The 143,703-nt window shown below is 42.8% G+C and overlaps 3 protein-coding genes across 5 annotated transcripts; all 3 read left to right on the plus strand.

Moving 5' to 3' along the window:
- Positions 1-14,756: 14,756 nt before the first annotated feature.
- PABPC1 (poly(A) binding protein cytoplasmic 1) lies at positions 14,757-31,346 on the plus strand. Of its 2 annotated transcripts, XM_050915752.1 has the most exons (16): positions 14,757-15,463; positions 20,336-20,529; positions 20,632-20,747; positions 22,651-22,790; positions 24,125-24,219; positions 25,791-25,928; positions 26,025-26,120; positions 26,580-26,852; positions 27,040-27,133; positions 27,325-27,435; positions 27,848-27,850; positions 28,239-28,393; positions 28,839-28,923; positions 29,111-29,241; positions 29,544-29,639; positions 30,906-31,346. In XM_050915752.1, the coding sequence occupies exons 1-15, from the start codon at positions 15,271-15,273 to the stop codon at positions 29,634-29,636; spliced, it is 1,917 nt and encodes a 638-aa protein (XP_050771709.1). In that variant the 5' UTR covers positions 14,757-15,270; the 3' UTR covers positions 29,637-29,639; positions 30,906-31,346. The 2 variants fall into 2 exon arrangements, with proteins under 2 accessions (XP_050771709.1, XP_050771708.1); XM_050915751.1 differs by lacking the exon at positions 27,848-27,850 and having other exon boundaries at positions 14,758-15,463.
- Positions 31,347-39,621: 8,275 nt separating this feature from the next.
- On the plus strand, positions 39,622-71,401 carry SNX31 (sorting nexin 31). Of its 2 annotated transcripts, XM_050892408.1 has the most exons (15): positions 39,622-39,758; positions 39,833-39,907; positions 46,587-46,701; positions 47,819-47,883; positions 56,280-56,390; positions 59,707-59,797; positions 61,387-61,474; positions 63,368-63,437; positions 63,965-64,057; positions 64,342-64,422; positions 64,700-64,903; positions 65,425-65,520; positions 67,359-67,436; positions 68,476-68,535; positions 71,217-71,401. In XM_050892408.1, exons 1-15 carry the CDS (start codon positions 39,693-39,695, stop codon positions 71,310-71,312), a joined length of 1,389 nt encoding a protein of 462 aa, XP_050748365.1. In that variant the 5' UTR covers positions 39,622-39,692; the 3' UTR covers positions 71,313-71,401. The 2 variants fall into 2 exon arrangements, with proteins under 2 accessions (XP_050748365.1, XP_050748367.1); XM_050892410.1 differs by lacking the exon at positions 64,342-64,422.
- A 1,790-nt stretch (positions 71,402-73,191) lies between these two features.
- On the plus strand, positions 73,192-96,341 carry ANKRD46 (ankyrin repeat domain 46). Its single transcript, XM_050892502.1, has 4 exons — positions 73,192-73,233; positions 87,866-88,208; positions 89,508-89,666; positions 94,251-96,341. The coding sequence occupies exons 2-4, from the start codon at positions 87,898-87,900 to the stop codon at positions 94,465-94,467; spliced, it is 687 nt and encodes a 228-aa protein (XP_050748459.1). The 5' UTR covers positions 73,192-73,233; positions 87,866-87,897; the 3' UTR covers positions 94,468-96,341.
- Positions 96,342-143,703: the final 47,362 nt, after the last annotated feature.

Raw genomic sequence — 143,703 nt, forward strand, 5'->3', positions numbered from 1 at the left:
TGCAGCCTTGGCTACGATAATCCCTGTTCACAGCAGGGAGAAAGGCTTTGTGCCATTACTACGATATTGGACTAAAGAAAGGCAGGAGGAGAGCCAGGAGAGCCTCTGTGGGCTGGCTCTCACACCAAAGCTGGGAACGGAGGGTATTATCAATTCATTTCTATTGGGAGGGCTTCATTAAGAGTCTAACTATGTTTACGGAGGATAGTGAAGGAAACAGCCTGTGCGCCACCCTATTGCTTGGATATTTTTTCAAAGACGTTGGAGACATGGATGTATATGAGCACTTCATTGCATGACCCTCATGATATGGGACAGACACGGACCCCCAGACCCAGCCTGGTATTCCAGAGTGTTTGCAATGGGCTCCCACCTTCTTTTGGGTTTCAGACTAGCACGCTAGCGGCACAAGCAGATCAGTCCCAACCGGTGGTTCAGCTGACGGACAGTAACTTGGGAGCTTTGGTAATCTGAAACATGTTACCTTGTTCAGGGTTAGGCCAAGCTCAGCAGATGGGATGGAACTTAGATAAGGAAGAATTTTTTTTTTTATGATGAGGGTGGTGAAACACTGTAACAGGTTGCCCAGAGAGGTGGTAGATGCCCCATCCCTGGAAACATTCAAGGTCAGGTTGGATGGGGCTCTGAGCAACCTGATCTAGTTGAAGATGTCCTGCTCATTGCAGGGGGGTTGGACTGGATGACCTTTAAAGGTCCCTTCCAACCCAAACTATTCTATGATTCTAACTTGCTAACTTGACTGCTTCAAATTCTGTGTCCCTAGCCTAAGATCAGTATTTAGCCAAGATACTCCTGGCTCCACAACCAAGCCAAACTTCATCCCCACCACCTATGTGAAGGTCATCTGCACTGGGCATAAGGACCTTATCTTGTTGATTCAGTGAAAAGTGCTGAGCACATCTCCTCCAGCCCACTACAGCCGTAGGCATACGGATGTTCTCCAGCCCACTACAGCCACAGGCGTATGGAGCAGTTGCACATCCGAGCAGGACTCCAACAGTGTAACCCCATTTGCAGCAGAGTCTGGCCACCACAGCACTGGCTGGTCGCCTGCCACTCCAGAAAAGAAAGGGTAACTGGGCCAAAAATATGGGACACAGCTTATTTCCAATGGATGCCCTCACTGACGTGTTAGTTGTTGTGATACCTACTGACGTTCAGTATGGAAATCATCCTTGGGTGTGGATGCACGGCATGGTCCGGTTCATGACCAGCACAAGGAGGCAGCGTGTGCTCCAGACCCTTGATGGGACGTGGGACATTCTGCACCAAATATAAGACCAAGCTCAGACCCCTCTGCTCCTGTTTTGTCTTCAAAGCCGATTTCCTCAGTAACTGAGAAAGAAATAAATCATGCAGAATCTCCACAATGGCAACAGGAAATGCTTAAAAAACAGGCTGTGGCTCAAAACCACTGGCCTGGTAGCTGCTTGCAGGTGGAAGGCTGGGGCATAGGAAGCCATGCCGGGCTCTGAGAGCTGGTGGTTCATGTCCTGCAACCATGTCCTGGCCACAAACCTCTGTGCCAGCAGAGAGTGGGGCAGCGACCGAGGGGCTCCAAACAACCCAAGCGAACAGTCAGGGACCTGGCAGGAAGCTGAGTGAGAGACAATCCAATAATGAAATTAAAAAACCAAAAAAGGTAACTCGGCGAACAGGAAACTCTTGGGTGGGGCTTTTCTTTTGACCATCTTGCACAGGGGAAAAGGAGGATGAAGAGAAGCGATTTGCAGATGCCTGTGGTCTGAGCAGTGCAAGGGGAGGAAAGGGAGGCTGCAGAGAGCCCCACCACCAGGAGCAGCGCTGGCAGTGAGCTGAGCGAGGGGTTTCACCCACCTGGGCAGCTGGGTTCAGCTCTCCCCATGGCTCTTTGGCTGGCATCAAGTACTTTCTGCAGGTTGCTCAGAGGTGCTCAGACACAGCCTGAGACTGCCCTGCTTGCACTATGTGCTGGCAGCCTGTTGCCTTAGCCAGGACTCAGTATCTCCAGGAAATCTCCTTCCACCATGTTTTCTTCCCTCGTGGCGCAGCCGGGGGATAGCAGTGTGGAAGGAGTGCAGGGTGCCTGGCTGCTCTGACTTGCTCTGTTAAGGGTAACAGCAAACTCTTTCCTTCAGGGAAGGGAGTTGCACAACCGGTTGTGTATTCCTGCCTTCTGCGGTTTCTCACCATACAACCCTGCTTTCTGATAAACCAAGCGATACACGTCAGGGCCCCTGTTTGCTCCCCGGCAGTGGGAATGAGTGGGTAAATCCTGGCTATAAAAATGCTGGCTTTCATGGGGGCCCTGCGATAAGATCAAAGGTGGAAAGGGGATAGGCAGGAAAACTGAAGTGCTGAGATGGACGACAGGTACGGGTAAATGGACATCGGGTACAGTGTGGAGGTAAATCCCCTTCCAAGATAACAAAATGCAGAAGAGAAAGCCTTTCATCAGGGTGCTCCAGCCCCAAATAGCCACTGTTTGGCTACAGCGGCAGACGGCTTCATCTATCACAAAGAAGTGAAGGTGGGGCAAACACACAGAATTATACAGAAAATCAGGAAAGCTAAAGCTAATTAGCAGCAGAGCCTCCTGTAGAGTAGTCTGTGTTGGGACACTCATGCCCTGCTAGGGTTGGTCCTTCTGGAGAGAATACAGGACTGTTTGCACTCTCAAAATCAACAGGATTACTCAGTAAGTAAGAATGAAGAGCCCTGGGAAGCCAGCCCTGTTTTCCAGCTCCACATTCCCATAGCCCAAGGGTAGCTGTGGATACTTCTCCTAAGGAGCTGTTCTCCTTAGCTTCTGTGGCGATTTTTGCGATGACTTCCACCTGGATTTGGGGAGGTTTTGGATTATGAACTGGCAACATCCTGGCTGTGCCCCTGTGGAGAACTTGAGTGTGTAGGTCTGAGTTGCCCAGCCAGGCCTTATGAAGATGGGGAGGGGGATTGCTTTTATGCAAAACAGCTAAGCCAGTGATAACTTGGTTTTGAAGATCAGTAACCTGGCTGCAGTGGCACTGTTGCAAAGGAGGTTGTCGTTATCCTCCTTTTCACTCCAGGGAGGCTGTGCTGCTGCCACGCAAAGCTGGCTGCAGCACTAGGGAGCACAGGAACTGCTGAGCAAAACCTGGCGTGAGCTCCACGGGGCAGGGCTGTCAGAAAAGACACGGAGGAGTTAGAGCTCGCCCAGTCCTCCCTGTTCAGCTATGCTAGCATCAGCACCCTCGCACTTTGTACTTTGCTAACACGATATGGAAGATGATTTTGGATCACTGTGCTCACTGCTTACTGCAGATCCCTTGGGAGTCTGCCAGCGCCCCGTACTGATACCTGCTTATTCATGCCCGTGCAGCATGCATCATAGGCAAAGAGCATGAAAACATCATCAGCAGAGCTGGAAGGTGCAGCTGGATGAAACAGGCTTGTTCTTATGGAGAAAAATACCTGGCACAAAAAAACCCACCTTAGTAGAAACCAGTCTATATCCACGTGTAGGCCAGATCCTTGTGACTATCAAAGCCCTGTTGTTTGCCTTTGTATTTCTGCCTATCCAAATCAAAGTGCATGTTCCCGAAGACTTTCATACTCAAGTCCTCTGAAGTACCTGAGCACCCCTGCTCTCAGCACTGGGGTATCTGACCTGTGGAAGACCTTCACACCTTGCAGGAGGCACAGCCCAGGCTGAGAGCAGGGGAAGATGGCAGCAGCAGATTCCCACCAGGTGAAGATCTGCACCAGGGCTGCCGTCCCTGCACCAGCTGGACATCCCCTCCAGTGCTGCATGACCAGCTCTGTGTCACATTTCGCAAAGGTGCCGGGTGCCTCTGTGCCACAGAGTGCATGTACATGGCCCAGCCTCTGGCACCCTGCAACAGCCAGAGCCATTTGCCACTTTTCTGAGCTCCGATTCATTTTTAGTCTGCATTTCATAAAAGCAAGAGACTTGTATAACCCTGAGGCCTGTCTGCCTGTTTTTTCCCAGTATCCCCAGGTAACCTCGATCAAACTTAGCTGAGATGCCTCAGATATACTGGAGTTCCTATATATTTACCGACAATCAGTGACTGGGCAGAGAAGAGAGAGACACCCTTACCAGTGACTCTGTCCATGGAAAGGGAGGCCGAGCTCACCTGGTAGGAGCTTGGTTTGATGGCAGATGACATGCCACTGGGCACATGCACCAGCCACCCCTGGGCACGTGGGCACAGCTGGGGTGGTCATGACGCCGCCTGCCTCTGGCCCAGCAGTGGCATCGCTGGCAGCAAGACTTAGCGGGACAAGCAGCTCAGGGGAGGCTGGGAGCCCAGTTTTATCGATTCCACCGCTCAACAGCTTGTTTCCTGATGCTTTCAAAAAGTGGCAGCTTGCAGTGCATGAAAAGACAGTTCCTTTTTCTATGTTCATATGATATTTCTTTGGATTGTTTTTGCAATGACATTTTTAGTAGCTGTTTCATTTTCCTCTCTCTTTGGGTTTAACTGCACTCATGCTACTGCAGTTAAGAATCACTGGCCATTTAATGGTTCGCCTTTCATTCTAAGCAGTCACATTTAGAGTATCGCTTGTCCATAGGACTTTGCCACATCCTCGATGGCTGACAGCTAGCGACCTGTGCTTGTTCAGGGGGCTCTGTCACTTGTACAGATAGAGCAAGTACAGATTTGGGGGGCAGGCTGCATGTGAGTGTAGCAGGAACCAGGATGGAAGAGTTTGCTTCAGAGCAGCTCAGGATGCTCCCCAGACGATGCAGGCCAAGCAAAGAGAGTATCATCATAGCTGTTTCTAAAGTCCTTGCTTTGAGCTAAGCCTGCACTGCTGGGCTAGACGTAATCCCCTCCATGCTCCCTTTCTTCCAGTCCCCTTTTGGATACATTATACACAACCCTGATGTCGTCCTTTGCCCTCCGCTTCTCCTCCCAGCCCTCGGCTCAGTGTGGGGCAGAGCTCGTGCTGCACCACATCACACCCACGGGCACCCAGTCCTGGCCAAGGCTAAGCGAGGCTGACACTGCAAGACTGCTGATAACTCACTTCTCTGGGTCAAGTCACCCGGGTCTGGCTCTCTCACTACAGTTACCAAACATGTAAGCTTGGGAGAGGAAGCCCTCACCAAGCATTCACCGGGAGACTCTCAAGTGAGCTTGAGTGGGAACAAAACACCATCACAACTAAGGGTTTGGTATTTCTCACTAAAATGGCCATAAGCTGGGCAGGCACATGGAAGGTATGGATGGACACTGAGGACACTGACGTATGGATGCTCAGAGCAGGGTGAACATTTCTAGAAAGCAGAAAAGCACTGAAACGTTCAGATGCCTCTAAGCCACCCACAAGCAGCATCTGCCATGGCCTCTAGCAGCCAGTGCTTTTGCTCTGCTCCTCTGCAGGGATGACTGGGACTCAAGCTGTCCCAGTTCAACACATGCTTGAAAATTACAGTCTATTTGCTTCAGGTCCCCAGTGTCAAAGTAAGGCAGTGAGTCATCATCTTTCCTAGAAAGGGTGGGGAATTTGTACAGTGTTAAGTCATTTGCTAATTTGTGCTTTACCTGGCATTTTGTTAGCTGCCCCTTGGGGCTGCAGGTGACTGGACTGGTTTGACTCCCATACCAGGGGGAGCAGAGTCCCTCTCAGCTGGGAGGAGGAACTGTTGAGGGGCCAAGGACCACCCCTAGCAGGGCCCCTTGGCCCTGTGGTTATCTCGGTGGGTAGGAGAGCTCCTGCTCCATTTCCAGCCTAGCTCTCCTCTTCCTCCACTCAATGACTTTGTTTCTTTGCAGACTCGTACAAAGCCCAAGGGGAAAGAAGCTAACCTGGCAAGAGGGATGGAGGTAGCTCTGGAAGTCTAAATTGATGACCTTACAAGACAAAAAAATGAAGTGTGTTGTATCTAACGCCGATAACGTGGCAGCAGTGGGAGGTGAATTTGGGCCTTCAGAGAGACCGAGGTGCTTAGCCAGAGACCCGCCATCTATTTTCCACACCAGTTGGGCCCTGCCCTTCTGTGAGGAGAAAGGGGACAGGAGCCAAACATGTTAGACATTAAATCCTGCCCTAGGCACCTCTTATAGCTCTCGGTAAAATCCCCCTTGCTCTGGAGGAGGGTCTGCTCCCCCTCCTCTGCACAGTCATTGAAATCTTCTTCCCATCAGATCACTTCCCAGCCCCGGCGCCTGAAGTCCCTCTTGATACATCATCTCTCTTTTCAGTCCTTTCACCAACACTCAGCCCTTTCATCTCTCTCCTTCCCTTCCACTCTCCCCCTTTTTTGGGTAAAACAGGGTGACCAAACAATTAGCGCTAATTATTCCTCCAGAATTGTGCTGCAAAGGACATATTTTCACAGGAGGCCATAAGGCCAATTAACATTTTGTCAGCACTGGAAGAGTCTCCCTTTGTCCCTGGGCCATGCACCCTGCTGCTTATCTTGTGTCAGCTCCGACTATGGCAGCGGATTTAAGTCACTAAAATATCCCAAACTAACTCATTGCAAAAAGTAAAAATCAACTCTACAACCAACCAACCCTTAAGAGGGAAGTGGTCAGGACTACACGGGCTGGAGAAGGTGAGAAAGCCATAAGAACAAGGGAAGAAGGGAGCAGGAAAGGGGAATAGTCCTTCTCCTCTCAGTGGCAACAAGTCACTTGGTATGTGGGTATGTTCAGCTGCCGGTGGAATGACAAACGGTCAGTCAGTGCCCTCTAAAGGATGGCCGGGCAGGGCCATGCTCCCAGTCTTCTCTGAAAACACCAGGTTTGGCCATGTTGGGTCCCGACTATAACCCAAAATGCATTGGAAGCCACAGACACCACAAAATGCACCTGAACTGAACAGTTATTGCAATATGTAACAATGGCAGTACCCTACTTCCCTCCTCTTACAGGTAAGAGCATTATAATAAGGCAGTTATTAATTGCCAGTATGATCCCTTTGAACTGAGAGAAAAACTCTGCTGTGGTGTCAGTGGTGGGGAGGGGAACAGGGTCGGCTTTGGCCAGAAAGCCCATGTCATGCTATGGGCAAGCTGTCTGGCTCCTTTCACAAGTGAGGGCCACAGTTTGATGATACAATAAATTGAGCTGTAATGTCCTAAAATTGGGTTAAAAGCAGTGTGTGACATGAAGCACTCACTGATATAAACTCCTCATGGTAGATCACATTTGTCCAAACAACTATGATGGTTTTACTTCATAATAGCAGGGCTTTATGCAGGTTCTGTCATCACGTGTCCAGGCCAGGGTTTCATGGCACCTCGTACCTTGGAGATTTCGTCATCTGTTCCTTCTTGCTTTCCACCTGCCCCTTCATCCTTGGTGTCACCAGCTTCCTTCAAGTGCAGATCCTTTCAATTCTGTTTGCACCTTCTCTCTGCTATATGCAGGTCTCTTCCTGCCTCAGTTCTCAGGTCTTGTGTCCGACTCCTCCAGAAGACGTTTGCCCAGACCCTCCTGCAACTGATGCAATGGTTTCAAGTCACCCTGGAAAGGTGAGCACAGCACAGAAATTGTGCTGGCAGTGGGAGAGGGGAGCCTGGCAAGTGGATCTGCAAGGTCCTTAGGTGGGTGCAGCATTGTGGAGCCAATAGGAATGGACCAAGGTGAGGAGTGAGAGTTCAATCAAGTCAGCACAGACTCAGTGGGAGCTCATTCAAGTATGACCCTCATTTTGGGGGTCCCATAACAGCTTATCGTCACCAGCCAACTCCTCATGTTGTGCATGAGCTGTGTCTCCATGCCCTGCACACGCCTTCCTCAGCAGGCATCCTTCCCACGCCACGCTGCTGCTGCAGACCCACCCCAAGTGCAACAGCACCAGGCTGCAGGAGGCCCTGTGTGGCCATGCACAGAGACTAGTCCAGCCTTGCCACCCTGGCAGCCACCCTGCCTCTCTGTCCTCTCCCTGGCTCAGTTTCATGCAGGTCTGTGAATCATATTCTACTTCAGTTTCATTTTGCCTTTTGTTTTTCCTCTTTGTATTTCGTTTTCAAACAGTCCTTGCACTTTTCTTTGGCTCACCATGTGAATTGAGATAATGAGTTACAGGCTGCCAGGGCCTGCAGGGCTGCGCTAGAGGAGCTGCAGGCTGACATTTCAGAGCCAGCAGGGTTTCGGCACTGGGTTAGAAGATGCCAGGCTACTTATTCAAAGGTGGCAGGACTATCATAAAACGGTTAAAGGGCCTGGTCTGAGACCTGTGAGAAAAGTTTAGGGGAAAGCATCATCCATGGACTAAGAAACACAGAAATATGTCCTGCATACGGGCAATCTCAAGTCACAGTGAACAGCTAAAGGACTTTATGTAGAGAAATTGGTCAAAGCATCCTTTCTGATTTGGTCCTTCTGGTTCTCATGGCAAATGAATGAACTGCAGCTGGTCCAGTGAAGGTCCATGTTTTCTCTCAGGCAACACACTCGTATGCTACTACCATCAGCCTTTTGCAAAGGGAATATACACACAAAATCCCCACAACACAAAAGGGCTGGCACCCCATCATGCACGTGGTGTGCATGTGGCAGAGCAATAGCAGCTTGTTCTGGAATAGGGAGCACCAGATTGGCACGTGCTGGCATAAAAATCACTATAATGTATACGTGCTAATTCAGCAGTGCCCATCCGAAACACATCACCTGCTCATGCCAGAGCTCACTCCAGTCTGACCCACTCACTGAGCCAGCACCACAAGACCAGTATGAACACTTCCCAATGCATACCGTGCAAGAGAAACATGGCTTTGTTAGGAGAAAAGTAGTTGCAAAAAAGAAAAAAATGTTCTGCGCTTCCACTGGGGACAGAACGAGAAGGAACTGCAAAAATGGGAACTTGGGTCAGACATTAAGAAAATAATTTCCAAGTTAAGGAGCATAAGGCCCTGGAATAGACTGCTTTAGAGATTACTGCATTGCCATCCTTGGAGGATTTCTATGAAAAAGCTTGAAAAAACTCAGTTGGGATGATAACAGCGTTCTTACTTGGGGAGAGAATGGACTAGGACACTTACCATGCTTCCTTCCCGTCTCTTTTTTCCCCCCACAATTCTGCATTTTTAACAGCCTACAATCTGTCATAATCTAGGTGTTTGCATAGAAATATGGCAATAACTCTGTTTCCCCAAGTATACAACACTTACCAGTCACTGTGTGGCACTTAGAGGACACTCAGGAACAGCAGCATGATGCTCAAGTGTTTTTGCTTCAAGTACTTTGGCTCTTAAGGAAGAAGTACTGCAGCTACTGATGAAGGGAGCAAACCTCAGAGTTAAGCAATTCTGGTTCTAGTTAGTAAAGGCCAGAGGGAGAGAGAAACACTAATCTGCTTTTCACAATACCTTAATTCGGTGGTTTCTAAGCGAGGGGGGTGGACTGCATCTGGCAGAGGAGGACAGGGAAACAGAGCAGAGGATGTGGCTGAGAGGAGGTGGCTGTATTAGGGACAGAGATGGAGCAGCATGAAGCTCACTCTCAGGGAAGGCAGAAGGGGCGAGAGACGAGAACCAGCAGGAGACCCGGAGCAGCTGAGCCTGTCCCGCCGGTGACAGCCAGGCACAGACTGCCCCTGCTCCTGCATTGCACTGTCCCTCTCCTCCAGACAGAGCCTTCCCAGAGCAGCTCTGTGCCCAGCCCCAGACCCCGCTCTAGGACCTCTTCCTCTGCCCACCCATCTTTCCAACCCTGATAGCATCTCCCAAGGCTTAATACCTAATCAGTTCTTAGAGTGAGAAGGGGGAGAGTGAGTATACTCTTGAGAAGATACGAGGAGAAAAATGTTGCAATATTCCTGACCAAACTCAGCTCAGTACCTTCCCATTCCCTCAGCTGCACTTGGCATTGGCGAAAACAACCCCACCACACAAACCCGTTGCTTTGTTTGCTTCAGGCACGTTATGAAGTAATTAACTATTACCTTTCCCATGTCATGACTGCCTGAGAATGACACTTCTTTCCCTGTTCATTGCCGAAATTTCTCCTCCTTCACAAGTTCAGTAAAGGAAACAGACATACAGTTCTTTGTGTGAGAGAAGAATACTCATCAAATAGCCCCCAAAATAAGAAAGCAAAACTGCTTTTGCCCACATTCAAGAAGATTCAAAATACAGAGCTCTGAGGTCTTGATGTAGGGTTTTTTTCCTTTTTTCTTTTTATTTTTTATTAAACAAATTACTCAGAATTTGGGATTGGCTCTGCTCAAAAGATTATCTAGCACTGAAAAGCCTGTCTGGACTAAGTAGGCTACCAAAAGCAAACAGTGTTATCAGCTAGGCACTCGGTTTAAAGAAACCGGCACTCCCCTTCAAAAGGTACATGTTCTTCCTTATCTCTTTAACACAGACCATCAAGGTTTTAGCTTTCACAATGCAATTTTAGCACATGGCATTGCTCTGTAGCTAAACAGAAAAGGAAAATGCTGAGATGTGAAAAAGATCGTGCAGTTCCTGAACTCAGAAACACAGCGTGTGTATTCTGAACAATAAAACTTTCTTTTTTAAATCAACTATCAGCTGTGTTAATAAAAAAAAAAATTGATCTTCAATATTAGCGCTTTTCGGATACAATTTTAAAATGTTTTCTGTGGCTAACTACAAAGCTGGGTTTGCATAATTTCCAAGAGTTTAGTGCAATCCATTGGGTATCATAAAGTCATAACTCCTAGGCAACAGAGAGGAAAGGTATTGAAGTCTGAACACATTTCAATAACTTCCCTATTTCCATGATAGCCTAGAATAAAAAACCAAGTACATTCACAAATCATAATACCATTGGCACAAAAGAAAAATCTTGTATCTGCTTAGAGCTTTAAGTTACAAAGGATCTTTATTTAACTTTGGTAGAACTTTCATTTAGAAAACACATATCTGTGTAGTCTAAAATATTCATCAGTTGCTGTTAGTGAAAAATACTGTGTAAACTTTGCTCTTTTTCCTATTTGGTAGTTCTATTAACATTTGGCTGAAAGGAAGCAACATGTCCATCAGGTAAGTCATCTTATCTGGATTGCAAAATACTTCAAAGATTTACAATTAAAGAATTATTACCCCTCATTCAATTCCTGTTTGGCTTAAATTCCCTGAAGCTGACAAAGGAAACACTGAGTTACGTCTTCCAGCTAAATCTCAAGCCTGGGGTTTCAAAAAAAGCAATTTCTGTTAAGAAGGCCAACTTCTAGGCCCAGCCACACACGCGTAACACCTGCAATGACAGGGCATACGCTGGCCCTGGGCAATAAGCCCAGCTGACGAGACAAGTGGGCTACAGCAACTTTTATCAGCCACCATGTAGTACTTGAGAGCAGCAGAGCTAAAATGGATCTTGGAGAGACCCAGATGAGAATATCAGTAACACTCAACAAGGGCTCTCCTGCCAGGATCCCTTTTGGACCCCAAACCTCACTCGGGGCTCTGGACTGCAGTACTGAGTGGGCAACCGAGCACGCAAGCATTGAAGTACTTTATGAGCTTTAATCCTAAATAACTAGCAGAATTTGCCAGCACCAGAATCTAAAGCTTAATGCAAATCTTGTGCCTCAACCACAAAACCATCCTTTCTTGTTGCCTTAAAACACTTACGCCACATCTTGAAAAGTAAGTTTAATATGTTTGTTATAGGAGGAGGACAAGATAATTGTTTTGGGCACCATCAGCTAACTGTACCTACCTCCTACTGTGAAGGGGTTTTCTCCTATAAAGGGTATCTAAATTTCCTGGTTAATGCTTTGTGACAGTATGGGGGTGTGGGGGAGTAGACAGCAAAACTTTTACTAACCGTTACATCCCTGCTTCAAGTCAAAGCAAAAGGAGTGCAATCTATGAAGACAAGACCCAAGCAGCATATTATTTTGCCAAAAGAAGAAATACTAGTCATGTTTAACTAGAAAGCTCCAGTGCTTTTGAACAATAATCTGAACTTTTCTGGATATCCATCTAAGGCTAAGAGTGCGTTTTTACTACCCTAATAGCATTTAGTGTTAGAAAACTCTGAAGTCATACGTTGTTAAAAGGCTAATAGCAAGATCACTGAAAAGTCCCTCTCTGCTGAACAAAACTCGCAAATTTTTTTTTTTTTTTAGAAATGGACAAGAGAGAAGAAATGCCCTACCATGCTCTGGGCTCTTCCTTGCCATCATCCAGGAGCACTGAGGACAGAAACAGAGTGACCTAACTCTCACATGAAAGAGCAAGAACATGCCTAGGCAAGAAGAAACATGTAAGAATATGCCCAGGTGCCAATGACAGAGAAGTGTGAAAGAAACCGCAGTATGAAAAAGGACAGTCTGGGGAAAGGATATGTGCTGAAGAACAGAACCGGGTAAGGAAGGGAGAGAGCAGAAACAGTACATAATACATCCTAGGGAGGACATTATAAACCAGTATTTAAACTAGAGATTTTTATTTCTTTTCCTATAAAAATCACAGTTTAAATTTTAACAAACATATCAAACCTCACTATAAGATACTGTTGACTCTGGCCGTTTGTTTTACTCATCCGACAGAAGTAACCAGCGCTATAGCAGGGCCAGCAGAAGAGGACATGTTCATTTGTCAGCTGCTTCAAATGCAAAGTCAGTATCTCAGTTTAAAACACCCGTGCAGGGTGGGGGTTGAACAAAGATGTCATACTTTGCCATGAGACAGATGGGGAGATGCCAGTTCTGCCGTGGGTTTGGTGACCTCCAACAAGAGGCAGTAAAACTGCAGCAGCTGCTGAATGCAAGTGGAATCCTTCACATGTGACAGCAAAATTCCACAAGTACTCCCTCCTACGGCCTCTATTTAAACCCGAGATGGCAAATGCTGGTGAAAGAAAAATAAAACAAGGTATGAAATATAAAACAAGAAAATAAAACAAGATATGAAAATGCAGACAATTCTTCCTCTTTCTGTTGAAACTACATTAAAAAAAAGAAAAACAAACACACAGAAGAAAAACTACATTAGACATAAAAGAGCTGTTATCTCCAAGACTTCTGCAAATCTAAGATCTGGCTTCTTGCCTTACATTTGTACTAATTTGTATAGCAGGAGTGAAGCACATTTGATTTGATTCTATTCTTTTGTGAGAATCTGAAACACATTTAATTAGTTGGTAATAAAAAACCCCCACAGAATTCTAAAAGATAGGAAAATACTTTCCTTTTTTGTGAAAGGCTTCATTTTTTTAGGACTAGAGAACCTAGCTAAAAATAACCCAGCAGTATGCTTGTTACAGGTTTTCTGAAATCCACAGGATTGCTTCTCTCTGAAAAATTCTTTATATGGCACAAGTCACAATACTCATTTGACAAGCTTCTAACAGGACATTATTGCCTTATATAAACCCCCGCCAACTGCCCAGAATAATGGCAGATGCCTTACACACACATTAAAGCTACAAAAAGATGGCCAGCTCATTCCTGATACTATTCAATCTACAACCAAAACTTTAATGTTTTAACACAAAACGCTGCAACCAAATACATTAAACTTAAGGAACAACCAGAGCGGAACCTAAATGCTCAGTTTCCACTAAAACCAGCTTTGCCAGTCTATTGACAATCCTCCTCCTGGAGACGGAGCTTCAAATTTTCCTCCAGTCTTTTACTGCTTCTTGAGCAAAATCCACAATACCGACAAAGTGTAGTTCTGGTTCGCACAGCTCAGGGGGTTAATTAAAGGCATCGCGGGGCTCCTCGCAAGGCAGCAGCTACACTCACAAAGCTTTCGAATACTGGTGCAAGCGCACCAAGCCCCTGAGCGCATGCTACCTAACGCCCAAGTCAGCCTTGAAAAAAATAAATGAACAAACTTCCGACGGAGACCCGAGCCTGTGCACCGGCAGCAGACAGCTCCCGCTGGCTTTCACCAGCACGGCTGCGGCCCCGAGGACTAAGCCGCCTCTAGCAGAGGCACGGCGCTGGGAAGCACCGGCGGGTCCCCAAGAGGCACCGACAGCCGCCACAGGGAGGGAGGACGCCCGTGTGCCGTGCGGCAGCCCGCAACCCTCACACGGAACAGGGGGAGACGGGACGGACTCCCCGGCCCGGGCAGGCCGAACCACGCCGAGGCGCCGTTACAGCGGCGGCACCGCCCCCGCAGCGCGAGGCCCCGACGCGCCGCCGCCCCGAGGCGGGAGCGCCACTCCCTCGCGACGCGACGCCTTCCCCCACCCCCGCCCCGCGGCGGAAGCAGCTCTCTCGCGCATGCGCGGCGGGGCTGGCTAGGCCCATGCCTTTCCGGCCGGCACGCGACCTTCCTTGCCCGCGCGCGCGACTGGCGGCGGCAGCGCCGCCCGCGCCCGCCCGCTTACCCGCACGGGCGGCCCGAGGGGCGCGCGGGGCGGGGGCGCGGCGCACGCGCGCGGCCGCTAGCCCCTCCCGCCCTGCCGCGCTCGCCGTGGCTCCGCTCAGTGCGCACGCGCCCTTTGACCCGGCCGGCTCCCCGCTGCCCCCGCCCCGCCGCGCACATGTGCTCTCACGTACGCGCATGCGCCCTGGCGCCGAGCCTCCACCGCCCCCGGTGACGTCGGGAGGCGCAGGCGCGCTCCCTCCCGGCCGTTTCCCCCCCGGCGGCCGCGGCGCATGCGCCAGAGCTGCCGTCCCCCCGGCCGGGCGCCGGCGCTGCGCGTCTCTCCGCCTTCCCCCGCGGCGGCGCCTGCGCGGTGCGTGCCGTCGGTGCGTGGCGTGCGGTGCGGTGGGGGCGGGTGGGGGCGGGGCGGGTATATATAGTGAGCGGCCGGGGCGGCGGCCTCCCCCTTGTCCCCCGGCCGCCGTCGGAGCTGTGTGCGCAGTGCGTGTGCTCCGGACACCCGGACACGCCGGCCCGGCCCCGCCGCACCATTTATTACTAAAAATATTAAAAAAGCCAAAAAAAATCCAAAAATCCTAAAAAACCTTTAAAAAAAAATCCTCCCCTCTTCCACCTCCCGTCAACCTTCTGCAACCGGCCGGTTTGATATAAAATAACCCGGTGAAGCGAAGCCCCCGGACCCGGCGCAGCCGAGAGGAGACACAGAGCGAGCCCGACCCCCGCCGAGGCCAGCAGCCGCCGCCGCCGCCACCTTCGCCAGGCCCGGCACGGAGTGAGCCAGACCCCCCCCTCCCGCCCCTTCTAGCCGCCGCCGCCGCCGCGCATCCGCCTCCCGCAGCCGTTAAGTTTCGAATCCGCCTCCGGAGTGCCTCGTCCCCAGCGCCGCCACCGCCGGCCCCTGCCCTCACGGACCGCCGGGCCGCCGCGGCCTCCTCGCCTCGTCAGCGCCCCCCCCTTGCCCTCCCGCGCCGGGAGACGGCGGCAGGATGAACCCCAGCGCCCCCAGCTACCCCATGGCCTCCCTCTACGTGGGGGACCTGCACCCCGACGTGACGGAGGCCATGCTCTACGAGAAGTTCAGCCCCGCCGGGCCCATCCTTTCCATCCGCGTCTGCAGGGACATGATCACCCGCCGGTCGCTCGGCTACGCCTATGTCAACTTCCAGCAGCCCGCCGACGGTGAGTGGCCGGGGGCCGGGCGCGGGGGAGGGAGCGGGGGTCGGCGGGCGAGGCGGCGTGAGGGGAGAGCTGGGGCGGCCGCCGGCGGAGGAGCCATGTTTCTCCCCCGCCCCCACCAGGGCTCGGCGCGGCCGTCGTCGTCCCCTCCACCCCATCCCCCCCGCCTCCCCCCCCCGCGGCCGCCGCCGCCGCCCCGCATCCATTTTCCCCGCCCGGGCGCTGCCGGGGCCGGCGTTGGCGTTGCCGGGACGCGGGCAAACTTGGCGCCGCGCGGGGGGAAGTTTGCGGCGGGGCCGCCGCTGGCTGACACGCGGCCTGGGGCCGCCCGCGCCTCGTGGCGGGGAGGGGGGTGGGGGGGAGGCGCTTCCGCGCCCCGCTGCCGGGAACCGAGAGCCGACGCGGGGTCTCGGCGACGGGCGGGGAAGAGCCCGGGCGCCCCCGCCGAAAGCCCGGGGCCTGATGGAGCTGCCCCGGCCCGGCGGCTGCGGTTCCCGGGGGCCGCGGGGAGGGCGTGGGTGTGCAGGCGGCTTTTCCACAGGCTGGCACGTCCGTGCGCGGCTGCATCAGGAATCCGAGATGAAGGCTAGCTTGAAGCAAACATCATAGTCATTAGCACCTTTTAATAACTACGCAGGAGCTGGGCGTGTGTGCGTGATTAAGAGGCCAAAAGAAGGAAGTAGGACGTACCAGGATGGTTTGGTAGTTTCATAGACGTCCAGTCAAAGCACAGGCCAAAGCGTAATACGTTAAAACAGCATGGCAAGTCTGTCACGTGTAGGGAGGGGATGAAATTACTTGGGCCTCCTCTGCCTGCTCTTCATGTAGCAAGCTCTGTTCTGATCCGTTTCTCTTTCCAGTAAACTCTCTGACGTTTTGTCTCCCAAGTTGTGTTTTTATTAAACTTGCTTTACACAACGTGTTCCTGGTTCTCTAAAGTTATATCAGTAAAGAAACTTTCCGTGTGGTTCTGGTCGTGTTTGTGCTAAGTTTGGCAAACCAGCTTGTTCATTCGGAGGGTGTTTCGATAAAAGAACCAAATGTGATGGATTTTAAGTTTTGTGGAGTCCAAATAAAAGAAAAAATAATTTGGCCAGCTAGAACATACTTGATTTCAAGTAAACAGCTTTCTATTATAATGGTTTTAGTTTCAAGCATATGAAAGTGAGAGATTTGAATTACAAACTTTTCAAGCAATTAGATTAACTGGCTTTCAAAATTGGCTTTAGTACCTAGCCATTATCAGATCAGACTTCAGTGTACCGATGATATCTGTATGTAAGTAGTAAAAGTTAGTGTCTCATCTTTTTAATAGGCAGATATTTCACCTGTTATCAGCTCTCACTTCAGAGAGTTTTTAATTTATTCAGCCATTGTTTAGGATGAGACGATTTGAATGCTTATTTTAACATACTTTGCTTTCATTTGATAAAAACCTGCAGTACAGTTTACTCTCAAAAAGAAAAATAAGGGGTTAGCACAGTTCAGTACTGTGATATGATAATGTCAAGGCAAAAGTTGAAGGTTATTCAAATGCTTCTCCTCCTTAGTAATGACAGAATTCTGTAAGGGCCGACTTTGTCATTAGTTGAGCAACCTGTTCAACCCTATGTTTTATGACTTGTCATTTGTCAAATGTGGAAACAAATACAGCTTTTTCACCTGAGCAGTGCTTGCATTCAGAGTTTGAGAATGTGTCTCTTATAAAAATGCTGTTACTCCAAATGTTGTAAGTATTTTTCAGACTTTGGGAAGCACACATATTTTATTCTACACCTAGTCCAGTTCAGCTAAAAGTATTTCTCATCTGTATCAAACTTGCATCTGGCACATATCTGGAAGCACTTGTTTAAAATATACTTAAATGATATTGTGTGATTATACTTTTGCAACATTTTTAGAATTTTATGTTCTTGGCAAATACCTAGAAAGCAGTTGCTGATCTTTTTTTTTTCCCATAGATCATTCTATCCCTTTACTGAAACTTTGAAATAGGAGCTCTGAGGATGAATGGTTATTCTTACAGTAATACTGGTTTCATTTTGATTCCAAACTAGCTACCTTTTCTTCATTTAGCCTAATTCTTACCTACGTCTCGGGCTGTGCTTATTAAACAGCTAGTAACAACTAGCTCGGGTTTTGAAAAATGTCTTTGAAGGTGTGTTTGACATTACCAGCTGTCTGTAAACTAGGGATCTCAAAGCTCTTCCAAAAACTAATTAGGCCTGATGACACATTTGTGAGGTATGCACGCATTTCATAGTTGTGACTTTTCTGAATTTGAGTCATAGTCCGGAGTAAAACCCAGTCAATCTTGTTTAATCACTAAACTAGAAATACTCTTGAGTAATCTGAAACTGCACTTCTTCCTTCAGATTTTTTTGAATGGTTATGTTTCCAGAGGTTTATTATTTTATAGCTATTGCTATGTACATTGAGCACAGTTTAGCATTAAGCATATATTCTGTGTGATTTTGAAATTGTTACTAAAGTGGACTGTCCAGTTGCTCACGACTAAAATGGGAACTGGTGACTCATTCGATAAAAGCTCCAGCAGAATCAGCAAAAGTACAGCATGGGTAGGTGTGTCCACTTGGTAACAAGTTAACTGCTGAATGGAATTGCCTCCTGCAAACTAGTGCACAGCCTTTTTGAAATGTAATGAAAGTAAGCCAGTGTAACTAGTTGTGAATTTTAATGAGTAGCTTGTACCTGGTTGCAGATGTATTCTAGTAATGTTTTAAAATCTACTGTGGAATGACAATGTGGTGTTGGTTAAGCAGAAATCTTCAAATTTTTTGTACTTCTGCTCCATAGAAGAGATGAGAAGAGCTGTTGAGAGTTTCCGTGCTGTCCTTGTCTTTGTGGAGAAATTGCATTGGTCTAAGATACATGCTCACTGTTAGTTGAGAGTGATAATGTTTGCGAAGGCTAGTATGGATCCACTTTGAGTCAGATGTTGGGGAAATGTGTCCAGGAACACACATTTTTGAGGAGTATCAGGATTATTCTAGAAGCAATTAACATGAATTAGAAAAGCCTCTTTTCTAGTAAAGGAAGCCCTGTTACTACTTCTGGAAATAATGAACTGTTTGTTGCTGGCACTTTTGCTGGTGCTGGCAGTAATAATTCTAATGACTTCCAGGGCAATACCGAAGTGTTAGATGTTTCTACTGTGGCCAGTCTGATACCCATAGTTCTTATTATTTTGGCCATCTTTTTTTTTTCCTTTTCTTTTTTTTTCTTTTGTAATGTAAAGCCTTCCAATGCTTTTTGTTTCTCATTATCAGTATCTAGGTTGTCTTTTCTCTCCTGCTTAATTTATATTCAAGTTTGTGAAAGCTTTGTTAACTTCTTTAGAAGACTGGCAATGCTTATAATTTTTTTGCTTCAGCTTAAATCAGTTGTTGACTTGCTACTGTCATGTAAATATGGTAATAGTATAAATAGATGATTTTTTTAAACAAGAAAATGTTAGATGTCTGTCCCGTAAACTTCTACAGATGTCTTTTTGAGGATCGTTTTCCCTGAATCACTTGTAATCTGAAAACGTGGCAAGAAAGGACGTAAAACATGGTGTACCAGCTGAACCAGAGGCTGATTGCAAATTTTCTTTGGCCATGATATCCAACAACATAGCTAAAGATAAAAGCAGCATTTAAAGAACAAAAACATAAGGGTTTTCACAATGTGATTGGCCCTTGGTCCTTCTCCTAAGAAAAGCAATTAACTGACATGGTTACTGTTTTTAAACTAATACTAAACTGATTTCAGTCTTGTTAACATCACATTGTTCTGCTATATGCAAAATGCAGTGAAGTGAGTTAGTACCGATGGGTGTGACTTCAGGTATTTATTGGGACCTTTTTCAGTGTTACTGCAGACACACAGGGACAACAACAAAAAGGAGCTAATGTAGGAGATCATAAAATATGTCTGCCATACTTGAGAACTGTTGCTCTTTCTTGCTTAAATACCTTGTTGACTTAAAACATCAGACATGTCTTGATTTTTGAAGGGATGTATGAAAACTGAAGAAGTCTTGATACTTCCCTATCTAAATACACTGAGATCTTAAATTCAGGCTTTGAAAAGTTAGTTATGGAGTTCTACTGGAAAAACTGCTCCATTGGAGTAACAAAACCTGGTTTACATTACTTCATTTTGCTGTTTTAATGCCTGCTCCTTCGTTGAGCTTGTATGTATTTCATCATGAGCTTTTAATATATATATAATTACACATTTTCAAAATTAAGTGCTCGTCTTAAATCTCTTTGAACTGTCCCCTGCCCGGAAGTCCATCACAGATCTTTTTTGTCACTAAGGAAGGAGTTGTGTGGAACAGCTGCCTGAACCAGGCTTGAACTCTACCTGGCAAAGAAATTTCGTCAGTTATGGGGTATTGGTGATTTAGGAGTTCTTCTGTTAATGTTGGCAAAAGGCCTCATATAGGTGCAGGCTGTACCTCTAAAAGCATTTTTATTGATACAATATACATCTACATGATGTGGGAGTGGCCAGCTGATTTTCACAAATATTAAAGTTTTTCTTCCTGTGGAATAGGTCGTAATTGCCATCACTCATCTTTTCATAGTGGGGTCCAAACCTTTAGGCTACTGGGATTTCTACAGCTTGTTCAGCTGACTTGTGCTCCTTCCGGACTCCTAAGTGCAGCTTTTGCTGAGGAGGTTTTGCCAGTTTTTAATTACATAAAACAGTGGGGTTTATTTACATTGGAGGTTTGGGTTTGCATCTTGTTGGTGGTGCTGGACTTAAAAAAGTAAAAATTTTATGAAGAATTTTACTTCAAATGCTATTTGTATGCTTATTAAGATAACTTTAGTGTGTCCTACTAATTCCATTATGTTTTTCCAGCTGAACGAGCTTTGGATACAATGAACTTTGATGTCATTAAAGGCAAACCAGTGCGCATCATGTGGTCTCAGCGCGATCCATCTCTACGCAAAAGCGGTGTAGGAAACATCTTCATCAAAAACTTGGACAAATCAATTGATAACAAAGCTTTGTATGACACATTTTCTGCTTTTGGAAACATCCTGTCTTGTAAGGTTAGTGGAACATTATCGGTGTGTTTAATGGGTTGACACAGAAAAACTCAATTTACGCTGGAAACATTCCATGGGTATTACAACAGGGTTTTTCTTTAATAGGTGGTATGTGATGAAAATGGATCCAAGGGTTATGGATTTGTACATTTTGAGACACAAGAAGCTGCAGAAAGAGCTATTGAAAAAATGAATGGTATGCTGCTTAATGACCGCAAAGTGTAAGTACATAAATATGTAGTTGGGGATCAACAGACTGAAATTCATTTTACAGCGGACAAATATTTAAAGTTCACCTAGAAAAGACAGGTTGTTCTAAAAATTTATGATTTTAAAGAGGATTTAGAGTTTTAGTGCTAGGAATACTATGAATTGTATCACCTGCCTATTCTAAAGGCAGAATAAGTTCAGAAAAGGCTAATAATGGACTCTAGGGAAAAAACTGTTGTATTAGTTGTCTTACAAGCCAATGTTGTAATGAGGATTTGGGAACTTCTCTGGTTTTCTGATCTTACTGGTCTGAGATAAAATGCAGTCCATCGGGTATTCTGAATAATACTTCCTTTATAAGAGTTGTGAGATAGGTACGTCATCCATTTTTTGGATGAAACTTAAAGCTCTAGAGTTACTCAGTCCTGAATAGTGGTCAGATTACACTGATGTTTTTATATGAATGTCTGTTAATAGGCATATCTAGGAAATAGGAGTAGAAAATAAAACTTAAAGAAACATAATGTTTTAAACATTATCATTGTTCTATACTGTAGGAAAAAAAAGTTGTTTGGCTACTTGGTTAGTGATATCTAGGCTTGGGGGGTGGTGAGTGTGCTTCACAGCTATGCCTAAGGGATCATTATGTTATTTGGTATAGTTGCAAAAGAATAGCTCTGTAAATACTTGAGAGGGTTTGGAAAAAGGATAACAGAAATCAGCATCAGCTTACCATCATGGGTTATTTTTACATGTAGGAGATGGATGGATCAAGCCACATACAGGGAGAACATATATTTTGAAACCTTAGTTTTGCTGCTTGTTCTGTGCTTGACTGGCATATTGTGGATATTTTTACTCAGCTTCTGTCTTTATACAACCTTTTTAAATTAGTAAAAAAAGGTCAGCGTGTAGTCATAAAAACACATGATTTACTTAAACTTTGTTTGGTAAAATACATCATGAGAGTTAATTTTGCTTTGAATTTCTATTCAGGCTAGGCTTTTAAAAGTGAATTAAAGTACTTCACTCACTATCCAATCTGCTGAACACGTTGCACTATCATTCTTACCATCCTTGGTTACTATAAATCAGGTGAAGTTGTCAAAGTTTAAGAAAAAGTTGAGTTACTGTATGCTACTTTATTGGATTTGTCAGATTTGGAACTATAAAGGTGGACAGTACAATAAAATTTGAGAGCAAAAGTCTACTACAATCAGAAATCAGTGTTAGCCATGTAACATCTGTACTAGAGCAGTTCCTTGGGTTGCAGAGTGTTGTGTTCAGCTTCTGTTCTTTCTCTGACGGTATGAACTGACCTTTGGTGTTCCCAGCCAATTTGCAATGGTATTTGACTAAAGAGCAAGTTGAACTATTTATTTCTCTATGCCTATTAAAAAAACCAACCAAACAAAAAAACAACAAACCAAACCAAACAAAAAGTCTTGCTTTGATATAGGCTGGAAAGGTGTGTGAGGGAGTGGGGGATGTTAGTTAAATATCCTTTGCTTAGAAACTGTATCGGAGAATGGTAACTGCTTTAAGGCTGCCAAGTTTTTAGTATGGCAGATGGATTATGGTGATATCTAGAATTTTTGTTTAGCCACTTTACTTAGTACTCTTTCCCATTGTCCAGCTCCTGTTGTCAAAGTCTGTTTTATAAGAGTGAACAATCTCACCAGTGGCTTGAAAGCATTTCTATGCTAGTAACTGTGATAAGCACACTGTAGCAAAGGATAGTGAAATTGTTTTTCTGATGGAGTTTTATTGTGAATATTTTATCTAAAGAATTTCATGCCTATAATGAACGATGAGACTGATTAAGAATAAAATATGATACCAGAGGATTAAATTAAATTTTTAAACCTTGACAGACTTGCTTTAATCTGCACTATTCTGTTCTCTTGCAACTAGATTTGTTGGAAGGTTTAAATCCCGCAAGGAACGTGAGGCAGAGCTTGGAGCCAGAGCAAAGGAATTCACCAATGTTTACATCAAGAATTTTGGAGAAGACATGGATGATGAGAGACTTAAGGAACTCTTTGGCAAGTTTGGTAATGTCTTAAACTTTAAGTTTATATAAACACAAGTGAACTTCAGCTTACTTCTTATATGTTATCTGTACAGTGCCTTACAATACAAGGAATCAGCTGGCTGTCTGATGTTGATTTAAAAAAATGTACTGAAAAGTTGGTACTTAATTCCAATTTCAGATTCAAAGTGCAGTGATAACCACTGCAGAATTTTAAATAGGCAGAATAGCATATATAATCCTGCCATCAGAATTGTTTCCGATAATCTGAAAATAATGTGTCTAAATAGTCTTTTGAATTGGTTTTGCAAATTTTTTAAGTTGCAAATAGAAGTATTTTCTGTTTTAGTACAGATTGATGTTATGAATTCATTACAGGATACATGACAAATGAGTTTGCTATTGCTTTCATTGACCTGCAGGCTTATCTTTACTCAGAGTATCTCTGCTTTGATTATTCAGTTGCATTGTGGTGGTTGACCTAATATGAAATTATAAGGAACTTTTCCATTGGCAGGCTGTTTGGTTCTGTCTTGATCCTCAGTTATGCACAGGGCAAAATTATGGCAGGCATATGATCATGATCTAGTAATGTATATGTTGTGTCACCATCGAAATAGGAAATGGCAAACTCCTTAATTCAGTTACAGATTCTTATACTGGTTTATAGGGCACACCTATTTTATTTTCAGACTCAGCTTATTTTTTTTGTATTTTCTTTCCTCCATGCTTTTGCTGTTCTCCAGTGGATGTCATGTAAAGCAAGACAAAGCCTTGTATATGAGATATTCTATAGCAGCCCTAAGCAGCATTTACAGAAAATTCCTTTCCACTATTGAAGTATCTGTGGTTGAAACGGTAGCGAATTTAGCTGTTAATATCTGTCTCAACTGAGTCTGTGAACTGCAATTTTTCAAAGATTTGGAATTGCTGAACTGGAATGGCCTTTCACTGGGACAAATAGTGAAGCACATACCTAATGGGAAGGCCTCCTCTCCAGCTTTCAGTGCATGTTTCAAGGGATGGAAGCACTAATGCTTTTTAAATGTCATAATTTTTAATGAGAAAAGCCATTTCATTCACTTTGAGGTGAAATTCCTACCCCATTTTCATTGAAAATACAGTAGGAAAGAAATTCGGCATGGCAGGCTTCAGCCATAATGGCTAAGTTCATCATTGGGGCAAATTAGCAATTTTATATTAATGGGTGATGTTTACTAGGTACTATTATTGGTGCAGGAGTCCTTTGTAATACAAGTGAAACAAACTAAATATTAAGACTTCTAAACAGGATGTTCAAAATGGGAAGAGAATACACTCTGTATACGAAGCATAAGTATTTTGTTCTCTTTTTAGGTCCTGCCCTAAGTGTGAAAGTTATGACCGATGAGAGTGGAAAATCCAAAGGCTTTGGCTTTGTTAGTTTTGAAAGACATGAAGATGCCCAAAAAGTAAGCTTTTGGACTTCGTTTTAGGAATTCTATAACTGAGACCCAAATAATATGTTTCATTGAGTGATTTGAAATCTTGTGAATTCATTGGTCAAGGACACTGCAAAAACAGGTGTCTTCTTCCTAAATGACTTAGCATAGTTTCTGTCATTTAGAATGCTTTCTTATGAGTGAATGTCAGTTGATTTGAGGAGCCTATTATGTCAAGATACTCTGAGACAGCTGGACCTAGTGTAGAAATTGAGAATCTTGCATAATTTAATAACATGTTGTGGTTGGGCTTAAAAGTCTCGATGAGATTTGGACTCCTCCATGCTGGGCAACATACAAGCATAGTAAATTATTACATCTCTGCAAAACCCAGATGAATCATTGGATCCAATTTGGTTGCACAAAACGTTTGTGCAAGGCAGAAAGGATTGTGTTTTCGAACTTCAGCACTGCAAAGTCAGCAGGAAAGCTGTTAGTTTTATGGAGCATGTTTGGCACAGCCATAAGAAAATAGTCATGGAGCCCTGTGATGTTGCTTTTACTCTGAAGAGTAACTTTGGGAGAAGAGTCCTTTTAATTTGTGTATGTGTCTATAACATGCTAGTATGCTGTATAACTTAATTCTTTGTCAGCTGGTTGCTTTGATGTGTCAGTTGACTGTGGCAGTAGGGACATAGCATCAGGAGAAAAACTCGGCACAGAACAAATCAGGGCAACAAACGAAGTTTGCTTTTCAAAAGGCATTTTGGTGATTTGTCAGTTCTGCAAGTGTACAAGCAAGAGATTAGAACAAATCCTGTCTGTCTTACATCTACATTGTTCAGTCTTGCATACACTCATTGATGAATTGTTTCTCTTACAGTAGTCAGAATCACATTTTGTGTGTTCTAAATAACACAAAATTCTAATATCTCAGTAAATGTGTTTAATGGCATTGATCATGAAGGCATACACTAAACTGGTGACTTCTGGTTTTAAGTTAATTGAACAAATCTGTGCCAGAGTTTTCACATCTTAATAGTTGTAACTCAAAAAAGTATAAAGGAAAAAAGTTCATATTTTCATACTCTTTAAGTATTTCCTTAATGAAAGATTAAAAATTTAAAAAAAAAAGCCATATATGCCAGCTGTAGCTTAACATACAGTATAAGAAAATCTGGTAGATATTACAGTTTCAGATGTTACTTTTAAAAGCAGATATCAGGTGTGTGAATTAGAGCTTTTCAACTTAATTTGCTTTCTTTTCTCTGCCTTTGGCAAGATAAGGCTGTTCTTCATTATGTGACTTGATTTTTTTTTTTTTTTTTTTCCCCCCTTTTCCAACTTCATATAAGAAAAGTTTTTTGCATCCCTTGTGACTTTTCTTTAACTGGACAGAAGCACACTCAGAAAGCAATTTCCATTTTACTTTAAGCAGGGAAATCTTGGGGTATTTTGTTTCAGTTAGTGATATTTTACATGGATTGGCTCTTTTTCTAGAATCCTTATGTAACTTTTTATATTTGAGTTAAATTTTATTTTTGTATGCCTGAAAAACACTGGAATACAAGGCACTGCTAACCTCTTGTTTATTAATGAAGGCTGTAGATGAGATGAATGGGAAAGAGCTCAACGGGAAACAAATCTATGTTGGCCGGGCTCAGAAAAAGGTGGAAAGACAAACGGAGCTGAAGCGCAAGTTTGAACAAATGAAGCAGGACAGGATCACCAGATACCAGGTTCAGTTTCAATTCAAGAGGACTAACTTTATTCTATGATATTTTTAGATTTACACAGACCATTTGCTTTCAAAAATAACTTCCCTTTTTTTTTAGGGTGTAAACCTTTATGTGAAAAATCTTGATGATGGGATTGATGATGAGCGTCTTCGAAAAGAATTCTCCCCGTTTGGTACAATCACTAGTGCAAAGGTAAAGTAAAGTTTATAGATCGTGCTTGTCCTTTCTCTGAAGATGAACAGTGATCCTTCACCAAGGAAGAGTGATTTGTTTCATTGACTAACAGATGTGACCCAGTCACTTATCACTGCTACTATATACTACATACGTGGACATCTGCTTTCTTGAGTATTGTACATCTTAGGTTAAACGCATAGGATCATCCTTTCTTGAAATAAACTGAGTACTGATATTAATGTGAGAAAAAGGACATCTTTTCAGTGCAATAATGTACTCATTATTACTTCACTGAGATTTTTGTCTGTATTCAGTAAACAGTTAGCTATTAATTAAGCATTTATATTCCTTTTTATAAATCAATTCAGTAAAACAAACCTGTGGTCTCACTTCTAGTAAGCTGAAAAAAGAAACTCATGCGAGTTGAGTAGATACGACATTCTCTTGTTTTACAACTAAATTTTGTACTGACAGGTGATGATGGAAGGTGGCCGCAGCAAAGGATTTGGATTTGTATGCTTTTCATCACCAGAAGAAGCCACCAAAGCTGTCACAGAAATGAACGGTAGAATTGTGGCTACTAAACCATTATATGTAGCTCTAGCCCAGCGTAAAGAAGAGCGCCAAGCTCATCTCACCAACCAGTATATGCAGAGAATGGCAAGTGTAAGAGCAGTACCTAATCCCGTAATCAACCCTTACCAACCAGCACCTCCTTCAGGTTACTTCATGGCAGCTATCCCACAGGTACGTATAGAGATGAGTAACTGAATGTTTTGTAATGTGTATAAAATCTGTTTAGATTTAACAGTAAATGTAACTGTTAGCATGTGTCCATAATTTCAGCATTCTAATTTCATAGCAGAAAGGTGATGAACTGTTCAGCATGCCCTTCAAAGACAACAAAGTTACACAATGTTTTTGTATTTGACAGACTCAGAACCGTGCTGCATACTATCCTACTAATCAACTCGCTCAACTTGCTAGACCTAGTCCTCGCTGGACTGCTCAGGGTGCCAGACCTCATCGTAAGTCACTTCTTTACCTCTTTCCAGTGGTTGCGGTAAACTCCGTAACGTTTACCTTTGCACTTTTAAATAAATTTTCACGGCATTACAGTATCAGTCTTCTCTTTGTCATGTTAGTGGTATTACTTCTGCACTCTTTTCACCATTCAGTGTTTCAGTATGTAAGTTAATGTATTTTCTCTAAAACATAGCATTCCAAAACATGCCTGGTGCTATCCGCCCAGCAGCACCCAGACCACCATTTAGTACCATGAGACCAGCTTCTTCACAGGTTCCACGAGTCATGTCAACACAACGTGTTGGTGAGTTTCATTTATGCAAACTTTAAGTATTAGACTTCTTTTTTTAATTTTGCTGATTCAGAATGATCTCTCGAAAGCATTCGTAAGTTCAATATCACATGTGGTAACACTTCCCTCCTTTTCTGGCTCTTACTAAATGAGTAAGCTAGTGTCACCTTCTAGTAGTTGCTTTAAATACTGTCCCAGTAAAGACTCCTGCCATGGTCCCATTTCTTTAGCATGAAGTATTTCTTTTAGTGTGCATTTTAATAATACTGTATGACAGCTTCTGCCATTTCTAAACATGAATTTTAGGTCTTACTATTTTGTCAGAGAATACTGTGAGCCAGTGTCACGTATGCAGAATCTGCACACCACTGAATTGAACCAGAATTGATTGTAATGGAGTCTTAATTCTCTCAGAATGTATTAGGCAGTAGTATTTTTTAGCTATCTACTTCATGAAAGTATCTTTTTTTAGGATGACTGTTGACATAATGTGCTCAGGAAATCAAGTGTCCTTTGAGGTTAGAATGAAATCAAATTAATAAAGTGAGTGTTTTCTCACAGATCTTTTTTCAGTAGCATGTAAGAAAAGTAATTCATTAGTGAAGTTACTGGAAAGCAACATCCAGTAAATTTCAAGCTTTGAACCTTCGGGTATGACCAGTGATGTGACAGTTGGCAGTATTACTGAGATGAATCTATAATAAAATACCTAAATTAGGTATTCCATTTGGGCTGGTTTGGTTTTTTTGACTTGTACAGTGTAGGCTAAATAAAAACCCGAATTATTCACATATGGAATTATGTTATTTTTTCAGCTAATACATCAACACAAACAATGGGTCCACGTCCTGCAGCAGCAGCTACTGCAGCTACTCCTGCTGTACGCACAGTACCACAATACAAATATGCTGCAGGTGTTCGTAATCCTCAGCAGCATCTTAATACACAGCCACAGGTTGCTATGCAGCAGGTATGTAATTTTAGGAACTGGTCCGTGCTTTTGCTGGTGTTTTTTGCAGAGGAAGGAGGGGGGTGCTTATGATTATGAGTTGTCTTTGTTCTAGAATTCAGGCTCTGCACTGTGGCAGCAGAGTTATAGCCTTGGGGCTTTAAGTGTATTTCAAGTTCACCTGGGACAGGATGTGATCCTGTGTTACTTCGTATTTTCCAGTTGCTTGATACCTTAGCCTGAATTCTCCTTGTGTTTGTTCCACAATAAAGTGGTTGATACTGATGTCTACCATCACTCAGCTCTAACCAGCTCTATTTGATTAAATTGACTTAGTTGTAATTTCTTCCATGTTTCTGACAGTGTAGGCATTGTTTATGCTGAGTTGTGGAACATTGGATGTTTGAAGCTGCACCTAACTATGAACTAGAATGTAATTTTGAAATGGTTTTAAATTAATTTGCAGCCTGCTGTCCATGTGCAAGGTCAGGAACCCTTGACTGCTTCTATGTTGGCTTCTGCCCCTCCACAGGAACAAAAGCAGATGTTAGGTATGTACGTGATACCTTTCTCTATGCCTTGTAGCAGAAGGACAGTCAAAGTACTCTTTTATCAATCTTAAAATGCAGAATAAATGGTTTTAGCAGTAGAAACAGATGTTTGTTTCCCTTTTCCCTTAAATCTAGGCTGTGTTTGTCAGATGAGATTTGTCATTCTGATTGACTTTTTTCTCTCTAGGTGAACGTCTATTTCCTCTCATTCAAAGCATGCACCCTACTCTGGCGGGTAAGATCACTGGTATGTTGTTGGAGATTGACAACTCTGAACTCCTCCACATGCTCGAGTCTCCTGAGTCTCTTCGTTCGAAGGTAGGTGGATTTTTGCCTTACACTAGTTTTATCAGCAGTTAAGTCTACACTGATTTAACAGGTGTTTATGCTGGCACAGTGGAGTAGCAGCAATGCAACAGCGGCCCAGGGCAAGAAGTTAGAGTATCCTCTTTCAGAGACTGGCAGTGACTTACATTAGCATGAACTGGAACTGTAATGTTATCGTTTTCTTTTTAACAATGCAGGCAATGTTTGTATGTATAATTTAAACTGTTTCATTAACTTAAATGTACAGAAATTACTAAGCTTCCCTTTATTAATTTTTCTTTTTTACTTAACAGGTTGATGAAGCTGTAGCCGTACTACAAGCCCACCAAGCTAAAGAGGCTGCTCAAAAGGCAGTTAACAATCCCACTGGGGTTCCAAGTGTTTAATAAGTAAGTTTTCCAAGCACTGTACTTTTATAGGTTGACTGGGGCAATAGTCCATGGCCTTATAAGCAGCACACTTCCAGGCTCTGTATCATTTGCAGCCACAGAAAATGGCAGCTGTGGTCACAGTTGTAAAGAAATTTTGTGCTCAAGCCTGTCGTCCGGTTCTGTAGCTCTTGGTTAGCAAATGCTACTGACATTTTGTCTTGCATGTTTAGCTGGAATTAAAGCATTGTCTTTAACAGCTTATTTAGCTGAAGTTAGTTCTAGGCGTGTGTGCAAAAATGTGCAGTTCTGTCAAACTACTATTCATGCTGTTGTTCAAGAGGAACTTGTGGAATTGAAGTAAGCTTAAAACGATACAGAATCTAAAGTTATACAGTAATTGAAAACTAAACTACATACTGTCTTGACTTCACTTTTTGGTGAATTTAACCTTAATGTCAATTAAAATACTGATTTTCTTTACTGCCTTCTGTGGGGTTAGTATCTTAATTTTGCATGACAGTAAGAGGCAAAAGGTGGTATCTCTACAGTTTTGAAAGGGGGGAAAATGTTGTGGAGTTGAGGATGATACAGGAGTCTGTTCAGTCTAGTTAGGTTTTGCCTGTCTATGAACTTTCCACATTTATAGCTATCAGTTGAAGATGCCTGCTTTAACATTTGATCACTTAAAATTTTCTTTTTTCCTGGTCTTTTCATTTCTGCAACTTTCCTTTTGGAGGCAGAATTTGAGTCATGTTTTTTTCCACACTTCTTTCTTTTTCCGCATTTTTTTTGCTAGTGACACTTTCACGCTGGAGACAAACACGTGCTGAATAAGTTGCCTGTCCTAAACTAAGATGCCCAAACTTTGAGACCATTACGCCGTATGCTCCATGATGTTTTAGTAATTGGAAATTGAAAATGTTGCTAGTGTAGTTATTTGATGAACCTTGATACGCTGGCCTTAAGAGTAGAGGTTACCTGCAGTGAAGTTAGTTACAGTAACAAATTACTGCACATAGCCATTGTCCAAGGCCATGCTGTGCAGAGTACTGTTTAGTTCCAGACTCAGTTTTGTCTTACCAAGTATCACAGACTTGGGATACTTTACTTCCATGTCTCTATAAAGTGGGGGATACCTCTGATACACTGCTTGTAAAGAACTTCGGCATGACTGATACTGTGAAAGCCCAAAGTGCTGTCAGGCTTACAGTTGCAGAAAGCATGTCAGAAAACATAAGGTGCTGCTTTGATTTTAAAACCTAACAACATTGTTTTTGTTTGCAGAAAGATCCGGGACTACAATCTAGAACTTCGCTTCACCGAAGAAAAAAAAATCTAAACATGGAAAAACTATTAAATATTGAGAAAAACATTGCAAAATATAAAATAAATAAAAAAAGGAAAGGAAACTTTGAAGCTTATGTACAGAGCAACGCCGGGGCTAGCAAAACAAATGCTAGTCCTAGATTACTTATTGATTTAAAATTTAAAAAAAAATAGTAAAATAAAAAATACAAATTAATGTTTTATAAACCCGGGGGAAAAGAATTTTCAGCACAGTACAAAAATTTAAAGCATTCCTTTCTTTAATTTTGTAATTCTTTACTGTGGAAAAACTCAGAATATCACCACTGTTTTAGTTGACAGTGAGAATTGATAGCTGAGCAAAGAAACGTAATTTGGATTATAAAATTCTTGGTTTAATAAAAATTCCTTAAACACTGATTTACTTGTGATGGTTTCTTTTGTACAGTGTACTTCTGATAAGGTGGTCATTCAGAATGCCAAGTTAGGATCCCACTCTATGTTTTAGCAGTTTCTAGAGAAGATTAGCCTACATTTAGCCACCTGTTGCTGATAATACAAACTTAGGCATTAAAACAAATCAAAAGAGCAGCTAGATCCATATCTGGGTTTTAAACCCTTAGTAGTATGATGACTGAGCTCTTGTCATTGTCTCATTAGAAATGGACCTTTAAATACCCTACCTTGAGATGATGACTAAGAAATGTTCTTATAAAAGGCCTGTGTTGGAATTGTGTAACATACCAACACATGATCCCATTTGACCACCTGCATGTGGTGCTCATTCTCACAGGTTTTGGTGGAAGGAACAACCTCTACATAGGTCTCCGGCTGTGTCTTTAGATGGCTAATGAACCCTGAGATGGAGACAGAGTAGCATGGATATAGGTGAATGAGCAAGGATTGGCTGCAATAGTGGTGCAAACACTGTGCAAAATTCTGTTATTGTGAACATATGAACACAAGGCATTCCTAGAACAAAAAAGCTGAGGCTTCAGGTCGTAGTGTATTAAAAATTAAATGCATAGTAACCAAAAGATCATGCTTTTTAAGCAGTAAAAATCCTTCTGCAGACAGGACTGCTTAATCCTCCGAATCAGATATTTCTAATGCTGTGTTCCATAACAAGTGAATGGCTACCATTAGCTCCCCCCACCCTGTTAGTAAGAGACCAATTGGTTTAATTTTAGCTTTGGTACATTTGGGGTTTTTTAATGTGCTGAACAAATCCTTGTCAGAGGCAACTTTGAAAGTCTCGGCTAGCTCTTTGGTAACTAAATTATTGAATTATTACTGAAAAAGAATACAGTTAGGGTGCTTTAAATCAGCAGATTTGAAAACTGAGAAAGTGATCTGAAATTGAATGCTGTTCCTTATTACTTACTATTCACTACAAAGATCTTTTCAGTAACTTCCAGTTGTAATGTGTCACAGAGCTCTGCATACATTGAGCTTATGCAAAACTCGGTGGTTTTCTTATCAAATTTGTGAATGGTGAAATAATTCTAGCAGTTTTACTGGCTCCAGGAATCTGCTGCTTCTTGCGAAAGGTGACCTTCCTGGTTCATCCTTATATTTGACTGTGATTTAAAAAATAGAATTGAAGGGGGGGAGTGCCTTTTTAAAATAAATTGCTGCTTGATCTAAATCTGATCTAGTGTACAATACCATAGAAATAATCCTGTGTTCACTCAGGGCTGATAGGACCTTCAGGTCAGCTTGTGTGTTAGTCACTAAAGAGCATCCAAGCAAATGACCAATGGCAGCAAAAGTGAGAAGAGCCAAGACTAGCACACGAGCTGTTTAATTTGCTACAGCACCTTACTGAGGTTGAGAGTTTTGCAGGATTAAAACTGTTAAATGCATAATTGAGCTAACTGTTAAATGCATAATCAAGAGAGACAGAGTAACAAGAGCTTTTGTTGTAAAAGAAACTTTGACTCTGTAAGTTAGCAGATACATTGAAGTTGTCTGTCTACAGATGGGTTATCCTACAGTTGCTGCCTTGCTTTTTTTCCCCTTCCTTTAAGGGAGTATTTTCTGCAGACTTGTAGAATAGAGAGGCATTTTCTATCCAGTTTAGCCCATAATTGGCTCTGTAAGCTGCTTAATCAAAATTGATAATGCAGGGGGAGAAAGGAAGCAGTGAAGATGGCATGTCCTCCTTTTACAGAGAAAAGAGAAAAAACTGGCAGGCTGGGATGGGATGGGGGAAAGGAATGAAGATCTGTTAGTCATGGAGGAAGGCCTGACCCTTAGCCACTGCAATCCATTGGGCTCCAGTTGCTGTATTTAAAGGATATTGTTTCTTTGGAATCACAGGAAGGGGTTAGTGAGTTCTTTCTGGAAGGCTCTCCAAAATCTGTGTTGTATGGGGGGACTGCCAGTGTTCTCTGGACCTATTGTTGCAGTTTTAAAGCCCCGCAGTATGCTTTCTGAAGTCCCACAAAGACAGTTCAAGAGTGGCCTTATTTTTCCCTTTGTGCTAAGGTCTTCAGACCGGATTTTTACTGTTAAGTGAATTTGAGAAATAAGACTAGCATAGAGGGGTGAAATTGGTCTGGCATAAATGAATCCCATTTAAAATCCCTCACTTCACTATAAAAGCATTAGGTTAAGCTTGTACAGTTCTTATGTTCAGTCCTGTCCTGATGGAGGCAGCCTGGGTTAGCCTTTAATTTGCAATCTTGCTGAAGTGTATGACTATAAGCATTTTTGAAATTAGATGGTAAATCCTACAAAGGAGGTGGTTCAGACAAGATATGTACATAAGAGGTTGAATGTACAACCTTAATTTTATGTGATGCTAACTATAAAAAACATGAAAGCTTTGGAGACAGTTTTAAAGACCTAAAAATATTTAGCAGCATAATCAAAATGTTGAAGAATTGGATGATATGAAAGGTTCAATGGAAGGTCTAAAGGATGATACAAAGACCTAACTATTTGCAGGAGTTTCAGGGCCCTAGGAGGAAAGTAAGAGCCCACCTCACTTCTGCTTGTTTCCCCAGATAAGAGGTAATGTGTCTTTGGTGAGTCTGCTGGAGTTAAACCAAACTAATTTTTATGTTTTGTAAGAATGTGCAAGTTATTTAACCTCTTGCATATGGGGAAACTGAAAAAGGAGGAAAAGAGGGGTTCTTCCAGCTTTGTATAAGGCTTTTGTGGGTGTGTCCAGCACTAGCATGTGTACCAGCCTGAAATACTAGGTAACTTTTGTGATGGAAGGAAACGGTGAGACAATTCTGCTGAGGCGATCATGATGGCTTAAGAAAACAAAACCCTGGGTTGGTTGGGTTTATTTCTTCCCACTCCTGATTATGTGGCAATTTCCCACTGTATACCACAGACACCTATTTCTATTCTAAGACAGATGTCTTAGAATCATAGAATGGTTTGGGTTGGAAGGGACCTTAAAGATCATTTAGTTCTAACCCGTCTGCCAAGGACAGGGACACCTTCCATTAGACCAGGTTGCTCAAAGCCCCATCCAGCCTGGCCTTGAACGCCTCCAGGGAGGGGGCATTCACAACTTCTCTGGGCAACCTGTTCCAGTGCCTCACTACCCTCACTGTGAAGAATTTCTTCCTTATATCTAATCTAAATCTGCACTCTTTCAGTTTAAAACCATTAGCCCTTGTCCCTATCACTACATGCCCTTGTAAAAAGTCCTTCTTGTAAGGCCCCCTTTAGGTACTGGAAGGCTGCTATAAGGTCTCCCTGGAGCCTTCTCCATGCTGAACCACCCCAACACTCAGCCTGTCTTCACAGGAGAGGGGTTCCAGCTGTCTGATCATCTTCATGGCCCTCCTCTGGACTCGCTCCAAGAGGTCCACGTCCTTCTGATGTTGGCCCCAGAGTTGAACACAGTACTTCAGGTGGGGTCTCACAAGAGCAGAGTAGAGGGGGAGAATCACCTCCCTCAACCTGCTGGTCACACTTCTTTTAATGCAGCCCAGGATATGGTTGGCTTTCTGGGCTGCAAGTGCACATTACTGGGTCATGTTGAGCTTCTTGTCAACCGACACCCCCAAGTCCTTCTCCTCAGGGCTGCTCTCAATCTACTCATTGCCCAGCCTGTATTTGTGCTTGCTATTGCCCCAACCCATGTGCACGACCTTGCACTTGGCCTTGTTGAACTTCATGAGGTTTGCACAGGCCCACCTCTCAAGCCTGTCAAGGTCCCTCTGGATGGCATCCCTTCCCTCCAGCATGTTGACTGCACCACACAGCTTGGTGTCATCGGCAAGCTTGCTGAGGGTGCGCTCAATCCCACTGTTCATGTTGCCGACAAAGATGTTAAACAGCGCCGGTCTCAATACCGACCCCTGAGGAACGCCACTCATCACTGGTCTCCACTTGGACATTGAGTTGTTGACTGCAACTCTTTGAGTGCGACCATCCAGCCAATTCCTTAACCACCGAGTGGTCCATCCGTCAAATCCATGTCTCTCCAATTCAGAGAGAAGGATGTCATGCAGGACAGTGTCAAATGCTTGGTACAAGTCCAGGTAGATGACGTCTGTTGCTCTTCCCTTATCCACCAACGCTGTAACCCCGTCATAGAAGGCCACCACATTTGTCAGGCACGATTTGCCCTTAGTGAAGCCGTGTTGGCTGTCACCAAATGCCTCCTTATTTTCCATGTGCCCTAGCAGAGTTTCCAGGAGGATCTGCTCCATGATCTTTCCAGGCACAGGGGTGAGACTGACTGGCCTGTAGTTCCCTGAGATAGATAGTGAACAATGTGTTTGCTAGTGCCTCTATCAATGTATCTTTAGAGTACTACTGTAAAACAATGCACCACACAATCAATTTATTCAACATTTATTCAACAGAGGTAGAGCATTGTTCCCTTGGGCTAACAGGCAGCCTAACTGGCAGTCACTTTCTTCTGCCACGCGTTCCCTCTAGCACGTGTCAGAGGCTTATGCTGATCCTCTACCGCCTTGCAGCCACCCAGTGCTAAGCTGATTTTGCTGGATCCTCTGGTATTTCATTCCTTCAGTCCTTCCCTGTCTTCCATTCTGACCACAGCAAACCCTTCAGAGTTTAGCAGCAGCCAAAAGCCTGCTCCTGAAATGAATGGCGATTTGAATGAATGAATGGTACTATATTCACCATCCGCTTTCCCAAGCAGAACGTGGCTTTATGGGCAACTAAATCAAAGGTTTGGTGCAGAGGTAATCTGGATTGCATGCATTCTCTTCGCTGCTCTGCAGAAGTCTAGGAAATTTGGATTTCACTGGGTCCTGGGGGAGGAGGGGACAAGGTGGTGGAAATCAAGATGTTCCTGAGTCAGGCAATGTCATTACAGTTGCCAGTTTACACTAATTAGGTGTCTACCCTTGAATAAATAAATAAATGATATCTTCAGTCCTTCCACCTAAATGCATTTCCTTCTTGGGAGCATTGTTAATGATTGCTATGGACAACTGGACGTTGAAAGACAGCCACTTACCATTTGGGGTTAGGATTCTTGGCAAAAAGGTTCTCTGAATTCTGCATCTAATAGACATATTTCTGCTTGGAATAACTGCATAAAAAAAACCTCCCAAAAAACAACCAGGATTTGTATTTATTCTCGATAGGTCCAGGAGCTGTGGTCCAAACTGACATGCTAGAGAGAGCCACAATCTTGTCCTCGGGACCACAATTCACTAGGCTTTTGTAGTTATGTGTTCCTGGCTTCCTACTTGGGATTAAGCAGGAAGCTCCATTTCTGATTGATCCTTCCATTGGAGTTGCTCCCCAAACATGAGCAACATTTTCACTTCTTGCTGGAGTAGTTTAAACTACTAGTGAACTCTTCATAGCTTCCCATGTACATGAGTTGTCCCTGAGAGGTGAATCGAGGTTAGAAATGCCTCCTGAGTAAATCCAGCACAGGCTTGGATTTACTGGAATCAGAGGCTACTCTCAAAAAAGTCTCAGTTCTTCTCTCAGATTACTTTTTATGATGTAAGCGGGCACTTTGAATTAAACTGCCCTGTTTCCCTTGCCTCCTTCCCATTTTCCCTTTGATCAACTAGTCCTTTCCTTACAAAGAAAAACACCACATCCTGTGTCCTGTTACATCAATTAGCTGCCTCATCAACATCATGGCAAACGATACTAAGAGCCCCACACCACCTTTGCAATGAAAAGCCATAGGAAGCCTACAAGGTCTGGCTGGGAAATGCTGCAGGTCTTCTCTGATGGAGTTTCAAAGGCAGTATGCTGACTTAAAGAGGATCTCCGGCTCAAGTGCTAATGAAGGAGGCGAGTCTAGGACCTTCCTATTCTCATGTGAAGACTTGAAACCTGGGGAATCCTTGTACGCCCTACTCCTGCCGGGTGATGATTTGCATTTGGGACCTGTCTCTTCCGAGCTGCAAGTCAGCATCTCACTCACTGCCTCCCTCTTCACAGGTTTCTCCTCAATTGACAAACCAGGAGGAGCACACAAAAAAACCCCCACAAAGATATGATTCCTCAACAAGGCAGGCAGAGATTTCAGCACGCCAGCAGCCTAAACGCTGTTCCTTAGGCAACCATGAGTCCGTGTGGTACGACTACCTCTGCGAAGGAAAGCTTTTAGTCCTGCTTACCTTCTGTAGGAGGTGGTCAATAATGATGGATAGTAGCTGTATCCAAATGAAAACGCAGCTGGCAGGGTTACAAATCCTTAGGACATGGCATTTGAAGTGAATACAAATTTTAAACAAATGTTTTCAGCTACACTAAGACCACAAGGTGCACAGGTAGTTAGAGATCCCGTTGAAGGACTTGGGCAACAAGAACAAAGGAAGAATATTTTCAAAAAATAATTTGAAACTTAGATTTCTCACTTGTGTTGGGATCGAATGCAATCATTAAGAAAAAAAGGAAATGACAAGCTGGGCCAACATAATGGGCCTGTTGCACATTAAGTACTAAGAGCAGTATATCTATGCCAAATAGTCTCCTACTTCCCATGTAACCTGCTAAAGAAACATCCCTAATCAAGTCACGTTCCAGCTGGCTATAGCTGTCCAGAGGTACCTACTTTTTTATAGCTCTGAGCACACTTTAAAACATTCCATGTGATATCTGAGCATTCAGAAAACAAAAATGATGCCCTGGGCTGGCTAACTGGTTGTGTCAAATTGCAGTAACTGGGACCTTGGGTTACACGTGGTCTAGCAGAAACCATGTGAAGTCAGTAGATGACATAAAACAGAGATTACAGTTCAAAAAGTGGGCCCCAAACATACTGCATTGTCACATCTGTAAGTGGAAGCTTGCTTAAGTCTCTTGCCACTGCTAGAGAGATTTGCCACCAAAGGTAACTCCGTTTCCCCTCCTGTAGTTTTCCAGAGGGGAGCCAGATTCAGGCAGATGAGAAGAGACCACTAACCTAGAATGACAGCAGAAGTGGAAAATTCCTGCCCACGGCCCGGAGTGTAGATCTTTCCTCTGTCGGCCTATACCTCACATTTTTCCATCAAACTCATTCTGTGGCTGCTTTGCCTCCCAGGTTACAGGTGGAGATATGGATTTGCAAAGTGGCTTGGGATGCAAACAAGGATGCACACAGGGGCCTTGCTCAGGAGGGGAAGGAAAGCTCTTCCAGAGCTCCCCAGGGTGTGGGTGCCTCATTTCCCAGGTACAACAGGGCAGCCGTGACACCAGGAGCTACAACGGTGGCTCTGTAAGAGGGCAGTTGCGTGGGTGCTCCAGAAGTCGTCAGACTGGTTATATTTGGCTGCACAGATGAAGAAGAAAAACAAATCTAGTTATCAAACATGTTACACAATGTTATTTTACTCACTTTTCTCCATTTTCTCCAGAATGCCCACAGTTAACCCTGTTTCTTGAAAAATAAGTACAAACCTTCTTACACTGGGAAGGGGTTTTCCCCAGGTCAGTTAGTGAATCATGGCCTTCCCGAAATAATTTTCTTCCTCTGACGAAGGGCCTTTTGGTGAGGCCAGAGTACTGTGCTTATGTAGGCCCCGGTTTGCAGGGGAGGCATTTCAGCTGCATTATTTCCATGTGGATGAACTCATTTCACGTCTCCAGCAGCACTGCTTGTGTAAGACTACAAGGACTTCCAGAGTGATTCACACAAGAAGGCCCAGCTCCTGCAGCGCCTTTCCCTCAGGGGTACCAGAAATACGCTAAAGGAAGCTATGAAATACGGCAAGCATAGTTCATCTTTATTGTCTGCTAATTAGTGATAAACAAAAGTCCGAGGCCAGAGATGGACCTGTCATTTTAAGTATATTTGACCTCCAGTGAGGCACTGGGTGAAAAAGGACTTTCTTTTCGTATAAACCTGCTGCATACCCCTTTCACCAGATGGTCCCTAGTTCTTGTTCCTTGAAAAATAGTGAATTATCATCACTTCATAGTGAATTATCACTTCGTAGTCCTCTTTCCCGTGCTACTCGCACCTCCTTCCCTGCTCGGCACCGGCTTTTCGGTGTCCCGGGTCACCCCTGCTGCCCTTCCCAGCCAAGCCGCTTCCCCTGCGGGCACCGCTTGGTGCTTATTGACCATTAATTTCACCCCCACGTTGCCCCTCGCCCTCACGAGGCCCCAGGCAGGCCCCTTTTCTGGGCGGATTTCAAATAAAAGCCGCCGCCGAGGCTGCGCCTGAGGGACCGTCCCGCCTCAGCCCCCCGCGGCCCGCACCGCCCCCTGGCGTCCCGCCCGCTCCCACCTGCGCCGCCCGGCGCCTCCCTCCCTCCCTCAGCCCCGCCGCTGCCGTGAGGGGACGGCCCGGCCCGGCCCGGTCTCGCCATGAAGCTGCACTTCAGCATCACCGCCGCCGAGGAGCTGCGGGAGAGGCGCGGGGGGCGCTACGTGGTGGGCGCGGGGCCGGGAGCGGGCGGCGGGGGCCGTCGGGGCCGGGCGCGGGTCTGACGGCTGTGTGCTTGCAGCTGTACTCGGTGTGCCTGGAGGGCTTCCTGCTCGGCAAGGCGCGGTACAGCCAGCTCCGCCGCTGGGACGCGCAGGTGAGGGCCGGCCGGGGGATGGGGGGGCCCGAAAAGCCTCGGTGGGGGCAGCCTGCCGGGGTGCGGGCGGCCGTCGGGCTCCGCAGCCAGGCCGGGCCGCTGTGAGGGCTGCGGAGCAGGAGGGGCTCTCCTGGCCCTCACAGGCCCAGTGTGGGATGGGGGGCAGCGAGTTGTTTCTGCCCAAATCTGTGTTATTAAAGCCTTCCTTCATGCTAACACCACAGGGAGGATGCGCCTGGTCCCAACCCGTGCTCTGCCCTCCCACCTGGCCCTTGCACCCTGCCTGGTGCCCCCGATGCTGTGGTGTCGGAGGGGCAGAGCTGCTGCTTGTGGGGCACCCGTGTTTGCAGGATGAAATCCAGCAGCAGCTGAGAGGCAAATCCAAAAAAAAGCCAAAGGATGTGGCAGAGGGGTATGGTAAACTGGCTTAATGGGAAACATTGGCCAAGCAGCAGCACCTGTTTCCTTGGCCTCTGGGAGAGAGCTGCAACTGCTTTATTGGGGTCTTTAATCCTATGAATGACTCTAGAAAGTGTATGGAGGTCAGTCCAGGCAAATTGCACAGTCAGCTGCAGAGTTTTTTGGACAAGCCAGGGGTTAACCGAGTGTTGGATCCTTTGGCCCAAATTGCCTAAGCACATACCTCAGGAGTGACCATTTCCACACAAGCGATTACTAGGCAGTTACAAAACAGCTGGAACACAGGCCTGGAGTATTCCAAGGAATAGTGGGCATCAGGGAATAATACATGGCCCCAGCTAACTGAATTGGATTATTTTAGGGTGAATCTGCCTGTTTATCTCTGCTTTTGTTTTGTTTCTTGTCCAAGTTGCCTCTGCCCCTTTCCCCTCTATCCTTCCTCTGGTTTTCTTAGGAAGTTAAAAGGGAGCATGTGACATTGAGCTCTTCTGTGGAAGCAGAGTGGCTGCCAGCCTTCTCTTTGCTAGCCCGATCTCTCTGGCCTTTGCCAGTCCTTGGCTCCAAGCGAAATCTCTCCCAGCTCTTCCATCAGTCTGGGTGCACACTGTCATCCCTGCTAAGCAGCCTTATTTTACCTTGAAAACCCTATTTTAGGGCCTTGTTTGATGAATGCTTCTCGGGGTAGTGGGTTAGGTAGATGCTCCTTCTTTTGGCAGCCTCCTTGCTGTGCTCTTAGTTGCAGTGATGGGACCACTCTGGAGCAGTTTTTCAGCCAGGTAACCCCAGATGGGGATTGATTCATCTCTCCCAACTCTGTGTGACTGCACAAGCAGTTGGAGTAGCACAGCTAAAAGGCAGCTGAGTTGGCAGTAGGGCTGCCGTGGGAAGCAGTGTTTGCTGAGGTGTGCTCTTGTGCCCCAGCTCTGCAATTCTTTTCCCTGTGGGAGCTCTCACAGTAATATTTTACTTTGGTTAATGGAGCATTTTGGATAACATATCTGAACTAATAAACCAGCTTATGTATTTGCTTGCTTTTTCTTTAAGGCTTACTGTTTCTTGCTCAAGAGGTTTTAACTTCATTAATGCTCTCAGCAAAATCTTTCCCATCTCTGCATCTGCTGTAACTGACAGTTTGCCTCTTGCTGGGCTTTACAACTCGTTAGCTGATTTTTGTTTTTAATTCCTTCATTCCTGTTGTTGGTAGCTGCCATACTTGGTCTTGAAGCTTACAGCTACACTGCTGTCCCTTAATTGTCTTCCCTATACTTATGTGAGGTTGCTAGTCTATAATTATTATATCCTGTTCTGCTTACTTTGTTTGAAATACTCTGTTAAGGTAGAAAAATGCACACATACAAGAAGTCTTAAACTCCAGGATATAGTAATTTCACCCTCCTGACCAGATCACACGTGGTGTCCACAAAGCCCCACAGACACAACAATTCTGTGATAGATGCAGGACATGAATTAGAAATAAGCTTCCTCCATGGACAGATTTCTGCATGATTGCACTTGATGGTATTTCTTGAACACTACTCGGGAGGATCTGTCTCTGACCGCTACTGGATGTGATGCTGGACTAGTTGTGCCTCTGAGCTCCTTCAGGGTGGTGATTTCTAAAGCACTGCTATTCCACCTCTATAAGCTCCTCTCTTAACTTGTGATACAAAATCAGGACACATAGTTTTTGTTTGTGATGCTGTGCCTTACCTGCCCCTTTTCTCTTGCTGTGCATTTTCCTGCTACCCATCACTTTATATTCTGAGAATGCTTCTCAGTGTTCTTTGACACTCCCAAACTCTGTTCCTTGCTGTCTCCCAGAGCAGTTGTTCTCTACAAAAGGACTGTCTGAACGGAGCAACTGTTCAGAGGCAGTGTAGTGTGATGGAGCATATGAGGTTTCGGATACACTGTTGAATGAGGAGGTGCAGGTATACTAACTCTGAGCAACATTTCCTTACCTCTAAGGTGCCTTACCTCCAAACGGGATTCTCAGCCTTAAGCTGAGCACCCAAGGCAAATGGTATAGAGGGAGGTGTGAACAACCAAGAATCATATCCTAAAAGAGATCTTGCTTAGAAGGAGTTGCTTAGGCAGGGCTGGCAGAAATGCTGAGGAGAGCAGTGCAGCTTTAGCCGTTCTCCTCTTGTGGAGATAGGCACTTGGCTGTGGATTGTCAGAAGGTGCCTGTCTTGGTCTGAGGATTTACTCCCTTGATCTTCCTCTGGGAGATGGGGCTTTGTGTTGGCTGTAAGAGGGTCCAGAGGTGGCTCTGCCTTCTCCCCTTTTGCCCCTTCTTTTAGGATGTAGAGCATTCAGTTGTGGGAAATCCAGTTTTTGTTCCCTCCTCTGTCTTGAGTATTTATGTATTAAGTATTAGCAGTAGGAAGGACAGCTGAAGGACCACTCTCCCTTTGCTCGGGATGAACGCCATACACGTTGGGCAGTGTTCCTTATTGTTTGCACTTGCTGAATTAAGACTTGTGTAGCCATTCTCTGCAAATGACTGTGAACAGCTTCAGCAGGAGTGTCCATGGCAGATGGATGTGCATTTTAAGGATCTAAGCTTTGGCCCTAGATTTATACAAGGACAGCTAGGCTGTGCTCTGTACTGTAGCTGTGTTCTCCTCTGGCTTTAGTTCTGTGGGGACTGCACACTGACCAGAGCACCCCTAATAGAGCTGTGGGTCTTTATTCTGCTGATGGAGAGGTAAGGCTCTCTTGCAAGAATATACAAGTGACAGGAACTTCTAGAGTGGGGCTAGAGATTACCTGGACAGTGGTTTGTGCATGGAATATGTTACTGGATTTCCTCGAAACTGAACAGTTGCTGAAGACACAGGCTCTCCCTCATTTCCACCTTTGATGTTGTGATGTTTGTGTTTGGCTTTTCAGTTTGGCAGCTGCTTAGTGTGTCCCTCTCCAAACAAATATCATAATAATGAACCTGTGTTCTGTTGTAGGACTGAAAGGAACAGATTATTTCTTGCAATAGTTGGAGTATTCACTGGTTTACTTCAAGGCAGGGAGTAAATACGAAGTGTCCTCTGTAGGATTAAGAGTGAAATGCAACACTGATGGATTCTGATCATGATGCTAGCCTCTACTGAGTCAGTTAGCAGCCAGCATCTGTGATTAGTATGAACGACTGTTGGAAAAATAGTTCTAAAAAAATCTGTTAATCACGATAAAAAAATTGGTAAAAATGAATTAAATATAGAAATTTTTTTTTTTAAACTTCATTTAGCCAGTCATGTACCAGAATAGTCTCATACCTTTGATTGCTTGGATGGTTTCTGCATACATATATTTTAATTTTCACATGAAACATGTTTAAGCATTTTTAATCTTAGAATGGTGTCTCCTCCTTTTTTTAATAGTTAATCAGGTAACTGAGAAGGAAATGCCCGGAGGCCTGTTTATTCTGTATATAATCCATACAAAATAGCTTTATAGTTATAATGCAGCTCTGTTTTTTCAGGTTAGCGCTTTTGTTTCTGGTTCTCTGTCCAACTTCAGCATCTGCACACCTATGATGGAGCATGGCCCTGGGTGAAATAGCTTGTCTAGACAGCATAGGCAGGATCTGACACCAAAAAGCAAACCTATGGGATTAGACTAAGTAGGAAATAATTAGTTCTGATTGACTACACTTTAAAACTGATGATGTCTCCTGCTGAGAAGGAGAATATTTATTGCAGAAAGATGAAAGAAACAGCACCAACTATGGCATGTGTCTTTACTCCTCTTTTTGGAGAGATTAGCTCTTAGAGCTTAAAACTGTCATATTTAGGGAAGCTGCTCTATCTCTTTTAGGTGAAAATCTTGGAGGAAGAATAAGTACCTCTTCCACCAGGTTGGAACATCCTGTCTGGGCTTCTAGCACAGTCAGATTTAAGCTTTTTTTCGTGATCCAGCCTCCTGTGGGCTTTCCTGCCACTTGCTCTTAAAGCTGCCTCTGTGGTGGGGAGCTGGAAGTGGAGCTGTGCCCAGCCTTGGTGCTGGGTTGCGGGCTGTGAGGCAGGCCCAGGTGGCTGCTGTGTGTTCTTGAAGGGAGTTGCACATAGTGTCTGCAAAGAAGCTGCTTGGTCAGGCACGCAGAGAGGCCAAAGGATGGGAGTCCTCCCTTTAGACAGCTTGTGGAGCAGGATGCCTTGGAAGTACCTGTCCGGTTAAGTAGGTCCAGTCAAGAGAAAACGGCAGTGCACAAGGCACCCTGGCTTGGGCCTGAGACACGTGTCTTCTGTGGAGTGGCTTTAGGTTGCAGAAACAAACCCAGAGCCTCGAAAAAAATGGTCAGAAGCAGATCTTGGGTAGGAGACCCATCTCGTGGTGGTGTTGGCCTGGCAGGGCAGCAGGCAGTTGGCACCTGGCACCACCAGGTACAGTGGTGGTGTTGACTTGCATTTAAAATGTAGCCTAGGCTGTTGGGTTTGTGAAGACAAATATTGGCTGGTTTCATTCTACTAGAATGAAATATCATGCTAGTGGCTGATAGTCTGGTGGACTTTGAGCACTGTACACAAATACACACTTAAAATTTATGGGCATTTTTCTTTGATTCTTTGAGATGTGAAAAGATCTAATCAGTTGGGAGAAGTTTCTCTTCTTTGTAGCCCAAATCCTGAGGATGCACAGTTGCATTTCAAGAAACTTACCAAGCAGCCAGCACTGAGATGAATTAATTATTTTTTGAAGTAGACCAGAGTCTCTGCTTGTGCAAACTGATGATAACAGACGGCATCACTTTGTGTAGGTGAGGCATGGCCTGAACGCAGAGGCAACAGAGAGGACCTCCTTGTTGTCAATGTGGCTCTGGCTTTCTGACTCCTGGCAAATTTTTTTGCTGTATCTCCTCAGTTTGCCTGCCTGTAGAGCAGAGATAGTATTTTTTAGTCCCTGGGGGAAGATCACATATGTGAAGGACTTTGAAGATAAAAAGCACTCTATACAGCTATTACTGTTAGCTTTACATAAAACCAAAGCATGTAGTGTTATCTAACTCTTTTATGCTGTGTATCTCAGTGATTCACGCATATCTAATAATCAAGAACTCAGAAATAGCAGCGTGTTGCCAATGTAGGGAAAGGGGAGTTGTGAGAATATGCCTCACTCCTGTTTTTAGCCAACAGGCAGGAAAAGGTATTGCTAATTCTTGCAGTAGTAAACTTTTTTTTTTTTCCCCAAGCTTCAGCTGCTGGAGTCATGTAAAAGACTTGGGCAGCTGGGGCCAGAGGGAAAGCGTCATCTTTCACAGGATTTAGTGACACTAATTGCTGAGTTGAATACTAGTGCTTAAAATTTAATTAGTGGTAATGTCTCAGCATACTATAGGAGTCTCATTGTACTGATCAGATGCCATATTGTTTTGATTTAGGTGAAGGAATGTTTCCAGGCAAACTTGCTGTATTTTGCTGTGTTTAGTAATGTGCATATTGGGAAGGTAAACATAGCTCATCCTTCTCTTGAGATAATTTGCCTATAGCAGAGAATTTTTACACTTCCAAGTGACCAACAACTGCCCAAACCTATATTGGAACTATCTTATGTTCTTATAAGATAATGTAATTGTGGTTCTCTAGTCCTTTCAGGTCTCTTTATGAAAGAGGTAGGGTTTGTACAGAGACATTATGCTCTTATTAGCCAGATGATATAGCTGGAGGAAGAATCAAACTTTCAGATAGTTTGTGTTCCTGAAAGATCCTCTGTTTTTTGTTGGGGTTTCCACCCCACCCACCCACCCCCCCTTGACAATATTAGATGATCTGATAAAAGTTACTACCTCTCACGGACAAAATAATAAAAGCCTCTGAGGTAGCACACGTCAAGGGCAGAAGTCTTCAGCTCTTAAAAAGTAGTTCTGTGGGTATAGATCAAAGAAATCCTGTATGGATGTATTGGGAAGAGAAGACATCTGTAATCATATCTTGTTTGTCCATGAGGTGTATAAGACCTAGCTGATAAGGTTAATACTATGCTACTTTTCTGGCTTAGAGAGGAGCTCAGAAGTGGTAAGACTGTAAAAATGAGAAACCCATCAAAAGAGGTTGCTCACTTGGGCTGTCTTCTGGTGGCTGCACGGGCAAAGGCTTTGCCCTTGCTGTGGGCCCTGAGGGCAATCAGGGAGGTGCTGGGTGGGTACCCCGTGCCCTTTGTAGGTCATCATGTCTCGCTGTCAAAACAAGAGAGCATTGAAAGCTCCTTGGAAACTATGAATACTTCTTCACTGATGCGGAGCTTTCCTTTGGCTGTTTTGCAGCTGAGGCAGCTTTTTGGGAGTGCTGTGCCTGCTTTCCCTCCAAAGTTTTACCTGGCAATGACCAAGTCGATGGCAGATGAGAGACGGTCTCAGCTGGAGCAGTACCTTCAGAATGGTAAGCCTGGCTGTAACAACCTGATCAGCTTTCATAAGTAGGGCTTAAACCTTTAAGGATGTGTCTACAATTGTGACTACACGGTGCTTTACCTTCTATACTGAGCTGAGTAAGGGTGTGTCTAAAAGGCTGGCGATAAACATTGCAGCCCTGTCCTGTCTGTTGGTTCACTGGCTCTAGAACAGCAGCATATCGTATTTCTCTTATTTCTGAAGCGGCTGCCTTTCTGCAGCTTTCCCAAAATGTAAGGGTGCAGTTTCACACTGAACTTAAGCCAACTTCGCCTTCTGGTAGCAGCCTGTAGTCTGGCCGTTCTCTGTTCTTCTGGATCAGTTGAGCTGAGCCACTCATCCCTGCTGCTTCACAACTGCCAGAGCTGACGTGGGGCTGGGTGTGAGAACTCATGGCTGGCGGGTAAAAGAGGGAGGCAAAAAAGACAGGCACTTGGACTGGTAGAAGTGTAATATGGAACTGGGCTCTGCATAAACCTCTTCCCTTCAAGGGTTTCCAGGCAGACTTATGAGAATTATAACAAGAGTTTGCAGAAGATTTAAATCTCAGGTGCAACATGTTGTGTTAGAAACCAGGTCTCCAGGATCCCAAGAATGCATCTTGTGAGTTTCATGTAAGCCAAGAAATAAAAAAAATATAACCATTTCAACTACCCAAAAAGAAGGGTGTGTGAGGGGATGAGCTTAAAGAGGTTTTGTAGCCTCTGGCCTCAGATACTTTGTGCTAACACTTACAAAACAAAGTCAAGATTAGTCTTTAAAAATCTTACTTAGTGATTATTTTATCTTTTTCACTTGAGTATTCAACAGTTCCTTTTAGAGTTACTGGCCACGAGTGACCATGGAGTTACGTGGCCAAGAACCTTACTGTAGTCTTCCTTTGGGAGAACAGCAACACTACATGTATTTTGCACTGTTCGTAGCTTCACTGATTTAACAAGAGGCTAGTAAAGGTAGCTGTGCAGAAACCAAAGGATGAGTGAAGTAGCACTGATGGCTTAACCAACAGTCATGTTGTATACATCTTGTTTTTAGAGGCTAGCCATGTTTTTCATCTTTTGGCTAAGTTTGGTTTCCTCCCTCCCTGTTTTACTCTTGTTTTTCAGTTACTTTGGATTCAAATATTACTAATAGTGATGTCTTCATAGGTTTTTTCCGAAAGCTACAGCAGGTAAGTTTTGAATTTTTCAGCCAAATAGTTTGTTACATGAAAGAGTTGAAATACTATCCTACCTCCTGAGTTCAAGGCTTCCTTTGCTGTCTTCCTTTCCTTGTGTTCTTAGCGTATTGGTCTGTCTTGTAAAGCAGCGAGTTCCAATGACAGAGTGCTCTCTGTGAAGCCTGGGTGGCAATAATAATAGTATTGTTATTGTTTTCTCCATGTACGAACTTGTTTCTCACATGGAAAGAACTATTTGCTTTGTGTTTATATCCTGTGGCATATCTGATGAATCTTTTGCCTCTAAACAGTTCCCAGAAGAGTCTTTGTGAGAGCTCAATAGAAGGATTACACACATTCTTGGATTTTGCAACTGTGAATGCTTTTTGGTAGTGTCAGTGCTTTGGACTGATAAGTGTATTGATGACTGCTGTAAAAATGTCATGTTCTCTTATCTTGCAACTGTAGTGATGGGCAGAATCTGGCATGTATTTGGGTTGTGGCAACCTAGATGACTTTTGAAATCCATTTTAAGGTCGTCCATGACATGTATGATCTTTGGCAGGCTTGGAGCCTCGATAGCTCTTGCTTGTGTCTGACTACTGCAAGGTGCCGTATGTCCCTTTTCTTCCATTACCTCCTCTCCAGCTGCTGTGGTTCTTATGAGGATAGTAGTGTTTTGGAGCAGGTTGGTGCAGTATGACTCCAACAGCATTTTCAGGGAGGGGATGCTACTTTAGTTTTCTGGGAAGTGCTTGGCATACTGCTGGTGTTGTGGTAACCTTGCTTGCAATGAGTCGTTCCGGAGAGAGGGGATGTTTTGAAGGACCGAGTAAGAGCTTTGTGACTCGAGAGCTCTTCACTTGCTATGTGTGATTAAGGTATGTAAGGGGAGTTCAGAAAGGCTATAGCAAATGGTGTGAAGAAGTATTCCTAACAAATTCTAGAAAGGTTTTTCCTATATACTTCATAAATAAAAAGATACAATTTATTCACAGTCTCTTGAATTCGGACCTACTGAAGTGCTCAAGACAGAGAATGAAAAGCCCCTTTCTGGTTAGGGATTTCTTTTGTAAGAAGCAGTCTCTCTTTAGTTGTGATCCAATGCCTGTTGTAGCCCTACAGATAACTCCCAGCAATTACTGCCGAGTCTTAATTAGTCTTGATGAGACTGATAACAGGTCTGCTAAAGAAAGTTAAATCCATCAGGAATGTCTGCAATTTGCCCTCAAACACTGCCAACTGTCTTTTTTTGACAAACTTCTGGCAGGAAATAACTCTTCAAAATGCATGTTTGCAGTGTTTAAAGATGTCTTTTGGCATGCCAGTATTGTGGATTTCTCTTAACATACCATCAGAAATGATGTTGTATATTTAGGTTTTTCTTTACTGCAGGCCCTTTTGGTGAAGAGGGGTGACTTGATAAGTACATGTGTAATACTTACTTGATTTACGGGTTATGTACGTGTGTGTGTGTGCTTATTAAGGCATGTGTGACTGTGCTGCAAAAAGCAGTCAGTTATTTTGCAGAGTTCAAGGTAGGTGCTGAATTATACCTTAAATGTTAGTGCAAGGTCAGTACGTTCTCAAGACATAAAATTAACCCAAATTTCTGTTCCACAATACAATGGATTTTCATACACAATGTGTAGGCTTCCTGCTTGGCAAAGACAGTAGTTCTCCAGCTTTTTTTGTTCACAATTTAAACTTAAAATCGTTGTGCTTACATAAATTACTGCTTCATAATACAAATAGCAGTAGTGCTTTATGTGTTCTTTCATTATGATAAAGAACAAACTCCTAAGACATCAAATAACTCTGTGAAAGACAGGAGTGCATCCACTGTCATTAGCTGTGCACAGTGCCTTTAATTGGCGTAACTGATGGCTGAATGAGTATTCATTTTGGCTATTAAAGAATCTCACTCAACAAACTGGCTTTGTGCATGTTCCAGTATTTATTGGTATCCTGTGTCTTGTCACTCTGCCATAAAACATCTCACAAAATTTCTGTAACAGCATTGAAAGACATGGAGTGAAGTTCATCTTTAAAGCACCTCTGTACTGTTCTTTTCTCCATTGTTGAAGATGCGTAGGCAGCACTTAGCATCCTACACATTGCTTAGGAGTGAAAACATAGTTAGGGTTTCAGTGTTACTGCTACTTAGTGTTAAAACCAGGCATTACCCCAAACTTGCTCTTGTTTATGTTACATTGCAAGAGGGATGATTAATGAAAGATTCAAGAATAAAACATCATAAATGATGAAATAGCATGCTCCTTTTCTGTCAATGACTTGGACTGGCTTTGACTAGTCAGTCTTGGCTACTTGAAACAAGTTAGTGCACACCTGTACAAGCAACCTGCCAGCTAATGTGGGAGAAGTGGCAGAGGGACCGCACTGCAGGTGGCGATGAAGGGGAAGCAGTCAGCCACTTTTCTGCCACCACAGCTATTTATTGAGCACAGATCTGTCTGCAGGTAAAACCAGTGCAGCTTTTATAACAGAAACCTTCAGTTTTAATAGAATGAGAAGACAGGAAAGCAGAGGTGAATGAGATTGCTAGGCTAGGGTTTTTTTTTCCTAAAAAATTCTATTGCTGACTTTTTTCACCTTCACTTCTACCTTTCATTATGAGAGAGAATAGAGCTGTCCTCTCAGGTAGTCTGCTAGTGCTTGCTTGATTTTCTTGGCTGCTCTTAAAAACAGCAGTGTTTAAGCTTCTAGCTGAAGATATTTGTATGTGTCACTGACTAAAATAGAAGATGCAAAGGAAAAATCAAACTGAATTTAAGACCTTTTTGGTCCTTAGCCTGTGTTTTGCTTCTGAATGGAGTTGTGAAGGGTGTGCCGAGATCAGCACTCTCTGGAGTGGGAGTGCTGGGCCAGGGCCATGGTTTTACTGCAGCTGCCTGACAGTGTTGAACATGACTCATCTGTATCTGCACTCAGCATCACACCAATCAGCAATATCTCTCTGATCATATCTAACAGGGCAAACTTTTCAAGTGGGGACAAGCCCATGCAGATTAACCCTTCTTTCCAGGCCCCTGTTTTTGCCCAGTGCCACCTTTACCTGTTGCATAGGTTGTTACGGTTTGCTCCTTATAGCAGGCATGCTCTGGCTGTTTCCCCAGCAACCTAATCTCATGGGAGAAGTTGTCAGGGGACAGCAGGGCTCCTGACACATGGGGAAGCAGCTTGGCACAGTGGATGCTTTGCTCAAAACAAACATTGCTGAAATATTTACCAACACTATCATGTAGCAGAGTTGAACAACCTAATCCATAACCTCCCTGCCCCTCCACTCTTCCAAACTCTGCAAAGCTGGCCTGTGACCAAGCTGGAGAGACAGATTCTGTATATGTCCCACTACCTCCAGCCCCTAAAGACAAATGGCACAGTTCTTGCAAGAAGTCATTAACAAGATGAGACCGTTGTGGCTGTGTTGTCTTCTCCTTTTTCATCAGGAGAAAGACAGTATAAGCAGGTACATACATCCCTATCAGTCTCATTTTAATGCAACTCATCTATATCCTTGAATGTAATCTGAGATGATGGTCTGTCTCCGTATTAGGAACCCATGGACTAATGTGGTGTATTCAGGATGCAGCTGTGAGGACAGCCAGTCATTATGCATTTATGAATAAAACTGAGACATATTTCCTTGCAGCAGCAGAGGTTTGGAGTTAGTGATCTAGGAGGCTGACCTTTTCCAGTCTGTGTTGCTGGTAAACAGCAGCCTTCAGCATGAGCAAAAAGATTCAGGTGTTGGCAAAAGGACAGATGAAAAGTTTCTGAGTACTTGAACAAATAGAGCCAAAGAGTGCCTGATAACAGGCAAAAAGCAGTGTTCTTATGTGGTCCTTCATCAAAGGAGTCCGAGGTAACGTGGTCTTCCTTCTGAAGAGCAAGCATGAGGCCAAGGATTGAATACCATAAGAGAGCTGTAGTGTGTATGCTGTTGAGAGTGTAGGTAAAATGTAACCCAGAAATCTGCAGGTGTTACCAGGGATCAAAGCTGGTCTGATCATGTGCTGCATTTTCTTGGATAGAGCCCCTGTCTGACCGTGCAGCCTCTGCTTCTCTGCACTTGCAATGCACTTACTGCTTGTGCATGCAATGGAGGAATGCACGTTTGTAACATTCCTCTGTACTCACTCACAATAACTCACAAATATGTTTGGATGTGTATGTACACAAACAGAAGTCAGGCTGAGTATCTAAGATTTCAGCACTGCTCTAAAAATTTTATTTCTTTCATATCAAACAGGTTGGGTTTCTTATTTATGAACTTCTATTCTAAAAGTGCAGCTGGCCAGAAATCTGAATTTCATGTGGGAAGTTCCCCTACTTTCAGACTTTTATTGAGTGCTGGCCAGGAGGGAGGGTTTCTGACATAGAAAGTTCTGAAGAATTTTAATTCAAGGATGTCTGTTTTATTTTTGTTTCAATGTTAAGATGCAATCCAGTCCCCTGACCTGCTGTTCTTTTCAAATATGTTTTAATAAGGGCCTCCATTCTCACCCTTTCTCCTTCTATGGCCCATGCTTTTTAGCTGAGCAACAAATCCATTGAGAGCTTGCCGAGGGTTCAGATTGGTGTTGACTTCTGTTAAAACAAAATCACTTAATTTTAAGTTTTCTAATGGAAAGCTGGGAGGAAAGAAAAGATCTTTAGATATCATTTTCCTGTCGGGGAACTATATAATATATATCTTTCGGGGTTTTGTTTGTTTGTTTGGGATTTTTGTTGGTTTTGTGGTTTTGGTTTGGGTTTTTTAGCAAAACTGTTCTTTTCATCAAAACCAAAAACCAAAGAAAATCCCTCACCAGCTCTGTATTATTCTGTATTCTTATATTAATGACTGAGCTGTGCTTCAAGCTAGTGAGGCAGGTAAGTGCGGAGTAGGCAGCTGTTCTGGATGTTTCAGGAGATTTTACCACAGGTAATAGTGACAGTGTTAAGGGAAGATTCAAATAAGTAGTATTAAGGGATACGAGAAAGTGTCCAATTCTAGTTACATGGCATGTTCCCTGAATTTCAGGAGCAAAAGTGTAGGAAATGTGAAAAGTACTACTGAACATGTACTGTTGCCAAAATACAGGGGGTTTTGATGTTGGTGCCTATTTTGAGTAGATGAGACAATGAGTCTACTGCTTTTTCCAAAACTAAAATAGCAGCCTGGGAGAAGAGTTGAACTTTTCTGACTCATTGCTGCAAATTTCTTTAGAAAGTATTTTTCTGTCCATTTTGGAAGTGGTTGGGATTGCCATGTGCGCTTACTAAATGGATTATCACTAACACTGATAAATGCTCTTCCCTTTGTGTTTGTATTAAACTTATGCTGGATTCTCTCGTGTTGTTTTAGAGACATGTCTGTATTTGTATTTCTTCACTTAACACTGTCTTCTCCTGCCTTACAGACTGCACTGTTTCCTCCTTTTGTTTTTGTGTAAGTAAATTTTTTTGGTCTCAACAATACTTTGCTGATAAGAGGCTAAACACAAATATTTATAACACTGAACAATGTGTGGAGTTTCTGGCATGGACAGTTCTGCCTTCTGGGGTAAAAGCATGTGATAAAGGGGGGAAAAAAATCCCCAAACCCAACAGTTTAAGATAATTCTTATTTTTGGTTTGTGTCATAGTCATATTAAGAGAACAGTAATCAAAAGTTGGAGATAAGGAAGTAGGGAATTTGTCCCCAAGACCATGAAATGAAGCTGTGCCTGTAGTTCAGTAGAGTCAAATAAGATAAATTAAAGCAGTTTTAAAAAGAAGACTGTAGACATCACTGGTTTAAGTATTAAACAGTGATACTTAATGTGACCATTCTAGATGGGACTGAGATTTTCTTTTCCCTAATACATCCTTTCTTGTAGATCCTCAAATTAATCTGCCTACTAATATGTTGCATGGTGTTCTTGGAGAACTCAAACTGCTTGGAAGTAGCTTGAAAGTTTGCATCATGCTTTTCTTCTTCCCCTCATGATTGCTGAGTAGTGAGGTGGCAAGTATGGTAGGATGCTGCAAGGTGTGACTCCCTTTGAGTGGCAGAAGGGTATGGTGACCTTTGTGTCTCTGACCCTGGGCTGCCACAGTGGATGAGGTGGCCTGTACCCAGGCTGTGAAAGCTGCAGGAGCAGCAGTGAGGATCTGGCAGAAGTAGATGCATAAAGTACTCCATATCTCTTCCCTATGGGAGCTTCAGCATTAGCAGCCCACACCCAGAAGCGCTTACTGTGGTGCATGAGCCTTGGCACTTGCCTTCACCCACCAGCACTGCTGAGTCCTGGGTAGTAAACTGGCTATATAGTGACCTGCTTGCTCTTCGTCGAGAGTCAGTAATGAGTTACATGTCTTTATCTCATTCTGATGTCTGCATCCTATGTTTGTTCCACATTTCACATACATTTTTATCACATGTGAAATGTTTCATACCAAAATATGTGCGCCAAAGGCATTTGTGAGGAAGTGTCTGCTCCTTCCCATTTGAGGAAAGTAGTAAAGTACTCGGGTGAGCACAGGAGATAATCCTTGACATGAGAGAGAGGGGCTTTTGTATCTCCACAAAACCAAAGTAATGCTTATTTCAATTAAGAGGAATGACTAGACCTGTCTCCTGGATAAGAATGAAATTAGTTTGAGGGTAAAGATTAAATGTGTGTGGATCCCCAGAAGGACTTCAGACAGGGTATTGGCTAATGCCTTGAGAAGAGATTCTCTTGTTCTTTAATACGTGCAAACAGATGTGTAGGCATGCAGCTAGGTGAAATACTGGGTGTCAGGAAAATCTGTGGGAAGTCTGTTTAAATAAGAAAGTTTGTTTTAGTTTGGTTTTCCTCAAGACCTTTTTTCCCCCCATATCATTCTACAAACTTTTGATGACATGTTCTTAACTTTTAGATATTGTGGAAGAAAACACTTTTTGTTTGCATTTGATCTTACCTTGAAATAACTCTTAATTAAGCCAGATTTACTGGAAAATGTGGTCTTTCTGACCCAAAAAAGTTACCAGTCTGAGCTGAGTTAGTTAATTGGAGTCATGCATCCTAGCATGTTCTCCACGGTACCCAAAGAGGGGTAATAGAGCACACAGTGTAAATGTCAGCCCTGCCACCCTGCTCTTGCTGACATCGTAGGAGTCAGGAGATGCTCCTTTATACAGGCACCATGAAGACTCTGAAGTAAGATACCGAGAGTACTTGAAACCTAAGGGCTCCCAGGGAGTCTCCCATGTATCCACCTTTGCTAGCCTGGTGGAAGATAAGAAATTAAAATTTAATGTGGCATGGACTATGTACAATTACGGCGTTTTCCTCCACTACGAATCTCAAGGAAAGTACCTCTCCTTAATTAATAAAAATGCCAGAAGGACCATTGCTGTCCTCTGATACAGGGCAGTCAACAGGAAGAGGAGCTGCAGCAATGAGTTTCTGCCACCTCATCCAGATGCATCCCCAAGGGAGTTCTCAAACTAGTCTCCATCCTCTTGAAACAAGTAACTGACTTCTCAGGGCAAGGCACGAGGCTTTCTGAGTTTGAGCTCAGGAAAGTCTTTTAGGGAAATATGAAGTCTTGATATAAAAACCAGTGGAGAATACCACATTCTTGTGCACTACCTCACTGTTAGCAATGTGTGCTTTACTTCTAGTCTGACTGTGTCTATCATCAGCTGACAGCCAATGGATCTGGCTTCTGTACTTTAGTTTTCCAGATTGCAAATCACCCCTTTATTATGTCTAGACATAAGACAGTTCTCTGAGGCCACTTATTTGATTGCAAATCACCCCTTTATTATGTCTAGACATAAGATAGTTCTCTGAGGTCACTTATTTGAGACCTGTTTTCTCATGACCTAAATGCTTCCAGGTTTCTTCTTTATATCCCCTCTCCATTTGCAGTGGTTTTGAACCTTGGGCACTGGCACTGCACAGTACTCCAGCAGCAGTGGCTCTGGTATATTAAGATACCAGAGCCTCATTATTCTCACTGGAGGTTTTCCTATTTATAGGCACAGGGATGCATTTTTTTCCTTTTGGCAAGATTGTGGCTTTGAATATTCACATGCAGATGTTTATCCACCTCCTCTTTTTGGAGTCTCTACTTTCTAGGACAGTGACTGTGTCGTTCCTACAGACACTGAGACACTAGGTAACCTGTGCTCAGCTTAACATCGAAGTGACCCTCCTATAATTCTGCAGTATCTTCCCACTTGCTGTTCTGCATATGTTTTTTTGTCATCTGCGAGCTTTAATAGTAATTTTAGTAACTTACTGCTTAGTAAACAGTAATCGCGATTGTTTATTTTACTTGAGTAAATAGGGAAATGGAGCATCAGCATCTTCAGAAGGGCTCCAGCAATATGGAAAGCAATAAAACAGTGTTCTGTTTTTGCCTAACAGGATACATTTAAGATCCAAACCCAGAAAGCCTTTTTGGATGTTTACCTCGCTGATGGCAGCAATATTAGACTTGATATCCAGACATCGGACACTGCAGAAAGAATATTAGAGGTAATGGGTTTCTAAAATTGCATTGAAATTTTCCACTTGAGAAGTGGGCAAAAATGAAGATAACTTCAGTCCGGAAAGGATAAAACTCCCTATTTGAAGACATACAAGAATATCTTCTGTGTTTTTTGAGGGGTTTATTGTACCAGGGGTGGGGGGTGTTGCTGATTTTGCAGATGAACTTTTTTGGTTCTTACATTTGTCCATAATTTACCTCTTCTTAATGTCATGTGCCCCCTGCTTCTATGGCATTTGGCTGTCAAGTTCAGGTTTCCTTCATATATGATAGAATCAGAAAATATATACTATTCCTTATGGGGACACATTCTTAATTAACCCCCGCTTTGGTTTAGCATAGTGTGGGTGAAAGTGCTTGAACACTGTAGTCAGAAATGATGGTCTAGTCTTGGTTTATGTCTTAGCTGGTGCGCTGCTCTTAAAACTTAGTGTGCAACTGATATGTCTTGTTTTTCTGCATGCTTCTCCTTTACTTGTTTTGTGTCCCTTGATGCATGCTGTGAAACTTTGGGATTTCCTCTGCAGTATTGGTGCAGTTCTAGCACTAGCTCTGGGATGTCCGTAACAGCTGGTGTAATACAGTAGACAATTGCTAGTTACGTTTTGAAACCAGTAGTGACCAAATGTTGTTTACACAACTGGCTGGCTTGTGTTTGAAACTTTCAGCTGGGGTTCCCTTCTTATGCCGGGAGAGGAGGAGCAGCAGTGGCTCTGCATATTTTGTGTGTTTGCACATGTGTGTGCATGAGCAAGGCTGAAGCCTCTTCCTCGGTTGCTCCCACTTCCTAATCTTAACAGCAGTAACAAAGCATACACCTGCCAGATGGGTACTCTTCTTTGTCATGGGAATCTGAAATTTTGTCTCATCATACAGAAAATTGTATACTATATTTCTGTTGTGCCTTTGCAATCTGAGTTTGTGGAGGTAGTTCTCAGCTGGCCATAGGTACAAGCGAGCTGAACATGTATTTGCTCTCCATCAAGCTGATGTGTGTTAGTCTGGCTGCAGAACACACAGTATCTGTGCACAGTTACCATGAGTTGGATAACACAGGGTGACACCTTGCCGGCTTTGTTCTGCCATGGGGTTTGCGCCACATGAGGCAATGCTGGGACCGGTTCTTCCAGGGGAAGGTAAGTGTCAGAGTTGGCCTTAGACCCTGCAACAGGAGACTTGTGGAGGCTGAGAGTGGGGTGGGAGATGCTGAAGGCAAAAAGTGTTGGGGGTGGCAGGGAGACAGGAATTTTGATTTGGGGAGAGAGAAGTAGGTGCTAATAGGGTGGAAGAAGTGGAGGCACTTTTAGGTAGGAGACTTGCATAGGGACCTTGAGTAAGGAAAAGATTTGCTAATATACTTTTTAAAAATACCAATAATTTGGGCTTGATACACTTGTTTTACAGTGGGTCAAGGTAACTTCCAAGCCAGACAGTGGTGTTGCATGTTGCTTTGTATATTGCATTTATAGATGTTTAATGTTTATGTGACACTATAAAGAAACAATGACATTTGAAATGCTGCAGACACCATTTCTTCTCTTGTGGTCTTAAAGATGAGATAGGACTTTTAGGAATTATTTAGCTTTCGTCACTGTAAATGTGCTACCACATTCACTGTTCTTTTGCAGTGGAGGTAGATTTTGCAACAGTCACTCCCTAACATCCTGGTGCTCAGGCAGCATATACCAGCTTGTGCTTTGATCCAAGAAATAAACTAAGTCAAAATCCTACGGAATCAGAGATCTGTGTTTGACATTCCTGGGAAGTGCCATCTGGTACACTTAGTATTATGCTACTAAGGGATAACACATTGAAGCTCTGTGGCTAATTTCTTAAAGTAATTTGTGGGGACTTCTTAGCACAGAGGCAGACAGAATGAAAAATGGTGCTGTTAATATTCACTTTTTTGTCTTTTGTGTTTGGACTTCTGAAACTTTCTTCCCATTATACCTGGTGTCTGAACTGAGTGTGAGATTGTGATTTTTATGCTCTGCTGCTCTCTCTGGTAACAGCCCTGATATTAACAAGTATAAGGAAAACCTCATGAATGTGTTTTTTAATTTTAACTTGGAACAATTCTTCCCAACCTATGTTTAGCTTGATGTCTACTTTTTTCCATGCACAAAAACGTGTTTGCTTTTTAAACCAGCTGATACAGCTGGAGAAAACCTTTCTGAACTGTGGCGATGAGTGAATTTACAATCCTGTCACTGTGACAGAGCTGGAAGTGTTTTGGGATTTGGCACCCTTTGGAAGAAGACTGAAAACCTGTACTTCCGCCTTACGCTCAGACAAAGAAAGTCCAGCTTCTCTGACCAAAGCATGACTCCCTATCAGGTTGTACAATCTGCCAGATGAGCTATGACAGGAGTGTTCTCAGGGGTGGAGAGTTTTCTTACAGTTGCCACACCACTTTCTTGAGCGAACTCAGGAGATTATGGTCACTGCAGAATTTAGGAATGCTCTGATGTCACTGTGCTCTTTTAGGTTATGGCTGCTTTAACTTACGCTTTGATTTTTCAGGACCTAAACCAGAACAAGACAATTGCCCCAATCTGATTCAGTGGTTTCTGTGCTCACCTCTGCCTGGTTTTTGTCCCCACTATCCCATTGTGCAGCTGGTCCTGCAAATAATTGCTGCGTTTTCTGTTGGTGCTACTTCTGCCCTCTTTCAGAGAAGATGTAGAGGGGCCACAGCAAGCTAAAAACAATTCAAATGTCAAGCTGGATAGGATTTTTCCTCCTTGTGCACTATCAATAATGAAAGCTCAACAGAGCTCAAGTCTGCTCTTGTCAGAAACCTTCACACAGAATTGTAGAACCCTGCAAGTAAGACTGGTGTTTTCAGTAAAGGAGCAGGACTTGCAGATATTTCCTAGAAAAACAAGAGGACTATCAGCTTGGAAAATAGACAAATCCTGTGAAAATATATATTTGTGATGCTCATGAGCAATGTTGTTAGCTCAGAGCACATAGTGCTCACAGTACAACAGGATTTGAGGATTTAGTAGTAAAGATCTGGAATAACATGGCAGATGCCTTGTGTTAGAGAATACTTAAATGCATGACAAAGTAGTAAACATCTTCTATTTTATTACACTTTTTATGTTCCTTTGAAACTTAAGAAACTCACAAACTCAAATGCTGCAATATGGGAATGGTTATATTTGCTTTTAAATGGGCAGTTAAATGGGACATAAGGGAAAATTTAAAAACAATTAAGTTACGTTAATAGGTATTGAACACTTCTTCCTTATTCATGCTAATGGATAGCTAAGCTTCTGCCCTTCTCTGTTTTTAAAGGTGACATTGTGCAAGATGGGGCTATCAAGAGAATTAATAAAATATTTTAGCTTATTTTTCTTTCAAGATCATGACGATGGAGCTCTCTCTGGTAAGTTTTACAAGGTGCTTAACTTAGCCCTCCCTTGGATTTTTTTTTTTGTTGGCCGCAGTGACTGAACCTGGTCAGTCTGAAAGCCTGCTCAGGCTGAAAGACCCATCCTGTCTGACAAACCCCCTCAGGCCCTCTCCCCACATGGCTTGGAAAGAGTGGTAGTGGGGAACAAAGTATGGTAACAGATAGTGTGGCACAGGGGTGAGACTTTCACATATGAATGTCATGTCCCTTTCAGTATGCAAGACGTAGCAACTTTACCACATGGGAACTATTGGGTGTATCTTCTGGGTAGGCATTTAATCAGATGGCCATACCTACAAAAAACAGTTCTTAATTTACCGATCACATGCTGAGTTTAACAATGGGACAGGAAACTCTTTTGTTATATTAATAAACAATGCCTGTGGCTTATGTTCCTTTATATCATGACATGTTTCCTTTCTTAACTGACAGAAACTTAAGTTTAACTACCATGGTACTGAGCAAGCTGTAAATCAGGGTTGTGAGTCTCTTTATGGTCATAAAATGTGGAGGAGCTTTTATGTCCTCATTGGTCTGCTGATGTCTTGTTTGCCGTGTGGATGAGGCTGGATCCAGGCCTGGGACTGGGATAGGCTCGGGCGACATCAGAGAAGTGAACACAGTCTTTGCTGTTGACTAAAGTTAGGCATTGCAGCCTCTTTGTGTGGCCTTGACAAGTCGTTTAGCTTTTTTCAGCCTAGTAGTAAACTTGGGCTTACTCAGTGGGGTGGGAACTTTACTGTCTGTGTCTATTTTATTTATTGTTCCCCTGCCCCCTTCTCTCTGGCTGTGAAAGGTATCTCTGAGTACACAGAATCCCTGGCTGTTACTATGTCTCGAATGTATCTGGATATAACACATTTTATATGCTCTTCTACTGCAGTTGCAGATGGATTTATTTTTGCCTTGTATTGTGATACAATCAGATACACAGGAGAATAGAAAAGTTTTTCAATTGATTACACTTCTATGCATCTTTGATATTCCTCACGAATACATCAAGTCCAAATGTAACCCACAGTCCACTGCCAAAAAATGTTTAGATGCTCACATGCTTAAAATCACATGCTTAATTGTTCTGCTGAATTGTGGTATTGGCTTAGAAATAAATGTTTACAGGTTTGGGCCTTTAGACTTATTTTTTTAAAAAGTGAGCAGGAAAGTAGTGACCTCTGAAGAGCGACATGCTTTTGCTGTACATTAGTTATACTGCTCATCTGGTGTTCTGTTCAAGAAAAACGCCAGTCCTGGAAGCTTGCATGCACATCCTTTAAATGCAGAAACATCTATCCTGCTTAGCTGTGTTTTGAGAGAAGGATATTCTATAAGAGCATAGTTTAAGGGAGTAGAGAGATTCTGTAAGTAATAGAGCTATGTAAGTTTGGACTTGGAGAAGTGAGGAAGATAACTAACCTGTCACCTTACTTTACCCCAGAATTTATATTTGTTAAGTTCTTTTTCTTCTCCAAAAGCACATTGCTAACCAGCACTAACTGATATATGAAAGTAGCTGGGCTGTTTCACTAGACTTCACCAAATGTCTCTGGTTTTTCTTTTCCCAGTGGTGAAAAAAGTGGCAGAATTTGAACTCCCTTATGTGAGTCTTCAGAGCATGAGAGAGTTGCACTGTAAGCTTGGGATCAGAAAGTGGTGAGCAAGAAGCTTAAGAGAAACTACCAAGATATGTGACAACTGCTATGAACACAGAAAGAAATCCCTTGAATAACTTAGTTACAAACTCTTCAAGCCTCAGCAGCTTGACTGTTTTTCTCTGAAGCCAATTTGTTACTGGAATTGACTGGTTTCTGTGGCCCTGCATGTTTTAAATTTTATCACTGTAGTATTCCTGAAGTGTCCTTTACTGCAGCTAGCTGTTTATTCCCTCTCTCTTTCACAATCTATAGAGAGGTGCTTTGTGGCTGCTTGCCTCCTAATTTTTATACCTGCATAATGCAATGACCACAAATGGAAATATATCTGTAAACAATATAGAAGAGAACTTTGAGTTCTGAGTTGCAAGCTGCAACGCTGTTTGGGCAGAGATGGATCACTCTTTATCTGAAGTGCTCATTTCTATATACTAATACACATAATACCTGAGGCCATAGCTTGAATATTTCTTTCAGTAAGTGGCCTGCCTTAAACAGCAGAGCACTCTTCCCCTTTCATTTGCTTGCACCTCAGGCTCCTCCTCAGTTTTGCTGGTAGAACTGTGTGGGCAGACATGGTGAACTGGACTGGTGAGCTAACCTGGCCTAAAAATAAGTTGCTGGCTGTTTATTTTTTATTTGGTTTTCCTGGCCTATTTTTGGCCTGGGTCAGTCCCCCAGTCTTGTTTGCTGTGCAGCAAACAGTTGTGCTGACTTGTGGGTGAGGATAAACCCCAGGGACAGGGAGCCTGGTGCCAAAGTCCCGCTTGTCAAACAGTGCCTTGAGGGTGCAGTTAGGCAGTATAGCTGAGCCAGTCTAATGGCTCACTACTGTAGTTGTGGTCTGTCTACTTCTCCCTACAACGAAAAAGAAAAAAGAGAATAGATTTTTGCACACTTAGTGAGTTGCATTGGCTGCATCAGATTGCTAGAGCAAGCACCGTGGTTGTGAGCAGAAGAGGAAGAACAGACCATGCCTTTTGGTGGCAGCAAGCAAGCTTGCTTGGCTTGAAGGTACACAGAAACCTGTTGTTTGATGCTTGTAACTTGTCTGGTTTAAATCTACTGGGCTAGAGCTGGGCCTCTACAAATCTTTCTCCATTTCCCTATATCTGCCCTTAGAAACTGCAGAACCTAGCAGCCTAATGAAAGAACTGCGTGGCTCTAAGCCATGACAAAGTATCTGAGTAGATACTTCTCCATCTAGCACTGCTTCAAAGCACAGAGGTAGGAAATGGCAGTCCTGGGGTTGTTTGTGTGCTGCAGGAAGTGTATCATCTGTGCAGTGTGAGTAATACAGCTGTACTAGCCATGGAATCCACACTGCTCTGTTCGTACTGTCATGTAGACTTACCCAAGCTGCTTTTAAATAAAATGGCTTGAGCTAGCTGTTGCAGCATGGCACTCGGATAACGGAGTATTTAACTTGCTTTGCTGCTGTACTGATCTGATCCTGCAGTGCTTCTACAGTAGCTGGTACTGCAGCTAGCTAGCTTAAGGCTAGGTCTTGTATGTCAGCACTGCAGCATGGCAGTGGATGCTCTGAGAGTCCTGCCAACTTTTACGTAGACAAACCCTGAGCTGTTTGAGAAAAGGAGGAGGAAAGTTTTATTTCTAAATTGTAGCTGTTATGTTTGGTACCACCAAAATCTAAGTGGAGAGACTGGATAACCTGACTTTAGTTTATTTCCTTTCTGCTACAATACATAAAGAATGAATATAGTACATCCTTCAAGGGCACAACTGTTTTTTGGTTTGGTTTGGTTTCTTTAATCTGGTAAGTAATGGGATCTTTCTGGGTTGTGCTCCCATCATATTTAGCTGAAAAATCAAAATGCCGTATTTAGAAGCATATCCTCATATTTTATTACTCTTTTCTCTTGGCTTGGAAAAGGTATATGGATCCTTCTCTTGATACACTGCTGATGGATTGTAGAGCTTCACTGAATTTACTATATATGCAGGTAAAACTTAAAAGTCTTTATAATTCTAAAAGTTAACTTTCTCACATTAATTTCATCTTCTATACAAATTCTTGAAATGTTTGTAAATGGTTCCTGTTTAGCACTGCTTTGTTGTGCTTTTCTAAGTGCTGGGTATAGCTGTTGTTGATCATGTTCTTCCCCCCCCAAACTCATGTACTAGAGATTCTAACTCATCTATTTTGTGCATGGGAAAAGTATTGCACAAGAGACATATTTAGGTATCCGTCCACTCTGTTTTCAAGTATGTGTATGTACCTGTATGTCTCTAATATGTAGGCACTCTGCCATGATATGAGAGCATTTGATTTCTGAACTCTAGGTGTGTTGAGTTGTACTAGCTTTGGAAACTATTAATCCAGGAGGAAAGAACAGTGTAGAATGAACTTGTCCCAAAATCAAAGGCCTTGTTTAAAGAAAAAAGCTTTCTGTGTGTTTCTGAATGCTTGTGTGTGAAAGGAAATATATTTTTGCTGACTTTTTTTGCTATTTTTATAAATTCTTTTAAGGCAATCCAGGAAGTTAAGAGGAATTGGGTTAAACCAACAGAAGGGCAGATGCAGGAACTTGAATTTCTACAAAAAAATGCAAACAAAGCAAAGGTAAAATGGTATTTTAAAAACAATATAAATAGATCAAAGGAGTAGATTTTGAAGCAATGATACTAGAGGCTGTGACTTTAAAAATAGAGCATGGTTTTGTGCAGTGGTTTGAGCTAGGGACCCAGGTCTCCCATCTCCTGGTCAGATACTGAACCACCAAACAGAAAAGGAGGTTCCCATCTCTGCTAGCATTGTAAAATATCCCAACAGAATGACTTGGATCCTAAGGGCTAGTGAGAAGTGTTTGACACTGAATCCTACTCTTCTCTCTTTGCTAAACTCAGGTGCAAAGGTTTGTCATCCAGTTTAGGAAATCAGATGGAAATTCAGACTGCTGGGACTGCTGTTGTCAGTATTTCTTACTGGTCAGTTTTATCTCTTCCCATCATCATATCTGATAAGTATCCAAAAGATCCAGCTCATCATACCCAGTGAAAAAACAAAAAATCAAGTTTCTAAGGCTGGACTATGAGCATTAGTCTCTGAATGAAGCATTGACATATTGTGGTGAATCTATGTCCTCCCAGGAGAAAGAGTATTAGGAATCTGAAAGATTTGCCTTATAGCCCTCCCCCCACTCCAAATCACTAGATTTCACTTGCCTTTCCAGCAAATAGCTTTAGTTCTGTCTTTTTGGTGCAGTTCCTGGAGCTGATTCGAGAAATGCAGTTCTATGGATACATTCGGCTTGATCCTTGCATTTGTGACTATCCAGAAGAAGGCTGCTCAGCTGACATCTGTGTCGGCAATAATGAGATTAACTGCTGCATAAAACTGCCTACTAACCAAACTGAAGAGGTCAGCTTTAAAATAAACAGGTTAAGAAGTTGGCAGGTTACTTTTCTTGTAAGTACTTCACTGACTTTGTATCTGAATTCACTTTCTCTTCATGAAAACTAAGGCTGTCAGGGAAGGACAGGTCTGGGGAGAAGGGGGTGGTCTGTTTTAAATCCCTCCCATCTGCCCATATTCCCCTCCAAACCCATCCTGAAACGCTCCCTTGACAGCCTTTACAGCAGTAAACCATCTAGCCTTACTCTGCTATGTTTTCTCCCTTTCCTGGCATTCCATGTCATACTTTACCTGCCCCTTTCCTTTCCTGTTGGAGGCAGAGTTGTCAGAGTTTTGTGCGGGAGCAAAAGAACTGCTTTAGCCAGCTTTATGCTTGTAAAGACTCCCCCTTCCTACCTCCCACTTGCTCCCTCCCCCAGGAGAAGTGTTCTGGTACAGATCTTCAGCTGTTTTATTTATATACTGTATAAAATTAACCTGACTGACTAATTCTGATTTAAGGCTGAACACCTTAATGCTGTTTTTAGCTGTTTCTTCTGTTCATTGGCTGTTTGGGTTGTTTTTTTTTTTTTCAGGGTGCTGCAAAGGATGGTGAAGAAGAAACTCTGGAGCTCAGATTTGAGTACAATGATTCAGGCACATGGCAGTGGATAATTTTGTACACAAAACAGGTTAGTTGTCAGTCCTTCTAGGAAAGGATCAGAGTAAAATCTAATCTTACAGTCACAGGGGATCTTCAAAAGCGGTTAGTCCATCTCTACCAGAGAGCAGCGGCTATGCTTTCAAGCAGGTTAGCCTGGGGACAGAGTTATCTGGGGAAAAGCATTTGAGTTTTTAGTATAAGGAGAAGAGGATTTTTTTTTTTTCCATTGAAGAGAAATGTCTAGCACTCAGCAGCAAGCCTGGGAGGGGGCGTGGAGAGGTGCTATTTATTTACTGGACTCAGTATCCAAAATCATTAATTGGTCAGACTCACCTAAGGTCAAGGGTTCTCATTTTCCACAATAAATCCTATTGTTCAAATATTAATATATGCCATATTAACACAGGTTAATGGAGGGTATGAATATGTGACATCATAAGGGTTTTTTTACATATAAATAATTCTTAAATAAGATTTTATAGGGTGCTATTCCTCCCACTATTTTCAAGCAGCCCTTTAAAGAGAAAGGTATCCAGGAATTCGAGTCACCCATCTGTGGTTATGCTGCCTAGCAAATAATCTAGACTCTTCAGTATCAAAGACAGCACCAGTCTCAGTTTAGATATGGAGCTTCTATAAAAAGTGTAAAGCCTGTTATTCAAGTAAACTGCTTCTCTTGCCTCTGAGACCCACTCAGCAGCAGACAGGATTTTTCAAGTAAAATCAAAATGCTTAATTTCTCACACATGACTTCTTGAATTCTGGGGTGATGATGCAGTTCACACAGCTATTTAGTAAGTGTTAATTTCCTGCCACACTTAAGTTTTATGAGAACATGAGCCATAAGCAGTAAGCTTTCTAGTTTCTTTGCTATTGGAGAACAAAAAAACCTAGAATTACCTCAGTATTATTCTCCTGTGAAATCTATTAGGGTTGTGCTTGGTGTAGTGACTTGTTGATTAGAAAACCTGTGTCCCACTTTCCTCAGAAGTGTGAGGAAGAGCTAAAGGCCAGAAATGTGCTGCTGTGTGGAAGAAACAAGGGTTTGATCCAAGAGCCTACTGCAGAAAATTGAAAGAGTGGGTGATTTGGAGCTTAGAGATGGCTCCCCCTCCATCACTGATCTTGTAGGATATTTTGTCTTTGATTCATCTCTCAGTGCTTGATGCCCTACCTGAGATGCTTCTTTTTGGAGAGTAAGCAGTGAGGTGCATCTCCACAGTACAGTTCAGACCTTAACTTGGGCTGCATCATCCCGAAGAGTTGTACGTGCTCATCAGACAGCATAAGGAACTAAGAACAACTCCACTCCTCTCTGAGGTGCCTCTGCTAGATACCTAATATGTGGGATGAATGCGTACCACTCTGTTCATATTAGCTGTGCAAGATGTGACTCTGAGCTGGTGTACAAACAGTTGCAGCCATCTCATGTAACCACCACGGCTTTGATCTTTTGCAGTGCTGAGTGCCTGTGAACTCCAGCTTGCTTCATTTGTTGCAGTGGTTTTGATGCTGGTAGTGCCCCGTTTGATTAACCTTACTTACCCTTTGGTGTAATTTGGCAGCCTTTAAGGTAGGAGCCACAGACAACTAGAGAGAATAACTTGCCTCAAAACTAGTCATAAAAATTCTTGTTCTCCATTCTGAGCAGTGCCATGAGGGTTAGTCATGCTGAGGCTGGGCTTTAAGCAACTGCGGCTAGTTTGGTGCATTGTAAGGATGTTAAGCACAGAGTAAAATTAACTGAATCAGGGAAGTATAGTTCAGTAGTTAGGGACTGTAATTTTCTGGTAGAGGAGGAATGGAAGAGTCAAGTACATCTTTTAATAGAAGAAATCAGAATGTTCTCTGGTTTATCCTCTTTAGGCCTTTTTGCTCAGTAGCTGCTTGAAGAAAATGATATCAGAACAGATGATGAAGGCAGCCAAAGAAGCACAAGAAATGGTGAGTGTGTGTATGTTGGTATTGGAATTTGTGTTTAAAAGAAATAAGCCTGCTACTCTATCATTCTTTCAAATGTGCTGAGAGGAGTCCCATTGCGGAAAAGGATCTTGCATGTTCCAGCACTTCAGTACAGAATTAATTGACTAAAGTACATATTTGCTCAGTTTTACTGAAATAATATTCTGAATGTTAAAGATGGTTTATCATTGCAGTTTTAATAATCTGTTTTGCATTCTCTTTCCTTGACTTAAATTTTTGCTACATATGATAAAGGATATCTATGGCATAATTTTTGTATGTTCTGCACTACCCTGTTGTATCCATTTCTGGCTTTCACTTTTTCCCCACTTCACTTGCTTGCTCCATCTGCTGCAATGTTAGACCAATTTGAGATCTGTGACATTGGCACTGAGAAACTTTTTGGTTTTAAATAGAAGTGTTAATAAAACAAAAACCTGATTTGTAGCTAAAATACTTCTGCTGTCTTTTGTGTAGGCCTTTAAGGATGAAAATATGTTTAGATACTTGTTATTTTTAAAAATAATTGCCAGCATTAATAATGCTTTTGTTTAACCTTGTGATATCTAAAGACTTTGAATGTCTGCTAACTGAAAACTTCTGAAGAGAAAAAAGGAAAGGAACATGTGTGATCTTCCAGACCCGTGCTGATTACAGAGAGCAGTGAGGCAATGAACAGCATGTTATTTCATAGCTTTAAACTATAAGTGATTCGGAAGAAAAGACCAATTTTAATTTTGGAAAAGATTTGATCTCTTTCATTCTAAGTTTATTTGTAATGGAAGTACAGTAAACCTTTAATTATGAAGATGAGCATTCATTACTTAAATATTCAGCTGTTGATAGTACTCAAGTAGCTTGGACTAAAACAGAATTATGAGAGAAGGGTAACTATGCCAGTTCATTTCCTACACTGTTTCTGCTGGGTTTAACTAAATGCTGATTTGCTTAGCATATTTTGTTAGACTACGTGGGGGAGCATTTAAGCTTATTTTAAGTTTAAATTTTCCAATCTATTTAGGAGATCAAGATGCCTGAATCCACGAAAAATAGTAAGAAATCCAGCATCCGACCAAAGCAGGTTAGTGAGTGAGAAATTGTTTCCAAAATGTGAATACAGTGTCTTGCTTGCTAGTGGTGTTTAGCCCAACTTCTGTTTTTCTGGTTAGGGAGACTCCTAATAAATTTAATGGGAACTTCTTTGGGCAGGAAAAAGAGCTAAACTTGAATTTTGGGAGGAAGAAGAGGGCAAGAAACGTGTCTGAATAGAAATTTCAATTTAGTTTGGCTTTAATGACAACTTGCTTCATTTTATTTGCTTTTGCAAGTGTTTCTGAATGAGACGTTTGAACTTTACAGAAAGCCAGAATATATACAGAGATCAAGTGTGTATATCCACATGCCGCTGCTAATGTAGTTTACAGACTTGTACTTGGATTCTGCACTGGGATTGTTTATGCATTCATTTTTCCCTGTAGTTGGGAGTTGTACCCATTTGGAAAATCTGACTTGTTGCATATCTATACATATACATTCCTATCATGTAAAAGATGTAATTCCAAGTTCATTTGCTGGAATCAGTATTCATAGCTAATAGTTCCTCAATAGCTAAGTGGCTAAAAGATGTTGCTTTTCCAAGTCATTTGTTGAATATGAGATAATAAATAAATGAAAAGGGAATAATGTAAAGTGAATTAAAATAAATACCTCTATTACAGTGTGTGATTGGCCAAAGGAGAAATATTTCTAAAATAAAAACAAAATCTAATCTGAATTCAGAAAAAAGTAATGTTGCTATATCTTCAGAAAGAGCATAAAACCAATCACTAACTGCTCTTCAATAAGCAAATCAATAACCTGTGTGGTGGGTTTTCTTGCCCCCTTTCTTTAAAGTGCTCTGTACTTGTCACTGCTGGAGACAAGAGTCTAGGTTAGGTGTGGCCTTCGGCATTCACAAATAACTTGCAAATAAGAAGGGAGACATTTTCTGAATAAACTTGCATCTGTGATGCAGACTGAAGGATGCAGTTCAGTGGCTTTGCTGTGGTACAACTTTAGCAAGGACTAAGTTGCATGGCACTCTGGGCTTGAGGCAATTGTTCTGACTTGAACATACTTTAAAATACTTCCTCGACTGTGAGCCTTTGGAGCAAGAAGGACTGTGAATGCTCCCTCTGAATTTTTGTGAGGAGAGCAGCCTTGGACAGGGCAACATAAAACCACTGAGCTTATCAGCTGTGTCTTGCTGGTGCAGTGTCTGGCTGCTGATATGAAACTCAGTGAACTAAGAAAATTACAGCTGATAATTAGAATGGAGTTGGTAAAGCAAGGTATGCCGTTGTGTTAAACGGTGATAGTATGGCATGCTATTCCTCATTTTATACAGCAAGTTTAAAGTGGTTTAGGTCTTCATGCACCAAGCTGTGTTATTAGACAGCAAATTAATATAAAATCTTAAATTATGCTTAGCTAACTTCTAAATGCTGTGATTGCAATATTAAGGTTCTTAAGGTTTCCCTTTCCTATTCCTCTATTTCTCTTTGCAAGATGCTTGAAAAATGTATTAAAAGTTTATCTTTGTACATTCTCATTTGAAAAAGTGTAGTTTGAGTTGGGTCTTTGTAATTTTGCCATTGGTATCCCCAAGAGTCTTACAAGTCTTTACTCTGAGTTGCCAGAAGGTTTAACTGACTGCTGTCCAAAGATTCTGAAAACTTACGTCAAATATTTTCTGCTGACTCATGAGAAGAAAAACTTAAGTTAAGTTTTCTTTGTGATCCTGTAGGAGTACACTGATACTACTAGATTGGCATAACAGCCTGTAAATTCTTGTTTGAATAGACAATCTAGTGCAGCAGTAAGATTTAGTAGGAAAATCAAGAATAATCTTTTAAATTGGGATAAAAATTATTTAACTAGTATGTAATAGGTGGACTTCGCAGATAGTGAGGCTGTGCTGTAGAATGTGCCTGCATCTAGGCGATTTTGCTGTTATGTCTTTTAGAAATCTTGAAAAAAGAGGTATGAAATAACTTCTACAGAGATAATCTATGCAAAACTTGGTTCCAGTTTCCTAATGCCTTAATGTTAGTTATTGCAGCATGGTTGCTATAGCTTTGTGATGGACACTTTTAGTAGGGTTTTTCAGGACACTTATTTTATATATATATCAAAATACCATGTTGCAAGAGGCAGAAGAAAAATCTATGCCATAAACTTTCCTAGTACAACAGAAAACTGCAGATACATGCAATGTAAGGTATAGTTTGCCTGCTTGTACCTTGAGTGCTTATAGTTCACCCACTCATACCTGCCGGGTGATGTGGTGTTATGAAGTTTCAGACAGTACATGGTACCCTTTAGGAAAAGCAGAGTTGAAAGGTATCACTTATGCAGGTGTTATGGTTAAAGTTAAGAATGTGTGATTAACAGTAGTCAATCTAAATCAGAAGGCCTAGTAGGCAGTTAAAGTACCTGTACATATGTTCTTGTGGCCACTATAATGCCAAATAACATGTTAGCACATGTGGAACTGCCATTCAATCTGCACCACATTTAGTACATTGCAATAAACCTTAAGAGCAGAAACAACTGTTCTTGTGTCTTACTCCAGCAGAAAAAATCTGTTCTCTCTGAAATGCCAACATAGAGATCAACCACTGCACCTGAACAGTATAATGTCAGATTTTCTAGCTTATGTTTGTATCTACCTATAATTATTGAAATGCATATACTTTTAACTGTTTGTTTGTTTCACTGCAGGTAGTTCATTCGGGTTTTATATCAAGGAAAAGATTTTTGGTTAGGCCAAATGAAGAGGACTGTGTATTTGAGAAAATAAGAGAAGAGGACCTGTGATAATTTATTTTAGGTACCGTCTTTCAAAATGAATTGTCTGGGAATAATAAACCCATTGTTGAAACCTTGAATTATAGGGGCAAAAAAAAAAAAATCTTCGGTGTTATTCCTTGCCTTTGCAGCGTTCTTTATAGTATTTACAACTCCAGTGAGCCACTTTGGGTGGGTGCTGAGAATCTGGAGACGTCTTGCATACCTGCTTTTTTCGCTTTTTTTCCCCCAGACTGAAATTGTTGGGGCGGAAAGGGGAGGGTTAATTAGAAACAGTGCTACGATGTTAGAGGAGGAAAAAGTATTTACATATCAGTTTATAATGTTTCTGTGAGTATTGGTGTAATTAGTGTGATGGCTGAGCAGGCTATTGCCACCTAGCCACTGTCTGGAAAAGGCACGCATTTCCTATGATCATTCCCCTTACCAGGACCAGTCATTCCTTTCAAGCAGAACAGACTATTGCGGTGCCCTTATTGACCTGCTAAGGTACCATTGGTGCTGATTTAAAAGCTGCTACGCTTTGGAGAGTGAAGGTATTGATGTGCTCTCTGGCACAGCAGCAGGGAGGGCTGTCAGCTGAATGTATGTAACTGGGCATCAGAAATTGAGCTGGTTTATATTGATGGCACTGGGGTGAGCAAGTACCTGATGTAGTTGGATAAAGGTAGACATGCCATTAACCACATCACGAAGTTATTTGCTACTGCAAGACTGAAGTGCCTAACCCATGATACTCTATACCAGGCTTAAACGATCTTTGATTCTTCTTACTGTCCTTGCTTTGAAAGGCAGGATCAGGTGTGACAACAGGGGAAGGAAAACTTAAAAATATACTTTTGGGGAAGTCAAATCACTTCAGGCCCCCCCCCTTTTTTTTTTGTTATCCTCATTTACTTTACTCATGAACCTTGGTGCTGAAGAGGCTCCAGGTGCAGAGGAACCATCCTCTTGCCTGAATTTTTAGCTTGCTGATTTTGTGGTGGTATGGGGGTAGCACACACAGCAGTGCAAGAAATAAAGCAGCTGCGAGCCAGAGTTTTGACAACTGTGTGGTGCTTCCTTTATTTAACAAAAAGTCAACTGTTAACACCTTTGGAATTTTTTTCCTATTAAAAAAAAAAAAAAACAAAACCTGATTCTTTTCATTAAAGCTGCTGCCCCTTCTCCTCTAGCTGTTTTTTTCCTGCCTGTCAGCCGGCCATCATCGCGTCCCTGTCTGTCCCGTTTCTGTGCCTCCCTCTGGCTGTTCATTCCCGACTCGGCCAAGGCTGTGGACGTGCGAGGGGATGGTCTGAAGGCCCCGTTCCCCCCCCTGGGAAGGCTGTGCAGCCAGCAGCGGGGTCTGTCCGCTGCCCTCACTCTCCTTGCAGAATTTATTTCCCCCCTGCTGCTGGAGGCCTTCCACACACCAACTGGGGAAATGATTCAAAACACAAAAGCAGGGTTGTAAACAGCCTCCTTTCGGAGCCGGAGGAGGCCGCGCCGCGCCCAGCCCGGCTCTGGGGAGGCGACAGCCCTGTGAGGAGCGGTGTCGCCGCCGCCGGCCCCCTCCCCCGGCCGGGGACGGCCCTCCTCGCCGCCGGCCTGCGGCCCACGGCAGGCCCCCCCAGGGCAGCGGTGGGCGGGCGGGCGGTGCCGCGCCTCCGCCTCCGGCCTGGGTCAGCGCTTGCTGTTGCTGGGAAAGCGGCCCGGCCGCTCTCGGCGGGACAGGAGCGTCTGAGGCGGCGGCCTGGGGGCCTCCCCTCCGCTTCGGCCGTAGCGGGAGCACCCGGCCTCAGGGCGCCCGGCGGCGGCCTCCGCCCAGCAGGGGGCGCGCGCGGCCTCTCCGCCGCGCCTCTGCCTCCCCTGTTCTCCTGCCCGACCCCGGGCGCCCTCTGCGTGCCCAGCCGCCGCCGCCGCCGCCGCTGCTGCTGCCGCTGCGTGGCAGGTACCGCGGGGAGCGGGGGGGGGGTGTCCGTCCGTCGGTCTGTCCGCGGGGAGAGGGGCGGGGTCGGTCAGTCGGTCTGTGGGGGGAGGGGTGGGGTCGGTCGGTCTGTCTGTGAGGAGAGGGGAGGGGAGGGCGCTACCGGCCCGCCGGTGTGTGTGTGGCGGGCCCGGGCCCTGCCGAGCACTACGCGCTCGACGCGCCGCGCCGCGGCGCGGAGCGGGGGATGAGGAGCAGCGTCGGGGGAGGCAGCGGCACCGGCACAGCCCGCCCCGAGGCCGTGACACTCTTGCCGGAGCGGCGGCGGGGAGCGGGCCGCAGCGGCCACAGCGCTGCCCCCAGACCGCCGGCGGGGGCGTGCGGCGGCTCGGCTGGGAGCGGGGCCGGAGGGCGCGGGGCCGGGGCCGGGGCTGGGGCCGGGGCCGGAGGGCGCCGCGGTAGGGAACCGGGGGCAGGGCGGCCCGGGGGAGGGCCCGGCGGTGACAGGCGCCGCAAGCGGCCACAAAAACGACATGGGGCCTGGGCAGTGCCCGGCCCGAGGCCTGATGAGGTGGAGCGCAGTCGGTGCTGTTTGGGTGGGAAGACGTTGATGGGAGAACAGCGAGGGCACTGCCTGCCTTTATCACGGGAAGGGAGGGAAACAGAGACAGGAAAGCGGCTGCCCTCCTAATAGGACGTTAATAAGTGTGCAGCCCCTGTGGCGTGCTGCTTTAGAACATACTTTTTAAGAGAAAATAATGAAGATAAGTGAAACTAAAAGGCAATACATATTTTTGCCAGAAGAGCTTTTTTTAACCTGTCCTCAAAACTGTCTTTGATAAAGTGATTACTGTTTTTAAGGGCAATGGAGTAGGTCTCTTTTTTTTTTTTTTTGTCTAGACAACACTAAATTTTTTGATCAGCTGCTGCAAAGGAAATTGTTATTGTGCTTGAAAGATAGGGATAACACTCGAATTGTAAAGAGAATGGGGAAATAACTAGAGACAAACTATGGTGAGTAATACTGAAAAGAAAATCCATCAAATCTGAGTATAAAAGATTATAAAATTAGTTCTTTGAAGATCTGTCTTGAGACCAATCTTATTAAATATTTAATAAAAATCTTGATGTAGCAATTAAAACTTTACTGTTTTAATTTGGTAGTAATGAAGACTTGGGAGGCATTGGCAATATAGAAGATGGTTACAGTACTACATAGAAAGAATTGTGTGATCCTGAGAACTAGAGTATGAGTACAATAACAATTTAAAGAACAAGGGTTTGCAGTTGCAAACTTGCAAGTGCACAATTTACAGAAGAAATTCTTACCAGTTGAAAGCAACGCAAAACCAAAATATGTGTTAGGTAGTTACAAGATATGCAGTTGTGGAAAAAGTGAATGCAGACCTATGATGATCCAGAAAAAGAAGTTACTATTATCCATGAACAAAACTCTAGAATATTTTGCATAATGTTAATCATTCTCAAGTAAAAAGGTAAAGTGGAACAGATGCAGGAAGATGTGCCTAGGATAGGTAGGGAAATTAAGAGTCTGTTGAAAGAAGTGTTTGGCTTTTTTAATTTTGCAGAATAAAGGCCTTTTTTGCTTTCTATTGAACCATCAAGGTAAACACTGTGACGGGAATAAATTGAGCTAAAGAATGATGTTGATACATGAATAATTTAATGTAGATTTTAAGATTAATAATATATGAAAATTTCTAACCATTAGAGAGCACTGATGTTGAGGAGCAGCCTTCCAAAAGGTCAAGGAGGAGCAAAAGCCCAACACTGTTTAGATGGAATGAGACTGGTTTGTAAAAGCAATGCTTTTGTTTGCTGCAGCAAGGGACTAAGCTTAGTGTTATCTGTAGACTTTAGATCTGTTTTTCTTTTTATTTGTTTGTAAATACATTATTAACAAGCACTTGTTAAATGTGTTTTTTAGAAGAAAAATATTTGTAGTAATGTTTGTAGTCTGAATAGTAGGATTGGTGACAATCAGAAAATGACACTGGCTAATGGCTCTCTTTTTGAGTTGAAGAGAAGGTATTGGAGAGTGTGCTGGGTTGACCCTGGCTGGATGCCAGGTGCCCACCAAAGCCGCTCTATCGCTCCCCTCCTCAATTGGACAGGGGAGAGAAAATAAAATGAAAGGCTCATGGGTCGAGATAAGGACAGGGAGATCACTCACCAATTACCATCACGGGCAAAACAAACTCGACTTGGGGAAAAATTAGTTTAATTTATTACTAGTCAAATCAGAGCAGGATAATGAGAAATAAAACCAAATCTTAAAACACCTTCCCCCCACCCCTCCCTTCTTCCCGGGCTTAACTTTACTCCCGATTTTCTCTACCTCCTCCCACCCCGGAGCAGCGTAGGGGGATGGGGAATGGGGGTTTGGGTCAGTTCATCACATGTTGTTTCTGCCGCTCCTTCCTCCTCAGGAGGAGGATTCCTCACACTCTTCCCCTGCTCCAGCGTGGGGTCCCTCCCACAGGAGACAGTCCTCCACGAACTTCTCCAACGTGAGTCCTTCCCACAGGCTACAGTTCTTCACGAACTGCTCCAGCGTGGGTCCCTTCCATGGGGTGCAGTCCTTCAGGAACAGACTGCTCCAGCGTGGGTCCCTTCCACGGGGTCACAAGTCCTGCCAGCAAACCTGCTCCAGCGTGGGCTCCTCTCTCCACGGGTCCACAGGTCCTGCCAGGAGCCTGCTCCAGCGCGGGCTTCCCATGGGGTCACAGCGTCCTTCGGGCATCCACCTGCTCCAGCGTGGAGTCCTCCACGGGCTGCAGGTGGATATCTGCTCCACCATTAACTTCCACGGGCTGCAGGGGGACAGCCTGCCTCACCATGGTCTTCACCACGGGCTGCGGGGGAATCTCTGCTCCGGCGCCTGGAGCACCTCCTCCCCCTCCTTCTTCCCTGACCTTGGTGTCTGCAGAGTTGTTCCTCTCACATCTTCTCACTCCTCTCTCTCGCTGCAACTGCTGCTCCCCTGTAACTTCTTTTCCCTTTCTTAAATATGTTATCCCAGAGGTGCTACCACTGTTGCTGATGGGCTTGGCCTTGGCCAGCGGCGGGTCCGTCTTGGAACCCACTGGCATTAACTTTATTGGACATAGGGGAAGCTTCTAGCAGCTTCTCACAGAAGCCACCCCTGTAGCCCCCCCCCGCTACCAAAACCTTGCCACGCAAACCCAATACAGAGAGTAAACTGAGATGGGTCAAAGGCTGAAGTGTAGTATGTGCATCTGCTGTCTTCTTACCAGAGGAATGTTAGTTTGCCTCTGCAAGAAGGGACTATAAAAATCAGTTCTGATCTGCACTCGATAGGTTTCCTCTCAGCAGGTTTTGGTATTCTTCATTTAGTGTTGCCTCATCAGCAAGAGCGAGGGATTTGAAGTGGTGCCTTAAGTTGACTGTATACCACCCACCTCATATTCTTGTGCAGTTAATTTCTGAATACATGTGGCCTTGAAGTCCTTATCTGCAGCCTGGGACCTGAGATACCTGGTCATCCAAGGAGTGAACTAGTAGTGGCTCTTCTAGTGATTTGGGTATGCTGGAATTTTGAGGGCTGTTTCTCTTTTCTTTTGATCAGTCTGTCAGTTGGTTGCCTCCCACATGATCTCAGTTGTGGATGTTCTACTTCCAGATGGGTCAGTTAATAAGCCCATAAAATATTTCAGAGGGCATTGGTTTATACACATTATGTGAAATACATGATCCCTGATGCATTCAGCTTTCTGTAGAGACCATTCATAGCATGCTGTTAAGTGTAGATGACAGGCTGACGGGCCTGTCGTGAGTGCATGGGCCTGTTCCACCAAATTTCAGTTGTCGGTGTTTACTGAGATTCTGCCATCACCTATGTCAAGAGCACAAATACTGAAATGTTCAGATTTGTTGTGGTTTGCTTTACTATTTAAAGATGATACTTACTAAATATGTGGAAAGAAGTTTTATCTCACGCAGTACCTCACTGAAGCCATATCTATACTTACAGAACTGTAAGTATACAGATTCTGGCTTTAGTTCATGTGTCAACACCACTTTTCCAAGTGGCATTTCTTTCTTTTACTCTATCGATAAAATTTCAGTTGACTAAGTGGAACAGAGCTGCTTCAACACCAGTTTTGTCACTCAGCAAATTTCTCACATCCAAGTAATGCAGCTACATCAGCTGAATTTTGTAACATTAAATTAAAGGAATAAATCTTTTAATGTTAATTGATGGGGTTATTATTCTCCAGCATGCTCAAGACCTCTTAAGAGTGTCAGATGAGCATAATGAATGGTGATAGAAAAAGGGCAGCAGCACATTTCAGAGAAGGCTTCTGGTGTATAGATTTCCCATGGATGGTGTAGAATGCTTGTCTTTCTTCTTCACCTCGACATTTTTTGTGCAGAGAAGCACAAAAAGTGTCCTTGCTGTGTGTTAGTATGTTAGGGACTGGTTCTGCCCGAGTTTGGATACATTTTTAGAGGTTTGCTACATCTAAGGCTGGTCAGCTTTTACTAAAGTTTACTGGGTAGGATTGTAGATGCAGGTGATGCGATTTATACAGTCTACTTGGATTTTCAGGAAGCATTAAAAAAAAAAAAAGTACCCTACCAGAGGCTTTTGAGGAGACTGGGTGCTTAGAGCATAAAAGAGATTTCTTACATGCAGAAATAGTTGAGTTGAAAAATTAAAAAGAGGGCAAAAATAAATTGCCAAAAAAAGGAAGGAGGCAGAAAGGTGGCACATGAGCTTCAGTGTACACAAAGGTAGGATGATGTCTTGGGTAATCTAAATCATGTTTACATGGTGCTGAACTCACAACTGGCAGCCACCACTCAAGAAAAAGCTCTTGGAGTCACCATTGACTGTTCCCTGAAAACCTCAGCTCAGTGTGCCGTGGCGGCCAGAAAGCCAGGAAAATGGTGACTGTCCTCAGGAGGGCTACTAAGAAGAAGACAGAGGGCACCATTTTGCTGCTCCAGCTTGGTGCACCCCCATCTGGGGTAGTGTGTGTGGTTCTGGTCTCTGCATCTGAAGAAGGATACAGCGGGTTAGAGAAGGGCTGCCGAAAGGGCCAAGGGGATCAGCTTCCTTATGAGGAAAGACTGGAAAGCCAGGATTGTTTGCATTAGAGAGGAGATGGCCGGGGCGTGATCAAGACTTACGACATTAAGGCAGTGGATAAGGTGAGAGTTATTCATCCAGTCTTGCGGCACTGGAATGGGGGTTACTTGCTGGGGCTGGTGGGAGGGCAGTTTCAGATGGATATAGGGAAGGACTTAAGCGGGGTGACAGGGGGAGCTGTGGAGGCAGAGAATGTGGGCAGGTTCAGGAAGAGATTAGAAAAACTAATGGACAAGAAGTCTGTTGAGGGGCTGCTAAAAAGACTGGTCATGGAGGACCCCTATGTAACAGCAGTAGCTGCTGGGGTGTGTTTGGGGAATGGGCTGCAGAAAGCAGCCAGGCTCGTGTGCTCTCCCGAAGAAGGATCTCTGATTGCCACTTTTGAAAGCAGAGTGCTGGGTGAGCTGGATCAATCTGATCCAGGACAGCAGTTTTTGTGAACTTATGATCAGCCTTTTCAGTGGAAGAATTTTAGTCCTGCAGGGTTCGGTTCTGGATTCTGAACTGTTAGCATTTCCATGAACAGCCTAGAAAAGGCAGTAAGCAACAAGGTGATAGTGTTTGCCGATGACATGGGTAGTAAAGATAAGGTTAACTATGAAAAGCTGCAGAAGGACCCTGTTAGACTGAGTAACTGGATAATAAAATGTAATGGCACATGAATTCAGTGTAGGTAGAGTGATTCAGATAGCGTAAAAAGAATCCTAACTTCCCATATGAAATACTGGGCTCTCAGTAATGAGCAGTATTTTGTAGTTATGATGAATGGTTCCATGAAAATGTAACCACAATGCTCAGCAGCAATCAAAAAGGTAAATCAGATAGTAAATATTATTGGGAAACAAGTAAACAACAAACCAAAGAATCTTGTCATGCCACTGTGTTAATCCATGGTTCACCTCAAACACCCTGTGTGGTTCCTCTACTCCATCTCCTAGCTCAGAAAGCATATAGTGAAAATGAGTGAGATTCAGAGAAGCAAAACAAGAATGGTCAGACACAGACTCCCTTCCATATGAGGAATGACCAAGAAAGCTGGGACTCTGAAATTCGTCCTGGAAAGGGATGTCTGAGGAGGATATGATGAAGGCCTGTAGAATCATGAGTGGCACGAAAAGAATGGGCAGGGGTCGACTGTGCATTCTTCCAGCAGGAGAGCTGGGGGTCCACAAGTGAAGCTGACAAGGCCCTGATTCAGCAAGATCAAAAGATGTGGTTCTTCACAGGTCATTGAGTTGGAGACCTTACCAGAGTATGTTGTGGATATTAAAAGTGTATGCGTAGAAGAGGAGAATGGGCAGATTCACAGGGAGGGGCACTGAGGGATGCTAAATACATAGGAACCTCATCCAGCTGAGAAAGATTTTTGAATGGAAAAAGCAGTATTACATATGCTTCCTCTATACTACTTTTTTTCCTGGCCTTTGCTTTTGGCTACTATTTGAAAAATGATACTAGGCTTAAATGGACCTCTGCTGTGACCTGCTATGGCTACTTTTATGTTAGCTTCTTATTCACAAGAGTAATAATTGACATGGACTTTCTTCTGTACAGTTTCTCTTCACCCTTTCTCAAATAGAACTGAGTACCACCTGTCAAACCTTTTTAAAGAAACATGGGTATTGCTGTTCATTGTCTGGACACCAGCTTTTATGTTGAATATCAAGTCTTTTACAGATAAGTTACCAGCATTTACTAAGTTATCTAAAGGCGGAGGTTTCCCCTGTACAAGTAGATGTCTTTTGTTTCTAGGCTCAGCAGGATCCATTGATGCAATTGGTAAACATCAGTTGAGCTACGTCGCTCTCAGGTTCCATAATTACAGTTTCAAATCCATTTCACGTCTTTCCAATCATCTTCCATTACATTTTTGGTCAATTCCAGCCTCTGTGCAGATCAGGAGCTTAAGGGAGGCCTCTCTGATTCCCCTCAGACTTGCCAGTTGTCCTTGGAACCTGTAGACTGCTGATTTACCCCCTTCAGTCCCTTAAGATACAGTGTTGGGCAGACACAAGTACTACAGGTTTGCCTACATGGAGAAATTTTTTGAGCCTAAGCATGGTGAAGTAACTAGTTATGAAAAATAGTATCTATATATATATATATTAGTTAGAAATACAACCTTAATAGTTTTACCATTTCATCTTACCATGTCGCATAACGTGATCCAACGTTATATGATTAAGTATTTAAAGTCATGCTGTATTGATAGAAATTTAGAATATTTGAAAGAAGTAAATATATCAGTTAACTCTTTGGCTTTGATAAACTGGTTTAATGATTTACTGTGTGAACATGAAAATTCTGAGCAGAAATATCTATATCCAGCAGTTGCAGTAAGAGTCATGTATCTGACAGCGTTGGTTGTCTTATCATTGGTATTATTTGTTGATATGAAGTAGTAAACTCTAATGAACAAGCAGAGCAATATATTATTTTAAAGGTAAAGTCAAACATACAGTTATATATAAATGACTTACAAATTTAGGAGACGTCTGCTTTTTAAAGTGACCTGCTTCTGTTCACTAGCCATTAAACTGGATTTGATGTTGCATACCTTATTAAGGTCATGTCATGAAGGTTATGTATGACTAAGAGCATATAAGCTGTTATATAAAGTATAAGAAATAAAGTAAGAAAATACAGACTGTATAATGATAAGCGGTTTAGTGGCAGGTTCTTGGTTCTTAGTTTGCTTTATTGCTGGAATAAGGCTGACTAAGCGCTGACTTCTGATGATTCCTGCTGGACACCGAAAGTTTTTCGCATTTTAGTAAACTTGTCATCTCAGACTTACTGTTTGTCTAGGTAAGGCCTGGGCTTTTTGTGTGTGTGGGGGTGTTTTGGTTTTAGTTTTCATTTTTTTTTAAGAAACAGGTGTAAATGCATACTTTTTTAAAGGAAGTACCTTTGTCTTCAGAACTCAAGCCACATACCAAAGTCCTCATTTCACTAATGCAGGATCAGAGTTTAAACGAGATTGCTGTTTATACCGCAAGGGAATAGCAGTTTGGATTTCAGAATTCTTTTTTTATCAAGTTTTATAAAACCTTATTTTCGGGCCTTCCATCATTTCCTTCTCAGGAAAACAGAAAACGCCACAAAGTGTAGAAAAAGTGGCCTGTGTGAGTCCAGGGTTGCCCCCACACCATTTACTTCAGTGGGAGGGGAATTCGTCAGCCCGCGTGGTGGCAGTGTTCATCCAGGCACAAGTGCTGTCCCTGCCGCGGCAGCTTGCGGCCAGCCCCCTCACAACCGTCCCTTGTCGCTCAGTCGCTGTCGTCTTCTTTTCCAGAAGACTGCTTCAAGGTCTGCAGCAAATACAAACACAAACACTTCATTAGGAGTGGAACGAATTCTCTCTAGACTGTTAAAAACCAAACAGATAAACCAACAACAAAACAATATGCGATGACCTTTAATATTTTCTTGACCAGCATACATTAGCACCCTACATGTTCCCAGCAGAAACAAAGAAGGAATTTGAGTGAAGGTTTGTGAAGAGGTTGATAATTATGACCGAAGTAAGTGATTCAATAACTTTCTATAAAAGCAGATGTATTCAAACTGACCACAATGATCAGGGAAGTACTGCAGTTACTTACTGATACACCTGAGCCAGTTGTGGGGACTTAAAGTTACAGATGATTTGAAGAAATCTGTAAATTGCCTTTCTTCCTAAATAGTTCTTTTGCAGAAGATGAAAAATGAGCAAGGTTTGAAAATACTTAAATGCATGTTTGATAGACGTTAAGTGCACTGAAACATGTAACGCAACTGAATTACCAGTTAAGTGTAGTAAGGATAAAATGTTTGTGGATCTGCTTGTCAATAAAGGTGTTTTAAAAGAATGATCTCTTTCCTATTGTTCCCTTATTTTGTGTACATAAATACACAATACATGTACTGTATTATCTGGGGAAGCATTCTGCAACGCGGTATCGGCATTTGAGATCTTGTTTATTTTTTATCTTGTAATGTTGACATACTGTACAACGATGAGCAAAGCTCCCTGTTTCCCAATGCCATTGTCTGCTGATCCATAAAAGAGCGGCAATAGTTATTCTAATTTTTTCATAAAGCACTTTGTAGCCTGTACGTGCAAAGCACTATGTATATGCAGTGCACCAAAGTTTCTACTTACAGGATGGTCCTGACATGAAGAGAATATACCTTTATGTCTCATGTCTGCAGAAGGGAATGAAAATGACTGAAAACAAATGGCATAAATTATGTTCTTGTATTACCACTTACCGACGTGTGTGGCTGGAGACATGAAAGGAGAGGTAGGTCTTATGAACCTGCTGCGATACCTTGAATCCAGGAACTGTTGAAAAAAATAATTTAAGTTAGGAAGGGAAAATTGTGCAAAATACAGCTGTGTGTAAACAGACATCATGCTGTACTGAATCTGAGATGCTGCTTTTAGCAGCAGATCCATGTTAGTAGAGCAATAAAACTCTCTTCCAGTTGGACTGATTAGATGAAGATTTTTAACAGAAGATAGAGAGCTCTCAGTGGAATTTGATGTAGATAATGGGGTTCTTTCCTGAACAGAAATGACAGCTGATCATATGATTTTTTTACTAAATACAACATTTATTCAGTTAAATGACTTCTCAGTAACTTACACATAAATACAAGTGTGCATGAAAATTTACCAAGGAATTTCTCCCTCAGCCTACCTAGAAAGGGAAAGAGAATATTATTGTTGGGTTTACATTTCAACATCTGATCAGTTCTCAGAGGATACACAAGCAAGGTAATGTGGTTTTTTTGTGGTTTTTTAATTATTAAATTATACCTTTTAAAAAATTTTATCTTGTATGTCCAAAGAGAGCTTATCTTCGCGTAGTGTTTTTAAGGGAACGATCCCATTTGACCAGGAAACTTTGCCTTCAGCGATCATGGGCTTACAGTTTCAGCAAAGTACTGGAATGTTTTTCATTCATTTAAAGACTGAAGAGGAAGAGCTCTGCAAGCCACTGCCACTGAAGTACTCTCAAAGTGCATTACAGAAAGAGGAAGCTGTTTGCCATGAGAGAGTTGGCAAATGTAGGTTTTACAAGTAACGCATGTTGTGTGTTTTGCTGGCCTGGTATGGGGGATGTTACTTTTTCTTGGGTTTGTTTTAGTTTCCATTTCTTGGTGGTGGCAGTTTCTCTAGGGGTAGTCTTACTGATGCTTAGGTTCTAGATGTCAAAGTGTGTATTAATATTGAGAAGTCTCAAGTACTGAGCAATCTGGTATTGTTCCGTTGTCCTGACGTGTTGTTTTAAAATAGGGACAATTACTTCAGTTTTTCTGAATGTTCTTGGAAATATTGTAGTTTTGCAGAACTCATGTATCTTATGTAGCAGTGACTGGGTGATTGATTACAACTTGCCAGCTTCATTAATATTTTTGTAGTGGAGAGATGGGTCCCATTAGTGATTCTGTCTCACAGTCTAGCCATTCTCTCCTTTTTCTGGGGCTATTTGGTAGCTGCTGAACTTAGAGACAAGAGCATATATTTACTGTAAAATAAAACTGTCCACAGTTAGTGCAAATTTAGGACTCGTTTAAGAAGTGACAGAACTTGCATCTAGCTCTATGGTTTGAACTATTCAAGATCACTCCTGGCTTCTGCAGGTGTGAACGTGTTATACAACAGATCAGCGTGTGACACTGAGTTACCATTGTACACAGTACAGTGAGAGATGACTGACTTCTAATACATAAAAATAAATTATTCTTACAGAATCACTTAATATAAGCATTCCTTTTGAAAACACAACAGTTCGGTTAAATTTTCTTATCCTGTACTAGCCCACATGTGTCATTGAAGAGGTGGCTTACAGCATAATTTCTAAAATTATTAATAAAAGTACACTGTGCTCAGGCTATATCCATGTTGTATAAATTTAGGGAAAATGTTTTCTTATATTATGCCTTTCTAATGGGAATCTTTCTTGCTTGGGAGGACGTCTTTGAATTTACTTTTATCCACAAAACTAATTTTCTATCGAAGTACCAAGTTATTAACAGCAAAACTTCTTTTTTTTTTAACAAAAGTATCATTTAAAAGATACATTTTCAGTAGATAGTGATGCATTTTTAGAAGCAGTCATTTACTGAACCAAATTAGATTTATTTAACTCCAGTAGTAGTGGTAATTTATAGGGATATTCAGAATGCTCATTTTGCAATACTTTTGTGTCTTGTTACTAATGCAAATCTGTTTGTGCTAATTTGTGCCTGTGACATTAGTGCTTAATGGGAGGGGTACCAGCTTTTAGGCAGGTTCAGAGTTGTTATCTGTTTTGTCTTTCAGAAGCAATTTAAAGAGAATGCATAATGCTTTGGAATTTTATTTCTAAATCCACTGCATTAGATATTCATTACATCAGTAAGCTTTTTGATACATACTGTGGACAGAAATGTAACCACAGTTTGTTTATTCAAAAATATCTAATTGATTATTATAAATTTTTTCTGAGTTTTGTTAGGAAATTTTGCTAAATTGGGTTAAATTTGAGGCAAGAACGTATCATTTGGGGACTGGCATTTTAGAGACGGTGTATAGTTCAGCTTTGTATACAGCTCATATCTGGCATAGGTTAGGTAGCCATATGTGAAATAGAATTGTGTTTGTAGAAAAAGTCTTTTTAATCACAAAGATAAATCAAACCAGATGGTCTAGATTTTTTTTTTGCGATTGCATTTGCTTAGTCCACAGTCTTCAAACGTTGGGAAGAAGGATTTGTTGGGGTTTTTGTCTTTCTTACTGTGAAATACTAAGGTTTCACTTTAGTCTTCTACGCTTCAGCGATCAATTCTAAAAGATTCTAGTGATAATAAATTCTGATTCAGAATTACTTCCAGTTACACTTTCTGATAACTGCTAATCTTTGTGCTTCCTTTCCTGAGAAGATAAGGCGGTGACGGGGTTTTTTCTGGTATTATTAGCTAATGTTTCATCAGAGTTGTATGTGAAGGGATGGGGAATTCTGTAAGGTTTTACCAGACATACACGTCTGGTATGAAAATATAAACAATAGCTTTCATTTAACAGAGCATGCCATACTGTTTCTCAAATAGTGTACGTCTCTTCCAGTGTAATACTCTATGGTTGATTTATGTTAGGCCTTGTTTTATTAAACAGGTTTAAACACTCAAATATTATTTTACAAGCAAACCACGATCTTTTTATCAAGTACAAGTAGGGTTTTGTGCTGTTGATATGCTGTTACTATGGCTGATAATTGGAGGTTTTAAAATGATTTACGATCTTGCTTTAGGGAAGATTTAGTGTGGAATGTAAAGGTCACAATCACATCGTACAGAAACTGGGCCCAGTATTTTTCTCAGCAAAGATCGGACTAGTAGAGTTGAAGAAGAATTCTCGTATCATTTATGATTTGGGTGGGAAATGGGCAAAAAAATTGAAACTGCTGTCAGCTGGGAATCCTAGCTTTGCAACATCCAGGGGTTTTGTAACATATTCATTGGAAATATGAGTAAGTACATTGTCCTTTCTTTTTGTGTAGGATTATAAGAAAGCTGTTAGTGCCCTAAATGACACCAGTCTTGCATGAAATGTTTTACGGTACATCAGTGAACTGGCCTTTTGCTATTGGAGATGATTGTGGAAAAGGGTGCTTGAGCCAGTGATATATCATCACGTGCTTAAAAACATACTTGCAGCCTAGGGGAAGGTACTCTGCTTAAAATCATTCCTTATACAGATACCAGGACGTATAAGTTATTCCTATCTCTTTCTGTTCTGTGTCCAAGAAAGAAAAAAAAGTTGTGCATTCCTGCACTGGGAAACTAGACAGTGTTGATACATGTAGCAGAATTTGTCCAGATAGGAAATACAACCTAGTGAAGTTTAAATATGATTTATTAACCTCAACAGCCCCAAATGCTACAGCTGTTAATCAGACCAGTGTGTAAACATTTTGAAATTACTTCTGTAGGTACTTTGATCTTGAATTTGATCTAAAACATGGGGGAAGAGCTATAAAGTATAGACATTCTAAACTCTCAAAAAAAGGAGAGATTTTAAATCGAATTCTTTGGCTACCGGCCATGTTTCCATTCTCCCAGCTGAATGAGTGCACTGGTGTGGAAGGATACGTTATATAGATGAGAAAATTTAAATCTGCATATAGCAGTCTTACTAAGAGGTTCATATAGTTAATCAGAACACTGCTACATCGTGAGCCCAAAATACAAACCCTGGGCAAGTGAAATATTCAAGTGAAGTTTCAGTTCAGTTTCCATTCAAAGCTTATCTACTAAAATCACTTTTCCTTCCTGTCACTTGAACTGTGTCGTGTTTGTATTAAGATTTCTTTTAAGGATTTTTACCGGTTTATATGTTTGGGTTTTTTTCTTTTGTGCCTCCTCTCTGAGGCAGTGCAAAGCTTTGCTGTCCAGTCTCCTAGATGGTTTTATTTCTTCTTACCATTGCCTCATGCACATTTACCATCCTCTTGCATAGTCACTCTCTTTTTTTCCTTATTGTTTTCAAGTCATCTTTTCTGTGTCCTGTAAGCACAGTGTCATCATGCCCTCATTATTTAACTCATCCTTAAAATATTCTTCTGCAGAACTTAAATCATAATTCATGAAATATTCTATATCAAGAAATCCATGGTGAAACAACATTTATCTTCTTCTTCTAAATCCTGATACAGAAAAGGACTTAAATCCTTTATTTAATATTAAGCCAGAGAAACTGTATTTGTGCTTTTCCATATTGGGGTTCTAGTTGAACCCACAATAGCTCCGTACTTGATTTTACCATTGTCCTCCCTGTACACACTTCCAGTTTTCACTTTCAGGTGGGCAGTTTCACGTAATACACTCAGTTTTCTATGGTCTGTATTGCTATTCTTGTTTGTTCAGTAGTTTGTGTATCTGTGACACTATAAAAATAATGTTCTGCAAAGAGTATTGAAAAATATATTTCTTGCGCAATGAAGGAATTAGTATTTGTAGTAATCAAGCATTTTCAGCAACTGACTGTACTTTGTGCATCAAAGTTCAAATTCAGATGGTGGAAATCACACTGGAGTAGCTTTGCTTATAGTTAGTAAGAATTGCAGTTAGCGTCACTGTATCTGTTAACTGAATTGTTTATACTTTCCTGATTTATGAACGGTGGTTCTTCTCCCTTTCAGTTCTGATCTACGGTGTTTTGCCCTTTAATATCAATACTACTACACGTGGTCTCTTCCTAGGTGAAAGTTAATCGCCTGTCTTGCATTTGTGGCATTGATCTTATCAGTTTTCTGTAATAACAAAGCTTTGCTGCTGTTTGCAGAGGTGTGAGTAAGACTAAAAGGAGCTCTTTCCATATTACCAGAAGGGAATGCAGCACATGAAGTTAATATGTAGGACAGGAAGATTTCAGAGTTGGTTTATAAGCTAGTTTGCATTCTTGTTTGGGAACCTGAGCAGCCTACCGAATATTTGCATTGTATTTATTTGCCTGGTTTCACCATCATTTCTTCCCACTTTTACTTGCAGGTTTGTCACCTACTCCAGAGAGAATCAGAACAATGTCCTACGTTTTTGTAAACGACTCCTCCCAGACAAATGTGCCGCTGCTGCAGGCTTGCATTGATGGAGATTTTAACTATTCCAAACGACTGTTAGAGAGCGGTTTCGACCCAAATATTCGTGACAGCCGAGGCCGAACTGGCCTTCACCTTGCTGCAGCCAGAGGAAATGTAGACATCTCTCAACTCTTGCATAAATTTGGTGCTGACCTACTAGCCACTGATTACCAAGGTAACACAGCCCTTCACCTGTGTGGGCATGTGGATACCATCCAGTTCCTAGTTTCTAATGGACTTAAAATTGATATTTGGTAAGTCACTTTTTTTTTTTTAACAGCACATATTTTATAATATATTAGTCTTCTGTCGCCACAGCCTTGCATATAAATCTGCTGTTGCTGAAATGCTGTATTTGGTGCAATTGAACTTTTTTAAGATATCACTTAATAAAAACACAAAATAAGAAGGCAGGAAAACAATAAGAGGCCACTTCTGCTAGTCTGTGCAACAAGCAAAGCAAATAAAAATAGCAGCTGCTGGTGTGGGCTGCTGTATCTAATTCTGCCTAACTGATGACATTGCTATCCCGGTTTGGCCAGACAGCCAGGTGTGGGTGGTTGGCACCAAAGAGAAAATCACATTGACTACTTTAAAAGAATTTTCTCCACCACAGTTCTATTGTTTCAATTGTTGTACTGTATAAGACAAAGAAAATACAGTATATGTGTGTGTCAGTTCATTCCCATACTCCTTTGGTAACAATGCTTCCTTTCAGTGTTTTCCCCCTCCCTCAAAGTCTGTGACTCAGTGCTTCTTTTAAATATTGTATATTATTTCCTTCTGGCTTCCAGCAGCTGTCAGATGCCAGTGCTCAGATGTAAGCTCTCAAGCTGCAAAATAACTAGCTGTTTCACTGCAGTAACTGAATTATTTTGTTTGTGGAACTTTCTGCATATTCACAACACATGCAAAAAACAGTAGTATCTTCAAAACCTTTGAGTTTTTAAATCTGTCCCTTTTTCACCTGTCCCTCATTAATGTTTTCAACTCAGCAAAACTAGTTATTGGCAGACCTCATTCTTTATGGGTTGTGGGTTGGGGTTTTTTTTCTCATTTCAAACAACTGTGGTGAAAATCCCTAGTCTGAAGGCAGCTTCTGGTCCTATTCAGTATTATTTTAATAGTGGCAGAGGGACCATCTGTATTTTATTTCACTTTTGCCTGATGTCCTAATACCCACATGGAAAAAGGAACTATGAGGAACCAGATTGCACAATTCCTTCTTGAAATTAAGCTTAATCTTGAACGTTGCCATAAATCTACTGTTTATTTTTTGTTATAACACCCAGAGATTCCAATTAGATTAGAGTACTAGGAATTTTGATTTTATTTAGAGGAAAAAGAGTTGTGCAACTTCAAATATACTGATTTTCTTCTATAGTCAGTTATGCTATAACTTGTATAGGTAGGGATTTCTTACTGTCTGATATGACAGAAAATAGTTCTGAGGACTTACTAAATTGTAATGTGTTGTGCTGAGTTGTCTTGTTACAAAATTTCTATATTAAAAGTTTCTTTTCTTCTCATGTCCTTTTGTGGGGTTATTTTAGCAATCACCAAGGTGCAACACCACTTGTTCTTGCAAAACGAAGGGGTGTGAATAAAGATGTGATTAGACTGCTGGAATCTTTAGAGGAGCAAGAGGTGAAAGGATTTAACAGAGGAGCTCACTCAAAGCTGGAAACGATGCAAACTGCTGAAAGCGAAAGGTATTTACAAAATAAAAATAATTACTAGGCGAAATAATGTTTATGGCTTTTAGATTTTTGTGATTGACTTGATTGTTTGTTCCTCAAAACACATAATACCACATTTGGTCTGGTATTATCAGACCAAATGAAAATAAAATTTTAAATTTTGGAAAAATCTCTTTAAACAGATCAAATGTAAGAAAAAAAAGAACTTTCTCTATTGAGATTTTCAATTTATGGTGGAAATTTTTAAAAACAGTTACTCATTTTCCATTACAGACTCCCAAAAATGAATATTCTACCACTTATCACAAAGCCAAAGGGAAAATGAGGTGAAATGCAAAATGCCAGTATCACAGGCTAACCTAACATCCTTTCAATAAGATGGATTGTCTATGCAAAGAAGGGATAGCAGACTTTTCATCTATCTGAACTTGAATAAAGGATTTGATATGGTGCCATATACGAAATTTCTGTCAGTAGTAGTCCTGGAAAAGGTGGAGAATAAAATAAGAATTTCACAGTGGCTAAAAAGACAGTTAAAGGAGAACTGAAGAATTCCAAGGAAAGTATTGGATTAGAGGGAAGTTACTAATGAATTCCTAAAGGTCTGGTTCTGGGACTGTGCTTGCTTATAATTTTCATAAATTATACTGGCATAGAAAGTAGTAGCATGTTAGTGATACTAAGAAGTGAGATATAGGCAACCCAGAGGAAAATTGGGATGGCATAGTCAAGAATCTGGGATGACAAGGGAGAGGAAATTAGTAGGAATAAATTGTGATTCAGTAGCACAAAATGCAACTTCATTTACCTAAAGCTGTATGCCATAAAATGGAAGTTCCTCAGTGGAAAACGAGGGTATAGGAGAAAAGACTCGATATATTAGTCAGTTCCAGGAGTTGATGCTACCCTGAAAAAGTCAATGAAGTCCTAGAACACACAAAATGAGATATTTCCACTACATAAAGAAAACTGTCAGTACCATTTTAAACAGCAGTGGTAACTTCTGCTGTGTAGCGCATTTTATAATGCTGTTTAGCCTCATTCAAAAAAGTTTATCTTTTAAGAAGCATGGAGAAGCATTACTTAAGCGCTCAAGGGAACAGAGCGTCTCCTTTCGAAAGGAGGCAACTAGAGCTCGTTTTAGCCTGACAGAGTGAAGGCTGAGAAGTGTGTGGTTGCTGACAAGAAATACTGGTTTTGAACAACGTGAAATAACTGTTTAAGACAAAAGCTGATGATAGCACAAGAGCCAAAGGATACAGATAAACCACAAATACTTTTTTGATTGAAAATTGGGAGTGTTTTTTTTACAATGAGCTTCCGAAACAGCCGCCTTGTAGGATTTAGATGAGGCAAGAAGCCTTGCAAGTTTCAAAGGAGGCTAATTCTCTTGTAGAAACCATTGAATTGCCAGACAGAACATGGGACTGAGATTAATAATGCAAGAGATCTCTCCAGTGTTGTTTTGTTTTGGATTTTTAATTTATATTGGAAACAGGATATCAACGTTGTTTGGCGTACTTGCTCTTACACTGAATTTATTCAAATTTGTAATTTTTTATATTGTCTAATAATGATCATGAGCTATGACTGCTGGAACATTATATCACAAAAGACAGGGAGTTTTGTCACATAATTGTTGTTCTGTTTGTGTCAAAATGTACACAGCCTTCACTGTAAATGAAAATTAAACTGCATAGACAGCGTTGTTACTTAAGTTGAGTAAACAGAAAAGGTGAAACCAACAAAATTACAGAAATCATGCAAAATACTCCCAGTGAGCAGACTGAAAATTCTTTCTTATACATCAGGTGTCCCCACTCATCAGAAAGACTGTTTTAAGCCCTGAAATAGAAAATTTAATATTATTCTCAAAATTACATGGGTATAAATTATTAGAATTTGTGCATGTTACCTTTCTGACTTAACTAAATTCTATTGAAAGTTCCGTGTCGCACAGAGTGCATTTATGTTGGTTTTGCTTAAACATATGGACCAACAGCTCAGCCCCATTTAAATTCTGATTTTTAATTTGATAGTGTCCCTTTAATGAACATAGCTTCCTTTCTGTTATTTGACCTTCATAAATGTTACATTGTTTGCTTTGGCAAGGAAGTCAGCAGCTCTCCTTGGGGAGAGGCACAGAGACATAAACAGTGCACTACCCAGCTTGTTTGTGAACGTGTTTAAAATGTCTGAAATACATTATTTTTAAAATAACAAATAACAGATGCCTACAGCAGCAAAAGCAAGTGAGCTTGTGTGCTGTTTGCTTTGTAAATAAATAATGTCTTTGTAATGGTTGGCTTTTCAGACCTCCACAGTTTCACTCCTCCCTCTTAGTATTATTTTCACATTTTAGAGACACTTAGATGAATGTCTTCTGTCCTCTCCCCCCCTGACTCTCTTACATTATGTATGAACCTATGGAGAAGTAATGGTTGCTCTTTCTAAAAACAGTCTCTGACTTAAGTTTTCTGCTCCTTATTACATACAGTTGTATGGGTGCTCTGGAAGCAGAGGCCAAAGCTAGGTTCCCGAGTCACATTTATTTTCTCTTGCTTTGCACTCCTCCCAGTGAGGAGTGGCACTGTGCTGTCAGGAGGCAGAGCTCACTCGGTCCGTCTTTCAGCACAGACGATCTGTCCATCTACACAGCCCAGCATGACCTGTGACTGTGCCCACAAGTGCATCCAAACGTAAACTTCCACGTTGTGCTGGAAACAGAAGAGAACATCTGTCTGGGCTATGTGGCACAAACTCTTCTGTAGGATGCTTTGCTGCATTACCATTTCTTAAGCAGCTGTAATTCGTAATAAGAAGAAATATCTTGAATAACATTGATTTTAATTGGGTTGTAATATAAAATAGCAAAAGTGTTTTCTATGTGCCCTTTTCTATTTAGTGAGCAAGCATGTGATCTTTTCACTTAAATTGCATTGCACCTTTATTTAACCTCTCTGTGGTTATGTATTAACTAGTTAGTACTTAATGAGTGAGTAGTTCTGTTCTACACCAATGGCTGTCTTTTATTAAACCCTTTGTTTTGCTTGGGAAATCATAATAAGCAAGGAAGATGACTAAATCCTGCAGCTATGGGCAAGCAAAAATAGCTTTACAGCAAGGTAAATATTTAAAAAACAAAAAAGACAAGCTGTTTAATAGGCAGTTTTTGAAGTCTTCTGCTTGTGACGCTGCAATACTTCAGCAAGCTGTGGGAGTTTGGGCTAACTATTCTTCAGTGGCTGCACTTCCTAAGAAAAAATACCATACGAATAGTGTGAAGTTTTTCCATGGTGTGATCTTAGAAAAGAGATTCATAAATGAGACCTTTTTCTGATAACAATCATTTGTCAATTTATTATTGTTACCAAGAACAATAGCATTTCTACAATTAGTTTTGACTTGGAAATTACTTTTCCCTGAAATGTTTTCTTTTATTATTGCTATAAGAGATATCTAGGAATACGGTAACTGAAAGCAATTAGAAGGGAGGAAAAAAATTGTTTTTTCTCTGCTTACCTTCTGCTGTTGACATCATTGTGTACGTAGTTAGTTTCACCATTTCCTTTCCGTACTTGTCAGAGCCTGATCCTCTAAACACCTATGTATGTAATTTCACTCAAGTGAGAAGTAGTAGGACTGTGCAGATGGCTAAAATTTTACGTAAGTGAAATCAAGTGATGAGAAAGTTTTCCTATTCTTCGTGAGGTTTTTCATACAGCAACAGAGAAAGCTTCCTGTTATAAACCAATTGTGAAACCAGCAAAATTGGGAGAATGATACAAGAAGCCATGCAGTATTTGAAACAACTTACATTTTTTCTAAAGGTGATTCATTGTCAAGATGATTTCATCATTCTAATTTTATATTTGTTTCTCATTTAAAAGTGAGAGTTTCAGTCCCTAATTTATAGTCTGACGATTTAAGGGGGCCTGATGGAGTGGTAGTGGAATGTTAAAACATCAAAGCAGCTGCTGAACGCCATATGGCAGAAAACACAGCAATGCCAACTTGTCTTGAAGATCAGAAAGTTTCTGAACTTCTTGTTTCCAAATTTATTGTTTTCTGTCATATTTTTATGCTAGAGAAGAGGCCTCTAACAAAGACACGCAGGAGAGTAGTAAAGATCACTACAGAGTTCAGAATCTAAATTATATTGGTTAAAGTTTCCATTTTATTCATCAGAGTTTATTTTTAAATCATAATTTGTTGTTTTATTAACAAGAGCTGTGCCCCTTGAGGTTTTAGCTTATGCTTCATTAAATTTTACTAAGCCATATTTAGTAGGAATTATGGGGACTGACTTTTGAAGGCTTCTAGGTGGCAAGCCTGCAAACTCAGTGCAGTTGTACAGTTACAAATATCATTCTCTTTACACAAGTTAATAAAACTTCCTTTCAGCTAACTTTAAACTTAAGTTAGGAGTTTTTTTGCTGATCTGCTTTGTCTTGATTTAGCAGAGGCAATGCAATAAATCTGCAGGTGGCTTTAGTTTTTAATTTAGACTGTTTCAGTTGCTCTTACTAGGATTACTGTCGTACTTAAAGGTGCATTCTTTTGCTCTGATGTATTTTTAACTTTAATCCTTCGTAGTGCGATGGAAAGCCATTCCCTCCTTAATCCAAACCTACAGCAAGGTGAAGGAGTTCTTTCCAGTTTCCGCACGACATGGCAAGAGTTTGTGGAAGACCTGGGCTTCTGGAGGGTGCTGCTCCTCATCATTGTCATTGCTCTTCTGTCACTTGGAATAGCATACTATGTTAGTGGGGTGCTTCCCTTTGTAGAAAACCAGCCTGAACTGGTGCACTGAAGCAAATGCAAAGAAGTGCACTGTGCTTTTCCCTGTTCTAATCTTATTTTGAGCTTCTTGGAATTATTCTCTTGGTGCAGGCAGTGGCAGCTGTATATACTGTTTGCCTTTTGTACTTCATCTTAACCCCTTTGAAAGAGGGATTAATTCATTTCAAGTAAAACACTAAATTCTAAAGCATTCCTAAGCTACCTCTGACTTACCTTGACTTGCAAGCAAGATGTGAAGATAATCCTCTCTGTTGATAAAATATTATGATTAGAAAAGGCCTTTCATAATGAATATTACATTCCTGGGCATGAAAAAGTATATCCTAGTACAGAACCAAATTTGGTTTATTTTCCCTGTGAAGAGAGGTAAATCTATTGTTGGATTTTTTTGTGTGTGCTTCAGTTGAAAGAAAAATATTCTTTTAAAAGTCCTCCTCAAGAAATCTGAATAATATAATAACGCATTCTGATATATAGACAGTAATAAGCTGCAACTTCATAGTTCTTTTAATGCCTCCCCATAGTATCATATCTGCTAGTTTATAAAAAGAATGAGAAATAGTTCAGGTTTTACTGTCTTTAATGTACAGATCACTCCTTTATTTATTAGGTTAATGTAGTGTTTCTTCTCCAGATGAATTTAATGTTCTTAATACCTGCCTGAAGTAAATTTTGTAGAACAAAGCTGTTTGTTGTGCTTTGGAAGTAAAGTTGTTTCAGCCTTAGGCTGAAAATTTTGCCTTTTTGTTGAAATGTTACTAAGCAAACCTTTCTTTGTGAGGGTGGTTAAAAAGTGATCTAGGTGTTCTGCTCTGTATATAATAATTCTGTAAGGTGAAATTTACCTTTGTGAAAAGTCTTTGTGAAATATGTCATGAAGGATAACTTTTTCTTCCTCCCACAAGGACCAGACTGAACCATGTAATTGTATTGTTTTCATGTTTGTGGAGAGGACTTGATTGAATAGAATTCCTTTCTAGAATTGTTTTCCATTTCAGTTGTTTTCAGACAGCACTTACAGGCTTATGAATTTTTTTCTGAGTATGCAGAATAAAAGTATTTAAAATGTTAATATTTAGGAACATTGTATGAAATGAAATCTTGACCCATTCTGTACTTAGCTGTGAAATCCTTTGTTTGTAAGTAACCTAGGGATACGAATCAGTTAGATACTCTTTTATGAAGGCTAGAAAGGTACTACATAGTAAGTTGGAGGTTTTCAAAGAAAGCAGATTCTCGCTTCCCATGCTGATTAGACATCTAACTCTCTTTGTTGCCATTGCCTTGAAAATCCCAAACAAAATGAATTCTGCAAACCTAATGAATCTTTCTGTTTAGCCACTCCTAAATTGTTGCTAAATAACATCAAACATTTATAAAATTGTAAATTACAATAAGTATTGATAGAAGTAACCTACATCTCTCTGTTCTGCTACCATGTATATTTTTCTTTCTTGTTTATGGGTTTGAGTGAAGAGGGTTGTTGTCTTTGTTTTGATGTGTGACATGGGCTTCACTGAGCTGGGCCCCGTTCTAAATTGCATCTGAATAATTCTTATTCTCATTTCTGAAGTTAGAGGTTAATGAAATTATACTTTTCTAGCAGCCGCAATGCCACAGAAAGGAAAGCCTCTTAAAAAAACCCAAAACAATACAAAAAAACAGAGCATACTCCTCTTGTGAATATTTCAATTATTGTGCATCTGTTCATGAACAGAGAAATATAAACTCATAGTATACCTAAATTACATTTACTTCTCTAAATAAGTACATTTCTGTTAATAATACTCTGTATCTTGAATAATCATGTTGTCTTTCAGTATGTATTAGCTGCATAATTTGTAATTGTATTCTCAGTATGGGTGAATGCCACAAATAAATATATATAGTAAATATGTTTTGTTTTATTATTACATTAGTGCAGCGGTAATGATGCTACCCCATTTTACTGAGTTTATTTGTTGTGCATTGATAATGAGCATTTCGGAAGTGGGGCAACCACAGTGTTGGTATGAATGAGGTTTTACAGCACAGTTTCTTTAGATTTGCCCGTTTTATTTTCAGTACTGTTACTGAATTGAAGTTTCTGTCTGTCTGACTGTCTCTCTCTCTCATCTAAGATTTCAGGTATTGAACATGTGATCTAGAGGCCCCTCGAGATTTAAGATTACCTGTGAGGGAGTACCAAATATAACAAAGAAAACCAAGCTTGAGCCTTAAGTAGCCTTTCCTACTTTGCTGTACTTTGCTGTACACTTGCTTATGCTGTATGCATAAGCAGTTTCAGAACTGCGCATTGCAAAGGTTTGAGAAATCGTGTGTGTTCCAAATTGATGTATGTAACTTTTTAAACCCAAAGAAATCCAAAGCACTGTTTGAACTTCACTGTGTAATGACTGCTACTCTTTGAAATAAGGACGTGATAAACGTGTGACTAAAAGAGGAGTTTGTTCTGTATGTACCTCTGTTATTGAAAAAGGACAGCTGTGCCTTTCAATATATCTATAAACATAAACAACTTCCTTTTCAAAGGTTGATTCTAAAGAACAAATTTACCTCCTGTATGCTAGATTTCAAGGAATACGATCTGTCTTTCTTAAGGAACAGAAAGAGGACTTTAGCCTACTTCCTCTTGAAGCTGTTGTCATAGGGAGTTTCACTGTTTCACCGTAATGACATAGATCAGTTTAGATTGTCTGAAGGTCAATAAGATTTCTTTTATTTATTATTGCAGTGGTGTCTAGATACCTTGATCCAGGGACTCCATTTTGCTAGGCGCTCTTCAAAGCCAAGACAGATTGTTGTCTCAGGCTGTTCTCAGACTAGTGAGCTAAAACGGAATAAGGAATTGAGAGAGAAAACAGTCATGGAGGGATAAAGTTATTTTTTCCAGTGTCATAAAACAACTTGGTGGACAAGATAGTGCAAGGTATACTGGAGTGTAAAATGGATGCACATAGGCTACTCTGCAGTGGGCTGTCCCTGTGCTCACATTTATTCCATGGCAAGATCACACCTGTCTTACCTCATAGTAACTTGTTCATATACCATATCTTTTTCTCTTCAAGGGCTTCTGTTTTCACTCATATTGGTAGTTTGCTGTGTAAAGGGGATGATCTGTTGTGTGACTGTCATGGGTAGGTATTGTTTCTGGTTGCCACAATACAACAGGTATTTTATAACTGGATGTGATCTGGCACTGTGAGGTGTATCACCATGAAAAGTTCCTGTAACAGAAAGAACATGGTTTCACTTTAAAGTATTGAAACAGAAGATCTAGGCAGTTTCTGGGTCTGCAGCTGATCTGGAGTTTGATTTTAGCATGAGTCAACTAATCTCTCTGGCTGTTTTTAATATCTTAAGTAAGTAAAAATTATCAGCTCGCCAGTGTATTGTAGATGGGCTAGTTAGCTGGGTAGCTCTTTTTCTAATAAAAATATGTTTGGTCATAAAATATTAGAGAAATGCAAATTAAGTAATTTATTCAGAAATTCAGTAGTATCATTTTAAAGTAGTACTAGAAGGTACGAATTGCAAGTGAAGTCTCCTGCAAACTCAAAAAAAGGGTAATATTGTCTGTTGTCATATTCAGAATTTTCAAAGTCTAGCATATATTTAAACGTTACCTGAAGTTGACTTTTAACAGAACTGATTTCTTTCTCAGCTGACACACAAATTAACTTGTTTCTGAAGCCAGTTGTTTCTGAAGTTGTTCCTGTTTCTGAAGCCAGCTCTTTGTTAAATTCATATTTGAATTGGTGATTAAAATAAGTCTTAAATGATGTGAGAATTAGGTCAGAATGCTTTTCCTTCATTCGGTGTTCTTTTCTTACATTTCAACATTAATGCTTGTAGATTGGTTACTGGGGTTACACTTGGTAAAATTTCCTAAGTGATCCAAAATGTTACAGAAATTGTCGTCAATTGTTACTACATTTCTCATCCTTGGTGTTGGGGCTTTCTAGAAGAATTCAAACGTCATTGCACAGTTTCATAACCTGCAGTTCTCTGTAAACTTTCTAAGTGCTGAAATACTGTTGAATCATGAATCTTGAATCTCTGTTAATATTATGAAATTAATTTCTGGTGACAGTAGTGATTATTCTGTACCTGCACTTGCAGGGTAGTATGATGCACCTGTTATCTTAAACATATTTAAGTACTTCAGCTGAATTTTGTGTTGCCTGGCATCTTTTGTACTGCTCTTACAAACGCTTCAAAGGAGGAAGACTTTTAAAATATACAGTATTAGGAAACAAATGCAACTAATTGGTAGTTCTTTGCTATTTATTGCCGGGAAGCGCAGTGTTCCCAGGGTCACACTGCCAGAGAAATCTGAGATGAAAACTAGAAGTCTCCGACTGACAGTGATCTGGTGTAGTCTGTGCTCTTATGCAAAGTAGAACTAACGCTCTGATGTTGCAGCTGAAGCAGTCTGTGTGCAGAACCCTGAAAAATGTGTCTCTGCTGTAGGCATTTATAGTTTGTAAATCATTGTTGTAACTAAGCATTAAGCAACCAATATTTCCTAATGACTATGATGAGACAAAACTATTGTTCTTCATTACTGCCAAGGGAATGGGAAATCTACTGGAAATTGCCATAAATAAAAAGCAACAAATCAGAATTTCTTCTGAAGTCAAAGTGTGAACAAGTCACAACCATGGCTTCAAGTGACATGTTCTTTCCGTTTGTGATTTTAAACTACCTTCTGGATAAGGAAAAATGAGGAGATGTTTGGAACAGAATTTGTTGTGTGGTATGTATGGTTTGCAGAAAATAGGAGGGAAATGAATGCAGTGAGCTAAGACAGCAGCGAGGGAGGCAGAGAAGTGTGATACCTTCATGAATCACTGCTTAAAGGCCAATCCCAATGCTTGTAAGAAGTGCGAGGAGTGACCAGTAATAGCCTCCTAGCAGGAGAAAGATTTCACTGGCTTGTGATTACACCATCTCACAGGGGTGGCCATGCAGCCCTGCAACCTGAGCTGGCCCTTCTTGACTTTCAATGTCTAGAGCACTGCTATTTCAGACAACTGCATGTTTGAATGTGTGCCTACATTACCAGCTGCTCATGTGGAAGCTGAACTGGTTCCTCTTATACAAGAATCCTTCTGCATATAGGTTAGCAAAAGAAGTTTTACCAAATGTGAACAGAAGCTCTTTGTAAAACATTGAATATTTCTGGTGTATTAAATTATGTTTATCTAAATATCAGAAGGCAGGAACCCAGATGAAGGATCAAGTATATGCAATAATATCTCATTTTCCTTTGCCAAAGAAAAAAGAACAGATAACGTTCTCTTAATGCAAAGCAAGAAGAAAATCATAGTAAATTTGTCTTGAACTGTAGAATATGAATTCCTTATTGAGCCAAATTCCTTAGTATGAGGAATTTTTCAAATAACATAATCTCTGGCAGATAAGTTTTCTAGTAGAAAGGCTGACATAGCCTTGCAGTGGTGTGAAGGTAGCAATGTTTAAAGGTTGTGCTGGCTTAATGAAGTGCGCATATTGAAACAAAACTAGTTAATAAAGAGAGTGGATTTCTGCTAGGATGTAAGAATTGAAATGCCATATGCTTATCCTCATATTGTTGTCTCATTGCAGGCTGAACATCTGGCTTGGTTTGTTTTGGTACAGATATTTTCAGACAAAAAATGAAGTATGTAGACATCCATAGGTTTAAGCTGGCAAGCACAGTTCCTGTAGTGGACATAAAGAATAATGGAGTACCCCACTGAAAGTCATGGCAGCTTGTATGTGGACTGCTCAATCCTGCCAGATGTGTTCTTTACAGAACTGGTGGTTTTCCCATTTGTGGTATTGGTTTGAATCATGTGTCAGTCGATGAACGCCAGTGGTTAACATGGGGCTTGAACTGAAGGCTGTTTTCAAAAATTGTAGTTACAATAGAAGTCAAAGCTTTATTCTTTATTTCAAAGTTCAAGGCACTTTTTTTTTAAATCTAATGTTTACTAGAATTACAGCCTGCAAATGTGCACAGATAATGAGCATGTGTGTGTCCTCACTCTGTGCACTCCTGTGCCAAAAAGAAGTTTAGGAATAGCAAGCAAGGCCTCCAGTGAGATCGGTTTGAAATAAGTCTGATTTAAGGAATTCTGGTTTTTGTCATTTGTCATCAGATTGGTGTTTAATATACTGCCAGCTCTGTTTTTATTCATTGCACTGGCTTACTGCCATATTTTCTTGGTCTCAGTGATACAGTTTGGGAATTGTAGATCACATCATTACCTACCTCGCAAAGGTGTGCTTCACCCACCGAGTGCCATTATTTTGATAGTAAGTGAATTCTTCATTTTCAAAATGTTAGTCAATTCCCTTGGGTTTTTAGAGTTACGCTGTCTGCTTTGCAAAGTGAGCAACTCATTTGCTATTATGGTACAGTTTGTTTAGTTAAGGACTTGGTCGTTTTGTCCATTTTTCATGTGAAATGCAGCAATGGTTACGGGAACTGTTGGCCTTGGCTTAACCTGGTCCTCCAGAAAGCTTCTGCAGATGGAGCAAACACTTTGAGGATTAAAAGGCGGTCTGGCAATAAAGCTGGAGAGATGTCTATTCCCTGCATTTTCAGGCTTTCCAGGACCCTGGGAATTTCATATTGGGTATTTGGAGTCACTCTGCCAGAAGGACGATAGCTTTGTAGAAACTTTTGGCCTTTATGTATGTTCTGAAATTCAAAGGTGTACAGTTTGAAAGCTCTTATCTCCCTCCAGGCAACAACATATGCTCCAATAGAGCAATTAGGAATACTTTATACATATCTTTAAGCCAAGAAAGCAATCTAACTGCAAGTCAGTTTTTAAATCTTAACTAACGTAAGGGTACAACGCCACAGACTTCACCTCCTGCTGGCACCCAGGCACCTGCTACTTTATTCCCAATGTGCTTCCCTGCCCTGGCACTAGTGCTAGCATGCATCCGACCCCAAGGACCTGACTTGGGGAGCTGTGCCAGTTAGCCCTACCAGAAGTTTGCTCTCACTCCCACTGCATTCTCCTGACTGCTCCTCCCTGTCGTTTCATCTCCTGCCCTCCACTCCATGCCTCTGTCATGCTTCACCTAGGCTTGAGATTTACCCCATTTCTTATGCACCAAGGATTCTGTTCATAAAACATATTTCTTCCCCATAACTTCTTTCCATTTTGCTGTCTTGATTGCTTACAGCACACTATCCCCCATCTTATCTGAGCCATTGTTCTTTACCAGGTATCTTTATTTGCCTAGCCTAGTCTATGCTGAAAGCTCTTTATGGGAACAAATACAACATATTTTGAAGAGAGGGTTATCAGTTGGTTCCAATTCACCAGTTCACTGCTATCAGTAGTAGTCATCTTTTTAATTTACACTTTCCTGTAGTAAAGATACAAGAAGCTAACTTTGTTGTATGAGCCTTGTTTTCAGCTTTACTTCCTTTCTCTAATGCTGTAGTTGATTCTTTTGGTACTTTCATTAAACCCAACTAAGTCATGTGTGGATTGCTTCAGCTTTCAATAGAAAATGTCAGAAATCTGACCTGTGAACAAGCTGAGCTTCGTTTAGGTCGGTGGATATGAGGAATCTGTGCACCACTTGTGAGAGTCTCTGGATAGTGTGACTGGATGGAGACTAATCTCTGCTCCATGGAACAAGGTATTGTAGGCTCTGGACTCTTGTAGTCTACAGCAGCAGCACAGATCACAAGAACAGCATACAGGGATGCCCCAGGTTTAGCACCCTTCTTCTGGCTATGGCTTCATAATAGTCTTATGCTGGGCATATAGAGGATGCTGAAATAGCCTCTAGAGTGGACATACACCACTAGCGATACGCCCCTTGTGTTGCAAGACTTTTGACGCAGGACAGAGTTAGTCTGTTGAGGCCAAAACAGATGTTAAGAGATGAGACCAGTGTGGTTCCTAGTTACCAGCAAGTGTCAGTGAGCTGGTAGAACCAGCTGCACATCTGCCATGGTTTATGAACGTAACTCGGCTTTTTCAGCTGTGCTCTGTCACTTCACAGATGAGACAAGGATGCGCACCTGGTGCAACGGCGGGGAGCAGAGGAAGTGGAGTCAGTGCTGTGTAGTCTGTTATTTCTGCATGGCCAATTAGCAAGCAGTTGGGAGGCCACGAACCATATGTGAGAGCGACTGGTGCACAAGATAGAGCATATTTTCTTCATAGAAAATATTTTATGTGAGTAACTTCCCCCGGTTTATTGGGGGGGTTTTTTGTAGGCAAGCAAGCATTAGTATCTGAGGTTCAGTGCAACTTTTTGGCACATGAAGGAAGAATGCTGAAAGTAATGGATCAAAAAGAGTAAGGAGAAAGATTCAGAGGAGAGATTAGCAACTTCCTTAGAAACTGCAGATGTTTCTGAGGAAAACTGGGCAGATGCAGACATGCTCCTGGCAAAAAGAACAGTTTTGGGAAAATCTTTTCATTTTCATTCTTCCAGTTATAGATATCTAAGTGTCATTTTACCGGAGCTTGCAAAATGAGCAAAACATTCCCAGTTTTGTAACAGGAAACATAAGCAGAATTGGAGTTTTTCCTCTTGACTAAAACTGATAAGATTTTTATTGTGAATTTTATTTGTAACATCATTTAAGAAGTTTCTGTATACTGGGACTCAGAAGGCTGTGTTTCTGAAATGAGAATGCATAGCAGGAGTAGTGTCTGGTTCTGACTTAACTACCTGCAGAGTAAGTTTAGAATGTCAGGTTCTAAATTAAGTATCAGAATACGTGATTTCCCCGTCTATTTTTTTATATGTGGGTATTGGATCAGGAACTCTTTCAGCTGCTTGACTTTAACCAAAGCCAAGTTCAAATAGGGCCATTCAGTTCTTTATTCTCTACTTTCTGGGGTTTTTTTGTTGATGCTTTCTTTGTCACTTGAATCTCAGTCTCTCCCTCTCTTTCAATGCACAAAAGAGATTGTTGTAGGTACTTAAATTTGAATCCCCATGACATAAGTTGCATAAGCATAAATGAGGTGCAGTCAGAAGAGGGTACGTGGAGCAGGCAGTTTGCAACTTAACCTGCTCTGTGCATTAAGACCTTTACAAGTCCCGTCTGATTATTTGGGGAGCTATGTCAGGTTGGGCATCTCCCTTCTGTTTACCTATAAAAGGAAATGAACTTTTTATGGATGGAGACTCTTAATGGAATGGAAATGAATTCTTTATTCCCACTCCAGAGCCACATTCCAGAAGGTCTGGTTATAGTATGGTCACGTAATCGGCACTTCCTTTCACTCTCATCTTGGTTAATGTCTGATTTAAAAGGTGTTTGAAATTGCAGGGCCAGTTCCATTTAATTTTCTTGGTTTTCCTAAAATATTTCATCTTTAAGAGGAGTAAATTAATATTTAAATTCTTAATTTGCTTATAGCAGGTTTGGTTTTTTTAAATGTTCCAGTACGTACAGATAGGTCCAACACTGAGGAGCAGGCTTACATAATATAGAGCAGTAGCATAGAAATAGTCTTCCAGAGCTAGAATAACAGTATCACTGCTGGTTTCTTACGGTCTTGTGGATGCCAGGATCTGCGTGGAAGGGAACAGTTCTGGCTTCTCTGAGCTTTAAAGCTACTTTGGGATAAATCTCCATAAACTTCATTTGAAATCTCAGACACACATTAGATTTTCTTTGTACTGGAAATCTCATGACATAAGGCTGTTGTGTCTGACTTTCAGTTTTGTTAAAAACACTGTCAGAACAATCTCCCTGGTGTTATTCTAATGCTCCTGTTTCTGGCTAATGTGCTGGTGAGGTGTGACAACTTAAAACAGAAGTTGACTCATGTTTTTTGAATGGCAGAAAACATTTGTTTTTTAGAATTAATGCTTACTTTATCTGTACCTTTTGTTCCTTTTGATTCCTCTTGTCCCTTAAGAGTTTGCTGGAAATATGCATTCCACAGTGAGTCAGCATGGCCTGCTGGACTGAGCAGAAGGCAGATTTGGGAGTTATAAATCCAAGCACTTACTTGCTGTGTGACCTTAAAAAACTTACTTAACCTCTGCTTCCCCACCAGTAAAATCAGTATAACTTACCAATCTTTGAGCAATGTTGTCATTAATATGCATAAAAAGACTTTAAAAATAAATACTGGTACTGATAGCCTGTAGGCTTTTTTACTCAAAGTAATTGTATTTATTTTACCCAATATATTCTAAGCATAATCTAATGACAAAGGAATATATATTCCTTCATATGTCAATTATTAATCTCATTGTTGTTTCCTATTATTTCTTTAGCACTCTTAGGCATGCATGAATTGCAGACAAAAGCTCTGATCTTACATCATCACTCTCCAGCTGAGACTCCTGCAGCAGTGTGTGAAGTCCCGTTGATTTCAGTGGCTGTGGGCAAGAGCAGTTGGTGTCCAGAGATGATTTAGATCCAGAATCATCGCCAAGTACGGAACACCTGCCTGTTTTCAGCTAGGCATAATGGAAATGGAAGAAGACTAAAATACAGAAGCTGAGCCAGGTGTCTGCCATTTCCTAAAGTTTTTAAGAAACCCATTCCCAGGGCCAGTGCCTCTGGCTGAGACTCAGTCTAGGCAGAGTAGGAAGGATTGTGACCAAGGCACTTCCCTTTCTTCTTTCTGGTGGATGCAGGGGCTCTCGCATTTCCCTGTTGAGCAGGGGATCAGTTTTCATTCTGGAAACAAGTTTGGCAGCAAGAGGATGTATGAGCTATGGAATCAGAGCTTTGGAAGGTCTTCAGTGACATTTCTGCGTTCTTAGCACATCATTTAACGACAGCACTTGGTGGTCAGGTCCTAAGTCCAGCACCCAGTCTCAGAAGTCAGGCCAGATATTGCATGTTTGTATGCAGGAAGCTAGGGGAGTGCTCTCCAGCCGTGTCTTGGACTAGCTGTGGAGCTACTTTGCTCAGACTGCTCCAATCCCACAGTTATTCTAACTTCCACAGGGTGAAGAAGAGTTTTTTAAAAAGGGGCTTCTTTGTCCTAGCATTTCCAAGTCTTACCTATTCTGCTCCCTGGATTGCCAGTCTGGGCACTCACCCAGGATCATATCTTAAAGGTCTTTCAGCTCTTGTACGGCCCTTGCCAGCACCTGGTCCTGTGCAGTAGAGGTTAGTGCCAAAACCCCTCACAGCCATGGAGGAGGCAAGTAGTTTGTTCTCAGAGAAGACAGGGGCTGGTGGCCCAACACGTCTCCTGGTATCCAGAAGGCAGAGGTTCAGGAAACTTCAAGGGGAAAAAAATACAAAGTAAAAGCAAACAAGAATCAACTGAGAGACAGAAGGGAGGAAGACTAAGGGGAACTCAAGGTCCTGGTGGCAGGTAGTACTTTATGAGGCTTTATTTTGGCTGGAAAACTCATTGCTTGCAGCGCCACTGTGCACAATGTTGGACTGTGGGAACAAAATGCCAGTGTTCCGGCTGCTGCATTGCGAAAAGCTGACTAGAGATGTTGCCTTGATTTTGGTGGGGCTCTTGGTGCAGCATGGCTAACATCAGAGACGCACATCTAGTATGGAAGCAGCCAGGCTAAAGAGTGTTCTGAGGGCTACAAGAGTGTAAGTAGGCAGTCTTAGAGCTCCTGTGTAGGTTTCATTGTTTCTATTTTTGTTGTTTCTATTTTGTGTTGTGCTTTACAAAATGTCCTTTACCAAAGATTTTATTGCACTGGGCTGGGGCAAGGTCAAATGTGAACAATCTGAACATCTCTCATTAGGTGTTAATGTCTTAGCCTACATTGGCCACATTGGTGACTAAGAGATCTGTCACTTATATTGATTGTTAAATTTAAAAATAATAATAATTCTGATTCTCGAAAAATGTTTCTCCCTCTGCAGTCAAAGGTCCATCTTCCTTTAGAGCAGTTGTATCCTTTGCATTCCCTTACTTGGCTGCTTGCTCATCTTTCATGAGGATAAACATAGAGTTTGAGGGAATTTCCCAGGTGGAAACTCCCTGTTCTTTATGAGAACACTGTGTGCAGCGTTAACTGCATGCAACAGCCACTTCGCTTTACTTTCAGTCCAATATCATTTTTATTAGCTTCATTGTCTTTCTTGGGGGAAAAAAAGGTGAGAAGAGGACTTACTGACCCCTTATTAGTTGTCCAGATTGTAATCTCTCTTTCCCCACTGTAAATCCAGAGTAACTCCACTGAAGCAATGCTATTACTCCAGCTTTCGACTATGGAATTGTCCATCTTCATTGCCTTGAGGCTCATTGTACATAGAGATATCCGGTAGAGATTGACAAAGCTGTCTAATAAACAAAACTTTCTCTTTCCAGCTGTGTGAATTGCAGGCAACTCTCCAACCATTCACAGTTCAGAAAAGTATTTTTGGATATGGGCAGCTCATCAGTTCATCAGAGATATTGCTATGCCTTAGCAGGGCAGCTAACTTAGGACAAGTAACGTATCCAGTGGATTTTTTCTTAGCAGTTCTGTGAATGTAAATATCTGCTTATAATTTATGATAGAAACAGAAGAGGGTGGGAATACTGATTGACATTCTGGGAATGGGGGAAGAGATGGGTAAGCTCAGTTACATTGCTTAAATGCTGTCACTGGCAGACTATAAGCATCTTTAAAATCCTGTGAAAAGTGTAGATTCCTCTTCTAAAGACAAGATTAACTGTTTTCTATTGCCAAATACTCTTCAAGGAGTTGTTACAATATGTAAACAAACAAATTTCTTTGCCATCACAAATCACCAGCTCAGGCAGATTTTAGTCAGTGTGTCCCCTCCTCACCCTGCTGCACTGTCCATTCTAAAGACACACTGTCGTGGTTTAACCCCAGTCAGCAACTCAGCACCATGCAGCCGCTTCCCCCTCCCCCTCCCAGTGGGGTGGGGAGGAGGAAAGCAAAGGAAAAAAAGTAAAACTCGTGGGTTGAGATAAGAACAGTTTAATAACTAAAGTAAAATATAATACTAACAATAGTAATAATGAAATATAATAATAATAGTAATGAAAAGGAATGCAACAAAAGGGGGGGGGGGAAGAAAAAAAATCAGTGATGCACAATGCAATTGCTCACCACCCGCTGACCGATGCTCAGTTAGTTCCCGAACCGCGATCCGCGCCTCCCGGCCAGCTCCCCCCTGTTTATATACTGGGCATGACGTTCCATGGTATGGAATACCTCTTTGGCTAGTTCAGGCCAGCTGCCCCGGCTCTGCTCCCTCCCAGCTCCTTGCACACCTGCTTGCTGGCAGAGCACAGGAAACTGAAAAGTCCTTGGCTTAAGATAAGTGCTACTTAGCAACAACTAAAACATCAGAGTGTTATCAACATCATTCTCACACTAAATCCAAAACACAGCACTGTACCAGCTACTAAAAAGAAAGTTAACTCTGTCCCAGCCGAAACCAGGACACACACCCCTTTTATTCTGCCAAAGCTGAGTTGTTGTTTTGTTGGGTCCTTTTAATGAACCAGCTCTAAGATAAGATGCTTGCCTGCTTTTGCAAGTCTAGATGATAGAGTTGATCCTTTGGTTGAACTGTACTGATGAGCAGGCTGAGGGTTTCTGAAAGCTCTTTCAGTTTAGGTCCACTCAGCTCTCTGCGACACCAAAATAAGCTTAAGTTTTGGAAGAGATGGTTTTACAGCCAAATGATCTTAATCCTTTCCTAAGCAATTTTAAGAAAAATAGCTATAATAAGTGCAAAGTGCAAGCCTCTAGCCTGTTCTCTCAGTCCTTGCAGATGCAGGTGCTAATGTACTGGAATTCAGCAACAGTGCTTGTATTGGTAAAAACTGCTTGTAAAACTAAGAGGTGCAAGATAATTCTTAATGCATGGGACTTGGCTACTCAGTGTTAAGTGGCAAATCTAGCTAAATTAAATATTGATTAAAATGCTTAGGCTCTGCTTGCAACATCTTTAGCTTTAAACTCTGAATGCATTTTCTTTGTATTGGGAAAAAGAAAAAAAAAAGGTAACTTGGAGTTTTAATAATGAGGTGGTTTGAAGACCAAGTCCTGAAACAAGTCCTGAAAGCAGGAAAATTATTCTGAATAGCATATTGGAAAGTGAATGAAGGTAGAAGGTAAAGCCAGCTCTCTGTAGGGAAGGGAGAGTTGGTTAGCCATCTCAGCCGAGTAGAAACCAGAAAGTCTAAATGAAGTAGACTAGATGTGTCTTTCTATGTAAAGAGTGACTTACACCAAGTAAAAAGCCATGAGATTCAGGCAAGGAAAAACAATGTCTTGCTGGGAATAACAAAGTCCAATTCTTCTTAAATTAAAATTAGAATTCAGTTCTGTAGTTCTCTCACCCCATTTTAATAGCACCGTGCCTCATGAGTTTTCAGTGGCTTTGTCATTACTTTGCATGTTTATTGATCATTTATATTACACTGAAGGCCTTTTTGTGAGAAAGCGGTATTATCCTGCCATGATTACTTCATGGATATTAAAAAAGGAAATAATAAATTCTGTGCTGTTTTCTTAATTTACATACCAGGTATCTTTTTCCCCTATGCTAACAATGAAGGACAGAGTACAGCACAGACTTTCTAAGTCACAGGCAGTGTAGTTCCAAAAAGGCTGATATGCGTGAGATTATAATCACAAAAGACTTCCAGAGGCCTTGCAGGTACCGGATTCTTGAGAGGAACTGGCTCCTGTTCAGCTAATGGCAATGCAGTCTTTATGGATGTACCCCAGATTCCTCTGTCAGTGGATGCATGCAGTGTGCTTCTAGAGCTGTGCAGCATAAATGTTATGGGTCAAAGCCATTCTCTTTGACCTTTGGATTGTAAAATAAAGAATAGTAAGAATTCCTGTAGCCCCATTGAAATCCACCTCCCGAACTGCTGAACAGCAGAACTGGGTTCTGCTGGTGGCAGGTAGCGCGCTGTCAGCCCCAGCAGCAAGTTCTGCCACTTGGTTCCTAAGCTGCTTGGATAGCTGGACTCACCTGAAAACTTTCAGTTGTTCTGAGGTCTGAGTGCAAGGATGCCAGTCAGTGACTATCACCATATAATTGACCTGATATTGTTCATTTATCAGAAAGACTATCATTGCCTTGAGGGGCAATAGATCCAGCCCACTAGCTACGAGTGGTGTCAGAAACTACACCAAGGCACCCCAGGTTTTTGTGCCACTTGTTTGAAGTGGCACTCCCCTTTTTTTGGACCATTATAATTACTTTGGGAACAAAGATGTAACAGGTATGCACGGAGCTTTGTAACACTGTGAGACAGACTGGGATGTGCGAAAATGAGATTTTTTTTGAGTAGACAGTATTTATGTGCATAAATGTTCGAGATTATGTTCAAGAAAAATACAGGGCAAGTACAGAAAGAATGTAAACATGGATGTAAATGGAATGGACTAAACCAGTGCAAGCCTGGCTGGTGCATGCTGAGAAAGGATGCAAGAAAAAGCAAGGAGAAAAGAAAAAGAAAGTATAGCATGGAAAATTAGGGGCCAATTCTATCAAACTAAAATTAGGCAAATATGAAGTAAATAGATTCGATGTTGATGGAGTTACTCTGGATTTAAATACCTGCTTACCTGAAAGCTGTATCTGGCCTTAAGCACTGACTTCATGCTTCTCCATAGTCTTCTAGTTCTTGCCCTGAAACAACCTTTTTCTATAACACGATTCACCATTTTACAAAGAGTATGCATGTTCTTTATCGTGTGTAGCCTAGTGTTCCCCAGCTGAGAGCAGGACCAGTTTGTGTTAGGCATGGCACAAGCATCCTGTTCCTCCACAGCATGCAAACCCTGTTCAGACATTTCCCAAGTATTAATCACAGTACCCTAGAGCTGAGACTGCTGATGACAAGGCTTGGTAATAATAATGGGTGTTTTATATCTTCAGGAAGTGCATCAGGAAGTAAATTATTTCTGGAGAGACACCAACTGACATTACAGGAGTTTGAGCCATAGTCTGCAGGAGTCAGCAAGACATTTTCTGTAGATAGCAGCGTTCCTGACCAGAGCTGTCACTTTTCATGCTAAACAGAATGAAAAACGCAGACCATTTGAGCTGACCTTAGCATTCCTCATTCTCTGACAAGCATGCGCATACATCATTATGCTGTATGGACAAGTGTCATTTTCTACCCCAAAAGTTACTTCAGTCTGTTTCCTGTCTATGGCATTAATTTGCAATCAACTTTGGGATTTCTTCAAAAGCATGCCATTCATTTTTAATTTAGATTTTTTAAATTTGTGTAACTTTTTTAAATTTGTGTAAAAAAATGCAAAAATATTTGCGTTAGCATTAAATAATAACCATCACTCATACTATCCAGCCATCAGGTACGTGGCTTGCTATGAGGATGGTCCTCACAGAGGAAGAACACAGTAGGCCATTGCTCTCTTGGGTCTCTCTGTTCCAATGTGTATTGTAAATTCAATGACAAAAGCAAGAAACCATTTTCCACCCTAAGATACACCCATTTGAACTTACAGCAAAGCCAAATTTTACAAAGCTTTCATTCTGTATGGGCTTTTATGACTAGCCACATCCCCATCATCTTTGAGTGCATTCCAGTAATGCCTTAAGCACTGTGCCCAACATCTGTCCAGTGGGGTTTGTTCTCTCACTGTTGCCACGTGTCCATGCTTTCCAATTGAGCTTTTCAACAAAAAAGTGTCAGTCTCTCTAGACTCTGCGTCCTGCTATTTTTGCTCAAACTTCCCTTCCTCAGATAACGCCCATCTTCATCCAAATATCCAAAGCAACTTAGCAGGCTACTGAGTAGCTTCAGCAGTTGCAGTTGCTGTGTGGGAAGATACAGACTTTTTTCCTCAAAATAGCTCTTCTGTGAACTTGTGTGCTATTTCCTTTTCCTGCCTCCTAAGACCTTGAATAGTTCCCTAATTTTGGTTGTTGGAAAGCTGTCACTAAGCTGTTCTCATTGCCTAAGCAGAAACAAAACAGAAATTTCATATGCATGACCATCTCAAAACCAGCGCCCGCTATGAGCCTACAATTCTGGGATAGCTCTTCTAACGGTGAGACGCAGTCCTGATGGGCAATGATAGCAGTCGAGCTGCATTGACTCTGCTGTGTTTGACCCATTCAGCAAGTGAGCTTCTTTATGTGTGTCTGTTGTGACATGCAGGGCTTTCCGCCATCCAAACCTGCGCCAAATGCCTACAGCTAGTCCTCTAGCACAAAAGCCTCTTCTTCAGAAGCTGATGTTTTATCCTTGGAAGACAACAACTAACAGTGTCACCAAAAGCCCTGTCTGCCTTTTTGGCACAGTAAAGATCCCCAGACCTTTCTCAAGAAGTTGTCTTCAGTTTCTTTGCAAAAAGCCTTCCCTCTTTGAGTGCAATTTTTCCATCCCCCCTGCTGTTCCAGTCAGTGTTAGAAATGAATCATGGTTGTGAAGTAAATTCATCATCTGTTCAAATCGAGTTCAAAGTTTCTCAGCACTGTAAATGAAACTAATTTTTGCTGTTGTAAGGATGGCCTGGCCTAATGTGAGAAGGGAAGGAATAGAGGGAAAGATTGGGGTGGTCCTGAAGTCAGACGTGCTGCTTCTGCCATTGCCAGTGCAGTGGGAAGAGGGGAGGGTAGTGACTGCTGCGGCTGGGTGGGCTGTCTTCATGAACCACAGGTAGCACAGAGAGGAACAACAGGCATGGAACTACACAGACGAATGGAGAGAAACCTGAATAACCACATAATCCACTACAGCAGGCAGCAGTCTTGTGGAAAATTAGTACATTAAGAGTATTGGTCACTATAGTTGCAGTTAGTGACATTCATGAGGAACAATCACTCACAGTTATTCCTGCAGCATCTTTTAACCATGGGATTTCAAAGCATCTACCAGAAAAAAAAAACCACACTAAAAAAACCCCAACATTTAAAAGGTTTTGAGCCCCAAATCAACACTTCCCACTTGGTATAAATATAAATAAAATTGTATAAACAAAAACTCAGTTAATTTGCAAAGTCAAGCACTCAGAAAATGTTACAAATATATTTGTGTCCAAATTTATTGTGGGTTTTTTTTTACACAGGGGCTTCAGCTCTCAAAGCATCTTACAAACACCCAAAAATCTTCACTATGCTTCTGTAAGAAGGTGAGATATGGACAGGATAAGTGGCAATAAAGTGGATGGAAAAGTGGCTGGACTGCCTGACTCAGAAGGTTGGGATCAGCAGTACAAAATCCATCTGGTGGCAGGTTACTACTAGTGGTGTCTCTCTGGGACTGATACTGGGGCCAACACTGTTTAATGCATTTATTAACAACTGGAACCTGTGGATGATTCCAAATTGCAGGGATGTGGTTGATATGCTGGAGGGCAGGGCTGCTATTTAGAGGGACCCTGACAGTGGGAGGAATGGAGTGACAGGAGCCTCGTGACAATCAGCAAAGGCAAATGCCAAGTCCTACACATGGGATGGAATAACCTTGTGCAACAGTGCAGTCTGGCCACCTGTCTAGAAAGCAGCTTTTTAGAAAGGGACCTGGGTGTCCTGGTGGACCTCAAGCTGAACGTGTGGCAGCAATATGCCACTGTGGCAAAGACCAACCGTGTGCTGGGCTGTATTAGCAAGAGTATAGCCAGCAGGTCAGTTCTCTATTTTTCCACGCTTGTGAAACCACAGCTGGAGTACTGTGCCCACTCTGGGGTTCCCCAGTTCAAGAAATTAATTGACAAACTGGAGCAAGACCAGCAGAGGGTCACCAGGATGGTGAGGGGGCAGGAGCACATGATGTTTGAAGAAAGGTAGTCAGAGCTGGGTTTGTCCACTCCCATGATGAGAAGGCCAAGGGGAGATGGTTTTGCTCTCCGCAACTCAGTAATGGGAGTCAGACTCTTCTGTGTGGTGCACGCTGACTGGATGAAAGGCAATGAGCACAAACTGCAGCAAGGGAAATTCATTCAGATGTTAGGAAGATAATTTTCACCATGAGGGTAGTTCAGCACTAGAATAGGCTGCCCAGAGAAGCTGTGTCATTTCCATCCCAACAGACACTCAAAGCTCAACTGAACAAGGTCCTGAGCCATCTGATCTTGCCTGGACTAACTTTGCATGGGAGGAGGGACAAGATGACTTCCCAAGGTCTCTTCCAACCTAAATGATCCCAATTCTAAGGGGAAGGGCTGCTGAGGGGAAGTTCAGCCCCACTACTGCTTCCGATATGAAACCTACTGGTTGAGGGGGATGTGAAATGCTTTTCATGCCATCCCACGAAAACAGTTGAGACTTTAGAATTTTCAAATTCTTTTAGTAGGTCAACACCAAGGCCTTTCTAGGTTTTGTCTGGTTTGGTTTTTGTTTCTCTTAAAGGACATGAGAAAAGATTAGCTATTTGTCTGGTAATCAAATAATAATTGAACCTGAACCTGGAGCTCTTTCATCCAAGAAGAGTGCCCTGATCTTCAGGCCAGAAAATGCTAGCCTCCCTCCACTTTCCCTGGCATAGCATATACTTTATCAGGAAAAGTAGCTCCAAAAAGGGTGAGGCATTTTTGCAGGGAAAATAATTTAGTTAGAAATTTCTGACCAGGTCTAAATGGCCCCTGCAGTGCAGGACCACACAGCAACTTTAGAACAAAAAGTAAAGAAAAAACTCACTCACATTGCAACTACTATATTTCTGAAACAGAAGGAAATTGTGAAGACAAAGTTGGCCAGTATTTTGGGATTAACCCGAAATGTGAAATATGTCCCAAGACAGATTATAACCATAAATGATAGAGCTTTGCTTTTGTGTCTCACACAGTAATGATGTATTTGATCTGAGTAGGGACTTCCCACAGAAAAAAAGCAAGAATGAGACTTCAGGCTTTCAGCTCATGTGGTCATCAGGCATCTTGTGACTGTGGTGCTTTCATGTGTGGCAAGAGGGGCAGTGGTAACTACAGTTTTGGAGCAGACTTTATGAGCAAGATTAAAATGCTTTCAGTGATAAAGACTGTGGTGTTATCTTCCTTGCATCATTCAAACAGTGTGAAGAGATGTAAATCTGTCCTAAATATCACATCAAATCTTTGTTGGCTGCTTCTTCACCACCCTTTTTGCCAGAGAAAGTTAGTTACAGCTGGAAAATGCTCACATCTGCATGATAGTGTCCTGGACATCATCCTGTCAGCCAAGTTGGAAGAGGTGAACATATAGGTGAACACCGATAGTTAACCCATTTTGCAAAATGAGAACCAGGAGAAAGTTATTTTTATGCTGCTGATAATTACAGAACATTTGGGGAGAGCATGTGGAACAGCAAAAGCCATGCTGTCATGCTGTGTGTTAACTATCGGTGTTATACTATGTTGTCTTGAATGTTACAAAGACTTTTTATCCAGTCCCCAAGTTGTTTGGTGAATACACGGAAGGTTATGCTGAATGGATTTGATGGTCAAAAATTGACCATCCTGACTTGTAGCTGGCTGGCACTTGGGTGAGGCCCAAGGATGCTTAAAGCTGCCCTTTGCCATCACAGGCACATTTGGGAGTTCCCGAGGAACCTAAGAGCACTTGGCTTCCCATAGCCGCCCTGGGAATCCCAGGAAATCTGTTGTTACAACATTTTTGCTGTCTTAATTCTGGTTCTGCTCAAACACAGATCCTGGATCCTTGCTTTGACCCCTGGATCCCAGTCCCCTCCCTGGTTCTTTGTTTCCTGCCCCAGCCGTTTGCACTGGCCCTGCACCCCACCCCGCACCCTCTCTTGGTGCGGAGGGGGAGGACGTGCTTGCTAGACTGCTAACAAAGTTTTTCTCAGAAAAAGCTTCACCACATCCAAAGCCCGGATGTAACTCCAGAGAAAAACATCGCTTTCCTGAACGGGGCCACTGTGTTCAAATCGGGCAAGGAAAGTTTTTAAATAGCTTTAGCAAAGCCTGTTTACCAAGCCTGTGAACTCTCAGGCCATGAGAGGGAGCTTTTAAAATGCTCTTCATGTACAGGAAAGCCTTTTGTCTTCAAGAGTTCAACACAGGCCCCTGTCCCAACCGCACAGTCCTGCTTAACAGTGGGCTCCCATCCTTTGCCCCTCTGCTCTCCACTTCTTGCTGAAAGCGAAAGATGCCGGCAGCACGCGGTGACGCAGCTGACCGGTTTTGGAGCGGTTATCTCATGTTTATACTCTCAGCATACACACACGGTCGCAAAAGAAGCCTACTCCAGATCTGCCTGCTATGGCTGGCGACAGAAAATGTGCTGCCTGACGCATTCAGAGGGGTGACTAAGTCAAAGGGGTTTCATTTGCTTTCCATCACCGTGATATTTTCATTTCTTCTTTCCCTTTTAATAAATCTTTAGGTTTAGAAAGACATTGTGTGTGAGAGGTTATGCACAATTTGGCAGGGAGGTGTTAGTTGTTAAACTATTAGCCTTAATAAATAGTTTTATCTCATGGTGATAAGACCCGTATTTCTGATAAGCCTGTGGCAACGGACATAAGAAGTCCCATAACCACAGTTAAATAACAAGAGTTTCTTACAGCTCAGAGCCAGGGGACAGGGTCAGGTACCCAGCTGCCATGGCACCTTACATTTAAACAGTCAGCTATGCCACTGTGGTAGTTGTCATCAGGGGCTGATGTTATACACAGTTATTCTCTCCTGTGGCCTCGTTTCACATCTCTGTAACCCTGGAGTCCTCACCAGAGAAAAAATCAATGTGATACAGTGAGGAGCAAGGCAGAGTTTAAAATATCTGAGTTTCTTAATTGTATTTCTAGATTATCCAGTGTTCAGCATTGGAGGAGATGGTCTTATTAAAGGTGTTTAACTTTTGAAGTTTCAGAATTTCTCATTTGCAAAACAACCCTATCATGTTCTTTTACATTTTCTACCTGTAAGTAGATATACCTATATAACAATTTGAGGCCCAGCTGGATGGATTATTCTTCTCGAGCTTTTGGATGGAAATCATCTTGAGCTTTTTAAAATATGCATGACTGGATTATAACATTTTGATATGTGGTCTTGTTTTTGGAAGATGGGTTTGAACGTTTTTATCTTTAAGTTTGTAATTTTTCTTACTGTGCAAATCTCTGTAGAGGAGGAGGTAGATTTAATCTTTTTAAGAGGACCTCTCAGGCTTATAACTGCCGCAGGCTGTATCCTATATGGGGACCCTTTAACAGTGTCTTGGAACATTTATCTACAAAGTTATCAAAGCTCAAATATCTGACCAGTTCCAATATAACAGCCTCTGCTCAGCTGCTCCAGCATCCATCCAGTACAACTTGCTTCTCCTTCCTTTGGATCAATAATGGCTAATAGGAATGAACGTAACACATCAAACTCCTTCAGCGTACTATTGCTGCTTGCTGACAAGCTGTTGGCTGAAAGGAGGGACCCTGCAGGCAGTTTCGGTTAAGAAGAAAAAATAACAATAAATGGTTTTTTTAATGCAATCCCTTTCATTTACAAAGCATGTGCAGAAGTCTGTTTCTTTTAGAGCAGAAGAAATCAAATAGTGACAGCATCTTGGAGCTGGGAACAAAGACATTATCTTTCAGCCAAAACTCTGTACTAGGGTGGGGGGATTTTTCCTGCTATGAAGACTTCTATGTTTGTCTGCACTTAGTTGCTATCTTTTTTTCTCTGCTGTGTCTGCATGTCTTTTACATTCACACAAACCACCAGAGATAGCAAAGGAGCCACTCTGCCTTTGTTATGAGGCGAAATCTTCATTGTTTGAGTGATTTGGTTCCAGAAGGGAGCCTAAGCCTTTCTGTAATGATGGGAAGTGGCTATGTCCAGCCCTTAATGTTACTTATCATTGTAATAGCTCTGAAGGTCTAAGGACACAGAAAAGGAAAGAATTGTAAGTCTAATTTTTCATGAGGCCAACCTATGCACTCAAAAACTATACATAAATCTTTGGGCAACCAAGCTTTTTTTATAGGTCTGAGGCAGAAGCTGCAATTTTTATGGTACTGGTTGGGAACGATTGCTTTGAGATCAGTTTACTTTTAATAAAATAATTTTAATAGACTAAGGTAATGACAGCCATGGACCACAGAGGGTGTTGACAAGGGGAGAGGTGATATGCTTGGGGGGTACAGCGACAGGTAGGGAGCACCTGAGGACTGAGAGGGATTAGCGGGCGAAGGACGTGTGAAACATTGCAGGATGACGTGAAGCAAACATCTCTGCTGATCTGCTGATTTGTAGTAGCTAGTAGAGGTGAATATTATTTCCTAGGCTTATTTTTGGTAGGTCTTTCTTGAGAACTGGCAAGTAGAGACGGGCTAGTAGTTTTGTGCAAAATGTGCTCTCATGGGAAGCTGACTTAAAGGTTGTCTTGGAGAGGTCATCCTGCCAGGCAGTGGTCCTGGGCTCGCTTCCTCAGAGACTGCAGCACATCACAGCTAGAATCTTCCCCCCTCAAATTCTGCCCTAGGGAAAGTAGTAATAAGAAATCCAAAATACAGTCACATGAATTTTCTTGTGATTTTAATAGTTTTTTTCTTGTTGTCTTGTCTTGTCTGATAAACTTGTCCAGCCATCCCCAAGTCATTTTGAGTATCTTTTCTGACACACGAAAAAACACACTACCAATTCCCTTCGGGTTAGTTTAGCCTTGAAAGGGCGTGAGTGTGGTTATGTGTGGGTGTGGTACATGCGTATGCTTATCAAAATCAGATAACACCAGAAAACTAATTACAACTTTTAACTGTCGTTGCAATCTCTTCTATGGAAGAGAAGTTTTCACATGAATATTTCTTGCATTAGAGGTGAAATCAGATCCCCGTCCCGCACTTGCTGTGTTTGGAGTGTTGCCAAAAGCACTCTTTTATAAAGGCATTCCTACTGGAATATGTCACGGACTATTCTCTCTCCCAGCTCTGACGGGCTTCAGATGGGGAGCTGGAATGCAGACCTCCCAGTCACACACAGGAGTGGCAGCATTCGGGGGGCTCACGTTGCAATCTAGAGAAAATAAGCATCAAGGCAGGGGCAATATCACATGAAAATGAGAGGGAGAAATAAGCAAATGCCGTGTCCTGTATGTAGGGAGCTCAGCAAATCCGCAGCTCTACAAATCTGCATTTAACGCTAGCCAGAGCTTAAGTCAGTGTAACGATTAGCTGGGATTTACACATACATACTTCTACTAAAAAGTTGGTTTTATTGCTTTTAAAGGCAATATCCCCACAATAGAATGGGCTGCCTGAAGAGTATAGTGAAAAGCAAGGAGAGAAGGAAGCATCTGAGCTGAGTAAGATGCAAATTAGATCATGGAAAACTCTTTAAGGCAGAGCATTAGATGCAGAGTCCTCTTCATTAATCTTCTGGTTAGCCCATCTCCCTTAGAAGGGACTACCCTGCTGTAAGGAGAAAGAAGTGTAAATATATATATTCTGAGCTAGGGATAATTTCATTTTAGGTTCTTTCCTTCCCAGGTTTGTTTAAACAAGGAGACCCACCCCCTCCCAGTAAATATTTCCTACTTCCTTTGGTGTGTCATGTCAGGTTAAACCTGGAATATCTTTTACAGATCATGTGAAAATGGTTCTGTTTTCGCTGGGTAACTGTCATGAATATAAACATACCAAGTAGAACAGACTGTGATAATAAAAATGTTGATCTCTGTGGCTGCTCAAAGAGCAACATTAAGTGAATCTCACTGATATTTAATTTGCAAACTGAATTGCACCTATTTAGGGAGGGGAAAAACAGCAACGCTCATATTGATGAGAAATTCTGCATTTAAAAACATTCCTTATTAATGATTCAAAACATACAGTTCCTAGGAGCTGTAAGCAAGTTCAGTACTCTGCACACTAATCCATAACCATTATCATATGTAGAGAACAAGAAGTTACTCACAAACAGATGTTGCCTCTGCCAAACCCATTCATTTAATGCACATTTTACTTTTCAAGTCCTAGTTAGCAACTTTCTGTGGTGGGCGGATTACATGAAAGGATGGAAAAGCAGGGATTAGTTTGCCTGCAAAGGAGCAATGTCTTCATGTTTGTTCTGGAGTCTTTTCCATCTTGCCTTGCAGTGGAAGAGTTATTCATCTTGGACTTGCTCTCGCTGCCCTGGAGGGCACTCGGCTTTATGTTTCCAGGCACTGTGAGGCACTATGAGATGCCAAACTTGTTCTATTACCAGAAAGCTGCATCATTAAGTGTGCTCTCTGCACTGACTGGTAAGGAAGCCTGGCATTCACAAATGCTTATGCCCAGAGAAGGCAATTACCTTGCCATAAGTTATAGGTGAGCTTTCAGGGAAAGGTATGCCAAAAGCTAAGGGTGGAGGAAGAATTACTGCTCAAAGCATAACTAATTTCAAAGTTACTTCATGTTTCTCAGGGCCTAGTTCAGCCAGGTGTTGAGTATCTCCAAGTATGAAGATCCCACCACCTTTCTGGGCAACCTGTTCCACTGGTTAAGTGCTCCGGCAAAAATTTTTTCCATATGTCCGGCTGCAATTTCTCTCACAACTTGTAATCACATCTACTCTCCTTTTGCTATGCACATCCAAGAAGCATGTAATTCAGTCTTTGCTGTAACTCCCTATTAGGTAGATGTAGGCAGCATGAAGACCCTCCCTCAGCGTTCTCTTCTCCAGGGTTAAACAAATCCAGTTTTCTCAGTCCCTCCTCCTGCAGTGTGTGCTGCAGCACCATGACCATCTTGGTGACCCTCTACTGGACTCTCTCCAATTTGGCAATGTCTTTTACTAGGAGCCCCAAACTGGACATAGTACTCCAAATGCAGTCTCATGAGTACTAAACAGAGGGGATCCTAACATGGATCCTTACAAGGAAAAGGACTGTCATGAATTAAAAACCTGTGCTGAGCTCTCTGAGAACTCCATCACTGCAATTACTTAAAGGGGGCTTATAAGAAAGATGGGGACAGACTTTTTAGTAAGGCCTGTTGTGACAGGACAAGTGGTAATGGTTTTAAACTAAAAGAGGGTAGATATAAGGAAGAAATTTTCTACGATGAGGGTGGTGAAACACTGGCACAGGTTGCCCAGAGAGGTTGTAGGTGCCCCATCCCTGGAAACATTCAAGGTCAGGTTGGACGGGGCTCTGAGCAACCTGATCTAGTTGAAGATGTCCCTGCTCATTGCAGGGGAGGTTGAACTAGATGACCTTTAAAGGTCCCTTCCAACCCAAACTGTTCTATGATTCTATGACTCAATTAGCATGTTGCTAACCCTTTCTCTTACCTGACTGCTTTCTGAGCAAGCCAAGGAAAAGAAGGCGGAGCCAGACTCTTCTCAGTGATGTTTAGTGAAAGGACAAGAGACAATGGGCACAAACTGAAATACAGCATTTAAATGTCAGAAAAAAATGTCTTACTGTGCAGGTGGTCTAACACTGGAACAGTTTGCCGGAGAGGTTGTGAAGCCTCCATCCTTGGAGATACTCAAAACCCAACTGAACACAGCCCTGAGAAACCTGCTGTGGCTGACCCTCCTTTGAGCAGGGGTGGGTTGATGAGTAGGTCTCCAGAGGTGTCTTCCAACCTCAACTATTCTGTGATTCTGTGAACTGCTAAGTGAGATTAAAGAAGCTATACATTTAGGGCAGGTTATAGGAGGAGGGAATTTCACATTTGGATCCCACATTTGGATCAATGCCTCATCCACATGAGATGCAGAGACACAATAAATGATTGTTTCCCGAAAAAACTAGCCATAGAACCCACAAAACGATGCTATTCTGGATTTGGTGTGGGGTGGTGCACAGAACCTACTTCAGATGTTAATGGGAGAGCAGTTCCGTGATAATAATCACAGTACAGTTGCAATGGGAGTGTTGCAATGGGAGAGAACAACCCAAGCATATTCAGTGGATGGATATTCAGTTTCAAGAGAGGTATATGAAAATGAGATTTTGAAAAAAAAAAGAAAACCTTAAAAAGAGCAGTCCAAAAAGCAAGAAGGGAACAGGCATCCTAGATGCTGTTAAAAAATACTATATTAAAACCCCAGGTAAAAGTTGTGCCACAATTTGAAAAGAAAACAATGATGTGGTCTGAAAAGGCTATTTCATGGCTCAATAGGAAGATTAAGGATGCTATCACAGGCAATAAGTTAATGTTTAAAAAATGGGAAGCTTGCTTACCTAAATTAGGAGAACAGGAAAGCCCGTAAAATATGGCAAGTCAACCACATACCAGAAATTAAAAGGGCTAAAAAAGAATGTGAGCTGAGCCTTGCAGACTGATAGTAAATAGTTCTTTATATAGCAAAGGCAGGAAACCAACTAGTTTGATGACAAATATGTAAAAGGGCACTCAGAGAAGACAAGGAAACAGCAGAAATGCTCAGCGAGTTTTATGTACCAGTCTTTCCTGCTGAAGACATAAGGGAGAGCCTCAAACCCAACATATTCTTGATTGCAATTCAGCAGAAGAGCTAGACCAATCTGAATTGAATTCCCAGGACATATCAGACCAAACAGACAAGCTGGAGGTCAGTAAACCAGCAGGACCAGGCACCATTTACATGATCGTTCACATGTGAAGCTGCAGAACTGCTGGCCAAGGTACTGTCATTACAAATGGCCTCTGTGCTGGAGGAGGGCAAAATTGCCACTGTAGCTCCCAGCTAGAGGGGTCTTGGGGAACAACAGACCGACGAGTCTGACTTCCATCCCTCCTACGACAGCAGAGCCATAAGACCACTGTACACACAGGGAAACCTGATGTCCAGGGAAGTAGTCAACATGATTTCTGTAAGGGACAATCTTGCCTCACCTGTCTGCTGGAAGTCCGTGGGAGTGGTAACAAGTACGTAGATAAATTGGACATAATGTATTTGGATTTTCAGATAGCTTTTCACAGTTTCTCAACAAAGGCTATGAAGATACTAAGTCACCATGGACTGGAGAAAAGGTCCTTTTGTGACTTGAAAGTGGAAAGGAAAGGTTAGGGCTCAACAGTGACTTTTCAGGATGGAGAAGCAGCAGCAACAGAATCCCTAGGAATCAGTTCTGGGCCTGGTATTATTCAACATCTTTACCAGCAGCCTGGAGTAAGGGTGTGTGTCGTGGGATGCCCAGGTTTGCAGTCAATAGCAAGCTCATTTGTCCGGTGAAATGCTGAGCTGTTGGTGGAGAACTCCAGGAGGATTTAACAAAACCAAGGGAGGGGGCAGAGAGGTGGCACATGAGCTTCAGTGTACACAAAGGTAAGATGATGTCTTGGGTGATCTAAATCATGTTTACATGGTGCTGAACTTGCAACTGGCAGCCACCACTCAAGAAAAAGTTCTTGGAGTCACCATTGACTGTTCCCTGAAAACCTCAGCTCAGTGTGCCGTGGCGGCCAGAAAGCCAGGAAAATGGTGACTGTCCTCAGGAGGGCTACTGAGAAGAAGACAGAGGGCACCATTTTGCTGCTCCAGCTTGGTGCACCCCCATCTGGGGTAGTGTGTGTGGTTCTGGTCTCTGCATCTGAAGAAGGATACAGCGGGTTAGAGAAGGGCTGCCGAAAGGGCCAAGGGGATCAGCTTCCTTATGAGGAAAGACTGGAAAGCCAGGATTGTTTGCATTAGAGAGGAGATGGCCGGGGCGTGGCCAAGACTTTTTTGTGAACTTACCTTTCAAAGAAGAGATGGGTGCGAAATCTGGTCACCTAGCAGTGAGGGAGTAACTTGCTAAAAAGAAAAGCAATTGTTTCCAGGAAGCCAAAGGCTTTGTTGATGGTGCTGGTAGTCCTCCAAAGGAACTTGTTGTCACAGGGACCAGGATTGTTCCTCTGATCTCATCTCATCACACCCTGTGCCCAGGAGGCTCTGCAGATGGCTAAGCAACGTCCTACGTTCTGCAGGAAGTCAAGTTTTTGTCACTCTTGAGCCAAGGACTGATCCAGTCCGTGGGTGTGCAGTAGTGCTGGAGCTTTTACTTGAGAAGAAGCAGAGGTCCTGGGATCAGCAACAGGGCTGAGGCATTTCCATTAGAGCCAGGCATTTGCTCCAGTCTTCTGGCCAACTTGTTTTGAGTGTCTTTTGCCATTATGTGGTTTGCAGTTGTGTCCCAAAGGAAAAGAAATTATATGCGTGCCCTTTATGCTCTTTATAGTATATTAAAAGAAAGGGGGGGAAAAAACCCCTTTGTTTTGAGTTTCCTTCCAAACAGGATTTTTTTGGTTGTCTTTGGATTTTTTTGCCTTGTTTTGTTTTACTGGTTAATGTCATCATTCATCTTTCCTGTTTTTGCTGTAGGACTTCTTAGATGGTTCACAGATGTGCACTGGAAATTCTCCGACTGGAAACTAAAAGGTAGCATGCTGAATCTTGAACACAAATAATCTTCATTTGTAACTTGAGTTGTTATTGCTCACAAAAGCAGACAGAAAAGAGATTTCACTAGATCTTGCTGGTTTGGTTTCCGTTTTCCCTGGAATTTTTAAAAACTGCCTCCCAATACTTGCGCAAGCCCCAAAATAGGTTTTTTACAATAACATCACAGCTCAGTTGGCAACCTTCCCCAAAACAAGACTTTCCTCATCCTATACTTTCTACAGCCCTTTGCTAAACGCTGTGGAACTTTCTAATCAACAAAACCTGTTTTTTTCTTTTCCTTCATCTCTTCCCATTTAAAGCAGCTTGTATCACATATCTGTTTATGCTGTTTACTGCAAAAAGCCAGGCCAATTTGTAGACACGTTTCCCTGGTTCTCCCTATCAGCTGTTCTTCTCAGGATCCCCTTCATATCTATTTCTCCACTCAAGCTTGTACTTGACCTCCTTGATGTGACCCTCTCCCAACTTTCCAGGTCTAAGCAGAGGAGTTTCTGCCACATATGCTCCACACACTGAGCATCTTTGGAGATGCTGAACCTTTTACCTTTCCTAATGTTGCATCTTCCTGTTTCAGACAGGACATCCTCTTTTTAGCGGAAAACCATGACTCTTGGGGCCGACAGTGACAGGCCTATACCATCTGGCTCAGTAAAATAATATTCCCAACTATGTGTGTGTAGCATGTCATATTTTCTTCATAACATGGTAAAAAACACTTGGTTAGAATGTGAACTATTCACTGGCAATGGTGGCAAACATCCCCCTGCCTGCTGTCCCACCGAGTGTTAATCACGTTCCTGCAGAGAAGCTGCATGACGATTCAGCAGAGAAAGGTGGCTGAGCATCAAGCGTATCAAGCATCTCTGGAAATTGTATCATGTTGTTTTCATTAGTTTCCGACCTTGGTAGGCTGGGATTGACTGAATGCTCTGAGGGAGTTCAAAATGAGAACGGCTGAATCACAGCAGACTCACTGGAGTGATCGAAGGCAACTGCAAGCAGAAATCTGCGTGAGTCATCCTAAAGAAAGAGGCCAGAGAAAAGGGTGGGTGTGCTTTGTACTAAAGTACATAGCTCTTGTGGGAACATGAACTTCTCAGGAGCTTCTGCTTTCCTATTCTGGTGTAAATCCAAAGGGAATCTACTGATTTCTATGAATTGCTCTAGATACGGATGGGCTCTGCTGGGAACATGAGGTACAGCTCAAGCTCTTAAACCTGTTCTGTCCTTAGACCTGCCTGGTTTTCACCTGCTGCAGATCCATATACGTGGGAAGGCATCACTCCAGAACAAAGGCCCAGGGCTGAGCAGGGACAAAACTACCCAGAGACATTACAGGACCATGACCTCAGCTTCTTCCACTGCGATATCCTGAATGTGTGGAGAAAAGGAAGTACTCTTCTTGGGCAGAGGCTGGGAGCACAGGGCCTCTGGCAGTAGGGCCATGCCTTGCCCTCACGTTGCAGCTTTGCACAGCCTTCCTTTCACACCCCATCTGACCAGTCGTGCCGTTCACCCTCCTCCACCTCCCACACTTGCCAGCGCGGGCAGAAAAGAGGACTGGCAAGATCTATTTGACTTGACAGGGGAATGCATGGATGTTTTGGGTATTTTCTGTGTGGACTGAGGGACTGGCAATGCCATGAAGGGTGTTTGTCTGAATTCCACACATCAGCAGTGTCCTAGCACCCTCATGTTTTGACAGTAGTTTTATGGTCTTTGTAAAACTGGTGTCGTCTACTTCATAGTAAACAGCTGCCTGGTAAATACAGCCACCACGAAGCCTTTGCTTGAAATCCCGGAAGGAAACTAGCTGCCCCATCCTCTACATATCCCATGGTTGTTTCTAGAAGGGCATGTGGTACCCTGCCATCCTCAAACCAAATAATAGTTCCCGCTGCTCATCTCTGGTGGAGACTGCTGTCCCTTTGACATGCTGAGCTGCTCCCATTTGAGATTGCTCCCAAATGTCCTTGTCAGAATGAGCTGGGTGAGACCAGGCAGTTTAAATCATCTGTCAGCTTGATAATTTGGCTCCTTTTGACCCCAGAAGGTTGAGGGATAGCCTAAATGAATACCTGCCCTAGCAGTCTGCCAGGGCATGGGAGCTGAGCAGCCAAGTGCTCACTCACACATTCCCTGCTGCTGAGCACCGGGCAGCATGTTTGAGGGACTCCTTCACAGTGACTCCAAAAGCTTCCTCTGGCCACGCTCCTGCTGAATTTTCCATTCAGGGCACTGTTATCTACAAGGTGTCATGCTTCAACAGCATGGTCCAAGCAAGGATGTCAAAGCCCTTTATAGATGGAAATGAGCGCCATCTCAGCAGTGACCTTCCAAGAGAGGGAAGCATCAAAAGCCTCATCTTGGAGCCATAGTAACAACGGAGCTATTTATCTTGGTCTAAGGATGCACCACTGTACCTACCATCAATGACAGGACACGCTCAGCTACAGTCAGTGGCAGAAAGAGCTGAGGGCACTCAGCACACTGGCAGAATGGGATCCCAGCCTGGCAGGGAGAAAACAAAGGGTAAAAACCAGCCAACCTGTCAAAAGCATCCCACAGGTTATACTCCCACAAAGGTGTCCACGGGCAAACCTCAGCACCTGTGGATACCTGTCCCTTCTCTGACAGAGCAGCTAGCAGGGACTCAGGTGACAGAAAGAGAGTCTGTCCTCTGTCCCACTCCCCCGGCTGCTCCCGTAGGTCACCTCCTCTCTGCCTGGCTTTATCTTCCTGGGTTTGTTGCTTTTGCTGCTCTTTTTGTTTGTTTGTCACAGGAAGAGTGCCAGCGCGACCATAAACTCTGCATTCCCCTGTGGTGAAGCTCCTCCACGTTCAAAGGAACGAAGTTAGGCTAATATTTACAAGAAATATTCTAATTCCAGCGTGTAAAACCATCGTCTTGACAACTTCTTTCTGTGGCTAAGCATTAAAATGTTTATTCAGACTGGACTGACGTCTATTTCAAGTCAAAATCCCACAGTCAGACATTCCTGCATCCTACAACAGCATTCCCTCAAGCCGACTGTGACAGGGCAAAGCTGGCTGTAGCTGTCCGGGGTTTTTTTCAGGTTCTTTTTGGCTTTTTTAACAGCATTATTAGGTGTCCTCCAAAACGTTTCTCCTCATGTTCTTACGGTATGAATACTCTTTGGGGTATTATGGCATGCATCTTCCCAGACTAGTCCAGGAAATGTAACCAGGTGAACAAACAGAAGTACAATTACATATTCCTGCACCTTCTATACATGTAAGGGTCCAATAGGTATGTAAAAATACAAGGCTTGCATGTATAAATATGATAAATGCAAAATCAAAGGATATTCTCTGCAGAGAGACACTGCAGCAACAAATGAAGTGACATGTATGTATGTATGTGTACATGTGTATATTGTGCCTTCCTGTTCTGGAGTGTGGTATTACTAACTTGGAAAACTAAAAAATAAAAAGAAATTATCACACTTCCCTAAAAATGATGAGATTTTAAAAAGTCAATGTATAGTGAATTCTCTGTCTTCCACTTTTTCAGCCTTCAGGTTCTGCTCTGGGATATACTTTCAAGCTTAAAAAAAAGCATTGTTGAGATTCCTATATAATCAAAACAGGGCTTGAAAAGACGCCATTTGTCATGAGCCACACACTGAAGCTGTGAGAGCTGGCAGCAGTGACAGTATTACAATTAAGAACAACATTTTTTCCAGATAGGATAAACACCATTTGTCACTTCATAAGCTTTAGGATTTGAAAATGGAACTACAACTATTTCCTTTTCTCCTCCAGATGTAGATGATGTTGCTTCATCTACTGACATCGCAAGTATTAGTAAACATCATTAAATGAAATTAAAAGCCTCCTCTCTTTCAGCTCCCCTCCTTTATTCCCCAATTTTGACACTGTTTTTTTTGAGCATTGATGTAGAAGCCATGCAAGTGCTTTACTACTGATTGGCTGTGTCGCTTCAGACTCAAAACATGCTATAATAGAAAAGAAAGATCCAAAAGGGATGACAGAGAAGTGTGTGGGAATACTTGAAGTTCTTAGTATCTGGTAAAAATCTGGTATTTGTTATGGCAGTACGTTCCAGAATTGCAGGTCTAGGGTGTGTATGACAGAGGTAAATTTGCAGCTAAATTGGATGCCTGGGTATCTTTTTGTTATGACAGTTGCACCCTGTACAGAAATGTCAATAAAGCTGTTAGCTATTCATTCCATATGTCAGCAAATGGGAGAGGGATGTGACCGCGTCCACGGGTGCGGCTGGGAATGCTTACTGCAGCACCGCGGAGCAGAGGAAACCTAGAAAGGATGCCAGCCGGAATTTCCAAATATTCACATGCAATAATCTGGTGCGCGTCACCCAGAAAAGCTGTGGGAGTGCTGGATGTATAACAATTTTAAACACCTTTGAAAATCTTTCAGCCAAAAGAAGTATGCCACTAAATGAAACATAACTGCAGAGTGCTGGGTAGACCATTGTTTTTCTCAGCGAAGTTAAAAAGGGGTTTTTAATGACCACAGATAAATAGGATCCAGGTAATGCCTCTTGCTGCTGAGATGGTGTAACAGGGTGTCCCCTAAGGGACGCAGAGGAAAACCAGCCAAACGGAAGGCCAGCAGCACTCCCTGTAGTTCTCATGTCTTTCTGAAATCTCTCTCCTGCTCTCATGTGCCTGGCTCTGAGCCACAGGGGGATCTCCAGGCTCCCCAAGCTGCAGGGTGTCTCATTTTACCTCCTTGCGTGACTGTCAGAGCTCTGCTTGCTGGTGTGCTCTGCTGCTGCCTGGGCTTTGGGCACTGCCAAGTCGTAATCTTTCCAACTGTTTTTCTGTTATTGGTCTTGATTTTGATTTTTTTTCCCCCAGGCAGTGCCCCCCAAAGTGATGAGAGGCAGCCTGGATGCGGATGGCCAGGCCAGAAGCCTCTCCCCCTTGCAAAGCTAAAGAAAATGCACATTCCTTTGCAGAGTCATCATGACAGACACACAGGTCCCTTCTGCCCACCCCTGCCCTCACACTGGCAAAAGGCAGTGTCCATGTTTGGGGAGAGAAGCGCAGCTGGGCTGCTTCCCCTCTGCCCTCCATCCTGGAGACTGTCCTTCCTGGGTCCTGAGTCAGTGCCCGTGTTAGCCTGCACTTGATACTCCAGCGAAGAACAGTGTAACATAAGTACCAACGGCTCGGTTCACCTAAAGGAAGGTTAACTTAAAAGAAGACACTGTATTTAGTTACGGTTCTTGAGAGAACAACATCCTGGAGCTACCACTAGGAACAAAGCCACGACTTAGTGGGGGACAGAAATCATATGCCATGTACAAGATGAGATGAAAAATTGTTAGAAACTGCAAAGTGACATAACCCAAAAAGCTAAAGTAAATGTTGAACCGCCTCAGCTTAATTTTGTGCATTGCAATAGTCTTTCACCACATCATTGCACACGATGCCTTCACCAAGACCCCAGCATGCTGTGATGGGCCATGAGTGAGACAAGTGCTGTGCCCAAGCTTCACTCCATGGTTCAATGCCTGGTTCCCTGCCCCACGGGCAGCCCCAACCTCGCCCTCTGCTCCCACACGAGAAGCAGTGTCCTGAGGCAAGGACCCCTGTTTTTTCCCCGTATGCCATCCCAATTCTGGGGAGAACTGGGACCAGCCGGAAGGATGGGCCCTTCAGCCTCCTCTGTTCCCAAAAGACCTTATTTATAACCTTAAAACATTCTTTAGAATCTTAAAACAGCCTGGGAACTTGGCATCTCCACTGTCTTTGATCCTCTGACATTCACTCTGGCTGCCTGCAGTTTCCAACCTGGGAAGGATGGAAATCTCATGACAGTGCCCCTCCATTTAAGCATATGCCTGCCTTGGGGTTGAGTCATCCCTGGTGAGATGATTTGCAAAGCAAAGCCTTCCTGACCTGAGCTCGTTGGTTTTTGACCATGCTGCCTTGCCACACTGCCTGGCCCCCCTGGGCTGTGAAAAGAACACTCACATGCATAAGTTGGTTCATGATGCAGAAGCATCATGAAGCAGCAGAAAAAGCATTTGACTTGCATGTGTCAAGTGTGCTAGAAACAGATCAGCATGCGGCAGCGAGAGGCACAGGTGCCTTTTGCACAGGAGGAAAAAGGAGCATCGCAAGCCTTTTGATGTGTCTCAGCGAGCAAGCAGTGACATCAGCAAAGACAGGACAAGATTTAGAAAAGCATACATGTAATAGCTGAACACAGAAGTGTCCAAAAGTGACAATTTTGATAGCTTCGGAGACAATTTGCTTTGTGTTGTGCCTGATTTGCCTGTCATTTCACATAATATGAAAACTTGAAAATAAGGCAGAGTCAAAATGTTCTGGAGAGGTAAATGGCTGCTTTGTTTCCCCAGCGCTAACGTCCTGCCTCGGGTGAACTTTCTCCATTCTGCGGTCAGAGGAGGGAGGTATCCATAGGCCTCAAGATGGAGATGGTTTAGGCTGTGTTATTCAGGGCACTTCTGAGTGAGGGGAGGGACAAAGAGATGGGAACAGTCTTCCCCTTTTACCTGAAACCTTTCTGCTTGCCCTCCCGCAGTGAAAAATCTCCACAGCCATTCTCGCCCACCTCCCACTGGCTTTGCTATGACCCTGGTCCTGGGAGACCTCAGCTGTGTAACCAACAAAGTCGAGCAAAGCGGAAACTGAAATGAAGGACTGTGACTAATTAAGATGTTATCTTATGAGCACATTCAGATGAAAGTTCCTGGGAAGAGAATACAAAAATGCTAAGTAGCTGTAAAGTGGCTCTTTTCACCAACCTTAAAGTACAGTACCACATAATAACTCACAGCTGTGCATATTTGAGCCTCATCTAGCATCAGCTCATGCATTATTTACATCCTTATTACTGGCAGTGGAGTTGGGCAGAAATGATGGTAGTATCTGTTACACCTGATGGGAGACAAGCATTTTGCATAGCTCACACTTGTTGCTGAGCATGGCCCAGAAAGGTGGGGGGGAGGAGGCGGTGGTAAAGCAACTGAGCTTGGAGAAACTGGAACCCTTTAGAAATCAGAAAAAAGGGAAGAGGAGGCATGTTTTGGAGTGTGAGCAGGCATTCAATGGATGGGAGAAAGAAAGAAAACTTGCTCACTTTGCCTCTACGCAGTGCTGCAGCAAAGAGCAGCTGAAGAGAGGCACAGGTGGAAAGGTCCTGCAGGATTAGCAATGCATGAAGCAACTGCATGCTCTCAGAGAGTGAGCTGAACTCCTTGTTAGTAGTGTCCTTTGACTGACCCTTGATGTCCTATGATAAAGGTAAGGGAGCTCGGAGACCTCTAATGGGCACAGAGGGCCCGAGCGTGCCCCTGAAAGAGGCGGTGAGGCACACCGCACCCTGTGGTGCTCAGGCAGCCTCCTGCCATCAGGAGTCCCAGGACTGCTGTCACTCAGCCTGGTTGTGGAGGTGGCTGGTGGCGGCTTTTGCATGGATGACTGCCCATGGGGAAATGGATGGACACCACCAATTACTCTCCTGCAGAGCGCTCAGCAGCTGGTGGTAGCTGAAAACTTTCCCTCCTTTCCAGTGAGGTCAAGAAAAAAACCATGAAAAGCTGCGTTTTCTGTGCCTGAAGCCTATTTTGGCTCCTGCAATGCTGTCCTGCGGGCAGCCTGGAACAGATTATTTCTGCTGTCTTTAAACAGCCACTCCAAAGTCCTTGCTGGACAGCAGGGACAATCTTCCCAGACAAGCTGCCAGGCAGAACGGTTTGGCTCTGCTGGTGCCTCATGGTTGTCACCAAAAGGATATTCCAGGACCACATCCAGCTGCAGGCAGAAACAGGCAGGAAGCTAGCACACAACCTCCCATACACCATCTGCTCCAAAAACTGGAATCAAAACCCAAAGCAGCAGCCCTTCTGTCAGCAATGTGACCAAACCCAGGTCGGCTGAAGCCAAATTGTCTGTCTAAATAAGCAGACCTCCAAGTATTACTTCTCTGACACATGCGGTAGCATCACGCTGGATCATCGCACGCAAGATGAAACTAGCCTTTCTCCTGCCTTGAACCCTAAGTCAGAGGCAACTTTTCAATGAATCATGGATCAGTCTGTCCAATTGTGTCTGATCCATGTGGGTCATGAAACAGGAGTGCCACGTTGCAAAAGCTCTGTGTGCTGGCCTGGCTGCAGAGGAGGAATATGAGGAAGGAGTCAGCCGTGTGAGGCTCACGTCATGTCAAGTTCCTGTATACATGGAAGGTTTACAGTCAAGTATGCTGCCAGCTGCAGCCACCCAAGGCAGCCAAGACTCAAGGACAAGCAAAACCTCTGTGGATGAAGGTCACGGGAAGAAAAAACATCCAGAGCTGTACGAAAGCACCCAGCTCATTTGGAGGACCTCTGAGCAGTGGCCCCCAGGGGAGGCATAGCTGCCAGTGTGCATAATTGCCAAGAGTTTTAAAGGGAAAACCCACAGCACAGCATGACTCTTGATGTTGTCCAGATCAAAGCAGCTTTGTGGTTTAGAAAATGTATCATCAGAGGGAGGGAAAAAAAATTAATGGGAGCCTCTTCCAGGACAGCCTAGCAGTAGGTAAGGGATAACCTGCTTGGTACACACACCCCGTGTGAGATTTGTATAACCCTCACTGACAGCCTGGCAAATTGCTGATGGCCTTGAGAAAAGAGGGTACAGCGTGCCCCAGACCAAAAACAAGCTTGTGTGCGTGGGCTAGGTTTGTAGGCTACACCACATCGCAGCTAGTTCAGCTGGCTTCCCACTTCCAGGGCACCTGGACAATTTTGCCTGGTCTTGCATCTTCTCTAGTGTCTTACGGTGATTTAGGAAAATGTAAGGAGACACCGCCTCAGCTTTCCAGGAGCCTTGCACAGGATGGCTATAGGAAAACTCCTTATATTCCAGCCCTCCCTCCCCAAGTTCTTCTGTGCAGGGGTGAGGTACAGATGCACCTCAGCATTTGCTGCTTGGAGACAATCCCACACTTGAGACCTTTATCTGACACACCTGATTTGCCCTGGCTCCAGCATGTGACTGATGTAAGCAGTAGGACAAGCCTGGTGCAGGGGAATATGTTCATTAGCACATTCCACCCATCCAATTGTCCACAGATGCTTAATGAGACCCAGGAAGGCAGCCATGAGGCCGGGCAGCTCAGGCCTCATCCATAATTGCTTCCTGTGCAGCAAGTTGCGTTCATATGAGAGCTACAGACGTTAAGACTATTGCCCCACCAGGAACACAAGTAGGAGGACAGACCTCCCTGACACGATTTTAGCTCAAATCATCTCAGGATCCACGTGTGCTATGAGAATCACAATTCATGGGCTAAATCCTGAAGGCCTTGCTCAGTGTTTTTTCTGGAATTGAAAAGCATTTGTGGAAGCCATGCAGAAGCCTTACCTGGCTAAACGCTTTGAGACTAGGTGTCCTGCTTTCCCTCAGCAGGTATCTAGCACCCAAAAGCCTGCCTTGCTTTACAAAGCACAGAAGAGAGAGGGATTCTCTGCCCTGAGAAATTCACAGTCTAGGAGGTGTCAATATGAGGATGGGCAGTCTCTTAGTCTTGTAGTGGATTAGTCTCCATTAATCTTTAGGTCTTTCAGATTTTGCCATTTTTTGAAACAAAAAAATTTTCCAGTGTTGTTGTGAATCCCTTTAGAAACCTAAGGTAGCAGACCATTCTTGCATGTTTACTGGTGAGACTTGACAGGAGCAATGGCATGGCAGCTTCAGAGGAGTTCATGCTCTGGAGTTCATAAAGTGATGGCAGGCGCTGACTGGGGGTACATTTCTCAACCCTGCCAGCAGGATGGAGAGCGAGCTGGGAAAGAACAGGCATGTGATTCCTTGCATTAAAACAGACGATTAAGTACGACGCGGTGTACTACTCTGTGTGTTCTGGCAGTGCCTGCTGAACCCAGTGAAGGCAAGGGGTCCTGTGGCATTCGGTGCAGGTGCTCAGCCTAATAATAGGCCCCCCATCATTTCTTACGGAACATGGCAAGAGGTCACAAAGAAAGAAGTCTCTTCTGTTCGGTATTTATCATTAGGGCTGAGGCTTGTTCAAGGACTCCCTGTCCTTCCATCCCCAACAGGCTGAGGTCAAATGAGAACACAAATCACACTGATAAGGTTGTCAAAACATGCCAATTGAATGTCGGATATGATTAATAAGGAAGATAATAGTGATGTGATAGGTTGTGGGGAGCAGACTGCTAAACCAGTTGTAAAAATGGAGAATACATTAAAGGAGGCAGCAAAGCCAAGCCAGAGCGAAGAGGTTTACACTGCAGAGCAGAAGTCAAATCTGGGTGCTGGTGCAGGAAACTTTACTATGAGCACACTGGTCACTACGGGAGGGGTTGGGACATCTGCAGGAAAGTCACCCTCTTACAACACCCAAATGGTTTCCGGATAACTTCCAGAGACACCTGTGATTTCATTGCATTAATGTGTTGCATTGCATTCCCTGGTATACTGATTTTCAGCCTGGACATCTATCTAGCTGAACTATCTCTGAGTGGTGGTGGTAAGTGTCCTTAAAGAGTTCAGTTCTTTAACACTGTGGTTGTGCAGCAGACCAGGGATATAGCAGGGAGAGGAAATCCCCACACATACATCATTTGCAGGATTACAAGGACAACTACAAGGGCCACAGCTTCCCTGTTCCTTATTAGCATTAGCTGCTGCGGCATACATGCTCCAGGTCGCTCAGGAACGGCCATATGGCTCCTGTCACTCAGATCACAGTTGTTTCCAACCCTACACATGTTTGCATAAGAAAAGGCTGGAGGCTGAGGTGGAGGAGGAAGGGAAAGGCTGGGCACACAGTACTGCACTGCTCTATCAACGAGAGTAGGTGAAGGGCAGGACAGGTTTTACAATGCCCTTTCAGCCATCCCAAAGCACCTCTCAGCAGAACCAAGAGGTGATGTAGTAGGGGTGAAGAGCACATTGCCTGTACCTCAGAAGAAAGCAAGGCACAGGGAAGAGCTCCTGCTTTCCTGGCTTATGATTTCTTGCTTATGCTGCTTCTGAGACAGTGGCCCCACACGATGCTTCAGGCACAGAACAGGCCACTTCACCTCAGTCTCAGCCTCAGCCTCATTTATTGCCTTGGGTTCCAGTTCGTTATTGTGAAAGAGTTGGAGAGAGCAGAGCCTGGCAGCTCAGCCTGGCACACCCTTGGGCCCTCTGGGTACTGTGGCCATCCACAGCTACGCCCTGCCCCGGGCACTTGCTCGGCATGCTCTGCCTTTCCCTTCCCAGCCACACCAACGCCCTCCTCTTCCCCAGCACGCCTGTGCCCCAACACTTGTGGGTCTCCACTGAGCCAGTGCCACCACTTTGGCTGAGCTGCGGAATAATTAGCAGAGAAAGCAAGTGCTTTGCACCCGTGAGAGGGTGTTTCTGTGTAAACTGTCAGTATACTGAGTTGCGCTGACACACAACCCTGGCACAAACGCACGCAGCTGTAACCTACACACAGCAAAACTCCAGACAAGCGTAAGTTGATGGTGGGAGCTGGGGTCATGGCAAAGGAGCAGGTTTCTGGCCACCAACAGCAGAAATTTGGGTTAATCTTTTATGCTAACAAAGCTTGCATTTTAATTTAAAGCGCTCTCTCATCTTTCTGCCTTCTTACTCTAAACCAAACATGCTTTTACCTACTGGAGACTTACTGCCAGTGAATCAGATGAAAAAAACATTTTTCTTGTGCTGTCACAAAGCCCCATTCTGGGGCAATTGCATGTGTGGAATTTTCCAGGTGGTTGTGATAAGCAGCCCATGTGTACAGAAAAATAAACAGTACGGCTTTTAGATGCTACTCGAATTGCCCTGGATTATTTCCGCAACACCTGTACAGGCCCTTAACCAAAGCCTCTGGCTGCCTCCAAGTGAAACAGGGCATTCGATGCTATCAAGACAACCAAATGCCGAGCAGAGAATTTAGAAAGTGTCAGCAAACAATACTGGAGTTGTTGGGATATTTAAAAGCGTCTCGAGCAGCTGTAGCCAGCTAAAGCACATAAAAGGGAATAGCAATTAATTCACAGCGGTCCACACCACTGATTTAACGCGCACAAACTGGAGAAGCAGGTGCCTAAATGTCATGCTCCTGGCTTGTTCCTGAAGCCCAGGTAACAGATTTCCAGTTCCTTACCAGATGTGGTAGAAAAAAAATGTGCAATGATTTACTGCAGTGGCTGTGGAGTCAGATAACTCCAATAGGAAAGGTTATTTTCTCATCCATAGACAAATGAAATGAAGTGCCCTGCCTCTGTGTAAGTATAGAAAAAAGTCCAGTTCCAAGTCAGCTGCTTCCCTCCTATTGTTTTCTTGAATGTAATTTAATTTTCACGTTTAGCTGAATTATTTCTAATTGGTGGTACGTTACATAAGTCCCTCTTACCTGAAATCAGAATTTCACAGATTCCTCAGTCCACTCCCACTCTTCTTAAAGCCAGCAGGAGTTTTGTTGATGGTTAGTAGGAGAACTAGCTCCAGTGCAGACCCTGATCATGAGATCCAGTGTATAGGCATTAGAAAGGTGAAAACATGTACGCGGGAAAACTGTGTGCCTCCCTCCATAGCCCTGCTTTAGCAAAAGACACAGAAAGGGCATATGTAGAGGTCAGTCCCGCTTCTGGGCTTGGCAGGGATGCTATGTTTGCTGTATGAACCTAGTGCACCCAGATGAGGTGTCGGACAGCGATATATATGCCCGAGCTAGAGAAAAAGGGCTAGAAGGGGCTCCTGGGATCATCAAGCTGAGCCTCTGACTGCCACAAGCACTGCGTCTTAATTCCCAGTATGAATTTTCAGAAAGGACAAGAGGGGATATATTCACCTTCCCCTTGCACCCCAGCCCCGTCACACCACGCATCACACAGTGGCCAGGCTGCTCAGCCCCTCCGTGTGCGCGGGAGCTGGACTCTCACCGTGCATCCACTTATCAGAGCCCCTGAGGTTTTCACGTGTCCCTGAAAAGCCTTTGAATGTCCCAGCAGTCTTGTTCTCCAGCCTTAAGCATTAAGCTACATAAGGGAAGAAGGCTGTATACCTCATTGCTCCTGCAGCCAGGCCTGTCATACTGGCCTCCCTGCACTCCTCCTGAAACCCTCAGTTGCCAGTTTCCTACAGTGGACTCCCCCTTCACGTCCTTCACAGCCTGCCCCAAGCCAAGGACTCCGTCCCCCCTCATCTCCTCTCTGCCACACACCTGAGCCTCTCCGTACCTCACATCTCCGGCCGCTCACGCTGTCGTCCTGCACGCTCCTTCCCCAGCAATCTTCTGCGCTTTCAGACTTCTGCCTTCCCTGTCGCCTGGTGAGCATTTGGCTGCAGCGCCAGCTCCACGGCCCACAGGTGATCCAAAAGAGATGAGAAGAAAGCAAGCCCTGTGACATCAAAGCCTACGTCTCCCCCTCTTTGCTTGTACTGTCCTATGGGACTGAAGGGTACCAGAAAGGTGCAGGCATGGGGCACCATGCAGACACAGCTGACGTCTCTTCTACGAATTACAAGGCGGAAAAACTTATGGGGTGGTTGTGGGTATTTTCCAAAAACAGCCTTGGTGATCTTCTTCAGCTGGTGCTGCACCTCAGGTAGTCCTTAAAGGCTGGAGCTGAGGCAGCACACAGCAGCTTGGGGACCGCTCTGTGCGTGGGCATGAATTCAAAGGTCACAAGAAATGCAAAGGCTCTCAGTCACGCACAAAGGCTGGCTGTGCCAGCTGAGCCAGGAACAGCTCGCAGAGAGCAGACAGCATAGCCAAAGAGCCTGTGAAAAAAAAATCAGCCCAAAGGCTTGAAAGGAGACAAATTTCTTACAAACCACACTTTTTCTGCAATGCTAAAAAATTGTGCTCAAGAAATCTACCTCTTCTTTTAGAAAAATTCACCCGACTTGCTCCTTCTCTCGAGAAACGTTTCCGAGCCCAAAGCGAGTGCAAACAGATGCGAGTATGTCAGAGGCTGTGAAAAGCTGGAGAATCTTTATGGGAAATGGCAGCCCCACAGAAATACACCCAAGATTGACTTTGAAACTTAATGACGATAAGTCTGACCTGAACATCAGGAATGGTGTCAAGGGGGATGACTTTCATGAAACATCCAGACAGCTCACCCGTTCCACAGCTCACAGTGCCCCTGCTACCTTCCCAAGGGCTGGCGGCTCCGACTCACCCTGCCTGGCTGCCAAAACCTCTGCTGCCGCTCCCGAGATGTAACCCGGCATTTTTGCTTTAGCATTCTATAGTGCAATGACAATGTAATATTTAAGAGGAGCATGAAATGAAATGTGGTATCAAACTAGGTCTCCCCAGGAGCACTGCACAAGGTGCATTATTAATTTTCATATTTAATTCATTCAAAAACTGCATTTGTGGATCCCATGACGTGTGCTGACCCGGAGCAGCACAGAATCAAGGTTTCTCACCACGGGACGTATGGGGACCCACATCACAGGATGGAGAGAGCTTGGAGAGCCCTCTTCTACTTCTTGGGTGTCCTGAACATAACTACAGAGGCACATGCCTGGGTTCCCATGGCTCAGCAGCTTGGGCCTGTGATCTGGGGTTAAAGGTCTGTCTTGGCACTCTCTGGGCTCCTCTTTCAGAAGAGCTGAGCACCAAACTGAAGTCTTTGGGAGCTGAGCTTCGAAATTATAAGTATTATTTGGTGATACTGTGAAAAATTAGGTATATCTCAAACTGTGTTCCCCAAGTTTTTTAATTTTTCATCTTAATCTATCTCAATTTTACCAAATCAAATCTATGTTACCTTAATCTAGCTCAGTTTGCCATCAGCGATGAACATCGCTCCCACCAAAGAGAGGATATTGTGAACAGAAACTCATGTGGCACTCCAAGGCGAGAGAGATGAGCGCCAATGATAATAAAAAATGAGGAAGCAACAATTTCTTCTCAGTAGCGGGGCTTGAACAGCATGCAGTAACTAGGATGTAAATTCACATGTGGAACAGTCAGGGGAAAATCAATCTTGCCTCGTTGCTCAATAAGTTAGTCCTGCACATTTCACACACTGAATGAGTCAATGAAAAAGGAAAAAGCAGAGTATATGATCAGGTAATTAGCAGTATGCAAAGGAGACTGAATTAAAGTGGCACAGGACTCCCTAATCCTGGTCTTTCCTATCTTTGACTGCTTGACTTTGCAGCCTTAGTGTTCTTTGAACACAGATTTTGGGTTATAAATTAGTATTTACATTACAGGTATACCCTCATTTCCCCCTTAAGACAAGATGCACCAGTACAGGCACAGCATCTGATCCAGCAAGCTTATAATCTAAGGAGACTAGTATAGAAGGAAGAGGATGAAGGAGAAATAAAATAAGCTTAAATACATATGGGTGGGTGGGTGTATATATATGCACACACACATACACAAAAATGCATTTATATATACACGTTACATATGTACTGATTTAAATACTCAGCATTTTAAATATATATGTATATGCATAGAGTATCTGCAGAGTTACATATATGTATGTCTTGAGTATTTAATGAAGAACCGCCTTTCCCCAGCTGCCTCGTAGCCTAGCTAACATACAGTGGCTGGTTTTCCTGCTGGCATCGTAGCATCAGCAAGCTGTGAGAGGCATATCAAAGACAAGGCCTTCCAGATTTCTTCAGGGAGATGCTCCATGCATAAGGTGAAGTGCAGTGATACTGCAAAAATGTATGTGAAAGGAATGGGCAAGTTTTCTGAAAGCTTCTAGGAAATTACCTTTCTAATTAGGTTTGACTGAAAACGTTTTGAAGAAGCATTTCAATGGGAAATGATTTTTTAATTTCTTCTATTTACTTGTCTTTTGTAGAAATTGTCCATTTTGCTTACTCAGTTTTGAAGGAGGGACAGCAAAACCTGATTTTTTAGTTTCCAAAATGATTTGTGTGTGCATAGCGTGAAAATTGAGACTTAATGCATGAGTTTTAACATAAGAAAACACTTTTTCACTGTGAGGGTGACTGAGTACTGGCGCAGGTTGCCCGGGGAGGTTGTAGAGTCTCCATCCTTGGAGACATTCAAAAGCTGTCTGGACACAGTCCTGGGCAACTGGCTCTAAGTGGCTCTGCTTGAGCAGGGGGGTTGGACCAGATGACCTCCAGAGGTCCTTTCCCTCCTCAACCACTCTGTGATTCTGTTTGTTTGGGCTAAATATCTAACTCTGATGATTTAGATTTCTCATTTATAGAATGTCATTTACTCTCATCTGCAAATAGCAAAAGTGGTCCTCAGTAGTTTTCAGTTGGTTTTGAGTCATTAAACCCTAAATATTTTCCAGTTGAAATACAGATTCATCTACAGTGAAATGAAACCTAATCACAGGAAGTTTAATTTTCTTACTCATGGTTTACTGAATCTCCTGGTCCTGGGTCAGAGGACCCCAGGAGGGCTCCAAAGACCCCAGTAATGTAATTGTTATCATTAATAACTATTTATTTTCTTAGAAGGACTTTGAGCTCTATAAGGCACATTCAAATGGCTACCAGCGAGTAATATTTATCATACGTGTGTATTGAGACACATGGCACTACTCCCATCCTTCAGGTCCTAAGAGAGATACCCTGTAAACATCTGTGGGCTATTCTTGGGACACATGTATTTCCTTGTCAGTCTCGCACACAGCAACCCTTGCTTCTAACCTCCAGTGTGGTTTGTTTCTGGAGTTTCACTGATTCATTTTTGAAGCGGACAATTACCTATTTTAACCAACCTTACCAAAACCAACACAAGGGTTTACAAGAGCACTGAACGTCCCAGGAAACCCACACAAACACTCTTTTGCTTTCTCAAAAGCCTGCTTGTGCTGTGTACAGACTAACAAAGCAAAGTGCCTGCAGTGGTGACTAATGCCACCCTTGAAGAAAAAGACTGGTTTCGTGTGATCTGCTGTACTTAGCAAACCTGCCTTTCTTCATACTCACCACTGTAAATAAAGACTAATTTAACTGAAATCAGTGGTTATACCAGTGACAAACTGGGGTGTAGTAGGATCTGATTCAAGCCCACAGGGGTGAATATACAGTTGTTGACAATGTGCATATTACAGGCCAATGCCTCAGCTTTCAAAAAGACTGGGAAGCCTTGAAATTGCGTATTGCATCTGTACCGGCTAAAGTCTGCTCTTTGAAATACCCCTTCTCATCCTGACCAGAAAGGGAAAGGAAGAGAAAAATTCCCCTGTTCTCTTTATTCTGTTATTATTTAGCATTTCTCTACATATTAATAGCACTCAAAGTGCCCACCCTTCCTTCAGGGACTGTTACGAAGGGGTGAGTGAAAGAGGAATGACTTTTCAGTGGAGAAAACTGATGGACCGATGAATCAAGGAGACAGCTCCTTCCAAAACGTGGGGGAAGACAAGGAGGGCATGGCTGAGAGGAGGCAATTGCTCACATGCCACATGCTTCCAAGAGTCTTTGTGAGTCTCTGTTTTTCATTCAACCTTATTTCACAGCTGCATTCAGCTGCTCCAGCCTTCGCACAGACTTACATGAGCACAATTGTCAATCAGTGTTACAAACAGTCTAGCTCTCAGTCTGCAGTTGTCTGCTGTCACACAGATTTTGTATTAATCCTGGCTGCCTGGAACATATGGCTCAGAGTCCCGTCTTGAGCACCTTGCCTTAAGTCTGAAGTTAAACGCAGGGGTTTTTTTCCTGTTTTGATATATAATCTACTTGAAACACATGTACTCAACTCAGGAAATTTCTACCTCTTTATATTCCTTGATAAAGGCACTTCCAAAAAAAGCACCTGTGTGTGTTGCAGTGTTTGCTAGAGGCACACTGGTAAATGGGTACTGTGTGTCCTTTCGTTTGGCATTAAGATTGCAATGAATCATTGATAAAGCTAATAATGTACTCAGTTTAATCTAATATTACAGCACAGTAGCTGCACCCAGTGCTTACAGCACAGGAATATACAAAAGTAATTAATTTTACACTACTGAAGCTAACTGCAGTTGAACCTTTCCAGGTTATGAAAGTTTGCCAAAGCAAGTGACGAAAACGATCACCGTAGACTACGCAGGGGCTGAGTTTTAAACAGCTGGGCCAGGCTCAGTGGCACTTTAACAAAAGAGGATATAATACACATCTGATCTATCCCAAGCAGCCCAAAAAAGAGCTATCAACACTTACATATGAAACTGAGCTACATGGGAGCACATTTCAGGCAGGCATTATTGCTTCCCAAGTCTTTCATGGAGCATGATGGATGTTTACTTTACGAGCAGACTCACTTCATTTGCAAAGTAAGAACAGATAATATGGGCCAAAAGTAATCATAGCCCTGAAGCCAGCCCCTTTGTTGGTATGTACCATAATAGCTCTTTGATGGAGTCACACAGTCATGGGCCAGATTAAGCTCTGATATACTCACTCCCTGAAACAGCAAACTAAGCATTGTCTTTTAAATTAACATTTTTTACTTAAATCAGAATGTTATGCTCCAGCTCACTATACATTTAAGTAGTATCCAGAGACAGACAACACTCATCAGGTATCATATCCTACCGGGGTGGAAAAATTTAGTTGAACTCACTCCTCTGACAGCAGAAGCCAGAACCAAATTTAGCCCAAATTTATGCTGGTCTATGGATCATCACAGTCCAAGACATTCACAAGGGAATTTACTGCTTCCTCACTAGCAACAATGCTGCATTTTCTGCCTCTTCAGAAACTCTAGTGTTAGCTACAACATAAGAAGCAGGGTAGGATAGGAAAGGAGAGGACAGGACAGGACAAGGATACATGACTGGCTTAAGCTTGTGAGGCCATCAAGCCCAGTCTCCCACCACATATAATTCTTTTCAGAAATGTTTCCAGCTCGGAGACTAGCATCACGTTACCCATCTGCCAGGCTCACTCTCAGGGGTGATCAAGGAAACATCAGCTCAAGCCCCCAGCCAGCCTCTGAGGGAAACCATCCTCTTCCTACCCAAATGCCCAGCATGTCACATCTCCAAAGGAAAATCAAACAGATGGACTTGACCAAACAGGAATTTATTGGGCAGAAGAGCTGAAGAGCAGAAAAAGCTCCCCAAAGACAAGCAGTCATCTCACAGACCCAGATGAATAAGGGCTTGCCTCTTGGTGGAGGCCTGTCAAGCCAGATGGCCACTACCCCCCGCTGCATAGGGCGGGCTAAGCAGAGATGTCCTTCTCCTCAGCCCCCTGCAAACTGCTCTGCTTTGACTGCTGCCATTCTGCAACAATTCGGCGGTGTGCAGGGAGAGCAGCGAGTCCTCTGCCTGGGAGGAAGGCTTGCTAAATAATTTCTCACTTTCACTCCTTGTGCATAATTTCTTTACCTCAAGATGACAAAAGCAGGTAGTGTTACTACTCACCCTACTCATGTGGGGTTGGTTTGCCCTCTGCTATCATAACAAAAGGATGTATTTCACATTAGGTTACGACACAGCTACTCTTCTTCCTCAGGCTACCAGGGCTAGGTCAAGCCAGATATGGTGGGACAGAGCTGGGCATCAGGTCCTAGCAAAGTCAACAGCCCCCAAAAACATCTACCAGTCTCCTGCGTCATGTTTAGTAGCAACGCTAAGGAAGCAGGAGAGCTCAGTGGAAAAAATAGTCCAAAAACAGATATAAAACATTAACAGAGATGGAACAACACCAGGAAACAAGAGTACTGTAGCCAACTGAAATAACACTAAACATTAGAAAATTGCTATTAATCTAGGAGATAGCCTGTCAGAGCCGAAAAACAGGGCTTCAGCACATTACCGCCTGGTTTTGCCACCTCTTGGTTCGAGCTTTAAAGCTAATCTACTTTGTTGTACTTATTTTACGAACCTTGTCCAGCTGGGCCGTGGATGAGTTTTATAGAGAAAGTTCACTGCATTGAATAACAACGGGGTGAGTTTTGCCAAAAACAAAACTCTTCTGGCAGTATGTTGAGTTTTATAGTGATAGTCACTTTGGACTGTTATTTTGAGTGTTCTGCTGGGAAGCCTTTATCACCAGGACCACTTGTTCAAACA

The sequence above is a fragment of the Gymnogyps californianus genome, chromosome 2, assembly GCF_018139145.2.
Source record: "Gymnogyps californianus isolate 813 chromosome 2, ASM1813914v2, whole genome shotgun sequence".
NCBI lineage: Eukaryota > Metazoa > Chordata > Aves > Accipitriformes > Cathartidae > Gymnogyps > Gymnogyps californianus.

Bases quoted from the DNA above. Each gene is read 5' to 3' on its own strand.
- PABPC1 (XM_050915752.1), top strand. From the start codon at position 15,271: ATGAACCCCAGCGCCCCCAGCTACCCCATGGCCTCCCTCTACGTGGGG. The intron at 24,220-25,790 runs GTAAGCTTTTGG...TTATTAATGAAG, and splicing joins GACATGAAGATGCCCAAAAA to GCTGTAGATGAGATGAATGG. The intron at 26,121-26,579 runs GTAAAGTAAAGT...TTGTACTGACAG, and splicing joins GTACAATCACTAGTGCAAAG to GTGATGATGGAAGGTGGCCG.
- SNX31 (XM_050892408.1), top strand. From the start codon at position 39,693: ATGAAGCTGCACTTCAGCATCACCGCCGCCGAGGAGCTGCGGGAGAGG. The intron at 65,521-67,358 runs GTTAGTTGTCAG...TATCCTCTTTAG, and splicing joins TAATTTTGTACACAAAACAG to GCCTTTTTGCTCAGTAGCTG. The intron at 68,536-71,216 runs GTTAGTGAGTGA...GTTTCACTGCAG, and splicing joins CCAGCATCCGACCAAAGCAG to GTAGTTCATTCGGGTTTTAT.
- ANKRD46 (XM_050892502.1), top strand. From the start codon at position 87,898: ATGTCCTACGTTTTTGTAAACGACTCCTCCCAGACAAATGTGCCGCTG. The intron at 88,209-89,507 runs GTAAGTCACTTT...GGGTTATTTTAG, and splicing joins GGACTTAAAATTGATATTTG to CAATCACCAAGGTGCAACAC. The intron at 89,667-94,250 runs GTATTTACAAAA...AATCCTTCGTAG, and splicing joins CAAACTGCTGAAAGCGAAAG to TGCGATGGAAAGCCATTCCC.